Below are 144,179 nucleotides of genomic sequence, written 5' to 3'. Positions count from 1 at the left end.
TCACACGCAGGATATGGTTTGTGCTAGTGCCTGTGTTTTTTGTTTTGTCTGGAGGCTAGTGTGGGCCAATGCCAGGACAGTTCTAAGCTGACAGCTAGATGGAGTGCAAATACGCCTCCAACGGTTTTACAGTTTCTACAGCTTTTCTGGGATTGTGACCCATTAATACATTGGCACGGCCATGTATCACTTTGCAGTGGAATGCTGTCGAGCCAGAATGATGAATTTATAGACACCTCAGTTATTGGTTCTAATGGAACGTAATCACAAAAACAGTGGTATGACTCACAACTCACCTCTGACAAGCAGGGAAAATGACTGTTGTGGTACATGTTGTGGTAGAGATCAGGGTACATCTGAAATCTCTTCAACAGGGATGAATCTGTTGTAATAGCCTTATTTCAAAGTCATAAAGGTGAGAGGACTTTGGTGTCACCATTAAAGTTACAGCTGAACTTGTAGTGTCACTAAAGAGGTGTTAATTCAAGGCGATGGAGGCCTCGTTGAGATTCTGCTACAGGGTTGAACAGTATGCTAGACAGAAAATGGCATGTTAAAATAAGTGGCTATTTTGTGATATAATCTAACCAAAAAAGCACTTATCAAGCCATGTCTTAGAACAAATTACTACAATTTATGACCAAATTAAATGTCTGAGAAGGAAATTATTGGAAATATTTATTATGGGCTAAAGTGGATGAGGTAATTGACCAAGTAGAGGGATTATGAAGAAAAATCACATCTTGTCTGCAGCAGCTTCACCAGTATAGAGATAGCAGTGCAGATAATGAGGGATTCAGAAAACAAGCGCCAAAAATGTATGCTATAAACCAACAAAGTACACACAGTGGCAAAAGTGTCTTTGATTTTCGGCTTGACCTTTTGGTTCAGTTGCTGTGTCTTCGGCCAACCCTATGGTCATCCTTGGCCTCCTTTTTAAAGTGTTGCCGAGATAACGCAGTGAGACCTTCATTATCGCTATCATTGTAGCAGAGTGACTTATTTTGTGACAGAACAATTTGTACGGGAGGTTTTTCATTCCTGTGGAACAAATACAAGTATATATCAGTGTTTCACCATTAGACCTTAACAGAAAGGCTTCCTCAATGCAACAGCGTAAATTGGTAGGCCGTTGCTAATCTAAGTTAAACGTCGTTTTTTTTTATTGAAAGTATTATATTGTTTAAGTCCTCTCTATATCTTTCTGACGCAGTTATTAGCCTAAATCTGCTCTGTATGGTGTCTCTTGTCATCTTCATCTATGTCTACTAGTTATGATTATGGTCCGCAAGAACTTTGCACTTAGAGGTCAATTGCCACAGCCTATACTTTATTGAAATACTGTGTTCTTTAAATCTACTTCTACAAGCGAGAAGATAGACATACTAATTCCCAAGTGACCCTAACAGCATGGCAGACCATAAGAAAAAGAGAAACAAATGCACATGTTAGAAAAGCGTTTGAATAAAACAACCAAGCTCCATTAAGAATGGAACAAATGAAACACTCACAGCCTCATCTGCTCCCCCCCCCCCACACACACACACACGGCCCCTGCAGCTATTGAGCCGTTTTAGCAGGAACAAGATAAAGCCCTCCGAGGCCGGCCACTTCACTGACCCAGAAATGAGCTGCAGGCACCGGGTCTGGAGTGGGCCCAGGCTCCCTGCTACTTTCTCTTTCTCTCATATAACAGGCTCCACATCAGCATCCCCTGCATAAGCCAGGAGGGTTTAGGGAGTGGTAGTGGTTTCCATACTAATGTTTTTCTTGGTTAAATTATGATAATGGTCAAAAATAGGAAGAATTTAGAGATGCAAGCTTAGGAGGATGTAATGCCAGATGGAATGACAATGGAATTGTCCCCTGACTTTTGCGTCAGTATAGTGCAGCAGCAACTTTAGCTGTCTGCTAGTGTTTTTTTGGAGCAAGAAGCTTCCCAGCTAACAACAAACGTTCCCACAACTTTAGCTGTATGCTACAGACTGTCTATTTGGAGCAAGAAGCTTCCCAGCTAACAACAAACGTTCCCACAACTTTAGCTGTCTGCTACAGTGTGTCTAATTGGGGCAAGAAGCTTCCCAGCTAACAACAAACATTCCCACAACTTTAGAGAACATTCTCTTTAGAGTCTCATTAGGTCATTAACTAACATTAAGGAATGTTCTCGTGATGTGCAAGGAATGTTTCCAAGAGACAATTCCCTTAAAAACCCTTAGCCTACAATTTCCGTGCCCCCTGCGGAAATCTAATTAACGTAGTAAAAAAATCCCCATGAAAATCCATCTGTTTAAGCTAGATATCTGTTTTTTTTGCATGGGCAGCATCGCAATCCACCGCATATCGCCCTTACACATCTGAGGAGCTAGAGAGGTGTTTGTCAGACCATGAAACATCCCAAAAATCAATCTTCTCACAAAAATGTCTGTAGCATCACAAACACCATTTTTTAAATATATTTTTTTATATACCTTAAGGGGTCTTACAGTTTGAAATCAAATAGCTAAATGACCCTAGGTATGACCATCTTAAAACAATTCAAAATGTTAGCTTAGAACCCCCTCTGCTTAGACTCTAGAGCAGGGGTGGGCACTGCAGTCCTCGAGGGCCTGATTGGTGTCACACTTTTTATCCATCCCCAGCAAACACAGCTGATTAATCAAATTGCATTCTAAACTGTAGATCATGATTAGATGATTGGAGTCAGGTGTGTTAGCTGGGGCTGGGGCAAATCTGTGACACCAATCAGGCCCTTGAGGACTAGAATTTCCCACCCCTGCTCTAAAGGGATAATTATTCATGTAAAATAGAACTTACCCAGAACGTGGTTGCCATGTTCTCAGAATATAAGATATCAATCTTCTAGACACGTTTCATAGTAACGTTGCAAGAACATTCATGTGTCCAGTTTTCTGAGGGTTAGGAGAATATTCCAACAGCGTCCCACCAAACATATACGGAACATGGTTGACCATGTTCTCTGGATATAAGATATTAATGTTCTAGACATGTTTCAGGAATATTTCTGTGTATCAGTTGGCAGGATGGTCCCAAAGAAACGTTACACATCATTACCGTGCCAATCTGGGTGAACCACTGATCCATTCATAGCACTTTTTCTGTTGGCCTTGTTAGGAACACTCACAAACAGTGCTTTTAACTTACATATTTGATTACATCATGCATGTTGTTTTAAATAGTAATTCATATTCAACATGTCCTCACCTGGAATTTGAACTCACAACCTCCTGGTTGACAGTGCTCTGATCACCCCCACTACACCACTGTCAGGAATCAATTAATATGAAAATTCTCATCATGGAATTGATTCTTATTTCATCAATTCAAGAGTTTTCTGTATAGTTGACTAACGTTAGTGGGGCATGTTAACCTATTTTAACAATACTCCTGAATCACTAGGATCAATAAAATTGTTTTGTTCTTGAGTATTTGAAAGTGCATTCACCCTATTGCTTACACCTATCAAGTTGTTTCAACTACATACGTGAGAGAGGAGGGTTCATGGTTTCTTTTGGACAGGGCCTAACTATACTGGCCCAATAAGCACATGTCCTAGAAACATCACTTATTGGGACAGTGGTTAGGGTGTTCATCATTGGTGCTAGTGGCCTGGATCTGAGATCCTCTAGGGCCTACTCTAGTCTCACATTCTTAGCACTATATGTTAGTCATTAATTGGCAACAGTTACAACACACCTATCTGATCTAACAAAACATTTAAATGAGATTTCTAGCTAGGTCACTTTCATCCCAATCTCAAATCAGCTGTTTAACAACTGGGAGTGAAAATCGGCGACTGTATGGCAAGAACCTAGACTGCAAATTTACTGGCACCATTTTAGCTTGATGTCAAAGCTAGCATAATAATTATGGGGGGGGATTTCTCTTCTGTTTGTGCTCATATTAAATCTAGACAATAGTGAAACATCGGATTCTTGATGCAGCAAAGGGACTCCCCTGCACAGTTTAAACCCACAAACCAGCCACCCGGGTCTCCATGGACACCGCAAGAGTCACTCATACAGCACCTTTCTATATTTTCCATTAAACTAAAGTTCTTTACGTTTCATCCCAAATAATTTGCCTCTTTGAATACATGTTTCAATGAGAGACAGATATTCCCAGGGAACAGCAGCAGCCTCCATCTCATGAAACAGAACTAATGTATAGGAGGAGGCATGGGGGACATTGCATGGGTGTGTAACTGGAAATACCATACATTACGCATCAACGCATCCATTCTTCAGGATCACATGTATAATATAAAGCAATGATAATAACTTGAATGCTTGTGTTAATCTGAAGAGTTACCATCCATTGCCCTACACCAGTATAGATATTTAGTGAATGTATTGTACTTAAATACGTTCTTGGATTGTATAGATATATTTATTTAGTTTGTTGGGGGGGGGGGTTGTCTCTCCATTTGTCTCAATAATAATGTTGTATCTCTTCTTCTCTCCCTCTTCTTCTCTCTCTCAGTCACTCACTCACTCTTTCTCTCCTCATTCCTCTCTCACTGTTTAGCTTCATTATGCTTTATGGAGGCATTGCTCTCTCGCCGGCCAGTCACAAACCAATAAATATTACAGCCTGTCCAATAGACTGTGGTAGGGGCTCCTTCGTCCTTGAGGTGAACTTAACCAGTGAGCATTTAATCACACACACACACACACACACACACACACACACACACACACACACACACACACACACACACACACACACACACACACACACACACACACACACACACACACACACACACACACACACACACACACACACACACACACACACGCACAAATACAAAGTGGGAGCTAGCAGAAAGTGAACTTGGCAGTTACCCAAAAGCATTTTTAGCTCTTTCCCCCCATTACAATTTCCTACTTGTAGTTTAAGTATATGATGAAGTGTTTGCATGGATAAGCAGTATGCTCTGAGTCACTGTTACAGCTTAGGTGATAGACAGCCACTGATTGGCCACAGCAATGAGTAACTAGTACCATCCAGGTGTTGATTGGGTGGACACAGTTCCTCCAGGCTTGCCAAGCAGCGTGGCCAGTCCTGCCCCTAACAACATCTAAATGTTGGAGCTGTCATGCAAGAAGAGGGATTTAAATGTAACAATGTGACAGGCAGCTTGGAGGCATTCCCTCAAAATTGACAGAAATGTGGGCGAGGATAGGGTTGATAGGGGACGGGCTCGCCTCCAAGGGGGAGGGCCTAACACGAAGATGCAGCATCTTTGTAAGCTACATACAACTGTACATTAGAACCCTGTCGTAAAAAACAAAGTTACTCTCTCTTTATCAGAACATGTTCTCAGCTAATGAATAATACAGCCGTAATAACATTGTTTCACCCCTCTAAAGTGGTTTTCATGTGAGCCGAGAGTTGACACTGAATTTCCAGCCATGATTCTCAAATACATTTTGAATGACCGTAGCCGGGTCAAGTATCAATAATCCTTCTTTTTTGAGACACCCTCGGCGTGCTTCCAATCTTAAATGGTCCGCACTGGAGACGGTCGTTTGTCGGACAAGGCCTCATCTGATTGGTGGATGGGGAGTTTTCGCTATCTGACAGCATGCTAATGTTGAATAATAGATGTGCGTGAGCAAGAGCCAAGCTGCATTTAAAATCAATTATTCAAACTGCCTCCACGCTCTCCTCCTCCTCCTCTCGCCTTCCCTTCCTCCTCCTCTTCTTCTCACCCTCCTCCCCTGCCAGCTCTATTACGCCCGACACTTTATTTATTTCATTCTCAACACGTTTGTCGCGTGCTTCCGCGTGAGCGATAGCAGGGACCCGGCCCAAGCGAAGAATTTGAATATGAGCTTTCTTATCGAACGATGAGGGAGCCTTTCATTATTTTCTCCCTTCCTCATCCAGTTCGCCCCGGTCTCACTTATCTGGGAGTCCCACACTCCGAACGCCTGCACGGACTCTTCTGTGTCACCCTCTCCCTCTCTCTCTTTCTCTCCTCTATCTCTCCCCTTCTCTCTCTCTCTCCCTCAACCTCTCTCTCTCATACTCTCTTCCCTCTTTCTTGTTTGTTTGTCCTCCGTTCCTCTTTTTTTCTCTCTTTCCCCATTGTAACTCTCTCTTGGTATGTATCCATCTGTTTATCCCTTGTTCACTGTCAGCTTTGGCCCCGTTATCTCCTTGTCCATCCCCATGTTCCATTTATATTTATCTTGCTCATTTTATAGCTATATTGCTGCCTGTGACATCCCCTGTGCCTCCCAATATGACGGTGTAGTTTCACCGTCATATGTGAGTGATGTACAGTAAGTGCAAGGAATCTTCCCTATAGGTTCTGTAAAGCTTTTTCTAACAGCTTTCACTTAGCTGTACACAGACACATTTGCATTGAGACTCATAGGATCTGTCAGAAGTTTTACTCTGCTTGATCCGGTGATTTCATGATGGGAGCCATCCCTTCCCTTTGAAATGTATTAGATCATATAGAAAACTGCTCAAATCCATCAGAAGCCTCCTTTTACCTGTATTACATTCAACTATTACGACCAATCGTTTCTATCTTGAATCAAGAATGCTTGGCCTTTCAGTGATGCCCTTGATACTACATTTTCTCAATAGCTCAGGCTTGACACTCAGTCAGTGCTTGTTCACAATGCTCAAAGCTTTGGTTGAAAAATACACGTATTGATGGAGGTCTGAATGACTTCTGAATGACATGGTAAGCTTTACAACTTCGTAAGCTTTACATGTCAAAGTGAAATGGCAATGTAATGGTTTGATGGGACTGCAAATGAAGGCAAAAGGAGCTGGATGAATAGATAGACAGAGTTTCAGAATGGAGAAGTAAGGGGAGAGTCCTTACCCTTGGAGCTCACACACACACACACACACACACACACACACAGACACACACACACAGACACACACACAGACACACGCACGCACGCACGCACGCACGCACGCACACACACACACACACACACACACACACACACACACACACACACACACACACACACACACACACACACACACACAGGGCGTAGGCCAATAACAGGGCTTTATGATCTGTGAAAGAGGCCTTATCACCAGGTGAGTAATCACCCCCAGGAATAGGCCATGTCCTGGAAGACGCTCCCTGTTCTCCACAGTGTCCCCAACCCGCTGAACATCCAGGTAAACAGGCCCAGGTTAGGGGTCACCTCCATGTGTGATGCCTGCCAAGGTGCAGTGCATTGGGCTCTGGTTGACAAATGACGTCCCTAAGTCCCATTGGAGCCCGGATGACTGAGTCAATTCTTCCCCCTGGTTTAATTTCAGATTGTTAAATGTTATGGAAGACACTGTTTACTTCACCTGTCCTACATGTCATTGCATACAGCTAGTGTAGCATTAAAGGATAATCATAGCTAGCTTTATTTAATAAATGTAATGAACAAGAAAAATAATGGTTTGCATGGGGAGAGATGGGCAGTATTTCTGTTATATGTCATTGAAATACGTATGTAACTTGTTTTTCACTGGTCTGAACTACAATCCAATGTATTTTGTAACAAGATACTTTTGAGACCTGTGTGTGTATAGAAAAAACATTAAGCGGTTGACTATTTTGTGACCCTCTTTCTCCCTGCATTGGTATAAGAAGTCTGATGGTAGTATGGTGTGATAAGAGTGTCTGGTAAATGACCAAAATGTAAGTTGTAAGTGTTAAAATAAACTCTTGCAAAGCATATTGTAATGAGCCCCACTCCCGAAGGCCAATAATAATTAAATTAAATTTAAGGCGCTTTGATGGCATGGGAAACATATGTTAACCTTCCCAAAGCAAGTGAGGCAGATAATATACAGAAGTGAAATAAACAATAAAAATGAAAAGTATACATTACACACCAAAAGTATAAAGACATTTCAAATGTCATATTATGTATATATACAGTGTTGTAACAATGTGCAAATGGTTAAAGTACAAAAGGGAAAATAAATAAACGGAAATATGGGTTGTATTCACAATGGTGTTTGTTTTTCACTGGTTGCCCTTTTCTTGTGGCAACAGGTCACAAATATTGTTGCTGTGATGGCACACTGTGGTATTTCACCCAGTAGATATAGGAGTTTATCAAAATTGGGTTTGTTTTTGAGTTCTTTGTGGATCTTTGTAATCTGAGGGAAATATGTGTCTCTAATATGGTCATACATTTGTCAGGAGGTTAGGAAGTGTGTCACGTCCTGACCATAGAGAGTTCTTATTTTCTAGGGTAGTGTCACGTTCTGACCTTAGTTCCTTTATTATGTCTTTGTGTGAGTTGGGGTGGGTAGTCTATGTTCTTTTTTCTATGCAGTATTTATGTGTTTGGCCTGGTATGGTTCTCAATCAGAGGCAGGTGTCGTTCGTTGTCTCTGATTGAGATTCATACTTAGGTAGCCTGTTTTCCCCCATTTTAGTTGTGGGTGATTGTTTTCTGTCTCTGGGTCTTCACCAGACAGAATTGTTTCGTTTTCATATGTTCTCCTTGTAATTTGTGGTCAGTGTTAATAAATATCAACATGGACACGTACCACGCTGCATATTGGTCCGATCCTTCATACTCCTCGTCAGAGGAAGACGAATCTCGTTACAGGTAAAGTAGGTCAGGGCGTGACTGGGGGTTAGTCTAGTTTATTATTTCTATGTGGGGTTCTAGGTTTGTTTTTCTATGTTGGTGATTGTGTATGATTCCCAATTAGAGGCAGCTGGTAATTGTTGTCTCTAATTGGGGATCATATTTAAGTAGCTGTTTTTTCCACCTATGTTTTATGGGATATTGTTTTGAGTTCGTTATCACGGTTCGTTGTTTGTTTCTTCATTTGTTTTGTTCTAAGTACTAAGTATTCACTTTAATAAATTATGTGGAAACCATATCGCGCTGCAGGTTGGTCCGACCATTATTACGACAAACTTGAAAGAATATCCCATCAAACCAGGACCAAGTAGCGTGTTCACCAGGTGAAAGATTTCTGGACATGGGAAGAAGTGATGGGGAGCCCTTCCTTGGCGACAGACGGACGGAGTTAATGGAGGACAGCGACGACGACAGGGTCCACAGCTACAGAAAGCCCAAGGAAAACCCACGGTTTTTGGGGGCGGGCACATGGAGCTGGCGACTGAGCAGAGGAAGGAACCAGAGACTGTCAGGGAGGCAATGGTGAAGTTGGGAGAGAGATGAGAGAGATGAGATGAACATCCGAGAAATGTTTTGGTGCAAGTGTGTTCTGCTCAACATCCGACCAGAGAATCTCCCATGAAGTTAGTCAGTCTGGTGCAATGAAGTGCCCCCAGTCCGTGCGTCCTGGTTCCACATTTCTGGCCTCCGGTAATGTGCGCCTCTCCCCTCAGTCCATTCCCAGTCCATTACGTCCTGTGCCTGTTCCTCACACTCTCCCTCAAGTGCACCTTCTCAGTCCATTACGGTCCACGCACCAGGCTTCCTGCGACGTTCCCCGGTCCAGAGCATCCGGCGACGGTTCCCGGTCCAGAGCTTCCGGCGACGGTTCCCGGTCCGGAACCTCCTGAGATAGTCCGGAACCTCCTGAGATGGTCAATGGTCCGGAACCTCCATTGACGGTCAGCGGTCAGGATCCTCCAGCTCCATGGCTCGAGCCTTCCCCTGCGAGCCTTCCCCTACGGCGTCCAGTCCTGCTCCTTGGCAGGAGCCTTCCTTGACACCGAGGTCCAGTTCAGGCACAGTGTTCAGCCCGGGTCCATGACTGGATCCACGGGATGAGCGGGTTCTTCAGCCCGCACCAGAGCCGCCACCAAAGCTGGAGGCGGAACTGCGAGCTGAGCGGGTTCTTTGTCCCGCACCAGAGCCGCCTCCGATGCTGGTGGATCCGCGGGGTGAGAGGGTTCTTCGTCCTGCACCAGAGCCGCCACCGACACCCCCCCCCCCAAACCCTCCCTTTTGGTCCGCACCTTTGGGGGGGGTACTGTCACGTCCTGACCATAGAGAGTCCTTATTTTCTATGGTAGAGTAGGTCAGGGCATGACTGGGGGATTAGTCTAGTTTATTATTTCTATGTGGGGTTCTAGGTTTGTTTTTCTATGTTGGTGATTGTGTATGATTCCCAAATAGAGGGAATCGTTATCTCTAATTGGGGATCATATTTAAGTAGCTGTTTTTTCCATCCATGTTTTATGGGATATTGTTTTGAGTTAGTGCACGTAGCATCTCGTTAGTCACGATTCGTTGTTTCTTTATTTGTTTTGTTTTAAGTTTTCACTTTAATAAATTATGTGGAAACCATATCGCGCTGCAGCTTGGTCTGACCATAATTACGACTAACGTGACAAAGTGCAGCTCAGTTTCTACCTCATTTTGTGGGCAGTGTGCACATAGCCTGTCTTATCTTGAGAGCCAGGTCTGCCTACAGCGGCCTTTCTCAATAGCAAGGCTATGCTCACTGAGTCAGTACATAGTCAAAGCTTTCCTTAAGTTTGGGTCAGTCACAGGTATTCTGCCACTGTGTACTCTCTGTTTGTGGTCAAATAGCATTCTAGTTTGCTGTTTTTTTGTTATTTCTTTCCAATGTGTCAAGTAATTATCTTTTTGTTTTCTCATGATTTGGTTGGGTCTAATTGTGTTGCTGTTCTGGGGCTCTCTGGGGTCTGTTTGTGTTTGTGAACAGACCCCCAGGACTAGCTTGCTTAGGGGACTCTTCTCCAGGTTCATCTGTCTGTAGGTGATGGCTTTGTTATGGAAGGTTTGGGAATCGCTTCCTTTTAGGTGGTTGTAGAATTTAGAGGCTCTTTTCTGGATTTTGATCATTAGCACGTATCGGCCTAATTCTGCTCTGCATGCATTATTTGGTGTTTTACATTGTACATTGAGGATATTTTTGCAGAATTCTGCATTCAGTCTCAATTTTGTCACATTGTGTGAATTCTTGGTTGGTGAGCGGACCCTAGACCTCACAACCATAAAGGGCAATAGGCTCTATAACTTATTCAAGTATTTTTAGCCAGATCTTAATTGGTATGGTGAATTCTATATTCCTTTTGATGGCATAGAAGGCGCTTCTTGCCTTGTCTCTCAAATCATTCACAGCTTTGTGGAAGTTACCTGTGGCGCTGATGTTTAGGCCAAGGTATCTAAATGGAATTTGTATTTGTGGTCTTGGCGACTGGACCTTTTTTGGAACACTGTTATTTTGGTGTTACTGAGATTTACTGTCAGGGTCCAGGTACGGCAGAATCTGTGCAGAAGATCAAGGTGTTGCTGTTGGCCTTTCTTGGTTGGTGGCAGAAGCACCAGATTATCAGTAGAACAGTAAACATTTGACTTCAGATTCTAGTAGGGTGAGGCCCGGTGCTGCAGACTGTTCTAGTGCCCTCGCCAATTTGTTGATATATATGTTGAAGAGGGTGGTGCTTAAGCTGCATCCCTGTCTCACCCCACGGCCCTGTGGGAAGAAATGTGTGTTTTTTGCCCATTTTAACCACACATTTGTTGTTTGTGTACATGGATTTTATAATGTTGCATGTTTTTCCCCTAACACCACTTTCCATCAATTTGTACCCCCATGCCAAATTGAGTCAAAGGCTTTTTTGAAATCAACAAAACATGAGTATTATATTTATTTAACCAGGAAAGTCAGTTAAGAACAAATTCTTGTTTACAATGATGGCCTAGGAACAGAGCATTGGACTAGTAACTGGATGGTTGCTAGATCAAATCCCCCCGCTGGCAAGGTAAAAATCTGTTGTTTTGCCCCTGAGCAAGGCAGTTAACCCACTGTTCCTAGGCCATCATTGAAAATAAGAATTTGTTCTTGACTGACTTGCCTAGTTAAATAAAGGTAAAACAGAGCCAAAAAGATTGGAGAAGTGGTTTACCCATACATCTCCATTTTGGACAGATAAACATTCATGTTGTTGTTTGTTTAGTGTTTCCAATTTTCCCAGAAGTTATTAGAGTATGGATTCTTCAATTACATTGAGCTGATTTCCGATGTGCTGTTCCTTTTTTCCCCGTAGTGTATTTCTGTATTGTTTTAGTGATTCACCATAGTGAGGGTGTAGACTCAGCTTTTCTGGGTCTCTATGTTTTTGGTTGGACATGTTTCTCAATTTCTTTCTTATGTTTTTGCATTCTTCATCAAACCGTTTGTTATTGTTGTTCATTTTCTTCGGGTTTCTGTTTGACATTTTTAGATTTGGTAGGGAAGCTGAGGTCAAATATACTGTTTAGATTTTCTACTGCCAAGTTTATACCTTCACTATTACAGTGGAATGTTTTGTCTAGGAAGTTGTCTAAAAGGGATTGAATTTGTTGTTGCCTTATTGTTTTTTTGGTAGGTTTCACCCTACATTCCTTCCATCTATAGCATTTCTTAATATTACTCAGTTCCTTTGGCTTTGATGCCTCATGATTGAGTATTACTCTGTTCAAGTAGATTGTGATTTTGCTGTGATCTGATAGGAGTGTCAGTGGACTGACTGTGAACGCTCTGAGAGACTCTGGGTTGAGGTCAGTGATAAAGTAGTCTACTGTACAGTACTACTGCCAAGAGATGAGCTATAGTTGTATCTACCATAGGAGTTCCCTCGAAGCCTACCATTGACTATGTACATACTCAGCGTGTGACAGAGCTGCAGGAGTTATGATCCGTTTTTGTTGGTTATGTTGTCATAGTTGTGCCTAGTGGGGCATACCCAATGTGCTTTGCAATTGCTTATTTTTACATAAACATTTACATTTTGGTCTTTTAGCATACATTCTTATCCAGAGCAACGTACAGTTAGTTCAACTGAGGTAGATAAACAACCACATATCGTGGTTGAAGGATTATACTTTATTAAATACAATACTTTGCAAAAGTATTTTGTATTCTGTTATGATACATTGGTCTTTAAAGTATTTTGTAATTGTAACAGGATATGATCTTTCCCCATCTATGTGGATGGGTAAAGTGATGCTTTACCATATTCGCTGGAGGGAGTGGGGTACTGCAGCAACCTCACTACCCCTACTTCCCACGGCTATGTGCTTCGCTACTAAAATGAGTAAATCATGGCAGAGGTAGACTTCTAATTCTATACAGGATATAGTATAAATGGTGATGATTGAATAGCGTGATCAGAACCTGCATGTACAGTATATGCATCAGACACCCTCAACCCACCAGATGAGGTACTCAATGGCTTTTTCCACTCTTCCACATCCTTACCCCTTCAATAGGCTTGATTAGAGGGTACTGACCTTAGGGCCTCTTCTGAAGGCCAATTTGCCGTTTTCTGTATGAGGCCACTTAAATCATTTCTTCCATCTCCATCCCCATGTCCTTGCTCGTGGAAAAAGGTTCTATATTTTAGTCCATGTGCTGTGACCCCTCTAAAATAGAGTACATATATAAGAGTAGACCTACAAATAAAAAGTACATGAGTAATGGTACTGGCTTTTCTAAGGCAACATGTGTGTCTAAGTACTGTAGAGTAAGAGCTCTGATACAGATATAGGATCTTAATTAGAGTCAGTTTGCTAGAGCAGGAAAATATTCCTGCAGAAACAGGAAATGTGGATTATTATTAATGGACATTTGTTTTGTAGGGGTTGATACATTTTTCATCCAGTCTGACATTTTAAAGTGGAAATTACAAACTTTAGAAGCCATTTTAAACCTTGAAAACACTATAAATTTGCATTTCCTGCTGTGCACGAAAGTTCTCAGCAACAAAAGAGTGATCAAATTAAGATCCTACATCTGTATGTCAATGTACTGTATAATTATTGTTTAACTAGATTACTGTATAGGAGACCATGCTACTCAGAATTCTACTTATAATGGAATTAATGCAGTGGCAATACTGTATTAATTTATGGTGCTGATGCAAGATGCCCAATTGAGTTGCGTAACTGATGCATTCTAAACGTGTGCCTCGTAACAGTATATTTGCTATGTTTGCTCATTGAAAATAAGAATTTGTTCTTAACTGACTTGCCTAATAAAATAAAAAAAATGTAACAGTGTATTTTCAAATACGCTGCCAAAATGTCACCCTCACCCAGCCTGAAATAACACAACTGCCAGTCCACTGTGTGTGTGTGTGTGTGTGTGCGTGTGCATGTAAGCATTAAACCCCTGTAGCAATAAAGCCAATGTTTGTTTTATTAGTGGAGTGTTTTAAGTGGAGTGGATGTGTTACCGGGGGATAGACTCTAGGGACTTGTCCATTTAGTCACTCTGAATCTAGACTCAGCGTGCTTGCGTTCCATGAGGGGAGTCCAGGAATGTCATTATGTCAGTGAATCACCCATAAGGAATCTAAAGGTCTTTCCCCACACTGTACTATAGTGGAATGGCATTTCACAGCCTGCCTGTAGCCTACTGTTGAACAGCACTACATAACATAGCCATCATCAATAACCACGACTGTTATCCCCTATGTACGAAGAATACTGATCGTTCTGATTAAGAGAACAATGGGATTATACAGTACCAGTCAAAAGTTTGGACACACCTATTCATTCAAGGGTTTTTCTTTAGTTTGACTATTTTCTATATGGTAGAATCATAGTCAAGGTCGAATTCATGGTCGAATTGCTGCAGATAAACCACTACTAAAGGACACCAATGTGAGGAAGAGACATGCTTGCGCCAATAAACACGAGCAATGGACATTAGACCAGTGGAATTCTGTCCTTTTGAGATTTTTGGAATCAAAAATCTCACAATCACCATGTCTTTCTGAGAAGTAGAGTAGGTGAACGGATGATCTCCGCATGTGTGGTTCCTACCGTGAAACATGGAGGAGGAGGTGTGATGGTGTGTAGGTGCTTTGCTGGTGACACTGTCAGTGATTTATTAGAATTCAAGGCACACTTAACCAGCATCGCTACCACAGCATTCTGCAGCGATACGCCATTCCATCTGGTCGGTGCTTAGTGGGACTATCATTTGTTTTTCAACAGGACAATGACCCAACACACCTCCAGGCTGTGTAAGGACTATTTGATCAAGAAGGGAAGTGATGGAGGGATGGAGACCTGGCCTCCACAATTACCAGACCTCAACCAAATTGAGATGATTGGCCCTGAGTTGGACCACAGAGTGAAGGAAAAGCAGCCAACAAGTGCTCAGCATATGTAGGAACTCCTCCAAGACAGTTGGAAAAGCATTCCAGGTGAAGCTGGTTGAGAGAATGCCAAGAGTGTGAAAAGCTCTCATCAAGGCAAAGGGTAGCTAGTTAGAAGAATGTAACATCTAAAATATATTTGGATTTGTTTAAGACTTTTTTGGGGACTAAATGGTTCTATATGTGTTTTGATGTCTTCACTATTATCCTACAATGTAGAAAATAGTAAAAAAAAATAAAGAAAAACCCTTGACATGAGTAGGTGTGTCCAAACTTTTGACTGTTACTGTATGTTTACAGATGTATAGCTATGTGTGTACGGCGTGTGAGTGCTGGTCTAGTTCGTGATCTCCTCTGAAAGAATGTGGGTCTCACTTATTGTATGAGTAGAGAACTGTCTTCCCTAGCAGAGTCCATATCCCAAATAATACATCACTTCATTTATTTCAGAGGAGATGGGCCAGTAAGATCACGAATTCTGTCTTTCTCACATCTCTCTCATGCTCTCTTTCTTTCCTTCACTTTCTCCTCCATCAATAACCAACATCGTCTGTGTGATTATGACCAGTGGCCTGGAAAGACGGTGTCTGTCTCAGGACCCCCTCAGGTAATACAAACAACATTATCACCCTCCCCCAATAATCATCATCATTATCATGGCCATAATAATTCACCTTTATAAACTACCATAAGGGAGTCCCGGAGTTCATGAATGGCCCGTTATGAATGTCCACTGTATTCCAAATGTTCTCATCTCCCTGAGGATAGCTAAGCTTCACAAACAGGCACACTACCCACACCGTGCTCTATCCTGGAACATGATAAACATTATAATAGCAACAGCAACACAAACACCAGAAGCCTGAAGCTCACCTAGTTAAAAGAGCAAGAGCATTTCCCTTCGCTTTTTTTGGTGGCATTTTTCATACTCAATAATGTTCTTCTCATAGAAAATGCTCTCGGGTCCACTTCTGGTTGGGAAACTATAAATAGATAAAAATAGACTTTAAAAGAAATAGAGGGCTACAGAGAGGCTGAGCTGAGGATGACACCAGGGCTAGCAAGGCAACTCCATCACCTGGCATCACAGGCTACAGAGAGGCAGATGATAACATCAGAGCTGGCAAGCCAACTGCATCACCTGGCATCACCATCATCAACCATCATCAAACTCAGTTTAGAGGCTTGAGATCCCTGATTTACTGAGGAAGTCCTGCTCTATGGCTATGACAATGTCGCTCTGTCCTTTGTTCTGGTATGTGTGATATGTCTAACCCAAGTAGGCTAGGTCTACTGTGTAGCCTAGGACTACCATATGTATGTTTGTACATTTTATAACCAATAATAAAGGACCATAATGGAAATAGGTTTTCAACCTTGTTTTGTGTCTTCCTCAATGTTTCCAAATGCTTTATCCACATGTGTGGTTGTATTGTGTTTTAAATGGTCCAAAATAAATGTATCTATCTATATGGCTAAAAGGTTTGAGTGGGGTCCACAGTATGATCAAGCATGTTCATTCCTTAAAGAGGCAATGTATTTTGGGAGGTGAGGTATTTTCATAATAACTGTCAAGGGAATTGAGACAGGTAACAAGTTATTTTCTCACTATAGAAACCATCCATGATTGCTAGGCAGAAGTAGGTTCTATTCATTGAAAATCATATTTGTATACACTCTAAAAGATCCTGGTTTTGAAACCCAGGTCAGCGACGTACAGACAGACATCTACAGGAACTAGGATTGTATTGACATAAAGACAATCATTAGAGCTACAAACAGTTCTTTAGATTGAGAGAAATGGCCAACATTGATCTTTTCCAATAAGAATCGATGTTGCTAGATAGACAGGGGTAGCTCGATCCTATCAATAGAAATCTACAGAGATAAGTTCCGCTGGTAAGGACCATTACTGTTGACTTGAAAGGTGGAGATGCTTTCATTGATACAGACTGATGTCAAAACATCACATCGCTGTCAGTTTCCGAGGCTTCTATACAGCCGACTTGTCAAGTTGTTACCCTCTTGTCTATGTATACGTTCTTTCCCCGCCTTTTAAGACAGAGGAAGCCTCCCGCCGCTTCTCTCCCTCCGGGTAAATGACAGAAGCAAACAATCAGGGGCAGGTTGGTATCTGTGACCTGCTCGTATCTGTTCTTCTGTTATGTTTCTGTCTCTTGAGTTGAACAGTGTGGTAATAACTCAACGTCAGATGACTAAAAGTCCCAGTAAGCTTTAGTCTGATAAACAAAGGTTCAAATAAAAAATAAAAAATAATAGTGAAAGAGTATAGCACATTTATAGGCTTTGTAAATAATAATATGAGAATTGCACGTCGATTAGCTGTTCACTGTCGTTAAGACAGATAGTTGAGTCACCACATCAGGTCCCACTAGAGTGGCCTAAGATCACATAAGGTACCATACTGATTGACTATGCATTGAATACAGAATGCACTGTGTTGAGCTTGGTAGATTGATTCTACTGCATCACATTCTAAGGGCACTTCATTTCTCTTCTACAACTATCATCACGGCTCAGCGTTCAGGCTTCTTCACACCTGTGATTTGATGCGTTTTGAAGATTGCATTTAGCTGTAAATGAAACGATACAGAGGGATAGTTAGACCGCTACCAAGTTGTTGTATCGTGCTTGAAATGCAATTCCTTGAACCTGACATTCTGTAGAGGGTGCATCACACTCAAGGCTGTCTCTGTCTTTCTGGCTGTCTCTTTGTCTGTATCTGTTCATGCCTAGCAGTCCATCCGTCTGCCACTTTGTCTGCCTCCACTATCTGTGTGTCAATATGTCCATCTGTGTGTTGGTTGTTTCTCTGTTGTTTCTCTGTCTGTCTGTCTGTCTGTCTGTCTGTCTGTCTGTCTGTCTGTCTGTCTGTCTGTCTGTCTGTCTGTCTGTCTGTCTGTCTGTCTGACCCTTTTCCCTGTTTCTTTGCGCATGGATACCTGTTCATCTGTCTATAGAAATGTGGCCTTGTTGTTCCACCTAGCCTTGGCCCATCCACCTTATTTAGTCATTCCTGTTTGCGCCCATTCTTCCCCTTGTCAGGACTGCTGCACTCTCACAGTGAGCCCAGAAACACCCCAGGCAGTGGCAGGCAGACTCATATTCCACTGCTGGTGCTGTACTCTGGCTGACTTCTATCCTCCCATTAGAATCATTTTTTGTTTGTCTCATTCCTTTTTCTCTCTCCCTCCATCTCTCTCTCACTCCACCATACACTTACTTGACCTCTTTGTGCTATTCATTATTCCCATACTCCTCTCTCTCTCTCTCTCTCTCTCTCTCTCTCTCTCTCTCTCTCTCTCTCTCTCTCCATTTATCCATATCTCTTCCTCTCTTGATCTCTCTCATATACCTCTCTGTCTTAGGGTGGATTTTCCTGCCAGGCAGATGAGTCCAGTTGTCAGTCTGCAACAGAAAGGGGAGGCGGTATCAGTTAGAGCGGTGGCAGATATACTGTATTCTAGTCAAGGCCGTCCTATTCAACTATTGCTGTACAAATACTTTTCTATCCTACGTGTTCTTCAGATATGCTACATGTTCTATCCACATACTGTCCACAACGTCTATACATCCCATATGCTCCAGACTCTGACAGTGCTCATCTTAATATTTCTTTATTTCTTAATTCCATTCTTTTACTTTTGGATTAGTGTGTATTGTTGTGTACTGTTAGATAATACTGCACTGTTGGAGCTAGGAACACAAGCATTCCACTATACTCACAATAACATCTGCCAAACGTGCGTACCACCGATGAAATTAGATTTCATTTAATTTGATAGGGGAAGAGGGGAAGAGTGTGTGTTCACTCAGCTAGCTAAACAACAACTGAAACAATGTATTTCAGAAATTTCTCTATACCCACTTCACAATGGCCCATCAACTTGAAACATTTTAGGGTCATCAAAGACATTGCCATGATGTTCACCTTTAAGTTTTGCATTATTATCTTGAAAAATAAGGAAACTATTAACAATTCACTTTTTTTGTAACACTTATGCTTAAAATAATTGTTTTATCTTCTCATGGACTAAAAATCTAATTCACTCCAAATTTGGTCTTTGGACTCATCACAATAATTTGAGAAAATAACTATGATGCATTAAAAGATGGCCACAGTATACCAGTAGATGCATATTAACACATAAGCTAATATGTTGAAATATGCACAGCAAAATTATATAAAAAATCTTCTTCTCATGAACAATAGAACCAAATGACACAAAATGTGGGATGTAGGCCCGTAACTTAGCTTTTCTCTAACTAGGGATTGGTCAGTTATTTACAAATTAAAATCTGATTTGACGTGTCCATTTAAACCAGTGTAAATCCACTCCACAGGGGCCTATCAACTTGAAACATGTCATCGCTGTCATGGACTACCCTAAGATGAACCACACTGAATTTGGTATTAATATCTCAAAGAACAAGGAAACTATTAGCAAGTCCTTCTTAGCATATGTAATGCTAATGCTCAAAATCATCTGCGACATCTTCCCCTCGTGAACCGCACATCAGATTCACTCCAGATGTTGTATTTAAACTCATGATTGCACATAAAGAAAGCTAGTTCCTACATGATAGAGCGCTTGCTTTGTTATCCAACTGATCTTGTGTCCTTTCTATTTGCCATATGTGTTTCTAAATGGATTGTTGTACAACTAACTTCCTCAACAGTAAGATAACACAAACACATGAAATTCACCTCCATGGACTGTTAAAAAAAACGTTATTTTATCATTCTGGGAACATAGGAATAACATTCAAAGAACATTGAGGGAATGTTTTTTGCGCCCTGATACAAACGTTGTAAGAATGTCATCAACAGATTTTGTATTTTGTATCTCTTGTCATATCCCTGCAATGTTCCCGAAACCTAAAGAAATGTTTTAATAACTTTTAAAGAAAATAAAAAATGTGGTTCTTGTAAAATCAGGTTAATGTTTTCTGCAACCTAAAAGAAACATTGTATCACCCTTCCAGACCCATATCAAACATCTCCAAACGAAAATCAAATCAAGAGTCGGCTTTCTATTCCGCAACAAAGCCTCCTTAACTCACGCTGCCAAGCTTACCCTAGTAAAACTGACTATCCTACCGATCCTCGACTTCGGCGATGTCATCTACAAAATTGCTTCCAACACTCTACTCAGCAAACTGGATGCAGTTTATCACAGTGCCATCCGTTTTGTCACTAAAGCACCTTATACTACCCACCACTGCGACTTGTATGCTCTAGTCGGCTGGCCCTCGCTACATATTCGTCGCCAGACCCACTGGCTCCAGGTCATCTACAAGGCCATGCTAGGTAAAGCTCCGCCTTATCTCAGTTCACTGGTCACGATGGCAACACCCATCCGTAGCACGCGCTCCAGCAGGTGTATCTCACTGATCATCCCTAAAGCCAACACCTCATTCGGCCGCCTTTCGTTCCAGTACTCTGCTTCCTGTGACTGGAACGAATTGCAAAAATCGCTGAAGTTGGAGACTTTTATCTCCCTCACCAACTTCAAACATCAGCTATCTGAGCAGCTAACCAATCGCTGCAGCTGTACATAATCTATTGGTAAATAGCCCACCCATTTACACCTACCTCATTCCCCCAGGTTTTATTTATTTACTTTTCTGCTCTTTTGCACACCAATATCTCTACCTGTACATGATCATCTGATCATTTATCACTCCAGTGTTAATCTGCAATATTGTAATTATTCGCCTACCTCCTCATGCCTTTTGCACACATTGTATATAGACTCCCCTTTTTTTCTACTGTGTTACTGACTTGTTAATTGTTTACTCCATCTGTAACTCTGTGTTGTCTGTTCACACTGCTATGCTTTATCTTGGCCAGGTCGCAGTTGCAAATGAGAACTTGTTCTCAACTAGCCTACCTGGTTAAATAAAGGTGAAAAAAAAAAAAAAAAAAAAAAAATCCCCTCCGCACATCTGTACAGTTTTTATGTTTCGGGAAGATATCTTTTGTGATGTCCCCACAATGTTCCTACCAGACTTTTTCCATAACACAATGAAACATTCTGGGAACCTTTTGAAGAACTGACTAAATGTGTTCTGGGAACGTTTCAATGTCAGGTGAATGTTTCATACAATCATCAGCACAACTGGAGAGTTTTTGTGTTATGAGAACATTTGCCACAAATGTTCTAGGAACTTTCATAGAACCAATTTTGTTTTGCTGTGTGTGTGTGTATTTGAGTTGCATTTGAGTTTAAGTTGGTGCTTTGAATATATATCTGCGAGCGTGTGCGTGAGTGTGCAACAAGATCTCACGGTTTGACCAATTTGACTTCAGATTCTGAAATTGTTCCACGTTTCTCTGAACGTCAAATTTTGAAGTTGCTCTAGAGAAACATTAATTGCTGGGTTGCCTCCTCCTGCTAGGGCTCCTCCTTGATTAATTTGGAATGGTTAAGTTAAAGGTTAAGGTTTGGAATTAGGTTAAACATTTATAAAAAAATTATGAGTGTCTACCGCTGGGATTGAATATGCGACCCTCGGAGCCGGAGCTTGCGGCTTGTGCCCATCCGCCATTCCCTTCCATAATGCCATAGCAATACCCAAGCCTATTTGATGGTAATAGCGCTCAATCATGCCACTAGCGGCAAGTTTTGAAGGCATCTCCTGACGTCCTCGGGACATGCATGGACGTACAATTTTGAAGTGAATCTTGAGCGAACTGGCTGGAATGTGACAGTTAACGGCTTATGTTTGGAAGCATGAATATGTGAGTGTGTCTACAGGTGTTGTATGTGTGAGCGTTGACGTATGTTAGAGAATGATGTGCTCGCACGTGTGCGCGCATGTGCGTGTGTTGCTTATGTGTGTGTCGGAATAGTGGCTATGGTTCAAAACGCATCCACTCAGCCTGTTTCTGATGGCTTTTATCAGAGAGCACTGACTACATGGCACAGCATGTCATGGCACATTTCCTGTGATAATCATGACTCTCTCTGATGGACGCAGTGGGCTTCGCTGGGAGCACTCTGACATTACACTCTGTGAAATGTGTTTGGGTGGAGGCGGCATATCTTTTCAACCCTAATGCAATGTTTTCATGCACACGCCCTCTCAAACATTATTATCCATTATCCCCCCTTCCATATAGTGTATAATTTAAGAAATACAAATCAGATCTTAAGTCTTCGTATGTAACCATGGTGATGAACCAAATTGTCAGCATGTGTTTGAAGGGGTATCAAAACAACCATCTTCAATCGAAATGTGAAAATAATTTGTTTTGCATTACATCTTGAGGCCTGTGTTCACTACAACAACAAGAACACAGAGTGCATCGTGGCATGAGGCAGCAGTATTGTGTCCATATGCTCCATATTGTGTCCACAAAGCCTTCACTCCCCTGTGTATAATTTTCTGCTTCAGTCCCATTGTGACTGAAATGTTTCCAGCCTGACAAAACACTTGGGCTATGCTCTGTTTTGAGTGTGTGTGTGTGTGTGTGTGTGTGTGTGTGTGTGTGTGTGTGTGTGTGTGTGTGTGTGTGTGTGTGTGTGTGTGTGTGTGTGTGTGTGTGTGTGTGTGTATATATGAGCTGCATTCTAAAAGACTGGGTCTGGTGCTGTGAGTGAGAAGTGTATGTAAGGGGACATTGTCCAGAGACGCTAATCAACCCCCCTCTGTCCTAATCGTCCCTCACCTCCATCCGTCACACCCGCACAGACTTTATGGTGAGCCAGACAAAAACCAGCCACTGTACTGTGATTAAACAGGCTCTGTTGTGTAGGGTAGTGGGGGGGTCAGGGGGTTGCTGGTGGTTGGTGGACAGTGGAGGGCTCATAGTCAACATCCAGACAGCTATCCATCTGCCTAGGAACACTAAGCCTATTCTCAGTGTAGCCTCTCTGAGCTGGACAATGGGCAGCCCTCCATGGCCGGATCCCAGGCAGCTGCTGGTTCTTCCGGTCTCGTGCCCAGGGAAGGGACAGTGCCTGGGTGCTGGAGGGGAAAGGGGTGGAAAGGAGTTCAAATGGCAGCGTTGTTGGGGAGCAGCCGCATCATCAGTCCATCAGAACAGCTGCTGAACAGGTTGTGGGTTCTCCAGCCAGCAACGACAGCTGCCGTGAGAGACGTTTTCCATAAACATCTGGCAAAAATTGGTGTGTGTGTGTGTGTGTGTGTGTGTGTGTGTGTGTGTGTGCGCACATGCCTCCTACTGCACAGCTGTGTGAATCATACAGGAGAGAAAGAGAGTGTAGTCAATAATAGCATCATAAATATCATAACAAGCACCAGGAGACTACACAGAAAGATTTTGAACAGGCATAGGGGTGATAATCTACTCCCATTCAATATACAACACATTAACCTACGTATAATATCTCCCCTAGGATGTCAAAAAGCCCCTCCACGATTACCCGTGCCTCTTAACCCGAGAGTCATTCAATCTTGACTTAAATACACTTCCTGTTTAGCCAGATAAGTGTCCACAACATCCTGGTCCTAAGACTCGGGCCTAGGAAGCTGGTTCCCTTGAGCCTAATCAATGAAGGACCATGGGTAATGAATCCACCATGTATCCTGTGTCGGTGGGGCAAGTGCAGGGTGATATCACCCATCATGTTCCTGTTACTTGTCATTCAGAAATCTACAGATGCATTGTGCATCTCTTGAATGTGTTCTCTGTCAACTTCTGGTAAAAATGCAAAAATACTATAACTTTGTCTCAAAAATCCCCAAACCCGACCATGATTTCTTCCACAAAATCAGTTGGAGACAGTATACTGTGATTTGTTTCACGCTCTACCATACATTCAACTCAAAACAATAGGGACCATGGGGACCATGGGGACCATGGGGACTCAAGGTCAGTCTAACATACACCAGAGCTTTACAGTTTTTGTTGATTGCTTAAGCACGATTTTCAAAACAGGGCCCGTGTTTTCAAAACACTACACACAATTAGCACAACCACACACCCAATTAGCAAAACACTACAGATCCTTTGCAAAATTAAACACTCTTGTAAAAACTATACACTTCTTTTTAAAAAAGACACTTTGATACCATATGAAACACACACGTTTCACATTACTATACTCTGTTTGCACGAGTTACACTCTGCTGTGATAAACCTAAAACACTTTTAGCACTTCTACTTCCCTATGATTAGAGTAGGCTACTATCAACAAAGTATAAATATAATGTAAATTCACCAAACACTACACAAGACCAATGTTGCAGACTGAAGAAACTCATTTATTTTTCAACACGCACAAAATGTTCACATGGAGATTCATAATACTGTAACCAAACGTCACTTTACGTATTGTAAGTTCTAAAAAATAAATAAATAACTAGACATTGTCTCTTCGCCTAGCTGGATCTGGCCAGAGAATTTCATCAACATCGCAGGCAATGTTGTTATTAGCAAGACACCTTGGAAAGAAACGTCTTGAATGACGAACCCATCCTTGCATTGCTGCTACCTCCATCTGGTCACAGGCCTCCTCCATGGCTTGGATGAGGGGTACCTCAGCCTGGAGACGGAGATCATATACCTTCCACCGCCATGCCGAGAAAAACTCTTCTATAGGGTTGAGGAATGGAGAGTATGGTGGAAGATATAGGACGGTGAAATGTGGATGTTGCTGAAACCAGTTCTGAACCAGAGCAGAGCGGTGGAAAGACACATTGTCCCAGACAACAATGTATTGCATATGATCGTTTTGATTTGCTGCTGTTATGTTGTGCAATTGGTCCAAGAATGTAAGTATGAGTGCTGTGTTGTAAGGGCCCATATGGGCATGGCGGGGGAGGACCCCATTCTGTGTAATGGCTGCACAGAGTGTTATATTACCCCCACGTTGCCCTGGGACATTGACTATAGCCCTGTGGCCAATGATGTTTCTTCCCCACCTTCGTGTTCTCGTTAGGTTGAACCCAGCCTCATCTACGTAAATTAACTCATGCTGGATCTCCTCTCCATCCATTCGTAAAACTCTCTGAAAAACAGTGACAGGCAAAATTGTGTAGATCTAGTATACATATTACAGTACAGTAAAAGATTATGAGACAGTATGCAAGATCACACTGCTAAAGTGAATACATACCTCTGCATAATCATGCTGCAGTCGTTTCACCCTTTCGGAATTGCGCTCGAAAGGCACTCAATAAATTTGCTTCATTTGAATATGTTTTTTTTTTAGGATGCGATCCAGTGTTGATGTTGAGACCTGATGGATATGTTGAAAATGGCGTGGTTATTGACAATGTTAGCTTGGAGCTGCTTGAGTTTTATAGCATTGTTGGCCAAAACCATGTTTACTATCTCCCTCTCTTGCTGTTCTGTGAACATAGGAGGCCTTCCTCCTTGTTGTCCCTGACCCTCAATTCTATGTAGAAAAAAACCCGTATACAATAGTACAGTAATTTCACAGGAAAAGGTAAAAGAAGTGCTGATAGAATATAGTACTGTAAGCAGTTACTGAAACCGTGCAGATGTTTTTGATATGATGATATTTTTACAATACCTGTTTTCCAGTCGAAATGTTCTCATCACACTTGCCACTGTATATCGGCTTAGATTTGGCTGTACTCGCAGTCCAGCCTCCCTCAGCGTCAGGCAGTGGTTGACAACGTGGTCAACCAGTGTTGCGCGGATCTCATTTGTCAGATTCGGTCCTCTTTGAGCACCTTCTTGTCTTCCTCTCCCTATTTCTCTTCCTCCCCTTCCTCCTCCTTGTCCTCCTCGTTCTCCTCATCCCCCTCGTTCTCCTCATCCTCCTCGTTCTCCTCCTCCTCCTCCTCCTCCTCCTCCTCCTCCTCCTCGTCGTCTTACTCTTTCTCTGACTCTTTCCATTGTGCTTGAAGACCGATGAACTCACCTGCCGCTTTTTATAGTGCTTATAAACCTGATTGGTGTGTCTACAATTAAGCAAACGAGTGTTTGCACACCTGAGGACTGTGTTGAACCAATTGGTTGGACGGTGTGGTAATTTGACAGTCAGTGCTTTGGTATTGCAAGGATGTGACTTCATGATAGATTTTTGTGCGTAATGTATGTTAAGTGTGTTTAGTGTTTTGTAAATCACTGTGTGTAGAGTTTTGCAGCAAGTGTGAGTTTGACAATGTGCTTATAGTTGTGCAAATATGGGCTGATGTTTTGCTTCTTGAGTGTAAGGTTTTGCTAATAGTGTACTACTTTTAATTTTAGTGTGTAAGCAATCCAAAAAAACTGTAATACTACGAATCAGGTTTGAGGAGTTACCGAGGGAGCTTTGTACAACTCTGAGTTCAACTCAGGATAACAGGTACCACGAAAGTGGCTCACATTTTAGCCAAGAAAATGTATAAGGCAACAAATCCTTCAGAACTAACCTGCTCCCGGGCAGGCCATTTCAGCAAGATGACTGATTAATTATTTTTTTTGTCAAATATGTTTTTTTGCATAGCCTGCTGAATTTGCAAGATAACTTTTGTTTAATTTTGATTTTGGCACAAATTTAAATGTGGCATTGACTTCCCATGGGTTGATGTTTCAGCATTGTTTCCGCGTTCAACTAGCCACGTGTGACATGCACGCGTAGTTACAAGCCTGCTGGAGCAGCAGGTGGACGAGCAATCGTAGTACGGATAAAGCCTGAGCTAGAATGTGAAGCTAACGGAAGCTGGCTAGAAAACCCTGAGTAGATTTAGCTTACTTTGTAGTATACCCCTCTGGTTTTCATTCTAAAGCATGACAATTATCTGCGGTTTGTTCAGTCGATTTGGTAATTGGCTAATGGCTTGGAAAGAACATCATATCACACCAGTGCACCAGGCAATTGCATACAACCGCAGCCCGCAATTCGGGGCATTCCTGCATGTGGGCATTCATGCATCTGCAGGACCGCCTCCCCTCGAACATCCCATTGGTTTCTTCATGAACAACCCCCCGGGCACCCCACTGGTTCCTGCATGAACGCCCCCCCCCTTGAGCACCCTACAGGAAGGGAAATAAAAGTACTATCACCCCTGCCTACGGGAATTCTCCTTGCTAGCTAGCCGCAAACAGTGTCTTTTGCTCCAGTTGCAGCTCACGGTGTCACCCCCGCCACCCGCCTGATGTGTACCAGAGTCCTTCTTAGTACAAGCTGGCTAAGCTAGCACACAGTGTCATTCGCTCCCACCTGCCAAAAACCTGCCCTCACTGTCATTAACAGAACTGCGTGAAAGCAGTCCCCGACAGGCGGGGTGAAGGACATTGTCTACAGGTGTACGACTACCTAGCTACCGTTGTAGCCCCACCCCTTCTCCCCTTCTTCTGTGGGGTTCATCGGCGGCTGGCATCCAACGCTATTGTACATTAATGCCACCTACTGTACTGGATCACCCCTTGCCTGTCCTAACTTAAAAAATGAACCAATCGAAGTATGAAGAGGAGTTCCTGCAGATGCAGGAACGCCTCGAATTACGAACTTCAATTGCACTCTTCTCCTGTCAGACGTGATATACTATCATCTGTGAGTCCTGTCACAAGTTAATGTGTAGCCTTTAATGACGACAGCAGTGTCACATTGTCACAGCACACACACAGACACACTCATCATTAGAAACAACAGATCTTTTGTTGTGGAGATTGAAAGGAATGTCAGGAAAAAAGAGTTAAGACAGATGTTTTATTCATGATCCGCCCAAAGGCACTCATTACCTGTCCCAAACCTACTTGTTTTAAAACAGTGATTCTCCTGGGGATTCTGTTTGTTAATTCTGTTAATACCTGCACCATGTCTCAAAGAAGGTCCTCCTAACCTTGAACTGACAAGTCGTGTTTAGGTTGATTTCTATGCTTGGCACCATATAAGATATATTTAACCTTTATTTAAGCAGGGAGTCATGCTGAGACCACGGTCTCTTTCACAAAACATGAAAAGCAAAACACAATCACATGAAACAAACATATTCTTCAGTATAAGGACCTGCAACATCCACCTGAATTACCCTATAGACACCAACTCCACCAGCTTTAAGGAGTTTTAGAGATAATTCCACATGATAGGCATAAAACATCAAACAGGTGGAGATGAAAGGGATCTCCAGGGTTAGCATTTCCTGAGTCCGGGTCTGGTAACTTATACGTCTGAAGGTTAACAATGAGGTAAGGTATGGCGGATGGAAAGAGTACAATGCATTGATCTACGAGACATCAAAGAGGGCCAGCTTAATTTTTGACGCAAAATGCAATGATGTGTACTGCATTTATTTCCCGTAAGAAAGAAGACACCATACAAGACCTCAAACAACCAGCTGGTGATAATGAGAATGTGCAGATAAGCTAGGCTGGAGTGAAATCGAACAGTATTTCCCTACCTGTTCTTCTCCAATGATTTCTAATATAATATAACATCACGGTTAATTTTATTTACTTGCATTGAATTAGCGTAAGTTAACGCATGGGGTTTTAAAGTGGAAGTCACTGCAGTGTTGAGCACTCTCTGAATCCGACATCAATCAGGTTCTGGCTCCCCGCCATGAGACGCAGCAGTCACCCATCATAGAGGCCTGACACTTTACAGTGAACAGTGCATGTTCCGCTGTGTCAACTCTCCCTTCATTCTGAGAAGGATCTGACAGCCACACTCCTTTCAGACCCTGTGTGGAGATGGAAGAGGTGAAGTTAAAGAAGTCTACAGTAGGACAGGAATAGTATAATATAGGCTACAGGCTGATGCTGTATTTTACCTCCATTCTAAGGGAGGTTGTGCGTTGTATCAATACTATGACTATATACTGTATATATACAGTATATATAATTGGCTGCATCATTTCCAATTTCCCATATATATATTTTTTAAATGTGTGTATATACAGTGGGGCAAAAAAGTATTTAGTCAACCACCAATTGTGCAAGTTCTCCCACTTAAAAAGATGAGAGAGGCCTGTAATTTTCATCATAGGTACACTTCAACTATGACAGACAAAATGAGGGGAAAAAATCCAGAAAATCACATTGTAGGATTTTTTATGAATTTATTTGCCCCACTGTATATATATACAGTGCCTTCGGAAAGTATTCAGACCCCTTGACTTTTTCCGCATTGTATTAGGTCTCCTGTACTCCCTGTTCACCCACGACTGCACGGCAACGCACGCCTCCAACTCAATCATCAAGTTTGCGGACGACACAACAGTGGTAGGCTTGATTACCAACAACGACGAGACGGCCTACAGGGAGGAGGTGAGGGCCCTCGGAGTGTGGTGTCAGGACAATAACCTCACACTCAACGTCAACAAAACTAAGGAGATGATTGTGGACTTCAGGAAACAGCAGAGGGAACACCCCCCTATCCACATCGATGGAACAGTAGTGGAGAGGGTAGTAAGTTTTAAGTTCCTCGGCATACACATCACAGACAAACTAAATTGGTCCACTCACACAGACAGCATCGTGAAGAAGGCGCAGCAGCGCCTCTTCAACCTCAGGAGGCTGAAGAAATTCGGCTTGTCACCAAAAACACTCACAAACTTCTACAGATGCAAAATCGAGAGCATCCTGGCGGGCTGTATCACCGCCTGGTACGGCAACTGCTCCGCCCACAACCGTAAGGCTCTCCAGAGGGTAGTGAGGTCTGCACAACTACCTGCCCTCCAGGACACCTACACCACCCGATGTTACAGGAAGGCCATAAAGATCATCAAGGACAACACCCACCCGAGCCACTGCCTGTTCACCCCGCTATCATCCAGAAGGCGAGGTCAGTACAGGTGCATCAAAGCTGGGATCGAGAGACTGAAAAACAGCTTCTATCTCAAGGCCATCAGACTGTTAAACAGCAACCACTAACATTGAGTGGCTGCTGCCAACACACTGACTCAACTCCAGCCACTTCAATAATGGGAATTGATGGGAAAGGATGTAAAATATATCACTAGCCACTTTAAACAATGCTACCTAATATAATGTTTACATACCCTACATTATTCATCTCATATGTATACGTATATACTGTACTCTATCATCTACTGCATCCTTATGTAATACATGTATCACTAGCCACTTTAACTATGCCACTTTGTTTACATACTCATCTCATATGTATATACTGTACTCAATACCATCTACTGTATCTTGCCTATGCTGCTCTGCACCATCACTCATTCATATCTTTATGTACATATTCTTTATCGCCTTACACTGTGTATAAGATGTTGGTTATTACTGCATTGTCGGAACTGGAAGCACAAGCATTTCGCTACACTCGCATTAACATCTGCTAACATGTGTATGTGACAAATAACATTTGATTTGATTTGATTTGGTTACAGCTTTATTTTAAAATTGATTACATTGTTTTTACACACAATACCCCATAATCATAAAGTAAAATCAGGTTTTTAGAAATAAATATAAATAATATTAAAAATAAAAAACAAAGTATTCATACCCTTTACTTCCCGTATCCGCACCAGGTGGTAAGCGTTCCATTGCTCCAGCTTGGAGAACACGGTGGTCTCCCCGAGCGGCTCGAAGGCCGAGGAGATGAGAGGTAGCGGGTAGTGGTTCTTTACCGTGATATCGTTGAGACCCCGGTATTTGATGCATGGGTGCAGAGTTTTGTCCTTCTTCTCCACAAGAAGAATCCTGCCCTGGCGTGGGAGGCAGAAGGACAGATGAACCCTGCAGCTAGGGAGTCCTCAATGTCGGTCTCCATAGCCTTGGTCTCCAGACCCGACAAAGAGTACAGTCGTCCCAGATGCCTGGGAGAAGGTCAATCCCACAGTCATATGGTCGGTGTGGTGGCAGCGAAGTGGCCTGGGCCTTACTGAACACCTCCCGGAGGTCCTGGTACTCCGCGGGAATGGCAGGAATACAGGAGTACTAAACAAATACAGTACAGTATATGAGGTTGCTCTAAGAGAGTGAATACCACCCCCACTGTTGTCAGAGTATCTGTGGTTTACCTCCAATCAATTGTACTAAAAGTATTTCTGTATGATCTCATCATCAAGCTGCACTCAAGGCCATTTTAATAAACCACAGTTCGCATCTCTAGGTCCTGAGTGGCTCTTTAAATTCAAGGATTTCAGGCCCACTAAACTTTTAAATATCCAATCAAGATGAATCACAGTCTTGACTGGAGTAACCATGTGCTCCTGATGGCTCTTCAGGTGTGTGTGTGTGTGTGTGTGTGTGTGTGTGTGTGTGTGTGTGTGTGTGTGTGTGTGTGTGTGTGTGTGTGTGTGTGTGTGTGTGTGTGTGTGTGTGTGTGTGTGTGTGTGTGTGTGTGTGTGTGTGTGTGCGCGTGCGCGTGCGTGTGTGAGTAAGAGATTTGGTTTGTCGACTCACTCTCCTCCCATCCTCCCCGCATGTTATTATTTTCTACCCACTAAGCAAATAAGTAAATAATCAAACAGGATCAACATACGTTGCAATTATCACTTAGCACATCAGCAGCTGTAATCCTCATCTTCTGCCTTTACTTCACAAGTGAGACACACACCAAATACTAGAACAGAGCAGCACAGCAGCACATTGCCTGCCCTGCAGGTAGTGACATATGAGTAATCCTGTTGAGGCACTGCTGAATACATTAGTCATTCTGAATACATGGTTGTTGTTGTTGTTGTTACAGAGACTCAACACATACAGTATGACAGCTAGTAACAGCTACAGTGTGTGTGTGTGTGTGTATGCTCGTGTGTGTGTGTATGCACGTGTGTGTGTGTCTGTATGCACGTGTGTGTGTGTATGTGTGTGTATGTGTATACGCGAGTGTGTGTATGCGAGAGTGTGTGTGTATGCGCAAGTGTGTGTGTGTGTGTGTGCACGTGTGTGTGCACGTGTGTGTGCACGTCTGTGTGTGTGAAATGTGAGGGAGGGACTCAACAAAAGGCCATAGAGAGTGAAAGCAACGTGAGGATGATAAGCCCTGAGGCATTTAAAGCTCACCAGCATTATCTTATATGTATGGTGGTATCATGGAGATTAGGCTTCAACCGTGTTATAAGACTGTGGCGCTACGCACACACACACACACACACACACACACACACACACACACACACACACACACACACACACACACACACACACACACACACACACACACACACACACACACACACACACGCATGTATGCATGACACGTATTTTTATCAGGACATCACATTGAGAATAAGATCTCTCTTGTAAGTGTGTAAACGCATGCTTGTTTATATACACGCAAACAGGCACACATGCAAACACACGCACAAACACACAAATATAAACACATGGTTGAACAAAAAAACACACATACGGGCAGCTTGCATGGGTCTCAGGAGATTAAACAGGAGCACATTCCTCTGGCCGATAAATTCAGCAACGATGCACATCTCTCCCAGTACCCTCAGGGTTAGACAATAACAAGCCAACCAAGGGAGGGAGAAGAATGAGCTCGGTTTGATTTTCCACAACCTATAACCAGAACCAGGCTCAAATTAGGTTTTTCATCATAAACGTGCTACTTGTAACTTGTCACAAGAATGTTTTTTAAATCAGCCATCGGCTACGGAGAAGGTCAGAGGTCAAAAGGTTGATGATAGGACAACGAACTGGAAGGTCACGATCGCTACAGACACGAAGCAGTGCTTGTTAACTGGGAGTTTAACCTCCATATCATACATTATCACCCAGTTGAGTCACAGACAAGATGTAATTATAGGCATAAGGAGGTACTAGAAAGCCTTCTAGTGTGGTTAAAGAGGACTAGAAATTGGCCTCCCGGGTTGTGCAGTGGTCTAAGGCACTGCATCACAGTGCTAGCTGTGCCACCGGAGATTCTGGCTTAGAGTCCAGGCTCTGTCGCAGCCGGCCGCGACCGGTAGGCCCATGGGGCGGCGCACAATTGGCCCAGCGTCGTCCGGGTTAGGGAGGGTTTGACCGGCAGGGATATCCTTGTCTCATCACGAACTAGCGACTCCTGTGGTGGGCTGAGCACAGTGCACGCTGACCAGGTCGCCAGGTGTACGGTGTTTCCTCCGACACATTGGTGCGGCTGGCTTCCGGTTGGATGGGCATTGCGTCAAGAAGCAGTGCGGCTTGGCTGGGTTGTGTTTCGGAGGATGCACGGCTCTCGACCTTCGCCTCTCCCGAGTCCGTACGGGAGTTGCAGCGATTAGACAAGACTAACTACTACCAATTTGATACCACGAAATTGGGGAGAAAAAAGGGGTAAAAAAAGGACTAGAAATTAGGAAGGCAAAGACGGTAACACTTTACACCAACTTGCTCTATGCCTGTGTAGTAACGCTGCAATTACAGTAGCAACGTCGCAGCAAGTTTCAGAGCTTCAAAAAGAGGGCACTGCTGTGTCTTTGAGACACACATATCTTGAGTAGTTTCTGGTTGTGTTCCAGATGTGCAAATGAACATCTTGTCCTGGTACCCTTTATGTCGGTCCTCTCATTCCCGTGGAGCAAGCATGGTCAGAACAGAACACACTGCTATTTTATGTTCATGAGTAGCAAACCAAAGACAAAAATAAAACAGAAAAATGTTTTCATGGACCCGAGTATTTTGAACAATTGACTATAAAACAATCAATGCGTGTTCAACACATCTGCTGCAGTACACAGTCATTTCAACACATACAAAATAGCCGATGGGTTTGGGCACCGGGAGCAGTGATACCACAGTGTTTTCAGACGTGGATAATGGTGGTAATACGTGCTCCTGCCTCCTGCTCCTCCCACTGGTTTTTGGGCAGAAGGCAACAGGGAGTGTCAGTGTGAGTCTCCCTCCACTGCGCTACACTGTGTTTGGATGTTAATTACAATGATAATGGCGCCTATCTTCCAGCTGCCAAACCACAGCCCTGTTTTTTATTTCAGTTTTTCATTTTGTGAAGCAGCCGTGGGAGGACAGCCTGATAACGGCTGTGGTTGTTGTGTTCCTCTGCGAACAACAGTTTCATTGATAAGAATGAGTCCTAATTAAAATACTTTTATTAATCATGCAAATTGCCACCACCTCAAGAAATATGCTGCTTTCACATACTGACAACAGCCACTCCCAGCTCCCCTCTATAGCACTGCAAGCCAGTGCTGTGATAGCAGGAGCCCATAGGCATGCTGTGATGGTGATAGTGGATGCTTTGCCTGTTGTTCTCAAATACAGAGGGGACGTTTCTTTCAGAACGTGCCTCCAGTTCAGTCAGTGATTGCAGCAGAGTTAGTTGCTGGCTGTCTAGACAGGGGAGCGTGATAATAATGGATTAATAGCATTTATAGCCAAGCACTTTCCACTGTCTCCAAAGCACTTTACATCACATGAACTAAGCAAGTCAGTTAAGAACATGTTCTTGTTTTACAATGACAGCCTACCCCGGCCAAACTCTCCCCTAACCAGGACGACGCTGGGCAAATGGTGCGCCGCCCTATGGGACTCCCGATCATGGTCGGTTGTGATACAGACCGGGATCAAACCAGGGTCTACAGTGACACCTCTAGCACTGAGATGCAGTGCCTTACACCGCTGCGCCACTCGGGAGCCTGAACAGAGACTCTTTGGTCTTCAACATGAGTTGTGTTTGTAGCAGGAGGAGAAGAAACAGTTGACCAGTGTACTAATAGTGGTACAACTACAGCACTGAGTTAACCACACATTCATCAAATCTGTTCCAAGTTGCCTCTTCCTTCAGCTTCTCTCTGTGCAAACAGTCTTACTGAACACCCCTCAAAACTCCCACAATCCACTATCCTTCCACTCTCATATTCAAGAAGCACACTGACATCGCATTGGCCAAGGTACACTTATCGGCTCTTAACCAACCATGCTATTTTGTTTGTTTTTTCGCGTTGTTTGTAACTTGTTTTGTACATAATGTTGCTGCTACCGTCTCTTATGACCGAAAAGAGCTTCTGGACATCAGAACTATGATTGCTCACCTCAAACTGGACGAAGAGTTCTTCTTCAATGAGTCAGAGGGGAGGGATATACTACTACAGACACCCAAACAGGCCCAGATCCATGTGATTCGCTGGAGAAGGAAACTGAGATTTAGTGGAAAAAGATTTGGGTGCCTTGTGAGGATCAGGTGACGAGTGGCTAATCTGCCCTTGTCTTCTGTCCTGCTAGCTAATGTTCAATCGCTGGAAATACATGTGACAAGCTGAACGCACTTATATCCTACCAAAGGGACATTAAAAACTGTAATATCTTATGTTTCACCGAGTCGTGGCTGAACGACGACATTAAGAACATACAGCTGGCGGGTTACACACTCCATCGGCAGGACAGAACAGCAGCCTCTGGTAAGACACGGAGCGGGGGCCTGTGCATACAGTTGAAGTCAGAAGTTTACATACACCTTAGCCAAATACATGTAAACTCAGTTTTTCACAATTCCTGACATTTAATCCTAGTAAAAATTCCCTGTCATGGCTCAGTTTGGGATCAACACTTTATTTTAAGAATGTGAAATGTCAGAATGATTTATTTCAGTTTTTATTTCTTTCATCCCATTCCCAGTGGGTCAGAAGTTTACATACACGCAATTAGTATTCAGTAGCATTGGCTTTAAATTGTTGAACTTCGGGTAGCCTTCCACAAGCTTCCCACAATGAGTTGGGTGAATTTTGGCCCATTTCTCCAGACAGAACTGGTTTAACTGAGTCAGGTTTATAGGCCTCTTGCTCGCACTAGATTTTTCAGTTCTGCCCACAAATGTTCAATAGGATTGAGGTCAGGGCTTTGTGATGGCCACTCTGATACCTTGACTTTGTTGTCCTCAAGCCATTAAGTATGCTTTGGGTCATTGTCCATTTGGAAGACCCTTTGCGACCAAGCTTTAACTTCCTGACTGATGTCTTGCGATGTTTCTTCAATATATCCACATAATTTTCCATCCTCATGGTGCCATCTATTTTATGAAGTGCACTGGTCCCTCCTGCAGCAAAGCACCCCCACAACATGATGCTGCCACCCCCGTGCTTCACAATTGGGATGGTGTGCTACACAGTTGGGATGGTGTTCTTCGGCTTGCAAGCCTCCCCCTTTTTCCTCCAAACATAACGACGGTCATTATGGCCAAACAGTTTTATTTCTGTTTCATCAGACCAGAAGATATTTCTCCAAAAAGTATGATCTTTGTCCCCATGTGCAGTTGCAAACCGTCGTCTGGCTTTTTATGGTGGTTTTGGAGCAGTGGCTTCTTCCTTGCTGAGCGGCCTTTAAGGTTATGTCGATATTTGACTCGTTTTACTGTGGATATAGATACTTTTGTACCTGTTTCATCCAGCATCTTCACAAGGTCCTTTGCTATTGTTCTGAGATTGATTTGCACTTTTCGCACCAAAGAACGTTCATCTCTAGGAGACATAACGTGTCTCCTTCCTGAGCGATATGACGGCTGCGTGGTCCCATGTTGTTTATACTTGTGTACTATTGTTTGTACTTGTGTACTATTGCCCTGACCTCAATCCTATAGAAAATTTGTGTGGGGGCCTCCCGGGTGGGGCAGTGGTCTAGGGCACTGCATCACAGTGTTAGCTGTTTTTTTTACCTTTATTTTACTAAGTCAGTTAAGAACAAATTCTTATTTTCAATGACGGCCTAGGACCAGTGGGTTAACTGCCTGTTCAGGGGCAGAATGACAGATTTTGTACCTTGTCAGCTCGGGGATTTGTACTTGCAACCTTTTGGCAACCTTTCGGTTACTAATGCTCTAACCACATTTACATTTACATTTAAGTCATTTAGCAGACGCTCTTATCCAGAGCGACTTACAAATTGGTGAATTCACCTTCTGACATCCAGTGGAACAGCCACTTTACAATAGTGCATCTAAATCATTTAAGGGGGGGGGTGAGAAGGATTACTTTATCCTATCCTAGGTATTCCTTGAAGAGGTGGGGTTTCAGGTGTCTCCGGAAGGTGGTGATTGACTCCTCTGTCCTGGCGTCGTGAGGGAGTTTGTTCCACCATTGGGGGGCCAGAGCAGCGAACAGTTTTGACTGGGCTGAGCGGGAACTGTACTTCCTCAGTGGTAGGGAGGCGAGCAGGCCAGAGGTGGATGAACGCAGTGCCCTTGTTTGGGTGTAGGGCCTGATCAGAGCCTGGAGGTACTGCGGTGCCGTTCCCCTCACAGCTCCGTAGGCAAGCACCATGGTCTTGTAGCGGATGCGAGCTTCAACTGGAAGCCAGTGGAGAGAGCGGAGGAGCGGGGTGACGTGAGAGAACTGGGGAAGGTTGAACACCAGACGGGCTGCGGCGTTCTGGATGAGTTGTAGGGGTTTAATGGCACAGGCAGGGAGCCCAGCCAACAGCGAGTTGCAGTAATCCAGACGGGAGATGACAAGTGCCTGGATTAGGACCTGCGCCGCTTCCTGTGTGAGGCAGGGTCGTACTCTGCGGATGTTGTAGAGCATGAACCTACAGGAACGGGCCACCGCCATGATGTTAGTTGAGAACGACAGGGTGTTGTCCAGGATCACGCCAAGGTTCTTAGCGCTCTGGGAGGAGGACACAATGGAGTTGTCAACCGTGATGGCGAGATCATGGAACGGGCAGTCCTTCCCCGGGAGGAAGAGCAGCTCCGTCTTGCCGAGGTTCAGCTTGAGGTGGTGATCCGTCATCCACACTGATATGTCTGCCAGACATGCAGAGATGCGATTCGCCACCTGGTCATCAGAAGGGGGAAAGGAGAAGATTAATTGTGTGTCGTCTGCATAGCAATGATAGGAGAGACCATGTGAGGTTATGACAGAGCTAAGTGACTTGGTGTATAGCGAGAATAGGAGAGGGCCTAGAACAGAGCCCTGGGGGACACCAGTGGTGAGAGCGCGTGGCGAGGAGACAGATTCTCGCCACGCCACCTGGTAGGAGCGACCTGTCAGGTAGGACGCAATCCAAGCGTGGGCCGCGCCGGAGATGCCCAACTCGGAGAGGGTGGAGAGGAGGATCTGATGGTTCACAGTATCGAAGGCAGCCGATAGGTCTAGAAGGATGAGAGCAGAGGAGAGAGAGTTAGCTTTAGCAGTGCGGAGCGCCTCCGTGATACAGAGAAGAGCAGTCTCAGTTGAATGTTAACCACTAGGCTACCCTGCCACCCCAGGTTTGTGCCCAGGCTCTGTCGCAGCCGGCCGCGACCGGGAGGGCCACAATTGGCCTTTTTTATTTTACCTTTATTTAACTAGGCAAGTCAGTTAAGAACAAATTCTTATTTTCAATGACAGCCTAGGAACAGTGGGTTAACTGCCTGTTCAGGGGCAGAACGACAGATTTGTACCTTGTCAGCTCAGGGGTTTGAACTTGCAACCTTCCGGTTACTAGTCCAACACTCTAACCACTAGGCTACCCTGCCGGGTTTGGTCGGTAGGGATATCCTTATCTCATCGTGCACTAGCGACTCCTGTGGCGGGCCAGGCGCAGTGCACGCTAACCAGGTCGCCAGGTGCACAGTGTTTCCTCTGACACGTTGGTGCGGCTGGCTTCCGGGTTGGATGCGCGCTGTGTTAAGAAGCAGTCCAGCTTGGTTGGGTTGTGTTTCGGAGGACGCATGGCTTTCGACCTTCTTCTCTCCCGGGTCCGTACGGGAGTTGTAGCGATGAGACAAGATACTAACAATTGGATACAAGGAAAAGGGGGTAAAAACATTTTTTTTATTATTTTTTTTTATTTTTTTGAAAATAACATTTGTGGGCAGAACTGAAAATGCTGAAAATGCTCAACCCACTGCTGTACTCCCTGTTCCCTCATGACTGCACAGTCAGGCACGACTCCAACATCATCATTAAGTTTGCTGATGACATAACAGTGGTAACGATTAGACAGGCTATATGGAGGAGGTCATAGACCTGACAGTGTGGTGCAAGGACAACAACCTCTGCCTCAACGTGATCAAGACAGAGGAGATGATTGTGGACTACAGGAAAGGGAGAACTGAGCACGCCTCCATTCTCATCGACAGGGGTGTAGTGGAGCAGGTTGAGAGCTTCAAGTTCCTTGGCGTCCACATCACCAACAAACTAACATGGTCCAAGCACACCAAGAGGGCATGACAAAGACTGAAAAGATTTGGCATGGGTCCTTAGATCCTCTAAAGGTTTTTCAGCTGCACCATCAAGAGCATCCTGACTGGCTGCATCACTGTCTGGTATGGCAACTGCTCGGCTTCCAACCGCAAGGCATTACAGAGAGGGTAGTGCGTACGGCCCAGTATATTACCGGGGCCACGCTTCCTGCCATCCACGACCTCTATACCAGGCGGTGTCAGAGGAAGGCTCTTTTTGCATTGCCCCCCCTCCCTTGGAACGTTGCTGCTACTCTCTGTTATTATCTATGCATAGTCACTTTAAAAACTCTACCTGCATGTACATATTACCTCAATTACCTCAACACCAGTGGCCCCGCACATTGACATTGACTTTGTACCAGTACCCCCTGTATATAGCCCCGCCATTGTTATTTACTGTTTAATTACTGTTTAGTTATTTACTATTTATTATTTGTTATTCTTATCTCATACTTTTTTGGGGGGTATTTTCTTAAAACTGCATTGTTGGTTAAGGGCTTGTAAGTAAGCATTTCACTGTAAGGTTGAATACCCGTTGTATTCGGCGCATGTGACAAATACAATATGATTTGATTTAATTAACTAATACCAATCCCTAACAATGGTGAGTGCACCTGACGTAACTAATGTGTCTGTGATAGATACGTATAAAGGCCTCATCTGCCCAACCAATCCAGACACGATTAAGACAGTAATTGTCCGCAGGCACAGCGAATAGAATAGCCCCGCTCCGGAAATTAAGCTACTTTTTAAAGCGAAAAGTAATAGAGAGAGAGAGGTCTTCATACAACGCTAGCTGCTATCTCCTCACAGGCAGGGAGTAATATTCCTCACCATGGCAACAAAATGGAGGCCTTTCGTCATGCTGAATCAGCCATGGTAATCAGGGGAAACGTCTACCGCACCTTCAATAATCATAGGGAAATTCAGCTTTTGTGGCATTTTGTACCGTCATATGACTTGTACAGGCAGGGGAGATGATTGTGTCGAGTCCTGCATGTGTAGGCTGAATGAGGCAGCTATTCTCCTACTATCTGGTGCATTATGAGTTTGGGAATAGCCTCATTCACGACTGGGTGTTTAAGTAAAGCCCCTGCTTTACTTTAGAAGATAGATATTGCTCAATCTGAAAGAGATTACTCAATCTATTCCAAAAACAGGGCAGTAAATCTAATGGGACTGGGAGCTCACCAAGATCCACACAACTGTTGGGTATTGTCAGGGGCGGACTGAGACCAGAAATCGGGCCTGGCATTTCTAACACACCGGCCCATTTTTTCCTTGAGGTCCCCACACCGGCCCATTTTTTCCTTGAGGTCCCCACACCGGACCATTTTTTTCCTGAAGGCCCAAACACTGTTTTCTATCTATTTTGGTTAGGTCAGGGTGTGAATAGGGTGTGTACTCTAGGTTTTTGTATGTCTAGGGTTTTTGTATGTCTATGTTGGCCTGATATGGTTCCCAATCAGAGACAGCTGTTTATCGTTGTCTCTGATTGGGGATCATATTTAGGCAGGCCTTTTCCCCACTTTCTGGTGTGGGATCTTGACTATGTGTAGTTGCCTGTCAGCACTCTATTGTATAGCGTCACGGTTCGGTTGTCATTTTGTTCGGTGTTCATTCTTTTAATAAAGAGAATGTACGCATACCAAGCTGCGCCTTGGTCTCCTTCATATGATGAACGTGACAGAAATGCCAGATGGCCAGTCCGCCCCTGGGTATTGTTGTGAAGTCTGGTCTAGAAGTAGACAAAAATCCCTGTCCTCACCCCAACCCCAGAGGTTTAGGCCAAATGTTTAGCTGGTACCATAAACACAGTATTTAACAGATACCACAAGCCAAAATGTTGATGTATTGTCATTATCGTCTATGACTTTCTACTGGACTACCACTCAGGATGTATTTACTGCAATGCATTTCATTTCACAGTTCACACAGTATCCTGTGCATATATGATGAATAAACTTTGATTTGATTGTATTTGGCTTCTTCTCCATAGCTTTTTTAACTACCAGACTGCCAGAGCAGTAGCCTTGCAGGGGCACTGCATTGCTGCTGACCATGTCCTCCAAGCTCTCTGTGGGTGTGTGTACAGTATGTGTGTCTCACAGGGGTTAGGATGAAGGAAAGAGACAAATATCAGTATCTCAGTGACAATTGAAAAAGTAATTTTCTTCTTCAATCATATCTCACATGGCCTTTCCATCACTTCCCTAACAATAAGAAGCCTTGAGAGATGACCACAATTAGATGCCATCATAAGAGGAATGTACATGCCTAAGGGGATGGCGCAAAGTAAATCATCATAACTTCCCCCACACTGTCACATGTGGCATTAAAACCCCCTTAAAACGAACTGAAAATGGGTTTGAACATTCACTTGATAATGAAGGTGGGCAGAGACAATATCAATGGAATCATTTGTTTTCTTCTGAGACACTCCATCATCATATTATTGGTGTTGTTCATTTGAACCCATTATGAAGTGTGTTTTTTTCTCACTTTTTCAACATCTACCTCCCCTTTAAATCCCTTTCTCATTTATTCAGAGAAACATGTCAAGTAGCAAAACAATCAATGTCTCAGCAGATAACTGGCAATTAAATTTGGAAGGAAGTCACAAGGTAGGAGGCAGATGCTTGCCTTCCAGTCGAGCACAGTTCTTAGATGGGCACCCCAGTGTGAAATTGGTTGAGTTAATTTCCTCAATTCAAGTCGCTGCCATGGGCCAACCCACACAAATACACTATATATACAAAAGTATGTGGACACCCCTTTAAATAAGTGTATTTGGCAATTTCAGCCACACCCATGGCTGACAGGTGTATAAAATTGAGCACACAGCCATGCAATCTCCACAGACAAACATTGGCAGTAGAATGGCCTTACTGAAGAGCTCAGTGAATTTCAACATGGCTGGAAAGGATGTCACCTTTCCAACAAGTCAGTTTGTAAAATGTATGCCCTGCTAGAGCTGCCCTGGTTAACCGTAAGTGCTGTTATTGTGAAGTGGAAACGTTTAGGAGCAACAATGGCTCAACCGCAAAATGGTAGGCCACACAAACTCACAGAATGGGACCACCAAGTGCTGAAGCGTGTAGTGTGTAAAAATCGTCTGTCCTCGGTTGCAACACTCACTACCGAATTCCAAATTGCGTCTGGAAGCAACTTCAGCACAATAACTGTTTGTCAGGATCTTCATGAAGTGGGTTTCCATGGCCGAGCAGCCGCACACAAGCCTAAGATCACCACATGCAATGCCAAGTGTTGGCTACAGTGGATTAAAGCTCGCCGCCATTGGACTCTGGAACAGTGGAAACGTGTTCTCTGAATCAAGATTCACCATCTAGCAGTCCGATGGACGAATCTGGGTTTGGTGTATGCCAGGAGAAAGCTACCTGCCCTAATGCATAGTGCCAACTGTAAAGTTTGGTGGATGGGGAATAATGGTCTGGGGAAGTTTTTCATGGTTCATGTTAGACATTCTAGATGATTCTGTGCTTCCAACTTTATGGCAACCGTTGCAGGAAGGCCCTTTCCTGTTTCAGCATGGCAATGCCCCCATGCACAAAGCGAGGTCCATACAGAAATGGTGTGTCGAGATCGGTGTGGAAGAACTTTACCGGCCTGCATAGAGTCCTGACCTCAACCCCATCGAATAGGAACACCGACTGCGAGCAACGCCTAATTGCTCAACATTAGTGTCGACCTCACTAATGCTCTTTTGGCTGAATGGAAGCAAGTCCCCGCAGCAATGTTCCAACATCTAGTGGAAAGCTTTTCCAGAAGAGTTAAGGCTGTTATAGCAACAAATGGGGGACCAACTCCATGTTAACGCCCATGATTTTGGAATGAGATGTTTGACAAGCAAGTGTCCAGATACATTTGGTCATGGAATATATGTTCTCGTAGATTGTGGAATTCCCTTCCAGTACAGTAGCTGCAAACCTCATATTCTTCTAATTAAACTATTTGTCTTCATATTAGCCACACAAAAATCTGTTGTCGGAAACACTGACTGATTCATGGTCATTTTGTGACTAGATTTCATACATGTGTTGTCATGTTTTCAGAAACATGTCCAAATGTCATACCAGATGCCTGATAGACAAACCAAAATGGTTTCTCGTATAACATGTGAAGAAGTGTCAGGTCAGGAGAGGACTGAATCCAACCTATAAGATATAGCCGTCATAGAGAACAGAGACTGGTCAATGGAGTTCTTCTTTCACACATTCTGCCTTGAGTGGTGAGCTGTTGGTTTGTGGTCCAGTTGGTTAGGCCCTAAGTGTTTTTCAGTGTACAGTATGTTCTCTGGTCAATGAAGTGGAACACATGACAGGAACACATACATGGAGTATGATAGCGGGTGCAGAAAGACAGGTTAGGCTGACATTGGGTGTCCCTGGCCTAGACTGACCCATCTGACCTCTGAGCTCTCTTAACCTACGCACACACATGCATGCACACACACTTATTTTTATTTTTGTATTTTTTTCTACAACCTTTTTTCTCCCCAATATCATGATATCCAACTGCGATCCAATTACAATCTTGTCTCATCACTGCAACTCCCCAACGAACGTAGGAGAGGCGAAGGTCAAGATGTGTCAAAAGAAACACTGTTCAACTGACAACCGAAGTCAGCCTGCAGGCGCCTGGCCCACCACTAGAGTACGATGTGCCAAGTAAAGCCACCTCAACCAAACCCTCCCCTAACTCGGATGCAGTGCCTTAGGCCACTGCGCCACTCGGGATTGATTGATTAATTAATTTCACAATGCTTCTCTGTTGCCTCAGTGACAATCACACATCACAATCTTTAAGTGGAGAGGCTGGCAGAGTACAGGAGTTAAGAGGGATTATTTGGTCATAACTCTCTAATGAGGGCACTGAACGTTTAATTAGATTAGATGTACATAAGAGAGGAAGATAAATTATATTGCCCACATATTTCATTTGGTTGTAATTATTGTGGCAGGTTCTGGAGATGTATGGGTGATAGATAGGAAAGCAAACATTTCAATGTAGGCTTTTCTGCTTAGATTTAAAACGAGCGGGAATTATTAGATTTGGTGAATGTCATATTAGACATCGTTTTTAAATTGTTATTGAATGTCTGTTGATGATAGTTATTCCTCATGATGTATCACAATCTATTTCATAATTGTGCAGGGAGAAACATAAAGGAGACGAATATTTAGGCTATTGCTTACTCCAGAAGGAATTGAAAATTGTTACCGATATTGCACATATCTTTCAATTACCTTGTAATAACACTGTATATGTTGATTTAGCCAATGACCGTTTCAACAACCCGCCTATTGGGTCTCTCTTGGTGCCGTGGGTGGAGACTCCACGAAATTGACGTTGTCACTGAACCGTTGCTCAACACATTCCCGACTTGCTTGGAACGGAGGGATCCAGAACGAGCAGGCGAACACGGGATTTAAGAAAAGTTTATACTCGGAGTGCTGCGCGCAAGGAGGTCCTGAAACCGGCGATTTAATTGCGCAAGGTAACCAACCTGTCAACACACTGGCGCTCTGGGGCGTCGCTTCAGTCGCATGCTGTAACATAGTGGAGTTTATTTGAGATAATGTCATGTTTTGTAGTGTTCGGAAAGCGAATGTTCGAGCAACAGTGTTTTCTCCAACAAGATGCTGTGATGCGTTGTGAATAGGTAAGGTATTGATCAGGTGTAGTTTATAGCATTATCAATACCAAGTGACATTCCTTTCCAGCTGTTGAGACTGATATACTCCCTCTATGTCGTGTTTGTCTGGCATTTTTTGATTGTGTCCGTGAACGTAGCCAGCCAACCTTCCTGAGCGTTTCAGTCTTGCCAGATGTGGGACATTTTGTTTCGGTCGAATAGGCTACGCACTGAGCTATATAATTGTTACCAGAATTGTCTCACACTTCTGCAATGTTGCTGTTGCTTTTGAATCGACATTCTTTGTCTGTGACATGGGTGTAGGCAGTAACCCATCGGTGTCGGTGCGAGTGACCTGGCTAGGGGAAACTTGACTGTTTATTGATAGGAACTCAAGGAATAGAGGTGCATGCACCTCTATCTCCAAATAGGGATGCATGCGAGTAGAATAGCCTAGGCATGACTAGTTTGGTATAAGTAGCCTAGACTATTGTTTTAGCTCATTCTAAAACATGAAACTCACCCTGTTGTCAATTCACCAAATATTTGTGTGGGTATTGCAATATGCTCAGTGTTACCGTATGCTACAGTTATGTCCTCTCCTGTGCGTTGTGCGTTGCTGCCCGGACGATGCCGTCATGGTAATTACAATCACAGTAGAAGTTGTTTTGTAGTGGTGTTCGTTGTGAAAATCGATACGTGAGTGAGTCCCATAAGTGCCACCACACCTATATCAAATTATCTCACACTCATCGTGAGCGTCAGTCATGTTTCCTAATTGTAGCCTAGGCTACGTGTAAAACGGATTGGAGTTCTTGCCGTTAGGGAAAATCAATGTTTAACTTTCTGTTTCGGAGCCAGGGATGCCAGGTCTTGCTAATATTTCTAGCCCAGTGACCACCCAAAACCCACGCAAAAAGCCTGAAAACTAGCCTATTTGTTTTCTTCACAGCAAGACAGGAGTTGCCACATTGATACAATAAACACTTTTTCCATAACATAATCAAAATTCAGTTTTCACCAATATAATAATTATTGCAAACGAATTTGAATATGTTGTAAGAGAAAATATTAGTTGCCCATATTAAACTCATCAGTGAAGATCTTTTTCGATCAATGGATGTCGATTTAACTTGTCTGACTACTATGATTAAGCAATAAGGAACAACGGGGTATGGTATATGGCCAATAAATCATGGCGAAGGACTGTTCTTATGCATGATGCAACGCAGAGTGCCTGCGTACAGCTGTTAGCCTTGGTATATTGGCCATATACCACAAACCATATGCTAAGACTACAAACAGTTATAAATGACCCATTTACAAGATTTACTTGTTATTTCAGTAAGCATAGGCTAGAGACTAAAATCTGGGTTTATGATTGTAATTCAACCTTGCCATGGTTTGCTTAGATAGATGCAGCTCGCCTATATGCCCTGATAGGCCTACATCTTATTTCAGATAGGCTACGGTAACCAAGGCGAGATGAAGGCAAGATTTAAACTGAACGATTTAGCAGCTTGCTTGGTTCAAATTAACATAGTAATTGATTCAACATGAATAGTTTGGCGATTTCGAGGTAAGAAGAGCTTGAGTTTCACAATAGCCTGCTGGAATAGGATACTGAGGATGGGGTCGTAATTTCAACCACTGAATTAAATATGAATATGTATGTACAGTACCAGTCAAAAGTTTGGATACACCTACTAATTCAAGGGTTTTTCTTCATTTTTACTATTTTCTACATTGTAGAATAATAGTGAAGACATCAAAACTATTAAATAACACATATGGAATCATGGAGCAACCAAAAAAGTGTGGCAGGTAGACTAGTAGTTAGAGAGTTAGGCCATGAACCGAAAGGTTGCTGGATTGAATCCCTAAACTGACAAGGTGAAAATCTGTCATTCTGCCCCTGAAGAAGGCAGTTAACCCACTGTTCCTCAGTAGGCTGTCATTGTAAACTAGAATTTGTTCTTAACTGACTTGCCTAGTTCAATAAATACAAATATTTCAGATTCTTCAAAGTAGCCAGCCTTTTCCTTGATGACAGCTTTGCACACTCTTGGCATTCTCTCAACCAGCTTCACCTGGAATGCTTTTCCACAAGTCTTGAAGGAGTTTCCACATATGCTGAGCACTTGTTGGCTGCTTTTCCTTCACTCCCTGGTCCAACTCATCCCAAACCATCTCCATTGGGTTGAGGTCAGGTGATTGTGGAGGCCAGGTCATCTGTTGCAGCACCATTCTCTTTCTTGATCAAATAGCCCTTACACAGCCTGGAGGTGTGTTGGGTCATTGTCCTGTTGAAAAACAAATGATTGTCCCACTAAGTGCAAACCAGATGGTATGGTGTATCGCTGCAGAATGCTGTGGTACCCATGCTGGTTAAGTGTGCCTTGAATTTGAAATAAATCGTGGATCGTGTCACCAGCAAGCATCCCCACACCATCACACCTCCTTCATGCTTCACAGTGGGAACCACACATCCATTCACCTATTCTGCATCTCACAAAGACATGGCGGTTGGAACAAAAATAACAATTTGGACTCATCAGACCATCAGGACAGATTTCCACCAGTCTAATATCCATTGCTCGTCTTTCTTCGGAGCAAGCAAGTCTCTTCTTCTTATTGGTGTCCTTTTAGTAGTGACACATTTTATTTTACCTGTAGCCTAATCTGACTGAATGTTGCAGTCAGTCTAATGCATTCCAACAACTGATCTTCGATTGCAATAGAGCTTTTAGAACTTCTAAGTTAATTAACTAAACATGACCATTAATAATTGCACAATAACACAAGGCTACAACCACAATACACTGAAGTTATAGGTTATGTATTAAATTTGTTTGACAGCTCCAGGTAGGCTACACAAGTGGCACAAATTGATTTGCAATGACTCCAGTAATATAGTCATTTCAACATGTTTATTGTATCAAATGTTAGCCTACAGTTGCCTGCAATGGCATATAAATGAATAGGCTACTTAATGGCCAGCAGACGCAAATGGATCATTCTCCACATTTAATGTCAGTTTCATTGAGGACTTTTCACCATAACAGAAGCACACCATGGAGTTCCATAACTTCCATGAAAATGTTCCATTTGTTCATAATGACGTTACCTAGCCTACCTACAACTGCGGAAAAAGTTGTCACGATGTGCACATGTGCTGCTCTGTCTCCTTTCACTCACGTGACTCAGCCAATAGTGGACTAAGCTGCATACTGCAGTGCTCTCTCAACAGCCTGCCTCATTGCCTGATAGTCAGCAGCAGCAGGTCACAATGAAATAGACCTGTATTTCTTTAAAGAGAAATGCCATGGCGGCCGCGTAGCAAGTAGAAGTAGCCCAAAAACCCGCAACCTAGGACCAATACATTTTCAAAACGTTTTCAATGTTGCCCAATTTACAGAAAAACTGTGGACATGGCAACCCTGTTTGGAGCACATTGGGTGAATGGAATTGGATGGGACTGCTGCTGGCTACATGAGAAAAGTACTGGAGAAAAGTAGCTACACATCAGTCAGAGAGCTGTATGCTGATAGAATGCCTGTTCGGGAATTCTCATCCGAGTGGAGAAGTGCAACTGAAGCAGAAAATGCATCTGATGCCGAGCAGAAATTACGATAAGAAGCATTTTACACCTGCATTTAAAAAATTAGAATTGGTGTGAAAAACTCTGAATTTTGCCTTAACCCAAACCCTATATTTAACTTGCTAGTTAATCTAAGTAAGTGTCTGAATTAATAAGGTGACAGGGCATCATGTAGTACCAGTTTTCTGCCATGTTTGAGAAGTCAAAGTTATTTGGATTAGTTAATTGTACAGATCACTATCTTGATTTCCTCATGTTTTTTCTCCTCTCCGTTCTCGGGCCAGTCTTCTCCTCCCTCTCTTCCCTGAGCAGAGCAGAGAGCCCTGTTGCCCTAGCGACTCCAGACTCCACAAAGACACAGCGCGTACACATTTTTATTTGTATTTTTATATTCCACCTTTATTTAACCAGGTAGGCTAGTTGAGAACAAGACCTGGACAAGGAGCTGAGGGGGGTCGGTAGCAGGCGGCAACAGTGAGAGACTTATTTCTGGAGAGATACATTTTTAAAATTAGAAGTTCGAACTGTTTGGGCATGACAGAACTTTTGCAACACCTCCCCCTTTGGCAGTTCTATCTTGACGGAAAGTGTTATACTTGGTATGGAAATCTCCGAATTTTTGGTGGCCTTCCTAAGCCAGGATTCAGACACGGCAAGGACATCAGGGTTGGCAGAGTGTGCTAAAACAGTGAGTAAAACAAACTTAGGGAGGAGGCTTCTGATGTTGACATGCATGAAACCAAGGCATTTTCGATCACAGAAGTCAACAAATGAGAGCACCTGGGGACATGCAGGGCCTGGGTGAACAGCTGAGTAGGCCGGGAGGTGGGCCTCAGGAATAGCTTCGGTACTGGGTGCAAGCTAGCTGTGAAGATCAGAAGAAGTGGTCCAGGGATTACGGCAGGAATCCGGCGTTGTTGTGGAAAGACAGTTCGATACTGGTAGACTGGCGAGTATTATCCAGGCTAAAAACAGGGCTGGCTGTGCAGAAGGTCAAAAGCCGCTAGCAGTGGCTAACAATGACTAAACAGCTTGTATCTAATTAGCTGTTTAGCTTCTGGAGGTTCTTGAATGTATTCTAAAATTAAAAATAATAGCGATTCCGTATCACACTGGGTGAGGCAGGTTACCGGAAGGTATAATCAAATTAAAAATCGAAAAGAGATTGAAAATAAATATGGGTCCAGTGAGTGGTTGGGCTGGCTGGGGACACGGCGATTCAGACAGTTAGCAGGCCTGTGCTAACAAGCTAACAGTTAGTAGGCCTGGGCTAAAACAAGCTAGCAGTTAGCAGACCGGGGCTAAACAAGCTAGCAGTTAGTAGACCGGGGCAGGCTAGCAGTTAGCAGGCCGGTTTAGCAAGCAAGCAGATAGCAGGGGCTAGGTCGTTAGCCTTTGGGGGACGTTGCGATGGGTTTATGTCTGTTTTTGCCTTCATGCGGTGACGTCAATAGACCGGTCGTGGAATTAGTAGGATTCCAAGTAGCTCTAGGTAGCTAGCAGGCCTAGCTGGTTAGCATAACGGGCCTTCAGCGGGCGTCGCACCTGAGGGGAGTATGCTTTGGTGGTAGCACAGGAGCTCTGGCCAGGCTAGCTTCAAGCTAAGTGGATGGAAACGCTAGCCAGGACTAGTCATCCGGGGTTGCGGTTAGCTAGTTGTGAAGATCCAGATGAAAATGTTCAGTTTGCAGTGGGAATCTGGGGATAAAAATAATAGGTCCGTTATGCTCTGGTTAGAGTCACGTTGTTAGAACTGGCGAGAGCTATTCGAGCTGAAGGTTAGCTGATGACCGCTGGCAATGGTTTGCTGACTGATAGCTGGTAGTTAGCTGGCTAGCTTCAGTTGAGGGATTCCAGATCCGAAGTAAATATAGATACTTTAGAAAAAAAAGCAGATCCACGCTACATTGGGTGAGGCGGGTTGCAGGAGAGTATATAGATGTTGAGGTTTAGCAAAATATTTTAAATGATATGCGAAGAAAAATTTGTAAAAAACAATATATTTAAGGGACACGACAGGACAAAGACGTCTGACTGCTACGCCATCTTGGATTACACATGCCGCTCGTTTGCATATTAAGCTAGCAGCCTCCATGGAAATTCGCTATTACTTGTGCTAATATTGTTAGCATTCTGGTAATAGATGCCCAATGGGTTTTTTGTGTTTTTGGGCGTCCCCTTGATATAATCTGGGAATACCATACATCAGGATACAAGAGAAGGACGGTATAACGCTATGAAAATCTGGATACCACCCAACCCCAGGTTAGGGGAAGAGTTAGCTAAAAGGGTTAAGAGTAGGGTTAGTGTTAGGCAAAGGGTTAGCTAACATGCTATGTAGTCGCAAAGTCACTCAAAAGTAATAGTAGTTGAAAAGTTTCTAATTAGCTAAAATGCTAAAGTAGTCCTTGATGAAATTCGAACTTGCAACCTTTGGGTTGTTAGATGTTCGCATTGTACACTTACCCACCTGTTTCCATCTGTCTTATGTAACCATACCAAACATAACATATCATACTAATTTGCGTGTCTCCGATTTACATTTACTATGTTACGTCTAGTCTATGAGACCAGGCTGGGAAACAAGTTTCTAAAATAGCTTGTGACAGTGGATGCTCTGCTTTGCGGTCTACAAGCCCCCATCACACGCCTCTCAACTGCCACCGCTCACTCCATCTCGCGCAGACCTACTACGGCCACTTTAGTTGTCAATAATTATCCCTTTGTGAAAATAGGGTATGGTCATGTTCTTGTCCAAATGCTGTAAAATTGCCATCATTCAGTTGCTCATTCAGTAGCTCACTCCCCCCCCCTTATATTATGCCTTTGAGGTATAGGCCACAGCCTTTCCCCCTCTCCAAATAGCTTTTTTCCTCTCCTCATAGATATTTCCAGGTAGTAACCTATCCCTCTTCTTTGAATCACTATCATAGTGGTTTTCCTCCTTTTCCCCCTTATTACATCTCCAAGTGCATCTTGGTCTGCAGTAGCTTTTTATGACATTAAGCCAGGTTGCTCTGGGTGCTAATGAAATCTCATTTCTAGCTGGTTGGTTGGCAACTGATGTCAAACTTGGGCAGATCTCAACACCCATAATAGTTTTCAGGTTATCAGGTGAATCCAGTCGTCCGTATTTCAATACCGAGATGGCTGAATGCTTTTGTGAAGTGTCAAACATAGCCTACCACATCACAAGATGGATTATAGCCAAGTTATCTAGGTACAACCTGAGCCGACTGAAGCCCGGAGACAGATTTCTACCTAGGTGGCTGACATAATGTGTTTGTCAGGTGGAAAAGGGAACTAGAACCCCACACAGAAAATATAAACTAGACTAACCCCCAGCCATGCCCTGACCTACTACACCATAGAGAATCAAGGGCTTTCTATGGTCAGGGCGTGACAGTACCCCCCCCCTCCCCCCCCGGAGGAAGGCTCCGGTCATGTAGCTGGACTGGACACCGTGCCTGGACTGGGCACCGGCGGGAGGAAGGCTCCTGCCCTGGAGCGGAACTGTACACCGTGCCTGGACTGGGCATCGGCACAGAGGAAGGCTCCTGCCATGGAGCGGAACTGGATGCCGTGCCTGGACTGGACGCCGTGCCTGGACTGGCCACCGGCGCAGAGGAAGGCTCCAGCCATGGAGCGGAACTGGATGCCGTGCCTGGACTGGCCACCGGCGCAGAGGAAGGCTCCAACCTTGGGTTGTTAGATGTTCCAACCACCTGTTTCCATCTGTCTTATGTAACCATACCAAACATAACATATCATACTAATTTATGTCCCTGGAGCGGAACTGTACACCGTGCCTGAACTGGGCAATAATTATCACAGAGGAAGGCTCCTGCCATGGAGTGGAACTGGACGCCGTGCCTGGACTGGCCACCGGCGCAGAGGAAGGCTCCTGCCATGGAGTGGAACTGGACGCCGTGCCTGGACTGGCCACCGGCGCAGAGGAAGGCTCCTGCCCTGGAGCGGAACTGTACACCGTGCCTGGACTGGCCACCGGCGCAGAGGAAGGCTCCTGCCCTGGAGCGGAACTGTACACCGTGCCTGGACTGGCCACCGGCGCAGAGGAAGGCTCCTGCCCTGGAGCGGAACTGTACACCGTGCCTGAACTGGCCAACGGCACAGAGGAAGGCTCCTGCCATGGAGTGGAACTGGACGCCGTGCCTGGACTGGCCACCGGCGCAGAGGAAGGCTCCAGCCATGGAGCGGAACTGGACGCCGTGCCTGGACTGGCCACCGGCGCAGAGGAAGGCTCCAGCCATGGAGCGGAACTGGACGCCGTGCCTGGACTGGCCACCGGCGCAGAGGAAGGCTCCAGCCTTGGATCTGGACTGGACACCATGCCTGGACTGGCCACCGGCGCAGAGGAAGGCTCCTGCCCTGGAGCTGGACTGGACGCCTTTCCTGGAAGCGCCGGACCGTTGACCCTCGCTGGAGGTTATGAACCATGGACCGTCGCAGGATGTTCTCGGACCATGGACCGTCGCAGGAGATTCTGGAGCGTCGCAGGAGGTTCCGGACTGTGGACCGTTGCAGGAGGTTCCGGACTGTGAACCGTCGCCATAAGCTCTGGACTGTGAATACGCACTAGAGTCCAGATGTGTGGAGCCGGTACAGGTTTCACCAGACTGCCTACCGGATCCTCTGGTCGAATGTTGAGCAGAACACACTTGCACAACATCTCCCTCCTCTCTCTCTCTCCCAACTTCTCCATCGCCTCCCTGACGGTCTCTGGCTCTTCAGGGAGAGTGCGGGGAGCTGGCAAAGGACGTACCGGACTGGGGACATGCACTTCAGGACGAGTGTGCTGCAGCATTCTCATCGCTACCACCTCTCTCCGGAATCTTTCATCGAATTCCTCCTCTGACTCCCACACAGGCTCTGGCCCTCTCCGCTGCTCGACCGCCAGCTCCAAGTGCCCCCCCCAAAGATTCTTTGGCAGCGGACTGATGACACGTTCCTTATGGCGAGTGCGAGGAACCGACACATGACATACCGGGCTGAGGAGGCGCACCGGAGATCTGGTGCGTGGAGCCGTCACATATGGCACCGGACTGATGACCCACTCTTCAGCACACTTGCGCTGCCGCATACTCCTAGCCAACTGCATTCTCCGGTATCCTTCCTCACACTAGGGTGGCAGGGGCGGCAGGGTAGCCTAGTGGTTAGAGAGTTGGACTAGGAACCAGAAGGATGCAAGTTCAAACCCCCGACAAGGTACTAATCTGTCATTCTGCCCCTGAACAGGCAGTTAACCCACTGCTCCTAGGCCGTCATTGAAAATAAGAATTTGTTCTTAACTGACTTGCCTGGTTAAATAAAGGTAAAATAAAAAACACTGTTCCATCAACTCCCATGCAGGCTCTGGCACTCTCCTTGGGTCGACTGACCACATCTCTATCGCCTGCTCCATGTGCTCTGGCTCTTCCCGCGGCTCAGCCAGCCACCCCTTGTGCCTCCCCCAAAAAATCTTGGGGTTGTCCTTGGGGTTTCTGTGGACGTGAACCCTGTTGTCGTCACTGTCCTCCACCATTACCTTCCGTCTGTCGCCAAGGAAGGGTCTCGCATCTACCCATCACTTCTTCCCATGTCCAAAATTCCTTTACCTCACGGATGCGCTGCTTGGTCCTCTTTTGGTGGGATATTCTGTCACGGCTGTCGTAAGAATGGGACCAAGGTGCAGCGGATGTTGAGTTCCACATATTTTATTCAAAGAGAAACTTAAACAAAACAAAATATATCAATAAACGAACAACTAAACTTGACTACGTGGTGCACATGCACAAACACAAAACAAACACAAAAATAGCTACTTAAATATGATCCCCAATTGGAGACAACGATTACCAGCTGCCTCTAATTGGCAATCATACACCAACATAGAAAATATAAACTAGAACACAACATAGAAATTATAAACTAGAATACCCCCTAGTCACGGGCTCTCTATGGTCAGGGCGTGACAAGGGCACGGGCTCTCTATGGTCAGGGCGTGACAAGGAGTGTGTGTGTTTGTGTGTGTGTGTGTGGGGGGGGGGTTCTTCTATCCTTGTGGGGACCTATCCTTGTTAGGATTACGGGATAAGGGATAAGGTTAGGGTTACGTTTAGGGTTAGGGGGTCAGGAAAAATAGGATGTAAATACATTTAATGTCCCCATGACACGCGCGTGTGTGTGTGTCTGTCTGTCTGTTCGTCCATCTGGTATGTTGGTAGTTGTCTCGTGGTTTGGGTTTAGTTTGTTAAATAGTACTCTAATTACACCAGTAACAACAGTATGTTGTCACATCCGTGTGTGTGTGTGTGGTATCTGCAGGTTTGTCTGGTGTGTGTGTCTGTTGTGCATACGTGCTTAAGAGTGGGTGAGTGGCAGATGCCTTGAGTGGCGTCAAGTGTGTACTAGCTACATCTGTGGATTTGGTGTGACTGAGTATTTGTGTGGGTGTTAGCACTGACCTGAGTGTGTACAAGTGGTAAATCTGTGGGTTATGCAAAGGGATTGTTTGATACAAGGCTTCTTCATTACTAGAGACCTGTGATACGTGGTTGGATGGTGGGAACAGCATGCTCCTCTCCCATTCACTTCATCTCTCCCTGCAACATACATTTGGCATGACCAAGTGTTATGCCGCCTCAGCATGGGCTTTATCTTCAAGGCCACGCTTTGTGGAAGAATGATCTTAGGCCTCAATCAATGGACTCTTGTTTCATTTCTCCAATAGCTTTTGGGCTCATCTGATGGTGGAATAGCATCAAAGCAATGGGCGGGTGGCTTCAGATACTGTAAACCCGATGGCTATTGCCAACAACATCCCTCAAAGATCAAGGAAGATTCACTAGGTCAGTTTCAAAGTTAAACTCAACTAGAAACAATGCCAAGGCCTCCAATTAAAAAACATCCCATTTAAAAAACAAACTCACAAAAGGGAAGATAACGTCCATACGAGCACAGCTTTAGCCCTGTAAGTGCTGCTCTGTAATGGTCCTTAGGGTAGTGTTCAATGTAAGGATCACTCTGCCTTTAAAGTGGCTGAATGTCAGGAGCATTCTAATTGAAGCAAATGGGAAGCAAAGGCACAGTGTGAGATGAGTCCTGCGTGCGCCTCAGTGCCAGTACCGAAAGACGATACTTATTCAAGGAAAAAGTACATTGCAGACACTTTCAAGGTAAGCTCCCATTCAAGATAAAAACGAAAGCCCCTTCTTCTTATAGTACCTCTGAAATCACGAGCCCAGATTTAAAGGGACTATGTCAGTGGTCGCAATGGAGAATTTCAGCACATTCCAACCACAGGTGTGTGTGAATGTGATTGAAATTGAACCACTCAGAATTGCTTAGAAGTGAGACCATTCAAACAAATCCACACACACAGCCCCCTTCTTCTCTCCTCCTCCTTTCACTCTCTACCTTACCTACACACATTCCAACCATCCATCCAACTGCTGCCAGCAGTGTAAGAGCGCGAGCCAACATTATCTTTCTGTTCCTTTCGCCCATATCATCAGAGAAACCTGCAGATGGAGCCTAACAAGCTAAAGTGACACGCTAAAGGCGCTTCCCCTGTGGAGCCTTTCTGCTTATCCCCTACCACCTGCTCACACCGCGATATCTCCCGCTCCCTCCTCCCCCACCCCCCATCCTTTCTGCTTATCCCCTACCACCTGCTCACATCGCGATATCTCCCGCTCCCTCCTCCCCCACCCCCCATCCTTTCTGCTTATCCCCTACCACCTGCTCACACCGCGATATCTCCCGCTCCCTCCTCCCCCACCCCCCATCCTTTCTGCTTATCCCCTACCACCTGCTCACATCGCGATATCTCCCGCTCCCTCCTCCCCCACCCCCCATCCTTTCTGCTTATCCCCTACCACCTGCTCACATCGCGATATCTCCCGCTCCCTCCTCCCCCACCCCCCATCCTTCGCACTCCCCTCAGCAAAGCTTCAGGGATATTGCAGCCCCACTACTGCGTGCCAACATGCACCCCCCTCCCTCAATCCATGGAGTGTGTCAATTCTCTCCCTGAGAGAAGCGGGAATAATCGTGAGTAGCATATTCATGACAGCGTCGGTTTAATAAGCGTCCTCTAGTTGTCAGGTTTGGAGCGTGACAGTGACAGTATGATAGGCGTTACGGTTGGTGTAAGTGGTGGTGAAAAGGAAACTGGGTTGTGTGTACGTGAGTGGAGAGTGCTTTGCTTTGCCTAGAAGAGGAGGTTTATAATAGACAGGGTCTGTTAAATATGCTGGGCTAAACGTCAGGGGTGTTTGGCGAAGGTTTGACGTTCCGCAGGGCTCAGGCTGCCAGCAAAGCAGTGTCTGGTCCTTTCAGAGGAGACTGGTTTGAGGCAGTCAGCCTAGTTCTCATTCCCCCACCATAGTCGAAGTCCATACTCTCTTTTCTTTGTCTCTCGTTCACTCTCTCTTTCCATCTCTCTCTCTCTTTCTCACTCTATCTCTCCCCTCCAACCCGTCCCTCACCATGCTGGAAACGCCTACTCTCTTTTTCTTTATTTTTCTCCCTCACACACTCTCTCCATCTCTCTCCCCCCTCCAACCCTGCTGCTTGTACTCTATCTGTCAGGGACCTTTGAGAGAGATGGCAGGTTACATCTGGATCAGCTAGTCCTATATTCCCCCACTGATAGTGGGGTCTGCACTGGTCCTCTTCCTCGTGTGCAGTGTGTGTGTGTGTGTGTGTGTGTGTGTGTGTGCGTGTGTGTGTCGGCATGTTGCCTTGTCTGTAGAGGGCACACATTTGGTGTGTGTCTGTGTGTGGGTATATGTGCTCTGCATGTCTGTTATTATGTTTGCATGCATTTTACGTAGCGTTTTCTGTGTCTGTGTGTGTGCTGTTCAGTGACCGAACTGGCAGTGGATACTGGAAATGACCTTTGTTGTCAAAAGCAGGTATATTCTCCCTATGGTTATGTAAGGCCTAATTATTATACAACCTGTCCGTTTGGTGTATTCCTATACTTCCCGCCGACCAGGATTTCTCCCCCGTGCTCCGAGCAGTATTGTCCCACATCTACTGTTGTCGAACACTACACTACACTGCCCTCAATAGTATGACCCAAATACTCTATGTATTCAAAACGACACTGTTGTTCAAATACCTTGTACAACATTCTAGTGCTGTGCATAACCACTTAACTATGCAATTTCTACACTAAAGCTAGGCCTTTGGGCAGTAGTTTGAACACTCCTGATTTTTTAATCATCGTTCTGCATACTGTAGTTTAAACACTATTCTAACAGTGATTTAGCCTCTTATGGATCCCTTCACGCGCCAATCCCTTTAGCGGGATCGATTTGACAATATCCAGTGAAATGGCAGTGCGCCAAATTCAAACTACACGAATATCAATATTCAACATTCACGAAAATATCTGTGTAATACATCAAAATAAAGCTTCACTTCTTGTTAATCCAGACGCTGTGTCAGATTTCAAAAAGGCTTTATGGCGAAAGTGGACCATGCGATTATCTGAGGACAGCGCTCAGCATACAAACACACGAAAATCATATTTCAACCAGACATGTGCACCACAAAAGTCAGGAATAGCGATATAATTAATGCCTTACCTTTGAAGATCTTCTTCTGTTGACACTCCAAAATGTCCCAGAAACATCACAAATGGTCCTCTTGTTCGATAATGTCCTTCTTTATGTTCCAAGAATTTCCATTTATTTGGCGTGTTTGATTCAGAAGTACACCGGTTTCAACTCGCCCAACATGCCTACAAAGTATCTAATAAGTTACCTGTAAACTTGGTCCAAACATTTCAAACAACATTCCTAATCCATTCTCAGGTACCCTAAAACGTAAATAATCGATCAAATTTAAGACGGAATAAACTGTTTATAAAACCAGATAAAAACAACATGAAGCGCGTTCCGTTTCACGCGCACCAAAACAGTAGAGTCCACCTGGAGTGACACTTACAATGAATAGCACTACTTCTTCATTTCTCAAAAGAAAAACATCAACCAATTTCTAAAGACAGTTAACACCTAGTGGAAGCCATAGGAACTGCAACCAGGTTCCTCATAAATAGGGATTCCCAAAGAAAACAATGTGACCTCAAACATTTTTTTCCCTGGATGGATTGTGCTCGGTGTTTTGCCTGCCAAATCAGTTCTGTTATTCTCACATACATTATTCTAACAGTTTTAGAAACGTCAGAGTGTTTTCTATCCAAATCTACAAATCTATTATATGCATATCCTAGCCTTAAGAAGTTTAAAGAGCGACTGAACGCACTGATTCTGCAAGTTCGAATCCCCGAGCTGCCAAGGTACAAATCTGTCGTTCTGCCCCTGAACAGGCAGTTAACTTACTGTTCCTGGGCCGTCATTGAAAATAAGACTTTGTTCTTAACTGACTTGCCTAGTAAAATAAAGGTAAGAAAAACAAGATTTTAGTCTTGAGGGTGTGGTTCGATGTGGCAGTTACTTAAGTTTGCCCCACATTGGACACCATAAGAACAAAGCCAGTATCACTTCCTCAATATAGTCTAAATGAATCTAAGATAAATCAAGAAATCTGTAATTAATGTTGATGTTTTTTCTGAGGATCTTTTAGATAGCAATTTTACTAGCTAAGGTGTTTGGTGCAGTATTTCGCAGGTCACAGTTTGATCCGCTGTGCTGCTGAGCAGGTCTGTCTCACTGTCTGTGTGTTCTGCTGTACGATTGGATTCTAAGTGCAAGGACTTCACACAGCATCATTCCGAAGACATGACACTCTTGACACTCAACTTGACATCTTACAGCAGTCAAAACACTGATACTACTCGCGCTAGTCAAGACAACAATACATTATTTATTAAAAAACACATGCAGTAGTGAAAATGCTGCTTTTCCCACGTTAGTTAAAACATATTCTGGATACACAATCAAATGGGACCTTAACAAGAGTAATCTTCAATTTATCTTTAAAGGAGAGAAGTGGTTGATTATTTCAGCCTTTGTATTTACAACTCAATCTACTTAGCCAATTCTTTGTCTACACCAGTGGATGCTCGTAGAGGAGGAAGGGGAGGACCATCCTCCTCAGTGAATTTCATAAAAATAAAAGTATTGAAACATTAAAAAGTGATCTACAGTAGCCTCAACAGCACTCTGTAGGGTAAGCACCATGGTGTAGCCGGAGGACAGCTAGCTTATATCCTCCTCTGGGTACATTTTCTTCAATACAAAACCTAGGAGGCTCATGATTCTCACCCCCTTCCATAGACTTACACAGTAATTATGACAACGTCTGGAGAACGTCCTCCAAACTATCAAAGCTATTGCAGCATGAACTGACATGTTTTCCACCTAATCAAAATACTAGAGAATGAATCTAGTACTGAAAGCATAAGCTACAGGTAGCTAGCACTGCAGTGCATAAAATATGGTGAGTAGTTGAATCAAAGAGAGAGAAAGACAGTAGTGGAACAGTTTTGAACAAATTCATTTCTTCCAAAATTAAGGAGAAGTGAGAGAGAGCTAGCTATAGTTGATTGTATTTTGCTGGGCACGTCTGTCACACTGTCTGTGTGTTCTGCTGTACGATTGGATAGACCACAATCACCACAGCTTTTTATCCCATGGTAGTCGGCAAGTGGGTATTGTCGAAATCAAAACCCAACCCTTAAATAAGTCATGACGAGCTCATCTACACAAATCCCACAAAACTGTCTTTTGGATGATACTGACTTTATGACAGAAATGAACCTACTTGCACTTTGCCGTCAATTTGTGCACTGGAATAAATGTTTCTGACTAATATTGGTGTCACATATGTCATTTTCAACTAGGGAAGTTGGTTTTTGAGTTCAGTTCTGCTTTAAAGAGTGCACTACGTAGTCGTCTTAAGAGTCAACTGTACCCTTTATTCTGAATACTGAATGGGGCGGCAGGGTAGCCTAGTGGTTGGAGCGTTGGACTGGTAACCGGAAGGTTGCAAGTTCAAACCCCCGAGCTGCCAAGGTACAAATCTGTCGTTCTGCCCCTGAACAGGCAGTTAACACACTGTTCCTAGGCCATCATTGAAAATAAGAATTTGTTCTTAACTGACTTGCCTAGTTAAATAAAGGTAAAAAAATATAAAAAAATAAAAAAATACCACAAGGTGGTTCTAGTGCAAAGATTTCACACATCATTCTGAAGACATGACACTCTTGACACTCAACTTGACCTCTTACAGCAGTCAAAACACTGCTACTACACACACTAGTCAAAACAACACAAAATGGTTTATAAAGAAACACATGCAGTAGTGAAAATGCTGCTTTGCCCACATTAGTTAAGGCATTTTCTGTACTCCCACACCATCAAATGGGACCTTAACAAGAGTAATCTTCAATTCATCTTTAAATGAGAGAAGTGGTTGATTACTTCAGCCTCTGTGTTTACGACACAATTTACTTAGCCAATCAGCTGCCCGTTTATAAAGAATGCTTTTCAATTTATTCCTTGACTTCCACCTCCACCTTTCCTCCTTTGTGTTTACGTAATGATTGTTTTGATGTAAGCCTTCATTTATTTGAATTATAGGCGATGGCAACCAATTTGAATTGGCACATTGAGGTATAATGAGTGTAGCTCAAGGAACGGAACAATGAGGTGCTCTCGTCAACAAGCATCGTTTGGAACATGAGAAAATTAGAACTGACTGAGTTGTCTGAAATGGCTCGCGACCAATCCACTTTAGCCTTGAACGAACATATCCATTTCTACACATGCTATGTCAATGGGTACGTCTCCCCCGCTTGTTGCACCCCCGCTTGGTTTCTTCCTCCTCAGCTCTGGGCAGTTTGATCTGTTAAATTTCATAGGGCTTAACCGTCCCCTGTTTTTCTCCGTCTGTGTGTGGAGGAAGAGTTCACTCAGTGTGCGGATTATTTCTCCCATGAAGCTGAGGGGGTGAGGAGAGCCCAGTCTGTCAGATCTGCCCACGTTGCCTCGCGGTTACCGTGCCAACCCCTAGGGTCGGAGGGTGGGAGGGAGAGTGGAGCCGGGTGTCTGCAGGCTGTCAGGTCTCTGCCAGGTCTCCCCGCGACAGACCAGACCAGACCGGCTACATCTCCACAATGGCCAGCGCCTGTTGTTTTCAGGTTAAGGTCTTATTCAAATGGCCTTTGCATACTCTGGTCTTGTAGTCCACCGCATCCACTTCTGTTCTCCATCTGTCTGTGTGTGTGTGTGTGTGTGTGTGTGTGTGTGTGTGTGTGTGTGTGTGTGTGTGTGTGTGTGTGTGTGTGTGTGTGTGTGTGGGTGGGTGTGTGGGTGTGTGTGTGTAGGCCTGTTGAGCCATACAGCATACAGCTGGCTCCTCTGCACAAAATCAGGATGACTGGGGGACAAGAGGGTGTAGGAGGGCTCAGGTTTTGGCCTACAAGCTTCTTGTCTCTCTTTGTGTGTGTCTCTCTCTCTCTCTCTCTCTCTCTCTCTCTGTCTCTCTGTCTCTCTGTCTCTCTTCTTTGTCGTACCATCTCTGACCCCATTCCCCCACTGATACACTCTTCCTGTCTCTTTTCCCTCTGTCGTTTTCTCAGCCTTCCTCACTTTTAACATGTTTCTCTCAGAGGTCCACTTGTCTCTCTTTATCTGTACTGATCGTTACACTAGTCCAACTGGCTTTGGCCATATGTGACCGACCAGCTTGATTCAGTTCTATGTAGCAACATTTAAAAAAGTTTTTTTTTTATATACAGTGGATAAAAGTAGAGACTCAAAGCTAGAAAACGGTATATCATACACTGCAGTTGAGGAACAATGGGAAGGTAATTCTGCTTTGAAGTTGATAAACTTGTAGCCCAATTTTTGAGAAAATGGCCCTTGAATGTTCTGGTACACCTACTGGAGAGCTCTTCTTTGCCTACACCAGTGGAGGCTCCACAGAGGAGAAAGGGGAGGACCATCCTACTCAGTGAATTTCATAAAAATACAAATAGTGAAACATTAAAAAAATTATCCTTTTTAGATAAAACTATACTAAATATATTCAAGTCACCAAATAATTGATTAAAACACTGTTTTGTAATGTAGGTCTAAAGTAGCCTCAACAGCAGTCTGTAGGTTAGGACCATGGTTTAGCCGGAGGACAGCTAGCTTCCATCCTCCTCTGGGTACATTGACATCAACACAAAACCTAGGAGGATTGTGGTTCTCACCCCTTTCCATAGACTTACACAGTAATTATGACAACTTTCAGAGGACGTCCTCCAACCTTTCAGAGCTCTTGTAGCTTGAACTGACATGTTGTCCAACCAATCAAAATATCAAAGAATGAATTTAGTACTGCAAGCATAACTTACAGCTAGCTAGCACTGCAGTGCATAAAATGTGATGAGTAGTTGACTCAAAGAGAGAGAAAGACAATAGTTGAACAGTTTTGAACAAATTAATTTCTTCCAAAATGAAGAAGAAGCGAGAGAGAGAGCTTCCTATATTTGTTTGTATTTCTTCATACTCTCACTTTCACTTAGCTACTGAATGCAATTAGCTAGTTTAGCCTACTCAAACACTCGGCTCAAACAGAGAGGGATGCTATGTTAGCTAGCTGGCTATGGCTATCCAACACTGGAACTCTTCCAAGTCAAGGTAAGCTTTTGGTTTTATTAATTTCTTGCCACCGGGGCCTGCCGGTGTAACTGCTAAACTGTTTTCTGACTGTACACTGTACTGCATGATTGTAGAGGGTTTTCTAACACGTTAGTTCTTGTAGCTATGTTGACTATGAAGTGATAACGATGTAGGCTGTGTGCAGCGGTTATAGCGGTCATGTTATGAGGGTTTGGCTTGGAAAGTTTTTTTTTGTCTAGTCACAGTTAGCTGATGTGTTGTGCACTGAAGTCCACAAGCGAAGGAAAAAGGTGAGAGGAGGAGAGTGCGTAGATAGTTGCTGTTTTCATGTGGCTGCTATGAAAGTGAATTGTGTTTGTGTGTGATCAGGGGTATATTTCGTCCGTCGATTGTGTTCAAAAACGTTTCTTAAACAGAAGCAAACGGAACGAAAATACCTGAATTTGTCCAGTAGAAATTCTAATTTGCAACTGTTGGACTGATGATTACTCCCTAGATCGGCTAGTTGAAGGCAAGGGTGTGCAAGGCGTGTCACGCCTGCTCCCAATCTCCCTCCCTGGCGCTCAAGAGAGCCGGGCTTTCCTGCACTATGCACTCCTGCCACCATCATTATGTACACCTGCTTCGCTAGTCATGCGCATCAGCGATTCATTTGACTCACCTGGACTCACCTGTGTTATTACCTCCCCTATATCTGTCTGTTCCCCAGCTCTGTTCTCCACTTCAGCATTGATTGTCATATGTCGTTGTGTTACCCGGTTCTGACGCTGTCCCTGTCCTGTTCCAGGTCTGTGCAAAATTAAATGTTCACTTTCCGTACCTGCTTCTCTACCCTACTCGGTTTTTACAAGACAGTATAGAATGTGTCACTGTCTGTCACCTTGATTACTAAACTTTTTCTAATTTGATAACATTTTCATTCATAGGCTATGTTGTAGCAACCTTGTGATGGGTACAGGGAAAATTCAAGTAAACCTATCGATGTTACATTGAGCTGGGTGAATGAAATATGAATGACAGCCATACAATATGCTGTAATAGAAATAAGGCCATGCTCATAAAAGAAAATGATCATCCTCCCTCACCTTGGACCGGACCGACCGCCACTGGTCTACACCCATACAGTATCATTCACACCCTCTTAAGCCTTAGCCTCACCCATCTCTTTAAGGATTCAGATTTAAGGCCATGTGCTAAACAGAGTGAGTTAGGTAGTGTTGTAAACATCCAAACATTTCAAGACTAAAAGTGGTGAAAGTAGTAGCAAAAATACACTTTATCTAGTCCTTGACCTATATCCTCAATCAGTGTTTCCCCAAGTACCCCCAACAGTACACGTTTTCATTGTAGCCATGGAGAAACACACCTCATTCAGGGGGCTTGATGATTAGTTAAGTTGAATCAGGTGTGCTTGGGTTACAATACAAATGTGTACTATTGGGGATCCTCGAGGATCAGGGTTGGGAAACACTGTCCTAATCTGACTTTGCCGCAGGTCAAGTTGTTATTCACATTATTGTCTCCGGTTAACAAACACTATATCAAATCAAATCTAAGTGTATTTGTCACATGAACAGGATACGTAAGGTGTAAACTGTACAGTGAAATGGTTACTTGCGTATTTGCATAGTGGCAATATCAAAAATAGAAAGTGTCCAGATAAATATTGTATAAATATTTTATAGTTATTAGATGACTCCTACCCAGACACACTTGTCTAAATTGATGGACATGTGAAAGAAATGCTATAACCAACCCCCAGCCACAGCTATCTAAGTGGACGGGTCACTATTGTTTAGACATGTACACATGTTCATGAAATACTGTACAATAGATGGCCGTAATCACCACCAGATACACGTGTCTAACTTGATAGGGCATGTAATCATCTGACGAAGTGGAGTCATTTGTTTAGACATGTAGCTAGCTAGCCATACAATGTGCCTAATGGTGCTTTCAAGACAACTGGAAACTTGGAAAAATGCGAGGTCAAATCATCACGTCAGTGATCTTCAGATCATAAAATTGGGGCTCTAGAAAGAGGCCCGAGTCACCAAGTTGGAATTCCAAGTTGGATGACCGTTCAAAATTATTTTCCCTGTCGGAGTATGCTTTTTTCTGAGTTCCCTGTTATCTTGAACGCTCGGAAGTCGGAGATTTCCACGTTCCCAGTTCAGAGTTCCCAGTTGTTTTGACCGTGGAAATAATCCCAAACCATACTACTAGAAATACAAACTGATTGTGATAGCTAGCCAACATGCATGAATCTGCAGGCAGCTAAAGCTAACTAACTAGGTTCAATGTTAGCTAGCTAGCTAACATTAGGCTATAACTAGCTATGCAAATACATTTCTGAGATACAAATAATATTACTACACAGATCATACACATAATAGTATGCTTTAACTTTCAATGAAAATTAATTTCTGACAAAATTAGAAATGTAAAATATCTGCAAATGTAGCCTACTAGACTAGTTTGAAGATGTAACCCGGAGACAGGTGTTTTCTGTGTTCTCTTTTCGACTCCCCTCCGCATATGTGTAAGAAATGCCAGGATTTTCTCCATCTCCTGAGCTATCATCCTCTGCTTCCACCGGGCATTCCAACATCTTCCATGACAACAACACTGTTGACTGCCGTTTCTTCCCCATCACTGTCATCAGAAGGCTCTACAATGTCTGCTTCAATGAAAATGTTTTTACCTAAATCAGGTATTTCCTCGTCGTCTGATTCATTTTCAGAGTCAGAGAGAGTCGACGTGGCACGATCGTCCTCCAGAAGGTAATTCCATTACAACATTTTCCCACTGATCTTCGTCCATAGTGCCTGTTGATTTCAGGGTAGCTCTTTTTGCAGTTCTTCATGACATCTTTCAAAAAAGACACAGTAGAAAGAATTATCTACACATACTGAGCAGCTCATGTTATAGACGGAAGCCTGCTACATGGCAGACCAACCCAAACTCATCTCTCGGCATGTCCTAGCCATTATCTCAGCCAATCATGGCTAGCGAGAAGGTTCCTGTCTTTTTCTGTGGCTAAACCAACCAGTGTCCTAATTGAACAATTGTATTTGTACTTACAGATGGCTTACAGATGTACTTACAGATACACGTTTGTTATTAAGGCACATGAAAGTTCACATGTTCCAGAAGGCAAAAATGTTCTGCCAAAAAAGGCATTTTGATTAAAAAAAACATATTGTGTATAAACAGTAATATGGTCCAATGGCTGTATGTTTTTGTGTGTATTTGTCAGTATTTTGTGTGTGTGTGTGTATATATATATATATATATATATATATGTATGTGTGTGTGTGTGTGTGTGTGCGCAAGCGTGAGAACAGAGCAGTGTCGATAGTGGTTAAGAGACATGACCTCAGATTATCCGGTGCTGGGTTTTATCAGGGTTTTTTGAGGGGAAGGGTGACATATTGCAGGCCACAATGCCATCCCCTGAGGCTGTCTCACATGCACTCCACACACATACACATACACACACACACACACACACACACACACACACACACACACACACACACACACACACACACACACACACACACACACACATGTAGATGCACACGTACAGACACATACACACACACTTTTATCTCTATCTGACAGAGCCAGTTTCTCTCTGGTCAAGGAACAGCTCCCACAGGATCTAAGAAGAAAAGAGGGCTGCAGGGAGAGGAGTAGAGGAGAGAGGAAGACAGGCAGAGATAGAGACAGATCTAGACAGACAGAGAGCGGGAGGCTGGAGACAGAGGGTGGAGAGATGGAGATGATGAAAGGACTTAGGTTGTTAGGTGGTTGCCAAAGGAGGAAAACATTTTTGTTTCAATTTTTTTTAATCAATAATGCTTTGTGCAAAAATGTAGCATGCAATGTCAGTGGGGAGAATTGCAGTTAAATAAGCACCATTTCAATCCCTGCTTTGTCGCTGTGAAAGAAAAGTAGCGTGTGCATGTGTGTGTACATGTGTGTTTGCATACACGCATGTGTGTGTGTATGGTGTGTGTGTTCATGCAAGCCCCAGTAGTCTATAACCCGTGTGTCTCCAGTGAGAGGATGTGTACCGAGCCAGGCCCCTCCAGTGAGCCAGTCGAATCCTTTCAATTGACGCCTCGCTCAGAATATTGAAGGCCCTGTCTTCTCCAATTACCGTCACTGTCTCCCCCCACCTCCTTCACTTTCCAACCTCTTCACGATCTCCTCCTCTCCGGCTCTTCACTCCGTCTTCCTTATCTCTCTTTGCTTTTCTCTACCATTTTCCTTTCCTGCCTAACGGTCTTTCTGCGTACTTTTCCTTTCCTCTGTTGCGCCATAATCCTTCCTTCTTTTCCGACTATTTATTTTTCTACTCGTTACGTTCCACCTATCCCTCGTCTGTCCGGTTCTCCTCTCTCTATCTCGCCTCGCTTGCCCATGGTCCTCACCGTCTTTGAACCGCTTCCACTCTCTCTGTTGCCTTGTCTTTTGCTCAGTCTGTCGGCGGCAGAGTTGGAATTGGCTGCATTGCTACGACATCCTGCAGTGCTTCAGTATGCAAAGCTGAGAAGCTGGCTGGGTTTTCACCCAGTGCAGTGACAGCATAATGTCCTCTTGGCGTCACACACCAGCAGATGAGGGGCTAAATAGTCACTGTTAGCAAAACAAGCGGGTTCATTTAGAAAACAAACCAAAATCTTTTATTGGAAGAACTATGAGTTTAGGCAATAACAAGTTGCTTGATGAATTCTGTTGTGCAGTTCAGCAGCTGAGACACATTTTTGGAGGCCTCTCTCTCTCTCTCTCTCTCTCTCTCTCTCTCTCTCTCTCTCTCTCTCTCTCTCTCTCTCTCTCTCTCTGTCTGATCTTTGAAATCCATTTTCTTCTGGCAAGGCAGGCTAGTATCTACAAATGTTTTCTCCTGTTGAATGTTATATTATTTTCCAGACAAGCTCTAAAGGGAATTTGGGGGATTTTCTCTGCTCCCTTCAAACAGAGGGAAAGTAAATTCTATATCCATCCGATATAGAAAATTGGATAAATGTTGCCTGTAAACATAGGCTTTAGCCCTCCGCCTCCCTCCACTATTTCTGTCTTCCTCAGTCACCCTCACTCTCTTTCAGTCACTCTTTCCTCTCTATTCTCATCGCTCCAATTCCATCCCTCTTTCTTTTCCCCTCTAGTTTATTATTTCTGTTCAATCTTCTCTGTATATTTTTCTGCTTCTTTGTCCAATTCATGCACCCTTTCTTTCTCGCTTTCTCTCACTCCCCTCATCTTTCATTTTCTGTCTCTGAGGTCTCTGTGGTCGGGCTCAGCTCTCCATCCCATGGGCACAGTTTCAAAGTGAGCCATTTAGGCGCTCGGCTGATTTATTTAACGCCTAGTGTGTAATCGCCACAAATCCGCCCCGCTCACCAGGAGCCAGCACAGTTTTTTTTCTCGATCCTTCGTTTCTCTCTCTCCTCCTGTACTCATTTCAAAGTCTGTCCCCATCTTAGCCATTGCTGAGCCTGGCATTGATTGGTGGGCCCAATGCTCTAACCATTCGGCTATCTGCCACCCCTTGTGGTAGGGGGCTGTGGGTAAAATGGACTGAATGGGGGAAATAAAAACAACACTTCAAGGGAAACCTGGAGAGGGAGAAAACAAACATTTGGCCGCCTCGCCTCGGTCCCTGGAGCTTTTTTTCTGGTATGAAGGAGGACTGGATAGATTGTGGAGTGTGGCGCGTGGATAAAGGGTACTGCTACAAAAATGATGTTATCTGCTGGGTAAAACGCTCGCCTCCTCATATCGCACAATCAAAGAAGAGGCTGGCTGTGGTTGGTACCAGGGGGAAGTAGCAAAACAACGCTTGAGATGGAACTTGAGATGGAACTTGAAAGTCCTGGTTGGAGGGTGGTTGTGAAACTCACACCACACAGCATTCCTCACAATGTTCTTTTCCCCTTTCTACGTTGCTATTGAAAGTCAACACGCCACAAGAGTTCACAGAAGTGAAACTCTTTTCACCTTGGTTTAAAAGGACTGTGTTGATTTTGGCATGCCACATGCTACGTGCAATTTTGCCAACAAAATTATATTTGTAAGCCATGTTTCTTGTTGCATAATGGACTCTCGTATCCTAGTTTTCCATAAAGGGTATTCACAACCTGTGTGGAGAGAAGGATGTGGGGAAAACCTGGTATAAAACATGTCTGTAAATTGTCACTAATTTGCTGATAAAATTAGTAAATAGAGATGCTATCAGTGGTTATGGCCAGAACGCAACCTGTCCCCCACCCTGGCATGGCCAGGGCATAACCTGTCACCCACCCTGGCATTACCAGGACGTAACCTGTCCCCCACCCTGACATGGCCAGGGTTTAACCTGTCCCCCACCCTGGCCCCCCACAGTCCTCCAGGCACTGCACTGTAGTGAGGAAATGCAACGGAGCATTTTGATTTACTCTTGTGAAGCCTGGCTTTCTCAACCCGAACCTCGTCCATTTTTTCTTTTTTTTCCTTCATGTGCTGCTGAGACTGCTGTTTCTCCTACCAGGGACCTTTGACCCGCTAGAGGCACTTTCTGCCATGTCCAGGCTTTTGCTCTACTGACCTTGACCTGTGAGGGTCGGCCCTAGTGGTTCCACCCACAGTGTATATCTAGCATTGGATCCACTGTACCACAATGGCCTGGATTCCGGTCTGTGTCCATCCCTCGCTGCTTTTCATTTTCATTTCCTCAGCTTTAATCAACCTACAGTGAGCTAGCCACACACAACCCTCCCCCTCGTACTGTTTAAAGTCATCCTCCGTCGGCTCGGGGATCTCTTCCCATTTACTCATAGCACAGGAAGGCATGCCAAAACGGATAAGGGATCTGATGAGTGAAGATAGCTCAAACCCCCCGCCTTCCTCTCTCTGAAGACCTGATGCTTTCATCGTTCCCCTCCGTCAGCTTTGAGTCCAACCTTCTGGGCCTTTAAACCACGCTTCTCCCTCGTTCTCATTTACTGGCTTGTAAACGCACACGGACATATCCTCAAGTGCATTGACTGATACACACATAGATGCAGACACACACGCGCGCGCGCACACACACACACACACACACACACACAAACGCACACACACACATACACATACACGGACTAGCGTGGGAGCTGCAGACACTGCTTGCAATTAGACTATGTCAGTGAACTTGCTGCTAGTGGCTAATGACTCACTCTATCCATATGTGTGAGAGATCCTATAAGGCTAATAGCACTGAGAGAGAGAGAGAGAGGGAGAGAGAGAGAGAGAGAGAGAGAGAGAGAGAGAGAGAGAGAGAGAGACTGGAACTTATGATGGTTGTTAGGTTAGCACCCCTCCCACTCACTCTGTGCTTCATTAAAATCCTACAGAGGGGACAGAGCAGAGAGGGTGGGTGGGTGGCGGTTAGGAACAGAGGGAAATTCCTTCCTCTCTACTTTTAACACAACAACACACCATACCACAGCTGCAGTGTCAGCCCATTTGGAAGGAAGGCATGAGAGGACAATGTGGATAGTATTGTATAAGTTAGACAACAAATTTGTTTTGTTCAGGAGACTATTACAGAATAAGCTACAGTCCAAGACGGAGTACATGCGATCATTATGTATGTTACGGTTTGGTGTGTCTTTGAGATGACTGACCATTTAGTAGAAGGGAAGAGACCTTTAAATTGATTTGAGAGTTTAACATGTCATATAGTGCAGCTTACGGTCCTCTGAATGAGACGTTTTTGAAAGGGAGCGCTTAATCACTATAAAGGTTAATTTCTATTGTCTCTCGTTCGGTCTCAATAGAGAAACCTTCATCCCTCAACCTTCCCAAGAGCACTTGATATGAGCTATTGAACTGGCAAATCACATCCAGGAACAAGGTCCAATGGATCCACTACAATGTCGACCAAAAAAAATCCGATAAGAGAGCCCTTTGTCAACATTTATGGACTTAGACGTAAAAACCGATTCAGAGACCCAAGAATAGTGTTACACTTGATAGTGATTGGGCTTCGTCATGGTCTTCCTCGCTCACTAGTTTTCTCTCTGAACTGACCTCTGAAAGAAGGTAGAACAGAGGAGGTGTGTGTGTGTGTGTGTGTGTGTGTGTGTGTGTGTGTGTGTGTGTGTGTGTGTGTGTGTGTGTGTGTGTGTGTGTGTGTGTGTGTGCGAGCACCGCGTATACATTTTACCAACCCAAACACTGTTTTCATTTCAGCTCAGCTCTGCAGTGCACACATAGGAGCAGGATTTAATTTACCTCTACCTCTCTATTGATTTAATCACAGTTGGTTGCGGAGTGGCTCTGCTTTGCCATGTTGATCGCTTTGGCGAAAAAGGTGAAATGCTGCTTTCCTACGAAATAATTACCAAGCGCATGGGGGAGCAGGGCGGAGCAGGTGCGGCGTGGGAGCTGACATTGTCGTCAAAAACAGCTCCCACAGCGCTCTGGAACTAGGAAGGAATCGTAACCACGGTGACAAAGTACTGTACATATGCCACAAAAGCTGAGGGAAGCGCTAGAATGTTTCCGATCTTCGTGGACCTTTGACTGGATATGTAGGCTAAATCATTTGGCTTTAGTTAGCCTGTGATTTGGGTGCGCTTCTCCCGGGACCCATATGGGGAAGTACGTCTGAGATTGAATGTGTGGCCATGTGTAAATTCCATTTCCACTATGTCGAGACTGACACCTTTACAGTGTTGGTTCGTGACCAGCTGTAGACATGTTCCTGATATATCTCCTCTGTGTAATTCAATAATACATGACTCTCCTCACTCTCTCTCTCCGTGTTTTACGCAGCAATTTCATATTTCATGAGCCTCTGATACCTCCAGAAGGTCACTATGCAGTCGGGACAGAAAGCATTCAAGGTTTGTCAGAAGCTGCTACAGTATGTAAATCAAAAGAATCACATCTTGGTCAAAAACCACGATCGTGCCTCAACCATTTAAAGTGTTTTTCCAGATGAACAGACAGTCAGACATTGGATTGGATATGTATGGTGCTGTAAATGTCATCCCCTGCCTGATCTGATCCAGTAGAAATGACAGCTAGACTCATCCTCCGCAACCTTCAACCTACCTTGTTAACTTTAAATGCAGGAAGTGTTGCTCCCCCCGGATATCAATTATATGCACGTTGACATACCGCAGTGCACTGTACACATATGCACGCACACACACACACACTTAATCTCGTGCACACAAACACACACCACAGCGCCCCACCGTGACACTCACAGAATCCATCATGGATATTAGCAGGGGGTTCGATCTCTCCCGTGTTTACGTTTCATCGTTCTCTCATCGTTTCCCGGGATCCCCATTCCTGCCGTCAGATGTCCTGATGTTCTGTGGGCTGACAGCCTCCATCCACCAGAGAGAAAGCAGAAGCACTATTGATCCCTGCCTTGCGCCTTCCCATTGATTTATCTGCAGGTGGCACGTTCAGGATCTTATGGATTCAGTAGGATGCCATTCGGCCTGTAATAAAGACCACCTACAACAAACAAAAACATTTTGACTGCTCACTGTGAAGGTTATTAGACATTTTTTTACTCTGAAATGAATGTATTTACATTGGTAATGATGTCTGATGTAGCGATGGGTATTTGACATTTTTTTACTTTTCGAGTACTCGCATTATTTATTTTTTGAGTACTCAGGTACTCAAACGAAAAAATCTATACTTTTAAAACACAAGGCCGGCACTGGAAAAAAAATATGCTGAATTGCTAAATTGCCCCATATACAGTATACTATTCAGTTGATAAAAAAACAAGTGCCATTTAAGATTAATTTATTTACACCGTAATATCAACTGGTACCGGTACCGAGTCAATGTGCGGGGTTAGTTGAGGTAATTTGTAAAGTGACTATGCATAGATCAAAAACAGTGAGTAACAGCAGTGTAAAAACAAGGGGCTCAATGTAACGAGTCCGACTGGCCATTTGATTAATTGTTCAACATTCTTATGGCTTGGGGGTAGAAGCTGTTAATGAGCCTTTCGGCCCTACATTTGGCACTCCGGTACCGCTTGCCGTGTGGTAGCAGAGAGAAAAGTCTATGACTTGGGGTGACTGGAGTTTTTGACAATTTTTTGGGCCTTCCTCTGACACCCCCTAGTATATAGTAACCTCAACAGTGGCGCTTGCTTGTAGAAGCCTATGGCGGTGCAATGGCATAGCCTTGTTTTGTTAATTTGGCAGACAAGACGCTCTTGTTTCCCGAGCCCTTATCACAGTCAAGACACACCTATTTTATATTTTTATATATGAAAAACATGATGTAATATAACAGAATAATATGTTTCTTAAGGAAAAAAGTTGCCAGCGCGAAGTGATGCGCATCTTGCGTCTGGAACAGTTATTCTCAAAGAGTGGTTTTGTGTTGCTTCTCTTGCGTTCAGTGCCAGCAGAGTCAGGGTATATGCAGCAGTTTGGGCCGCCTGGCTCGTTGTGAACAGTGTGAAGACCATTTCTTCCTAAAAAAAAAGACCGTAATTAATTTGCCAGACTTTTACATAATTATGACATAACATTGAAGGTTGTGCAATGTAACAGCAATATTTCGACTTAGGGTTGCCACCCATTCGATAAAATACGGAACGGTTCCGTATTTCACTGAAAGAATAAACATTTTGTTTTCGAAATTATAGTTTCCGGATTTTACCATATTAATTAATGACCTAAGGCTCATATTTATCTGTGTTTATTATATTATAATTAAGTCTATGATTTGATATTTGATAGAGCAGTCTGACTGAGCGGTGGTAGGCAGCAGCACGCTCGTAAGCATTCATTCAAACAGCACTTTCCTGCGTTTGCCAGCAGCTCTTCTCAATGCTTGAAGCACAGCGCTGTTTATGACTTCAAGCCTGTCAACTCCCGAGATTAGGCTGGCAATACTATAGTGCCTATAAGAACATCCAATAGTCAAAGGTATATAAAATACAAATGGTATAGAGAGAAATAGTCCTATAATTCCTAAAATAACTACAACTGTCAGCGATTGGGTGCAGAGATGTAGCGGAGTCAGGCGCGGGACACAACTGAGTTTACTCAAAAAGTCAAGAAAAAATTCCAAATAGGAACATACATACACACTAGCACAATCAACAACCACTAAAGACACCAACAATCACGGCCAGAACAGAAATGTAAACCAGAGGTTTAATACAGACAAGACAAAACAAAATGAAACAAGGATCGGTAGTGACTAGAAAGCCGGTGACGTCGACCGCTGAACACCACCCAAACAAGGAGAAGGGCCGACTTCGGCGGAAGCCGTGACAACAACCTAAAACTTCTTAGCTAGGAATATTTAAGACTCATGTTAAAAGGAACCACCAGCTTTCATATGTTCTCATGTTCTGAGCAAGGAACTTAAACGTTAGCTTTTTTACATGGCAAATATTGCACTTGTACTTTCTTCTCCGCCACTGTGTTTTTGCATTATTTAAACCAAATTGAACATGTTTCATTATTTGAGACTAAATTGATTGTATTTATGTATTATATTAAGTTAAAATAAAAGTCTTCATTCAGTATTGTTGTAATTGTCAATATTACGAATATACAGTTGAAGTCAGAAGTTTACATACACCTTAGCCAAATACATTTAAACTCAGTTTTTCACAATTGCTGACGTTTAATCATAGTAAAAATTCCCTGTCTTGGGTCAGTTAGGATCACCACTTTATTTTAAGAATGTGAAATACCAGAATAATAGTAGAGAGATGTCACACCCTGGCCATAGTTTGCTTTGTATGTTTCTATGTTTTGTTTGGTCAGGGTGTGATCTGAGTGGGCATTCTATGTTGGATGTCTTGTTTGTCTATTTCTATGTCTGGCCAGATATGGTTCTCAATCAGAGGCAGGTGTTAGTCATTGTCTCTGATTGGGAACCATATTTAGGTAGCCTGTTTGGTATGGGGGGGGGGGTTGTTATTGTCTCTGTGTTTACACCAGATAGTGCTGTTTAGATTTTCTCACATTTATTGTTTTGTTAGTCTATTCATGTATCGTTTTCTTTATTAAAGAACCATGAATAGAAACCACGCTGCATTTTGGTCCGCCTCTCCTTCAACTCAAGAAGACCGTTACAAGAGAATTATTTATTTCAGCTTTTATTTCTTTTATCACATTCCCAGTGGGTCAGAATTCCACATACACTCAATTAGTATTTGGTAGCACTGCCTTTAAATTGTTTGACTTAGGTCCAACGTTTCGTGCAGCCTTTCACAAGCTTCCCACAATAAGTTGAGTGAATTTTGGCCCATTTCTCCTGACAGAGTTGGTGTAACTGAGTCAGGTTTGTAGGCATCCTTGCACACGCTTTTTCAGTTCTGCCCACAAATGTTCTATAGGATTGAGGTCAGGGCTTTGTGATGGCCACTCCAATACCTTGACTTATAGTCCTTAAGCCATTTTGCCACAACTTTGGAAGTATGCTTGGGGTGATTGTCCATTTGGAAGACCCATTTGCGACCAAGCTTTAACTTCTTGACTGATGTCTTGATGTTGCTTCAATATATCCACATAATTTTCCTACCTCATGATTCCATCTATTTTGTGAAGTGCACCAGTCCCTCCTGCAGCAAAGCACCCCAACAACATGATGCTGCCACGGTTGGGATGGTGAACTTCGGCTTGCAAGCCCCCCCTTTTTCCTCCAAACATAACGATGGTCATTATGGCCAGACAGTTCTATTTTTGTTTCGTCAGACCAGAGGATATTTCTCCAAAAAGTACCATCTGTGCCCCCATGTGCAGTTGCAAACCGTAGTCTGGATTTTTGATGCCGATATTGGAGCAGTGGCTTCTTCCTGGCTGAGCGGCCTTTCAGGTTATGTCGATAGACGAGTCATTTTTACTGTGGATGTCAACTTTTGTACCTGTCTCCTCCAGCATCTTCACAAGATCCTTTGCTGTTGTTCTGGGATTGATTTGCACTTTTCGCACCAAAGTATGTTCATCTCTAGGAGACAGAACGCGTCTCCTGAGTGGTATGACGGCTGCGTGGTCCTATGGTATTTATACTTGCGTACTATTGTTTGTACAGATGAACATGGTACCTTCAGGCGTTTGTAAATTGCTGCCAAGGAGTAAATTGCTCCCACCTGACTTGTGGAGGTCTATAATTTTTTTCTGAGGTCTTGGCTGAATTATTTTGATTTTCACATGATGTCAAGCAAAGAGGCACTGAGTTTGAAGGTAGGCCTTGAAATACATCCACAGGTACACCTCCAATTGACTCAAATTATGTCAATTAGCCTATCAGAAGCTTCTAAAGTCATGACATAATATTCTGTAATTGTCCAAGCTGTTTAAATGCACATTCAACTTAGTGTATGTAAAGTTCTAACCCAATGGAATTGTGATACAGTGAAATAATCTGTCTGTAAACAATTGTTGGGAAAATGACTTGTCATGCACAAAGTAGATGTCCTAACCGACTTGCCAAAACTATAGTTTGTTAACAAGAAAATTGTGGAGTGGTTGAAAAACGAGTTTTAATGACTCCAACCTAAGTGTTTGTAAACTTTTGGCTTTAACTGTGTATATATAGAAATCGGCCGATTAATCGGTATCTGCTTTTTTTGGTCCGCCAATGATCGGTAACAGTATCGGCATTGAAAATCATAATCAGTCGACCTCTAATACAGACGTTCAATTTAGTTTATTCTGCCTGTTCTTTGGAATTTTCCAAATGTATGAATATTTCCACATTGAACACTGCATGGGGATGAATTACAGCCCCAACATCTGTTTGATGAGTAGGCCTAAGCTCAATGATTCGGATGAAAAGACACTATCTAACTAATGTTTTTGCATATTTTCAGTGTGGAATCTACCTATGTTTAGAAGGTTTATGGCCTAGGCTAAACAATTAATTTGCAAAATTGTAATTACTTCACTACTATGGCCTATTTATTGCCTTACCACCTCATGCCATTTGCACACACTGTATATAAACATGATTTTTTTATATTGTGTTATTGACTGTACGCTTGTTTAACTCTGTGTTGTTGTTTGTGTCGCACTGCTTTGCTTTATCTTGGCCAGGTCACAGTTGTAAATGAGAACTTGTTATCAACTAGCCTACCTGGTTAAATAAAGGTGAAATAAAACAATTAAAAATAATTCTAAATGGCTCTTGTAGTTCACAAAAGTAGCCTAAACGGAAAATAGACGGGATGCAATTATTCCAAAACTGCAGCTCATTGTTGGAGCACATATTTCCCTACTTCAATCAACCAGTCATTTTGTGATGTGTGATGAAACTGTCATCATTTGGCAAGGAATGTAGCTTGTGTATCCCATCAGTTAGATACATTTTTATAGGCATTTATTTCTGTAGGCTTACGGGAGCGTCTGTGCGCACTCAGCAGCACATGTGTGTAGAGGAAGCGGTCAGAACGCAATTGAGTGAGTGAGACAAGGATGGGAAAGAAAATTTAGAGAGATGCCCCACCTCTTTTGACCCTCACCTGTTTAGTAAAAAAAAAATGTTTTGCATGTTATTTTGTCATTATTACATGTCATATATCAGTTTCAAAACAGTGTAAAAAAATACATATTTGTGTTAATAAAGCTGCATACAAACATGGTCTCTTTTTTGTTTTCTTGAGGAAGGCAGCTCCAAAATGCACATGTTTCAGCCTAGCTCAGTGCTTTCTGTGGTAGTGGGGCAGCCAGCGGAAAATACGGAGCGTAGGGGTTTCTAATGTTCTCTAGTTCTGTTACTCATGGGGACACTACGTCACAGCAAAATCGACAGGGAGAGCTCTAAAATTCATGCCCCTTTGGTGCTGCCATAAAGTTACATTAGAAGTGCCCATCCAAGTAGGCTCAAGGTCATTGGCCACAGATAAAATGATGTCAAATCGTGTTATGTCTCACCGTAGCTCCGATTGTACTGATCATGTCAACATCATACTTTCAAAATCTTAGCTAGCAGTCATCATCATGAAATTGGCAATCTACTGGAAAATCCTTTTCAATCTCTGTCATATGAAGAGAAGTTATGAAAATAAATTATAGATAAAACGTATTGGTGCTCATCGGCCATTGGACATAGACATTACACAACAATCTGGAAATTGCAAATTCAACAATGAGGGGTTTGGATGGAATCAGTGGCTAATTGCAAGCATTGCAAAGCAATCATTAGACTGCTAATCAGTGGAGTGGGTGTGTGGACCAAGCTTTAAAGGATAAACATTCAACATTGGCCATGACCTCTGCCTCGTTCAAAACAACTGGAAACTTGAAACTGGGAAATCTCAGACTTCAGTGAGTTCAAGACAACTCGGAACTCTGAAAAATAAAACAAGCTCCGACTGGAAAAATATGTTGGTCATCCAACTGGGAATTCCATGTCGGGAACTCTGGCCTCTTTTTCCGACCTGAAGATCACTGCCGTCATCATGATTTGACCTGTTTGTTTCAGGGTTCCCAGTTGTCTTGAAAGCACCATAAATCCAGAGAATGCCAGACTTTGATGACAAAGTTTGTTGACAAAATTTACCAACAAAGGACCTCTGCGCCTCCTTCCTGTTCAAGTGAATACAGCATAACAAGGTGAGTCAGAAAATGTATTGTATGCTGCTGCATAAATTATGTAATATGCCAGGGAGATAGGTATACTGTAGCTAAGGAAGTCATACTAAGTGTATGTTGTGTAGTAGCCCATGTGCCTCACCCTAATAACTTAGCCTACTGTTCTGACTTGGTGGTGCACATGTGGCCTAAATATTTTTGGGGAGAAATGTCATCATCAAATATTGTAAGAGCTTTCATTGTCTGCTTATATGCCCCATTTATTTATTCTACGGTTCTGACTTGGTGTACAGGGAGAACAATGTAAGAACGGCCCATGTTCTGAATTCTGTCTCTGTACATTTCAAAATCGTTAGTTATAGTTATTGACTCCATCCTAGCTCGCTTATTAATGTCTTAATCAAAATCGTCCTCTTATGCCATAGTTTGTGCATCTCAATTGTCAGTAGAAACCACATTTGTTTAAGCAAGTCAGTCATATCAGCTCTGTGTTTCTAATTAAATGAGGCTGAATTAACTGTTTCGCTGCCAGACAAGGCTCCACTGATAGCCAGTTGTAGCAGTGGTAAGGTGTTGGGACTACTGTTGGGACTCTGCTGTAGGGACAGATTTATATAGGCCCTGACAGTTTGTGGGCACCGTTTGTCACCGTTATAGTGTGGAGGTTTGCCCCACCAAGATTTACATGCTAAAATCGCCACTGAACATGAAACATGAAATCCATTTCCTCTCCAACAACACTCTCCCACTCAGCATTCTACTCGGGTGAAGTTATTGACGGATGTGTTTATTTTATTCCTGTAGCCGACTTTCAAGGTTTCATTTTTCGCAATAAACTTGTTTCAGTGGACCATAGCTTTGGCCTTGGCTGAACAGACAGTACAGTTGGAGGCTAGTGTTTTGAAAAGCATAATTGGCTGAATATATTCCACAAACTGGGCATCAACTCCTTCGAGTTTTCATGCTCTTTAATTTGCATTTTATGTTTCGCACAGTTGCGCAGGTTTATCCCTCTTTAATTTGCTACTGTTGAGTGTACCTCATTTCGTTTCCATAACTGCTTGTCCAACGGCAGTTTAGCAAACCAAACACAGGCTATCGTTCAGTATCCATTCTTCCATACTCTGATTCTCAGCACCCTCATGTAGAGTATTTCTCAAAACTATGATTAGCTTAGCTTGCAGACTCATAACGAGCGAGGGAGGCGTTGATAAGGCAATGATGGTGGAAGTCTCGTTAGGCTCAAATACGTTTTGCATTCGTTAATTAGCGAGCTTCCTAGGGATTAATTCCCTCTCCGTGTCCCATGTGCAGAGCTTGTCGAGATGAGAGGGATTGTTCTATTTGCCGCCTCAGCTTGCCTCTCAGGATCACCAGTCACCGCCATGCTGGCACATATCCGTCATCCCAGGGCCGCTACGCGACTCCCTCCCTCGCTCTCAGCACTGCTAATAGCAGCGGATTACTGAAGACTGAAGATGAAAAGGCTTTCATTCCCCACAGAGACGTGTGTGTGTGTGCGTGTGCGTGTGCGTGTGTGTGTGTGTGTGCGCGTGCGTGCGTGTGTGTGTGTGTGTGTGTGTGTGTGTGCGCGTGCATGGCTGACTTGGTTATCCTGTTGTACTGAAACTGCTGTGCTGGGATACAGACAGGAGATAAGTAGAGGTCTTTTCTTTCAGCATCCCCTTCCCACACCTCATTAGCCGACAAGGCTTCCAGGTTGACATCAAAGGTGCAGCCATCTCACACAAAAAAAATGCATCCCGATTTCCAATGATTTTTATAGTCTAAATTTAGATTCTAATACCGCTGCTGAATTGACGCCAGCCGTCATTTCATGACTGTTTTCAGAAGTGGATGATAATAGGATTTTTCACTTTCGATAATCACCCTGTAGCTCTGTTTTTCTCAAATCTTTGGTGGCTGTTTGAAGTTGCGGGATGCATCGCTCAACTGCTTAAAGCCAGACTGTCTGTCTGTCTGCCTGGTAGCTTTGAATTGAGCCACCAGTTTCAGGACCTTTTGAAGTCTTTAGAACAGAAAGCTGCAGTTGTTTTTGTTTTTTTTTGCCAACGTTAAGTAGCCCATTGGGGGAACATTACGATTCTTGACAAAAAGTCGGAAATAGTTTTTCACACTTCATTAAAAAGTCTCCTCTTGATGTTCCCTCGGTCTAGTGGATGAGTCTGGCTGGGAACTGGAACTGGGTGCATTCTGAAAAATGGCCAACTAATTAATTCATGACACTGTCGTGACAGGATCCATTTGTTACCTGGCCTTCAAACGTTTGGCCGGGTTGGTGTCTCTTTACCTTATCTCTGCGGGTCACAGCACTTGCCAGTGCAATTTAAGATTAGGAGAAAGGGATAGAAAATAAGTCGTTCCTCTTTGGGGGCATGTGAGGTTAGGCATGTCCTTTTGTGAACCCGAAAAGGCAGTTTTCGGGTCTCTTCTTTGACCTGTATCCTCATCCCCCTTGTGCTCGGGTTCCTTGTGAGCTGAGCCCATTTATGTGGCAGATATGAGATAATTAGCCAGTCATGTGAGGCAACGCTACTACTCTTACTGGAACAAAGGCTCTGTAAACTGGGAAGAAATAATTGACCTTTTGGTCCACTTTATTTATTCTGTTTCTCACATTTGGCCCGCTTTGTAGTTTGTTGCACACTAAGTTCTTAGGCCAACTCATTATTACAGAAAGGTATTCCTAAAGCTCCTTTGAACAAACCAAACTCATCACCTTGATCGTGCTTGTGTGAAGGGCAGTTCTTTTGAACAAACTGAATAAAAGTGAGAGCAAAAGGTCCTGGCTATAATGTCTTGGTTAGTTGGTCCAATACAATAGACCATAATTCCTTTGAAATCCATAGAAAGTTCACCACTAGCAGGGAAGTTTTTTGTTGTGCTCAAATCATTTCTCACACTCCGCGACTCACTTGGAAACTTTCTTATGACACCTGGCCCTTGGCTGAGCTTTAAAAATATACTGCATAGAGCTGAGCTATGGCACAAATTAGCCTAAACCCTGCTGTTACCTCTGAGTTTGAATGCGAGTCCATGCTGCGCTCGTTCACATGGAAACATGACATCTACTAATTCCCAATATTCTCCTATCATATTCTGTGAGTGCACCATGTTTAATCACCTCATCGATCTCAATAAGTACATTAGTGACATCATTTCAGTTAATGATCACCCGCCATCCTCCAATGATCAGTCTGTATTGATTGATGATTAGTCATATTAGATCATCTACCCTATGGAGTTTGTTAACTACTGAGTGTAGCCACTTGCAGAGGATGAGGTGATTCAGCTAGACACATTTTTTAAATATTGTTTCTTATTTAACCTTTATTTAATCAGGTAGGCCAGTTGAGAACATTATTAAAAATCCTAAATTACTTGGAATGATCATTTCGAAATATTCCTACAGATCTAGCCTACCTATACAAGTGCACACACCATTTCCAGTTCTCTGCTGCCAATGACTGAAACTTACATCTCCCTCTCTAACTTTAAGCATCAGCTGTCAGAGCAGCTTACCGTTCACTGTACCTGTACACTGCCCATCTGTAAATAGCACACCCAACTACCTCATCCCCATATTGTTATTTATTTATTTTTTGCTCTTTTGCACCCCAGTATCTCTACTTGTACATCATCATCTGCACATCTATCACTCCAGTGTTAATGCTAAATTGTAATTATTTTGCCTCTGTGGCCTATTTATTGCCTTACCTCCCTAATCTAACTGCATTTGCACACAATGTACATATATTTTTATATTGTGTTATTGACTGTACGTGTGTTTATCCCATGTGTAACTCTCTGTTGTCGCTGAAATGCGAAAACAACAACAAAATGTTGTTGTAATGATGTTGTAGGGGGAAAATCCAGTAATTCTTTATATCCAAATCCATTATAGCCCTTTTTTCAAGTCGTATAGCAACAATTGTGCAAACACAAACGATTTGGTTGGAATCTGGTTGGATGGGGAGAGAGAGGGAACAGAGAAATGGCGGTTGGGGCAAAGAAAGAAAGAGGTGGTTAATTTTCTGTAAAGTCAGAAAAGGAAAGCATACAGTTGCCTCTATAATATGTGGAAAAAAATGTGAGGGAGCAAGTGAAGATATTGCTTGTAAAGGCTTTACATATAAAAGACGTCTAGTATATATCTTTCCTTTATAAATTATATCTTCTCTGAGTACGGTTACATGCACACAATAATGTGAGTATTGTGGATAGTCAGATTAATAGAATAGTTTGTTTAAAATGTTTACATGCTTTGCAAGAAGAATTATATTCCTAATAATCCTGTTTACCTGGATACATCTGAAATCAGGCTACGTGATGGCACTTTGATAAATGCAGAAAATCACCACTCAAAATAAATGTTCTACCACGTTATTTTTTTTGAAGAATATTTGATTCTTCTCAAAGTTTGTAAACTATACTGAACAAAAATATCAATGCAACATTTAAGGTGTTGGTCCCATGTTTCATGAGCTGAAATAAAAGATCCCAGAAATGTTCCATGCGCACAAAAAGCTTATTTCTCTCAAATTTTGTGCACAAATTTGTTTACATCCCTGTTGGTGAGCATCCTTTGCCAAGATAATCCATCCACCTGACAGGTGTGGTATATCAAGAAGCGGATTAAGCAGCATGAGCATTACCTTGTGCTGGCCACTCAAACATTTGTCAACAAATTTTGTCACACAACAGAATGCTACAGATGTCCACATTTTTGAGGGAGCATGCAATTGGCTTGCTGACTGCAGGAATGTCCACAAGAGCTGTTGCCAGATAATTTGATGTTAATTTCTCTGCCATAAACCGCCTTCAACGTCGTTTTAGAGAATTTGGCAGTAGGTCCAACCGGTCTCACAACCACGTGTAGCCACGCCAGCCCAGGACCTCCACACCCAGCTTTTTCACCTGCGAGATCATCTGAGACCAGCCACCCGGGCAACTGATAAAACTATAGGTTTGCACAACCGAAGAATTTCTGCACAAACGTCAGAGCAAAACCAAGCTATGAGGTCGAAGGAATTGTCCGTAGAGCTCAGAGACAGGATTGTGTCTAGGCATAGATCTGGGGAAGGGTACCAAAACATTTCTGCAGCACTGAATGTCCCCCAAGAACACAGTGGCCTCCATCATCCTTAACTGGAAGAAATTTGGAACCACAGACTCTTCCTAGACCTGGCCGCCCGGCGAAACTGAGCAAACTGTGGAGAAGGGCCTTGGTCAGGGTGGTGAGAAGCAAGATTGTCTGGTTCGATGAATTCAAGATTAAACTCTTTGGCCAGAATGCCAAGCGTCACGTCTGGAGGAAACCTGGCACCATCCCTACGGTGAAGCAAGGTGGGGGCAGCATCATGCCTTGGGGATGTTTTCATCGGCAGGGACTGGGAGACTAGTCAGAATCGAGAGAAAGATGAACGGAGCAGAGTACAGAGAGATCCTTGATGAAAAACTGCTCCAGAGCGCTCAGAACCTCAGACTGGGTTGAAGGTTCACATTCCAACAGGACATCTACCCTAAGCACACAGCCAAGACAGCACAGGACTGACTTCTGGACAAGTCTCTGAATGTCCTTGAGTGACCCAGCCAGAGCCCGGACTTGAACCCGATCAAAAATCTCTGGAGAGACCTGAAAATAGCTGTGCAGCGACGCTCCCCATCCAACCTGAAAGAGCTTGAGAGGATCTGCAGAGAAGAATGGGAGAAACTCCCCAAATACAGGTGTGCCAAGCGTGTAGCATCAGATTTGATGCTGTTAATTGTTGCCAAAGATGCTTCAACAAAGTATTGAGTAAAGGGTCTGCATTCTTATGTAATGTGATATCTTTTTCTTTCTAAATGTGCAAATAAATGTTAGGTGTGTAGATTGATGAGGAACATTTTTTATTGAATCCATCTTAGAATAAGGCAGTAACGTAACAAATTGTGGAAAAAGTCAATGGGTCTAAATACTTTCTGAATGCACTGTAAATGTCACGTGTAAACATAGCCCTAGACTTCTATAGATGCATTTAAAAGCATATGTCAGGCCAAATCTATATATGGGTCGAATTACCCTTACCTTGAGTTGTGTCTGAAGCCCCTGGTGTCAGGCCACAGCCAGGAGTTAGCATATTAGGAGTTCCTGGGCTGGCGTGGTCTGCGATTGTGAGGTCGGTTGGACGTTCTGCCAAATTCTCTAAAACGACGTTAGAGGCAGCTAATGGTCGAGAAATGACTTTTATTGTCCCCAACACAAGGTGCACCTGTGTAATGGTCATGCTGTTCAATCAGCTTCTTGGTATGCCACATCTGTCAGGTGGATGGATTATCTAGGCAATGGAGACATGCTCACTAACAGGGATGTCAACAAATTTGTGCACAAAATGTGAGAGAAAAAAGCTTGTTGTGCATATGGAACATTTCTGGGATCTTTTATTTCAGCTCATGAAACATGGGACCAACATTTTACACTTTAATCTGGAACTTTGTATTCATGTAGTCGTACCGCCACATATTTTTCTGTTCTATGCTGTAAAATGTACAATAAAGTTTTATTGTATTCCATTGGGCACTCACAGATTGATTACCAGAGCTGTGAACAAACTCAACAGTGGCTTAATTGAACTATCAGAGCATTGGAATATTCGCTTAATACTGCAAAAATAGTTGTTTTAAGTGTTTTTGAAGAAGTTTGGGCTTGTAGTGCAGCATTTGCTAACATAATTTTGGCTGTTTACATTCATGAATTTTGACGAAGTTGGAAGGACAAAAGCAGAACTCTGCACAGCATCCACGCTCCAAACTAATTTGCAGCTCCGTGTGATGGTTTCTCTGGAGCTCAGTGTGATGGTTTCTCTAGAATACACAAGGTTGCTAACTCGCCGCCGTGGCAGAAGTAACTAATGGATTCTTGTGGATTCTGTCAGCATGGCCTTCAGACAACTCAGGTAAGGGTAATTTGAATCAAATATAAATTTGACCTGATCTATCCCTTTAAGTGACATTTGAGCTGCTGTCAGGGTGATGGTGACAGAAGGGTGTTGTAAACACCTGAATTATTTAGGTTGGGAGGACAAAAGCAGAACTCTGCACAGCGCCCACTCTCCAAACTCATTTGCAGCTGAGTGAGATGGTTTCTCTGGAGCTCAGTGTGGTGGTTGTGTCGCCACTGGAATACCTAGGTCAACCTGACCTATCAAAGTACAAAATGTTACTGTCAGTCACCAAACAAGGGATCACTACTTAACATGCAGTCAGCTCCTCACAGGTCTAGGAACAGTGGGTGAATAGAGCAACTGGAAGGGCACAACAACAGGAACAGCACTAGCACCTTTGCAAAGGTCTGAGAACAGTGGGAGAGTGTCAGTGAGCTTAGAATAACAGCAGCAGCAGCACCTTTTCACAGGTCTAGGAACAGTGGGAGAGCATTGTGGAGGGAACAACAAAGGCCATCCCGAGGCATAAGTGGCATAAGCGACCGCTTAGGTTCCCACACTTTTTTGGGGGGAGGGGAACACAGTCATGGTCTCAACTTACTTTTGAGATTTAGAATAGTAGAATACACAAGGTGCAGTTTATAAATTTGGTTGTGCATAAACAGTTTATCTCTTGTAATGTCAGTCACTGATAGTCACTCAATTTGCCCATGTCAGCTAAGATTTTTTGGATTGGTAAGTTAGTCTAGACAGCTATCTAAACGTGTACTAATCGTGGTCTCAATTATCGACTGGTCATGTAGGGCACGTGCCCAGGAGCCCTGACCTCCAGGGGGCCCCCATTCATTTGATTTGTCACTCTCTCTCAGATAGCATAACATGGCTTAAAGTCGTGGCAAAATGTGTAGAATTGCAGGGAATGAACTCTAAAACATTTTTGTCACGGCACTGTCAAGAGTTGGGCCACTAAAATGATTTCCTGCAAGGTGGAGGGGATGGGGGCAACAATTGTTCACTTAAGGCCCCAAAAGCGTAGGGCTTGCCCTGGGGAACAACAACGTAGAAATAGAATTAACAACAGCAACAGCAGTAGCTTTTCAAAGGTCTGAGATCAGTAGCACAGGTATCGGGGGGGAAGGAAAGTTGGGAACACTGTCTGGGTTTGTAATTGGAGGGCAACCGGCGGGGGGAGTGACGGTGTCATCAGATCCACTCCAGGAATTTGGCAAACGTGGCGTGTCTGCAGCCGACTGTGATGCCAAATAAACGGCCGCTGCTTTCATTTGCATGGCCCGGTGTGTATAGCGATTAGAGAGTTAGAGAGAGAGAGACTGTCATCTCATTATCAGATCCCGGAGATGAGTCAGTCATGGAGAGACGGGGTGACCGTTGACCTTGTCTGCACCCACACACACACACCCACTCACTGTCACTTACCCACACACATTTTGATCCACAGTGAAGTATAAGTACCAAGGACCCGTGAGTCAGTCACCAATATATTTGTCTGTCATGAAAATCAATACGTCTTTACACACATACAAACCCATCGCACACAATCTGTTGACCTGCGGCTTACAAACGAAAACACACAAACGCAGACAGCCAAACCTGCACAGGCCCGTGAGGTCAGATGGAAGAAGGCAGATCTGCTGGTGTATCATTGTTCAGCTGTGCGCCGTCCAAAAACATCCTTCCTGCGCCTGAGAGCCTTGGCAACAGCAGCCTTGATGTGTGTGTGAGTGAAAGAGAGAAAGAGAGAAATTGATATGTGAGATGAATACAAGAGAGAAGTAGAAACATACAAGGAGAGAAGCCAAGAATTATTGAGAAAGCAAGCAGGGGACTTATAAAGGTGAAAGAAAGAATGGGATATAGAGAAAAGGAAAGTGAAAAAGAGATTACGTGAATATAATCATGACCTTCACTGGGACAATGGACAGAAAACAGGAATTTCCTCTCTTCTGCTCTTTCCTGCCCTGGTTATTTCTGTCCTTGACCTATGAGGATTCACACGTACACACAGACACACACACACACACATTTAATACTCTTCAAAGCAACAGATCAAGATTAAACCCAGCAGTACGTGTGTATAGCCTACTTTAAATAGTATCACACTTATATTCTAATGTGAAAGGAAATAAAAAAATATCCTTCTCTTTCTAAATCAGAGAGCAGGGTTAAAAGAGGAGGTTTTTGCCCTTTGAACCAAACCAAAGCCTTCAGATAAACTGAATGAACATTAATGAAGAAGGTTCATCTAAGAGTAATATATTAACCGTGTATTATTTAATTATGTCAAGGCAGTTCTGTAAAAAGCCATTTTGAATTCCACCAGTGTTTTTAAGTGCTTTTTAATGAACTCAATATCATCCCTGGCCACCGTTGGCTAGACCAACTAGCTCTTGGGGCGTGCGTGTGTGTGCGTGTGTGTGTGTGTGTGTGTGTGCGTGTGTGTGTGTGTGTGCGTGTGTGCATGCATCGACATGAGACACTCCATGGCCAGTTTGATTAATGACTTGGTGGAAAACAGGCTCTGTGGCATCATAACAACAACAATTAAAAAAGCTATTTCCCAGAAGCCTTGTGTGTGTCCCAGCGACAGTGAGAGAATGGTGGAGTTGTTTTTTATCTTCTCCAGAGTAAATGGAGAATGAAAGAGGGAGAGAGAGAGAGAGAGAGACTAGAGAGGAACAGAGGTTTGGAAAAAACATTTGAAGGAAAAGTTTTTTTGTAATAGAGGGTTTGAAGGAACGATTGAGAAAATACAACCTAGAGAGTTTAATGGTGTGGCTGAAAGTGATCAAAGAGATTAGGTGTCCTTGGAGAGAGAACATGAGGGATGGATTGAAAGAGAGATAGGAAAAAGAGGTTGTGAGAAAGAGGCGTGTCCGTAGAGATTGCAGAAACAAACTTAAGAATGACGGCTTCTGTCAAAAACACCCTTGTGCTAAAGAGAATTGTCAGTTTGTCTTAGTGGAGGTTTCTGAATGTTTTATATCGAGAACTAACATTCAGGTTTTTTTGCTCTCGAGGTGCCGCTGAACATCGAACGGTAAACCTGAGAAAATGGCTCTCTGAAAGCCTGTTGTGACAGTCCAAATGTCCAAATCTGCTTTTTACCAGTTATGCTTCTGCTTTCATGTCACCCTGCCATTTTGTGTCAGACAGACAAGCTGAATTATCTCTTACTGTGGGTGCGGATCGAGGTCCTCACTCATTGGCTCTATGGGTGATTGTGTGGTTGGTGTGGAAACTGGAGGTCTTTCATCTACCTGTCAGTCACACGGAACACTTCATTACGTCATGATGGGGGTGATGATGAAATGTATGAGCCGTTTTCCATGCCTGGAGAAAAGCAGTTACGCTTTGCTCATTTGTTTTGTTCTCCGTCTGCCTTCCAGTCAGTTTAAGTTCAGTTAAAGAGAGTGTATCTGTCATCATTTGTTAGCAATTTCTCATTCGGAATGGAGAAAATGTGGCTTATATGCAGGCTAGCATAATGAGTTTTAGATATCTCGCTTCGAACAAGATTAGTATCAGATGCACATACAGTTGAAGTCGGAAGTTTACATACACCTTTTACACACACAAGTTTACACACACATTTAAACTCAGTTTTTCACAATTCCTGACATTTAATCCTAGTAACAAATTCCCTGTTTTAGGTCAGTTAGGATCATCACTTTATTTTAAGAATGTGAAATGTCAGAATAATAGTAGAGAGAATCATTTATTTCAGCTTTGATTTCTTTCATCACATTCCCAGTGGGTCAGAAGTGTACATACACTCAATTAGTTTTTGGTAGCATTGCCTTTAAATTGTTTAACTCGGGTCAAACATTTGAGGTAGCCTTCCACAAGCTTCCCACAATAATTTTGGCTCATTCCTCCTGATGGTGTAACTGAGTCAGGTTTGTAGGCCTCCTTGCTCGCACACTTTTTTAGTTCTGCAAAACACATTTTCTATAGGATTGATGTCATGCCTTTGTGATGGCCACTCCAATACCTTGACTTTGTTGTTCTTAAGCCATTTTGCCATTTTACTTTGGAAGTATGCTTGGGGTCATTGTCTATTTGGAAGACCCATTTGTGATCAAGCTTTAACTTGACTGATGTCTTGAGATGTTGCTTCAATATATCCACATAATTTTCCTACCTCACGATTCCATCTATTTTGTGAAGTGCACCAGTCCCTCCTTCAGCAAAGCACCCCCACAACATGATGCTGCCACCCCCGTGCTTCACGGATGGAATTGTGTTTTTTGGCTTGCAAGCCTCCCTATTTTTTCCTCCAAACATAATGATGGTCATTATGGCCAAACAGTTCTATTTTTGTTTCATCAGACCAGAGGATATTTCTCCAAAAAGTAGGATCTTTGTCCACATGTGCAGTTGCAAACCGTAGTCTCTTTTTTTATGGCGGTTGTGGAGCAGTGGCTTCTTCCTTGCTGAGTGGCCTTTCAGGTTACGTCGTTATAGGACTCGTTTTACTGTGGATATAGTTATTTTGTACCTGTTTCCTCCAGCATCTTCACAAGGCCCTTTGCTGTTGTTCTGGGATTGATTTGCACCTTTCACACCAAAGTACATTCATCTCTAGGAGATGGTCCCATGATGTTTATACTTGTGTACTATTGTTTGTACAGATGAACGTGTTACCTTCAGGCGTTTTTAAATTGCTCTCAGGGATGAACCAGACTTGATTTGATTTTCCCATGATGTCAAGCAAAGAGGCACTGAGTTTGAAGGTAGGCCTTGAAATACATCCACAGGTACACCTCCAATTGACTCAAATGATGTCAATTAGCCAGAAGCTAATCAGAAGCTTCTAAAGCCATGACATAATTTTCTGGAATTTTCCAAGCTGTTTAAAGGCACAGTCAACTTAGTGTATGTAAACTTCTGACCCACTGGAATTGTGATACAGTGAATTATAAGTGAAATAATCTGTCTGTCAACAATTGTTGGAAAAATGACTTGTGTCATGCACAAAGTAGATGTCCTAACCGACTTGCCAAAACTATAGTTTGTTAACAAGAAATTTGTGGAGTGGTTGAAAAACTAGTTTTAATCACTCCAACCTAAGTGTATGTAGACTTCAGTTGTACATGGACAGTGGACATACACCGCACACACAGACACACTCATATTGTGCTCCACACAACCACACATTCCAAGTAGCCTAGATCACTCGCTCATGCATTTATAACTTTGTTTTATATGCTGCTCAGTAAGTGGTTAGCAAATAGATCTGAGCTATTTGGCAGAATGGCCAATTCAGACATTGATTAGCTCAGAGGAGAGAAGAAAAACAAGATTTCCCACCCAAAATTAGGGTCGATAATTGATTAAGCGCCTTCCAGCGAGTACTTTGAAGCTATTTACATCAGCGACAAACATGCAGAAAAGCTCTCTGATGTCTCTTGGGGAATTTTTGTCACAAACAGCAGGGGACAATGCTCTTTCCCATAATGCATTTGGATTATTTCTCTGCAACACCACCGCCAGCCTCCTCCTTCTGTCGCTCATCTCCACCATTGGCCTAATTATAGTCATGAATTAAGCATTGTTCTGCGAACGGAAAGGAGAAACCTTTTCAGGGAGTGACGCTCACCACTTCTTAAATGTCACCGTCTCTCCCCCCCTGCAGTAGTTGGGCCGGGCTGTACCGTAGGGACATATCCTGTCCCATTTACGCCACTCTCAGTCCTTACTGTCGGGCTGCACAAACTTTGTTCGATTTTATGGGGACGCACAAACTTAGTTTGATTTTATGGGGGCACTTAATATTATGTTGACATTAATGTGACATTTTACATGGTTTGGAGTGTCCAGTTTAGTTGTGCCTCACTTACATGGGAGCATTGGACTCAATGAAACAAATCAACAGCCAAAGGTGTTTTATGAACTTTTCATTTGTTACCAGGCAGATAATAGTCTAGTTGTTTATACAATGAGTTATTACAGTAGATGCTCCATTTTTTGGGGGTATCCCGCAGCAATAAGGGCATTGTAATGTATAGTTGCTCTGGATGCATTCGTTTTTGTTTTTCTTCAGATTTATTAGCTCTCTGATGGTCGTTTTCCATTTCTGTCATTTAGCAGACACCCTTATCCAGAGCGACTTACAGTAGTGATACCAACCCACAACCCTGGCGCTGCAAGGGCCATGGTCTACCAATGGAGCCACACAGGGCCATGATTCACGGCCTAATGTTCTCTCTTTCTCTTTTATTCTCCTTTCTTCTAGAAAGTTTTCTCCAAAGGCCAGTTTTGAGAGTGGACAGTGATGATGTCCATGCAAAGTAAGTATTTTGTTAAAGACTCGCTGGCTTCGTTTAATCTGCCAAGAATCATTCTTGATGAACCAAAGTTTGGAGCACTGTGTTGCTGTACCCTAGAAACACACTAGCAACCGTCCACTCAGTGTCCCTTCAGAGTGGCTGAGCATAAGTATAGTGTCTGAATATGGTGCAGAGGGAGACAACAGACCACTGGCTGTCAGTCAATCAATCACACTATTTTTATAGCCTGTTTTACATATCCACTGTGTCACAAGGTTAATCCAGGGTGGAGGATGGTGAAAAGGGATATGTCACTCTTCCAACCCGTCTCCCCTCTCTCTCTCTCTTTCTTTTTCTCTCTCTCTCTCTCTCTCTCTCTCTCTCTCTCTCTCTCTCTCTCTCTTCTCTCGCTCTCTCTTTCTCTCTCGCTCTCTCTCTCTCCCTCTCTCTCTTTGTCTCTCGCTCTCTCCCCATCTCTCTCTTCTCTCGCTCTCTCCCCATCTCTCTCTTCTCTCGCTCTCTCCCCATCTCTCTCTTTTCTCGCTCTCTCCCCATCTCTCTCTCTCCCTCTCTCTCTCTCTTCTCTGTCTTTCTTTCGCTCTCTCTCTCTTCTCTCTCTCCCTCTCTCTCCTCACAGTGAACGAGGCAGAGGGGTCAGTGAAGGTGGCCGAGTGGCAGCAGACGTACTATGCCCACGACTCCGGCATCCAATCAGGCGCCACCACCATGCGAGATGATGAGGGCACAGAGTACAGCGCAAAGAAGTATGCCGTCACCACCACCTTGGTGGAAAACCCTACAGGTATAAGTTATCTCTCTCTCTCGCTCTCTCCCTTTCTCTCATAGTCCCACTTCCCACTCTCTCTTCCTGTCCCTCCCTTTCTCTCTCATTCCAATTTTCCATCTTGCTCTACTTCTCTTTCAGTCTCTCTACATCTCTCTGTCTGTCTGTACAAATAGGTCAACACTTACTCATTCAATGTCATAATCATGCTGTGATTCACTCACTCGCTCATACGCCATCACATACGTACACAGGCCAGTTTGCACTGTCCTCATGTCTTAAAATAGGCATGATTCTTCTTCTGAAACCTCACTGACTAGGAACTCACTGACTAGGGGCTAGAACAACTTTCAAACTATCACTAGTATCTATGGATGTATCTATCACATATCCAATGATCTCCCCCTCCTCCTCCCTTTCTCCACCCTCTTTCATCCCTCTCTCCCACCAGAGATGGAGGCCCAGTACACCCTGACACGGGCCCAGCGAGTGAGAGCGGCCATGTTCCCAGAGACCCTGGTGGAGGGCGAGGCGGTGCTGTCCACTCAGACTGACCCGGGTCAGCAGACCAACGTCCAGCGGCTTGCTGAGCCCTCGCAGCTCCTCAAGACCGCCATCGTCCACCTCATTAACTACCAGGATGACGCCGAGCTGGCCACTCGCGCCGTGCCCGAACTCACCAAGCTGCTGGCCGATGATGATGCGGTAACTAACCTCTAAGAGTTAACAAAAAAAACTGAACTTTGTTATAAATCCAATTTTCACAAAGCCCAGCTGTTAACACATGAATGCATTAAAACAACACTATTTCCAATGTGCTCCTATTTAAAAAAAAAACAAAAAAATAAAACATTCTGATCCTTCAGTATTAATCAGTATTAATAAATTAGTGATGCAGCTAATCAAATAGAAGAGATGGTCTTTGATTTCTAGATTAAAGACATTGCAATGGATGACCTTGTCCCTCAACCGCCTCATGCTGCCTGGTGGGAGCAATCTTTGATAAAACTCTAGTGCACTGTTTAAACAAATAGGCTGATTTGGAAATGATTCAGCCAGTGACTATTGTAAGATAAATGTGTGTACTATGTGTATCTAATGTACAGTGTCTTCAGAAATGATTCACACCCCTTTACTTAAAATTCATTAAATTACCTTTTCTTTTGTCACTACACAAAATACCCCCCAAAATGTCAAAGAGGAATTATGTTTTTAGAAATATATATATTTTTTTAAGGAAAAGCTGAAATATCTTCAGTCATTAAGTATTCAACCACTTTGCTGTAGCGAGCGTATATAAGGAGTAAAAGGTTGCTTAACAAGTCACATAAATTGCATGGACTCTGTGTGCAATAATAGTGTTTATCATGATTTTTGAATGACTACCACATCTCTGTCCCGACATACACATACAATTATGTGTAAGGTCCCTCAGTGGAGCAGTGAATTTCACAGATTCAGCCACAGTGGCAAGGGAAACGCAGACGTTGAATATCTGTTTGAGCATGGTGGAGTTTTTAATTACACTTTGGATGGTGTATCAATATACTCAGTCACTACCAAGATAACAGGCGTCCTTCCTAGGGCTGTGGCGGTCATGAAATGTGTCAGCCCGTTACTGTCATGCAAAGGACTGCCGGTCTCATGGTAATTTCCCATTAATTAACATTAACAGGCTTAGCATCGCCAGGCCTCGACGCGTTCAAGCTGCTGATGCGCGCCTTTGAAACATCTACAATTAACAAGCGCTTAATACATCTATTTAAAATACACCATCACAACGCATCCATTATTTATTTTAGTCCGTTCTAAATAAACATTATGATATGAAGAAAATGTATTTCAGAAAAACAGAATATGAGTTGGCCTACTGTAGGACTATGTTATTCTAATTGTGTGGTGTTTGTGTGTGTGTGTTGCAAATGTATTTATTGCACTTGACGCATGTCTACTGTGTCTTCCTGTCCTTGGGTCCACACACATCGCAGCGCTTCTTCTTGTTGCTCCCGGCTGCAATCTAGAAGGATGATAACACTTAGTTCAAGAATTGTACTAACATCTTACTCACTCAATCACATACATTATATAGTTACAGCAGGCCAAGGTAAGAGAGTCAGACGCACACAAATGCAACAACATCACTCACACTTACTTCTGGTATTGGAGTTGTTGGTTCTGTGGGTCGGGCGGATGGGGCATCAGCATCCTTCACCTGAATCTTCATCATGATGGCTGCAGAATCTGGGGTCCTTTGGGATATGGTGCCTCCTCTGGATTTGAGGTCTTACCAATGCCTTGCCCAGCTCCTCAAGAAAGAGCTGTCTCCTCTGGAGCTTCCCTCTGGTCCAATCTGGGTTCAACGCCACCTGGATGGCAAACGCGTTGTACACTGAGAAGTCCAGGATGTTGAAGAATATCACAAGTGGCCAGCGTAGGGTTCTTCTTTTGCAGCTGTAGCCAGTCACCATCTTGTCTAAATTGTCCACCCCTCCTTTTGTGGCATTGTAATCAATTATGATTTGATGTTAGAAGGTGAATTCACCAATTTGTAAGTCGCTCTGGATAAGAGCGTCTGCTAAATGACTTAAATGTAAATGTAAATTTGCGTTTTTGTTTTATGTTCCTGGCCACCGATTCTCCCATCCCTATGCAGCGTACTCATGAGTTATCGCATGTGATGATGTGGGCACGGAGTCCCTGTGTCACGTCCAGGACAACCCGCATCTCTTGGTTCTTCTCAGGGGCTCCTCCACCTGGCTTCCCCGTACACACTTGCAAGTTCCACTCATATGATGAAGCAGCATCACAGGCAGCCCAGATCTTGATTCCATATTTTGTGGGTTTAGACCGTATGTACTGCCTGAAAGGGGCAGCGGCCCCTAAATGGCATGACCGGCTCATCAACAGTAACATTGGGCCCAGGGTTGTAAAATAGGGGAAGGTGGTCCACCCACTTGTCCCACACTGACCTGATAGCAGCTAGCTTGTCTCTCTGCACTGACCTGACTTCAGCTAGCTTGTCTCTCTACACTGAACTGATAGCAGCTCGCTTGTCTCTCTGCACTGACCTGACTGCAGCTATCTTGTCTCTCTGCACTGACCTGACTGCAGCTAGCTTGTCTCTCTGCACTGACCTGACTGCAGCTAGCTTGTCTCTCTGGACTGACCTGACTGCAGATAGCTTGTCTCTCTGGACTGACCTGACTGCAGATAGCTTGTCTTTCTGCACTGACCTGACTGCAGCTAGCTTGTCTCTCTGCACTGACCTGACTGCAGCTAGCTTGTCTCTCTGCACTGACCTGACTGCAGATAGCTTGTCTCTCTGCACTGACCTGACTGCAGCTAGCTTGTCTCTCTGCACTGACCTGACTGCAGCTAGCTTGTCTCTCTGCACTGACCTGACTGCAGCTAGCTTGTCTCTCTGCACTGACCTGACTGCAGATAGCTTGTCTTTCTGCACTGACCTGATTGCAGCTAGCTTGTCTCTCTGCACTGACCTGACTGCAGATAGCTTGTCTTTCTGCACTGACCTGACTGCAGATAGCTTGTCTCTCTGCACTGACCTGATTGCAGCTAGCTTGTCTCTCTGCACTGACCTGACTGCAGCTAGCTTGTCTCTCTGCACTGACCTGACTGCAGATAGCTTGTCTTTCTGCACTGACCTGACTGCAGCTAGCTTGTCTCTCTACACTGACCTGACTGCAGATAGCTTGTCTTTCTGCACTGACCTGACTGCAGATAGCTTGTCTCTCTGCACTGACCTGATTGCAGCTAGCTTGTCTCTCTGCACTGACCTGACTGCAGCTAGCTTGTCTCTCTGCACTGACCTGACTGCAGATAGCTTGTCTTTCTGCACTGACCTGACTGACTTGTCTCTCTGCACTGACCTGATTGCAGCTAGCTTGTCTCTCTGCACTGACCTGACTGCAGCTAGCTTGTCTCTCTGCACTGACCTGACTGCAGATAGCTTGTCTCTCTGCACTGACCTGACTGCAGCTAGCTTGTCTCTCTACACTGACCTGACTGCAGATAGCTTGTCTTTCTGCACTGACCTGACTGCAGATAGCTTGTCTCTCTGCACTGACCTGATTGCAGCTAGCTTGTCTCTCTGCACTGACCTGACTGCAGCTAGCTTGTCTCTCTGCACTGACCTGACTGCAGATAGCTTGTCTCTCTGCACTGACCTGACTGCAGCTAGCTTGTCTCTCTGCACTGACCTGACTGCAGATAGCTTGTCTTTCCGCACTGACCTGATTGCAGCTAGCTGGTCTCTCTGCACTGACCTGATTGCAGCTAGCTGGTCTCTCTGCACGGACCTGATTGCAGCTAGCTTGTCTCTCTGCCACCGAGCTGGTCAGGTGTCTCGATTATCGAAGCTGATCATCCTGGAAATAATGGGACATTGTTGCACAGGAAAGTTCTCTGCCAGTTTCTGCATCCACACAGGGATTCTGTTTGATTCCCCATTAGATCTGAAAACACCAGCAAGGATAAGAACCTCAAAGAATGCATGTAAATGAGTTGGTTCATCTCCTTCCACCAAAAACACGCCTTCCCTCCAAATTAGGGCAGTCCAGAATGATTTTCTACATGGTGTCTGGGATGAACAGTTCAAAAGAAGACTATGTTCTGCACATGAGTTACTGCATCTGCATCGACCTTGGTTGCATCCTTATCACATTGGCAGCCATGCGGGTGGCTCGTTCCTTGGGCAAGAAGACCATTCAATTTCTTTTCTACATCCATATTTCTCCGCCTGCAAGCTGCTGATGAGCTGGTTGCTGACGGGCTGGTCCTGGGGCTGACTGAGGGTCAATCTCATCCTCTTCTTCCAACTCACTGTCAGACTCCGAATTAACAGAGACATGTTCCTAATATTCTGAAAATAAGTCATCTTTCAACGTGGAAGACATTTCTTCCCACTAGCTTCTCTCTCTGCAAAACAAATGGCTAAGGCCCTCTGAGCAGAGATTATTTTTGCCATACTGATTGATTGTGTTGATGAGCCACACATGCAAAGCTATTTATTTGTTGTGTCCCTCCCCCAATTTGCACTTGGCTGGGGTAGAGTGTGGGAAAATGCTGAATTTTGTACAATGTATCAAAAGATAATGTATTGTAATAACATTGTGCAGGTACCCACAAGACATTGTGTAGTTTAACACACTACAAAGGGTAAAGAGTGCAAGAAAAGCGGGAGACGGGGAGAGAGACAGACAGGTTCTTGGTGCTATGTTGAAACAGCAGGCTCAGGGAGGAGGAAGACCGAGTGAAGGCACACAGCAAAACTTTTTGTTTAAATTTGACTTGTTTTCACCTACAAACACACTTTTACACACTTTATTTACCCTCGGGTCCAGTGGACCCGAACACCACATATATAATATACATTTGATGCACAGTGTGCACTCAATGAAAATGTGTTCTTTTAAGTAAACATTGAAAATGGGTCAACAGACCTGAACACCACACAAGGGTTAATATGAGCAGCTGTGAAATAAATCTAAAAACACTTGTTTCATTCCACGCGTCAACCACTGTTTGAGGAGCATGCTATCGCTGCCTGACAGGAGATATTGTGCCCAAACTCTATATGCCATGGGCTTTCAAACCTTGTTCCTGCAGCTACCCTGTGCTTAATTTGGGAAACCAAGTTAAATCAAATCAAAGTTTATTTGTCACGTGTGCCGATTAAAACAGGTGTAAACCTTAGTGAAATGCTTACTTACAGGCTCTAACCAATGGTGCCAAAAAAAGGTGTGTGTGTGTGTGTGTGTGTGTGTGTTGTAGGTAAGTAAAGAAATAAAACCTGTTAGCCAGGCTTATTGAGGTAGTATGTACATGTAGGTATAGTTAAAGTGACTAAGCATATAAGATAAACAGAGCGTAGCAGCAGCGTAAAAGAGGGGTTGGAGGGCACACAATGTAAATAGTTCGGGTAACCATTGGTTACCTGTTCAGGAGTCTTATGGCTTGGGGGTAAAAACTGTTGAGAATCCTTTTTGTCCTAGACTTGGCACTCTGGTACCGCTTGCCATGCGGTAGTAGAGAGAACAGTCTATGACTGGGGTGGCTGGGGTCTTTGACAATTTTTAGGGCCTTCCTCTGACACCGCCTGGTGTAGAGGTCCTGGATGGCAGGCAGCTTTGCCCCAGTGATGTACTTGTAACGGTTCTCGTCTGTCGAAGGAAGAGAAGCGGACCAAAATGCAGCGTGGTGGTTATTCATGTTCTTTAATAAATGACTCGACATGAAATAACTAAACAAAACAATAAACGAACGTGAAAACCTATACAGCCTATCTGGTGAACATAAACACAGAGACAGGAACAATCACCCACGAAATACTCAAAGAATATGGCTGCCTAAATATGGTTCCCAATCAGAGACAACGATAAAAACCTGCCTCTGATTGAGAACCACTCCAGACAGCCATAGACTTTGCTAGATAACCCCACTAAGCCACACACCCAACACCCCACAAAACCCCAAGACAAAACACACCACAAATAAACCCATGTCACACCCTGGCCTGACCAAATAAATAAAGACAAACACAATATATTTCGACCAGGGTGTGACAGAACCCCCCCCTAAGGTGCGGACTCCCGGACGCACATCAAAACAATAGGGGAGGGTCCGGGTGTGCGTCTGTCCATGGTGGCGGCTCCGGCGCAGGACGTGGACCCCACTCTATCAATGTCTTAGTCCCTCCTCCTCGCGTCCTTGGATAGTCCACCCTCGCCGCCGACCATGGCCTACCCAGAACCCCACTGGACTGAGGGGCAGCTCGGGACTGAGGGGAAGCTCGGGACTGAGGGGAAGCTCGGGACTGAGGGGAAGCTCAGTACTGATGGGAAGCTCAGTACTGATGGGAAGCTCAGTACTGATGGGAAGCTCAGCACTGAGAGGAAGCCCAGCACTGAGAGGAAGCCCAGCACTGAGAGGAAGCCCAGCACTGAGAGGAAGCTCAGGCAGGTAGTTGGATCCGGCAGATCCTGGCTGGCCGGTGGTTCTGGCAGATCCTGGCTGACTGGCAGATCTGGAAGATCCTGGCTGACTGGCGGATCTGGAAGAGTCTGGCTGACTGGCAGATCTGGAAGAGTCTGGTTGACTGGCAGATCTGGAAGAGTCTGGCTGACTGGCGGATCCTGGCAGACTGACGGCTCTGGCTGCTCCATGCTGACTGGCAGCTCTGGCTGCTCCATGCTGACTGGCGGCTCTGGCTGCTCCATGCTGACTGGCAGCTCTAGCTGCTCCATGCAGACTGGCAGCTCCTTGCAGACTGGCAGCTCCTTGCAGACTGACAGCTCCTTGCAGACTGGCAGCTCCTTGCAGACTGGCAGCTCCATGCAGACTGGCAGCTCTGGCTGCTCCATGCAGACTGGCAGCTCTGGCTGCTCCATGCAGACTGACAGCTCTGGCTGCTCCATGCAGACTGGCAGCTCTGGCTGCGCTAAACAGGCAGGAGACTCCGGCAGCGCTGTAGAGGCGGAAGGCTCTGGCAGCGCTAAACAGGCGGGAGACTACAGCAGCGCAGGAGAGGAGGAACACTCTGGCTGCGCTGAACAGGCGGGAGACTCCGGCAGCGCTGTAGAGCAGGAAGGCACTGGCAGCACTGAACAGGCGGGAGACTCCGGCAGCGCAGGAGAGGAGGAAGGCTCCGGCAGCGCTGGAGAGGCGAGGCGCACTGTAGGCCTGATGCGTGGTGCTGGCACTGGTGGTACTGGGCCGAGGACACGCACAGGAAGCCTGGTGCGGGGAGCTGCCACCGGAGGGCTGGTGTGTGGAGGTGGCACAGGATGGGCTAGACCGTGAAGGCGTACTGGAGATTTTGAGAGTAGTGCTGGCACAGGACGTGTAAGGCTAGGAAGGTGCACAGGAGGCCTTGTGCGTGAAGCTGGTACCATCTTCACCAGCCGACTAACATGCACCTCAGGACGAGTATGGAGCGCTGACCCAGGTGCCATCAAATCCCCGACACGCTCCGTCGGGCGAATTCCATGCAAAAAGCACCAACACAGCAACTCCCTCATTTCTCTCTCCTCCAATTTCCCCATTAACTCCTTCACAGTCTCTGCTTCGCTCACCTCCAACACCAGCTCTGGTTCTGGTCTCCTCCTTGGCTCCTCATGATAAACAGGGAGAGTTGGCTCAGGTCTGACTCCTGACTCTGCCACACTCTCCCTGAGCCACCCCCCAAGAAATGTTTGGGGCTGACTCTCGGGCTTCCTAGCCAACCGTGTTCCCTCGTATCGCCGGCTCCTCTATCCGGCTGCCTCTGCTCTCCCAAGTGCCTCCACCTGTTCCCATGGGAGGCGATCTCTTCCAGCCAGTATCTCCTCCCAAGTGTAACAACCCTTGCCATCCAAAACGTCTTCCCATGTCCATTCCTCCTTTCGCTGCTCCTGCTGCCGCTGCCTGTCACCACGCCGCTTGGTCCTGTTGTGGTGGGTGATTCTGTAACGGTTCTCGTCTGTCGAAGGAAGAGAAGCCGACCAAAATGCAGCGTGGTGGTTATTCATGTTCTTTAATAAATGACTCGACATGAAATACCTAAACAAAACAATAAACGAACGTGAAAACCTATACAGCCTATCTGGTGAACATAAACACAGAGACAGGAACAATCACCCACGAAATACTCAAAGAATATGGCTGCCTAAATATTGTTCCCAATCAGAGACAACGATAAACACCTGCCTCTGATTGAGAACCACTCCAGACAGCCATAGACTTTGCTAGATAGCCACACACCCAACACCCCACAAAACCCCAAGACAAATCACACCACAAATAAACCTATGTCACACCCTGGCCTGACCAAATAAATAAAGACAAACACAATATATTTCGACCAGGGCGTGACAGTACCATACGCACTACCCTCTGAAGTGCCTTGTGGACAGAGGCCGAGCAATTGCCGTACCAGGCAGTAATGCAACCGGTCAGGATGCTCTCGATGTTGCAGCTGTAGAACCTTTTGAGGATCTCAGGACCCATGCAAAATCTTTTTAGTTTCCTGAGGGGAAATAGGCTTTGTCGTGCCCTCTTCACGACTGTCTTGGTGTGTTTGGACCAATCTAGTTTGTTGTTGATGTGGACACCAATGAATTTGAAGCGCTCAACCTGCTCCACTACAGCCCCGTCGATGAGAATGTGGACGTGCTCAGTGTTTAGTCCCAGGATCCTTAGCTTGGTGATGAGCTTTGAGGGTACTATAGTGTTGAACGCTGAGCTGAAGTCAATGAACAGCATTCTCACATAGGTGTTCCTTTTGTCCAGGTGGGAAAGGGCAGTGTGGAGTGCAATAGAGATTGCATCATCTGTGGATCTGTTTGGTCGGTTTTCAAATTGGAGTGGGTCTAGAGTTTCTGGGATAATGGTGTTGATGTGAGCCATTACCAGCCTTTTAAAGCCCTTCATGGCTACGGACATGAGTGCTACTGGTCTGTAGTCATTTAGGGAGGTTGCCTTTGTGTTCTTGGGCACAGGGACTATGGTGGTCTGCTTGAAGCATGTTGGTATTACAGACTCAATCAGAGATGTGTTGAAAATGTCAGTGAAGACACCTGCCAGTTGGTCAGCACATGCCCGGAGCACACGTCCTGGTAATCCGTCAGGCCCCGCAGCCTTCTGTATGTTGACCTGTTTAAAGGTCTTACTCCCGTCTGCTATGGAGAGCGTGATCACACAGTCGTCCGGAGCAGCTGATGCTCTCATGCATGCCTCAGTGTTGCTTGCCTCTAAGCGAGCATAGAGCATAGGGAACATCAATAGTGGTGTCCTTTTGCAACAAAACAACTGTTGACAGCCCGTCTGCGTGCCCAAGAAAGGATAAAGGAGAGAGAGGAGGAGATGGAATTGCTTGGTGGTGAGATATTCTGTATAGCTGAAGGTAATGTGACACTCAATTAATATGAAGATATTTGTAAAAAATCCCTAATCCCTAGGCTATTCCAAATCAAATCCAAATTCACTAATTGTAGGCTAACTGTAAGCCGCCCTGCACAAACAATGAACCAACAGCGTCACCTAGGCCTGGCTATATGTTCTCTCCCAGACTCGTGGATATACATTTTGGAGCGTAACGTAAGGTCCATCCAGTATGAATAATAATACAGTCCACACTCAAAGGCGATTACACAAATGTATTTACCAGAACAATTATGTACCAAGATATCTTAAATCAGTGTTTCTTATGTTTTTCTGCCATGTGTAATATGCTCTAGGCTGTGTGTTGTATAACGGCACAATCATCATTTTAATTGAGTTTTTTTTCTGGCTTGGGCTGGTAAGCCTATGCAGAAGCTTTAATATGCGTGAGTGTTTCGAATGAATCATCACCTTAGAAAGGCTGTCCAGTTCGTCGTGTTAGGCTTTGAAACAGCATCCACAACAACCATGTTAACACTGTTTCAACCTGCTGTTGAACTTCTTTCTTCAAATTAATCATCACAGTGAGGTGAGTTTTAAAGTATGATTGGCCAACTGTTGATAAGATGATAAGTGTTTGATGTGTTTTTCGAAGCATTTTCATGGATGTCAGAGCGGTTCGGGGGAAAATAGAGGCCTGTGTACCAGGCCATTAGGACCTGATGGTAGTTAAGCAAATTGGGTACTACCAAAGCATGTCCAGAGGGCATAAAATTAGATTATTGTGACTCAACAGTCAACTGTAATTTTACTGTGGTCACGACTCATGACTGCCTGTGTGGCGGTAACATGGTCCCTGCAACAGCCCAAGTCCACTCAGGGATTTCATAATGAGGCCAATGGTGACAGATACAGAGTTTAATGGCTGTGATAGAGAAAACTGAGGATGGACCAACAACATTGTAGTTGCTCCACAATAATAACCTAATTGACAAAGTGAAAAGAAGGGAACCTATACAGAATACAAATATTCCAAACATGCATCCTGTTTACAACAAGGCACTAAAGTAAAACTGCAAAAAATGTGTCAATGTTATGTTTGGGGCAAATCCAATACAACACATTACTGAGTACCAATCTACATATTTTCAAGCATAGTGGTGGCTGCATCATGTTATGGGTACGCTTGTAATCGTTAAGGACTGGAGAGTTTTTCAGGATAAAAAATAAACAGAATGGCGCTAAGTACAGGCAAAATCCTAGAGTAAAACCTGGTTCAGTCTGCCTTCCACCAGACACTGGGAGATTAATTCACAGTTCATCAGGACAATAACCTAAAACACAATGCCAAATCTACACTGGAGTTGCTTATCAAGAAGACAGTGAATGTTCCTGAGTGGCCGAGTTACAGTTTGACTTAAATATATAGCAATGATCAACAACCAATTTGAGCTTGAAGAAAATAATAATGGGCAAATGTTGCACATTCCAGGTGTGGAAAGCTCTTAGAGACTTACCCAGAAAGACTCACAGCTATAATTGCTGCCAAAGGTGCTTCTAGAAAGTATGAAAATTAGATATTTCTGTGTTTCATTTTCAATAAATGTGCAAACATTTCAACAAAAAAATCCACTTTGTCATTAAGGGGTATTGTGTGGAGATAGGTGAGAAAAATGTTTATTTAATCAATGTTTAGTTTCAGGCCATAACACAACAAAATGTGGAATAAGTCAAGGGGTATGAATACTTTCTGAAGGCACTGTATCTGTTGCACTATAGAAGTACCATGATGTACTTAATAGTGACATTGACTCTGTCACTATTGTGTGCTGTCTCTCCTCACACTCGAGCACCGTCCTACTGGCTAGCATTGATCCAGTTCCATGCTTGACTAGCTCCTACCTCTCTGTGGCTGTGGCTGTGCTTGTCAAGGTCGTGACTGAGCCAGTTAGATTGGACACAGATTAGGACTACCCCAGAAACAAATCCTCTATAGGTTTATATTGTCATTGAACATAATTTCAGCTGTCCTTAAAGGATTCAGTGTACAACATTGCTTGTGTTGAAGCCTAGTTCTGATTATGATTGAAAGTCATGATGAGCCCTAGTCCTTCTCTGTCTTCTACTCACAATTCAAACTCAAGGCGTGGTCTATTCCTGAATCTTGTTATCAATGCCTATGTTCAATGAACCAATGAATTGCTGAAGTACAAGGTTTGAAATCAGCTATGCTGTAAAGCCATGACCTTAAAGAAATGTGCAGACCTAACATTGGGTCCCAATCCAATGTCACCACTTTGCATGCACAGAAATTCACGATTATGCATTGTCTCATTCCCCACAGGTGGTGGTCAACAAGGCAGCCATGATCGTGAACCAGCTGACGCGGAAAGAGGCGTCTCGCCGGGTGCTGATGCAGTCCCCCCAGATGGTGGCGGCGGTGGTGCGGGCCATGCAGAACACGGGAGACATGGAGACAGCCCGTTGTGCCGCCAGCATCCTCCACAGCCTGTCCCACCAGAGAGAGGGCCTGCTCGCCATCTTCAAGTCTGGGGGCATCCCCGCCCTGGTCCGCATGCTCAGGTAGGAGAGGAGGGATGGATTAGTGGGTGGATGGATGTTGAGGGGTAGATGGGAGTGGATAGATGGAGGGAAGTATCGACAGATGTTTGGATAGATTGTTGGTAAATGGTTTGATGTGAAGGAGTAGGTATGGATGGATGGGTGGATAGAAGTATCGACAGATGTTTGGATAGATTGTTGGTAAATGGTTTGATGTGAAGGAGTAGGTATGGATGGATGGGTGGATAGAAGGATCGATAGATGTTTGGATACTTTTATGGTTAAAGTAGGGAATGGACTGGTTGGGGTGAGTAGGCATGGAGGGATGGATGGATGGTGATGGATTTATATTTTTATAGGCATTGTAGGTTGGTGGTTTGATTGGGAGTGAATTAGTGAAATATAGAGAGAGAAAAAGCAAGGGGGTGAAAGAGAGAAAAAGATATACTCGTCAGATGGAATTCAGTGTTAGAAATAAAGTGATTTAGGCACGCACTGTTCTGGCCTGTCTCTGCATCTGCAATTGTGTACGTGCTGTGTGTGCTAATTTGTGTGTGTGAGTGTGCTTGTATGTATGCAAGCATGAGCGTGTGTGTGTATGCGTGCATACATGCTTATGTGTGTGTATCCCCACCACCATGTCCACTACTGCCTGCAGGCTATGATATTAGCCTATCACATTATTACCCATCAAAAATGAGGTGTCATGCTGTGCTCATTAACTTGGCTAAACTTGGCTAAACCACCAGGCTCATTTTAACCTCACGATAAGCGGTGGCCATTTTTCATATTCATTTCTCATCTCTGTTCACACAGTATAAACCCCGTATAACAGTCGAGGAGGCATTAGACAGAAACTGAATCAAGACATTTAATTAATTCAGAAACATAATTCAGATAAATACAAATGGAAAAACCTACCTGTACAAGACTATCAAATAGGGATTTAGATGCAGTTTCACGATAGAAAAATATGTGCTTTTTAATGATACAAAGAGCAGATTCGAGCAAATTAAATTCAGAGGGAACTAATTGGGAAAAGAAAGGTCATGCTAATTTCTCTCACACCTCAATCTCTTCTTCTGCTCTCCTCTGCCTCTTTCTTTTTCTCAACCTACTCTCCCTATTTCCCTCCCTCTCCCCTCCCTCCACTCTCCTCTTCCCTCAGTTCTCCCATGGAGTCAGTGCTTTTCTATGCCATCACCACCCTCCACAACCTGCTACTGCATCAGGAGGGAGCCAAGATGGCGGTGCGCCTGGCCGACGGCCTGCAGAGGATGGTGCCCCTGCTGAAGAAGAGCAACCCCAAGTTCCTGGCCATCACCACAGACTGCCTGCAGCTGCTCTCCTACGGAAACCAGGAGAGCAAGGTGTGTGGTGCGGAGGGGGGGGTCTTTGGAGGATAATGCTTGAGCTATCATATTTGGCATAGTGGTATTGGCACAGACTACCTGCATCTTCACTGCAGCCAGGGTTGTGTGTGTGTGTGTGTGTGTGTGTGTGTGTGTGTGTGTGTGTGTGTGTGTGTGTGTGTGTGTGTGTGTGTGTGTGTGTGTGTGGTGGTTAATTTTTTTACTGTCAATTGAGGAGAGACAAACTTATCATACAAGTCAGTTATACTTCAACTAAATCTTTATTTGCGTATTAGTAAGAGAGCAGGTCAATACAACACACACATATAAAGTGAATCGATTGAGTGCTCTACGTTAATGATGACTGGAAGACGAATCACCCTCGGATGATTCGTTGAGAGCCCCGAGACAAAGGTACAAAGGTCTTTTATAGCCAAGATACACCCCCGTCAGTCTACATGACAAACAACAGATGTATGGAATGGGACACAAGGTGAAGATTTGTATGAAAGATACTTAGAATTCACAGCAGACAGTATCTGATTGTGTAGAGACCAGGGTCTGGCCCTGGAGTCATCTCTCCCTGCTACCTTTATAGAACAGAAACATTAACTCATGATCTGGAATGCGGTATCACCCAAATACATCGTAAATCTTCCAGAGGCCCATCCTTAGTAGAACACACACAGATGAGAGTTCTAACAACCCCTTATTCTGTTGCATTAAACAACCCTTTGATGCAATTACAGCATTATAGCATAATCTTGCAATTTTGCTCTCACAGTGTGTGTGTGTGTGTGTGTGTGTGTGTGTGTGTGTGTGTGTGTGTGTGTGTGTGTGTGTGTGTGTGTGTGTGTGTGTGTGTGTGTGTGTGTGTGTGTGTGTGTGTGTGTGTGTGTGTGTGTGTGTAGTTGCAGGTTTGGATTATGCGTGGTCCCTTTTAGTGCCACCTGCAGCTGCACTGCAGGAGAGCAAGGGTGTATATGCACGTGATGTGTGTGTGTGTGTACATGCACACACATAAGCACTCACACACTGTACATGTTCTTACCAGTGGCTGCTTGCAGCTGCATTGGTGCAGCAAATGTAAAACCCTGTATGGGGTTAGTAATGTACCCTCTATTACATCAGTAATATACTAAACATTAAGTAAATAGAATTAAATTAAATACACACACTGCTGTTATTACTCTAACAATCATATGCGAGACAATTCATAATGCAATGTAATGTAATGTCCAAACTCTGTAATGCTACTTCATTGTATATGGCAGTGTGTTTTCATTGTTATACCTCTCAGCTTATCATCTTAGGAAATGGGGGCCCTGAGGGGATGGTCTTCATAATATATATACTATAATTATGAGAAACTGTTGTGGACCACCAGCCGTGTGCTCAAAGTTCTCTCAGTGTGCCCTAGCAACAAGCCCGCCATAGTGGAAGCTGGTGTGTGTGTGTGTGTGTGTGTGTGTGTGTGTGTGTGTGTGTGTGTGTGTGTGTGTGTGTGTGTGTGTGTGTGTGTGTGTGTGTGTGTGTGTGTGTGTGTGTGTGTGTGTGTGTGTTGTGGTGTGGTGGTTAATTTCTTTACTGTCAATTGAGGAGAGACAAACTTATCATACAAGTCAGAGTTATACTTCAACTAAATCTTTATTCACTTATTACTAAGAGAGCAGGTCAATACAACACACACATATAAAGTGAATCGATTGAGTGCTCTACGTTAATGATGACTGGTCGACGAATCACCCTTAGATGATTAATTGAGAGCCCGAGACAAAGGTGCAAAGGTCTTTTAGAGCCAATATACACCCCCTTCTGTCTACATGACAAACAAAAGATGTATGGAATGGGTCACAGGGTGAAGATTTGTATGAAAGATACTTAGTATTCACAGCAGACAGTATCTGATTGTGTAGAGACCAGGGTCTGGCCCTGGAGTCATCTCTCCCTGCTACCTTATAGAACAGAAACATTAACTCATGATCTGGAATGTGGTATCACCCAAATACATCGTAAATCTTCCAGAGGCCCATCCTCAGTAGAACACACACAGATGAGAGTTCTAACAACCCCTTATTCTGTTGCATTAAACAACCCTTTGATGCAATTACAGCATTATAGCATAATCTTGCAATTTTGCTCTCACAGTGTGTGTGTGTGTGTGTGTGTGTGTGTAGTTGCAGGTCTGGATTATGCGTGGTCCCTTTTAGTGCCACCTGCAGCTTGGCACTGCAGGAGAGCAAGGGTGCATATACACGTGATGTGTGTGTGTGTACATGCACACACACAAGCACTCACACACTGTACATGTCCTTAACACTGGCTGCTTGCAGCTGCATTGGTGCAGCAAATGTAAAACCCTGTATGGGGTTAGTAATGTACTCTCTATTACATCAGTAATATACTGAACATTAAGTAAATATAATTAAATTAAATACACACACTGCTATTATTACTCTAACAATCATATGCGAGACAATTCATAATACAATGTAATGTAATGTCCAAACTCTGTAATGATATTTCATTGTATATGACAGTGTGTTTTCATTGTTATTGTTATTCCTCTCAGCTTATCATCCTAGCTAACGGGGGCCCTGAGGGGCTGGTCTTCATCATGAGGAACTATAATTATGAGAAACTGCTGTGGACCACCAGCCGTGTGCTCAAAGTTCTCTCAGTGTGCCCTAGCAACAAGCCCGCCATAGTGGAAGCTGGTGAGTGTGTGTGTGTGTGTGTGTTTGAGGAGGGTGTGTGTTATGTGTGTGTTAGTACATATGTGTGTGTCTGTGCGTGTGTTTGTTATCTCATCCTTACCATGAAAGAGCCATTTAACCTCCCCTCTCTCATCCTTCCAGGGGGCATGCAAGCCCTGGGACAGCACCTGACTGGCTCCAGCCAGCGCCTCACACAGAACTGCCTCTGGACCCTGAGGAATCTGTCTGATGCTGCCACTAAACAGGTAGGAGGTCAGGAGTTAATTTTGAATCCACAGAGACCGTACCATAGAGTAATACAGAGATAGTACAGAGTTTATAAAGACCAATGACTATATATATTAATGAACAAAGCCATCGATCACATGACAGTATCTATTCCTATGTGAAGACTCTATAGCGCGTTGAAACCAAATTAAGTCGGTTAAGATTGCGCCTCATGGAGATGTAACATGCACAGTTTGAGCTAATTCAGGAAGTGACGTTGCAGGCTAGCTCAGTGCTGCCTGCTTTCATTGAGTAATTCAAGTTGAAGGCCAGGGTACGGCAGGCTGCCATTCGCAAACTAATTTTAAAATAATCAGTTCAAGGACATACTGTACATCTTGTGTATGAGAAAAACAGTTATTGGTACCATGATTGTCTTCATAACATTTATTTATTTTTATGAAGACGGACCACGAAGATCGACATTTTTCCATTTTCTATAATGGCAGATCCTGTTTTCTCCCGCAATCGGCCTCGAACTACTGTGGCTTCAATGAGGCAGTCGTTCTCCCCTGTTAAAGACAGTACCATCGATTTCCACAGAGACAGTAACATACAGTAGTTGGAGTTCTACAGTAAAACATATAATGAACAAGCAAAGACAAATATGGAATTCTCAATCCCCAATCTTCCTACCTCCCCCCGTTCTCTGTCTGTAGGAGGGTCTGGACGGCCTGCTGCAAGTGTTAGTGGGACAGCTGGGTTCGGACGATGTCAACATGCTGACGTGCGCCACGGGGATCCTGTCCAACCTCACCTGCAACAACTCCCGCAACAAGACCCTGGTCACGCAGTGCGGCGGCGTCGAGGCGCTCATCCACGCCGTGCTGCGGGCCGGAGAAAAGGAGGACGTGGCCGAGCCCGCCGTCTGCGCCCTGCGCCACTTGACGTCACGCCACCAGGACGCCGAGCTTGCCCAGAATGCTGTGAGGCTGCATTATGGTATTCCTGCCATTGTCAAGCTGCTGGGGCAGCCACACTACTGGCCTGTGGTGAAGGTGAGAGGGGAGATAGTTGGTTGGAGTGGGAGTGGGAGTGGGAGTGGGAGTGGGAGTGGGAGTGGAAAAGAGCTGAGAAAAAGGGTATACTGTTTTTTTTGTCTTGCTCGTTGTTTTGTCTGGTTGGAAGCTCCATTACTGTTGAAGTTGAAGGTGAGAGGTTGAAGGATCAAAGAGTTTGCAGGTTGGTTGTGGTTGTTTTGTCTGGCCATCTTTTGTTTGTTGTTTTGTCTGGCTTGAGTGTTCGGTTGTTTTGTTTGGTTGGCTGCTTTGTCTTTTGTGGTTCTTTTTTTAACCTAAATAACTGGTTGTGGTAATCCAATTTGTCTATGTGTCTATATCCAGCAGCTGCAGTCCGTCTTTAATGATTCCTGATTTAACGGCCGCTTGAGTGAGGTTAAAATCATTGTCCCCTTCTTTGCAAAGTATGATGCCGCTGTACATATGAATGCATTTTCTTTGAGGCTTTAATTAGAAACACCATGGCTGTATCATATAGGGCTCTATTTCATTTGCATTGCGAAAGTTCAACTTTACAGCGTGATTGAATGTTCCCGCTTTAGTGGAGACTTTGTTCATAGAGAACACTGCATATGTCGGCCCAATTGGAAATGACCTTAACTTAACATTTCTATCTGCGGAATCCGTAACACTTCAGCATCAGAGATTGAATAGAGCCCTTCATTTAGCTGGAAGTGTCGTTTGAAAATTGTGGTACTTTAATGAAGAATTACTTTTAAATTAAAGCAGGTCAGAGGGGATGTTTTGGAGAGAGTGAGACCTGCATAGGGGATGAAGTTGTTCACGATGCGAGATGTAGTGCAGGCAGGGTTCTGGGCTGTACCCCGAGGCAGGGCACAGGACATGCCTCCCATAATCCTGCTGGGACAACACCCGCTGGCTCCCACTGTCACCTCTCTGGCTTTTTGTTTTTGTTTTGGAGAAAATGAGGGAGGGAGGGAGGGAGGGAGGGAGGGAGGGAGGGAGGGAGGGAGGGAGGGAGGGAGGGAGGGAGGGAGGGGGAGGGAGGGAGGGAGGGAGGGAGGGAGGGAGGGAGGAGGGAAAATACACACAGATTAAGTAAAATAGAAATGGCTAACTTGTTGAGAGTGAGAGAGAGAGAGACACTCACATGCAGTGAGTGTAGTATACTTCACACAACAATGTCACTGTGAAACAAGGATAACATCATCTGGGATTTGCAAGGCCGTTGCTGTCATTTCTTTTTTTTTTTGCAATGAAAACAAGATTGGTTGGATTTTTCCAACGTGGCTACCTTGGGAATTTATATCAATGTGTTATTGTTTCATCAGGGAATAATGCACACCCATCTTTGACAGCAGGTGGATTTAAGGATGGCAAGTTAGTTACATGCTCAACTTGCCAGAATAATCAAACAAAATAAATCATGCTAAAATGTCAGCCTAGTATGAGGATAAACCAATATCTAACTATTATCTATGCTATTGATATACAGTAGATATACTATGAGGATAGTAGGCATAACAGTAATATCAATAGTAATACAGTATAGCAATAGTTTGATACCAGTAATAGTAATATCAATGGTACATTGTCATTGTTTTAAAAATACCACCTACCAATTCATGTCACCTTTGCTTTATGATTGGTCGTTTTCCTCTCATGATCTAGACAGTCAACTAGTATGATAAGGAAGGTTCGTTTCCCTTCCCCCTCCAACCCCGTGCTTCAGTGTCTGATCGCTGATTGGTTTCGAGATGCTCCTCTGATTCGCTCCGAGCAAGCAGCATCCGTGAAACACGCTTGAATTCATGCCAATCGGAACAGAAACCTTCAATGGTCGAGTGTGCTTGTGTGTCTTGCTGTCCTGCTCTGTTCCCATGGGCACTGGTCCACACGAATGGCCCTTTATTTTTACCCCGATGTGCACGAGCCTCACTGTGTGTCGTGGTTGTCTCCCAATAGTCCATCGTGGTGTTCTTTCCTTGTGTCCTCTCTTTCAATTCTGATCTGAAAGTATTTGATGAGTGAGTGAAAGCACTGTGGTAGGCAGCTATCTAGTCTTTTCTACCTGTGATTGGTCTTTAAGGACAGAGGAAAGTATTTGTACTCTCTGTGTGTGTGCATGTAGGCCTATGCCTGTACACTTGACAAGTGGCCATGTGTATCTTCATGACTCCAGTGACACATCTCCCCCATCTGTAGCACCAGGTAAACATTGACGTCTCTCATCCTCTACTCCAACTGAAAGAAAGGTGTTTTCTAAGGCCTATTGGCAGCCAGCTATCCATGTATTGGCACCTTGTTCCCGATTCCTTGACCATGTATACAACTCTTCCCATTTGGGTGATATTAGGCTTTTTGAGTTCATTAGCTCTGATTGACTAGTACTTAGTTCCCACACAAAGAACATGAATGACACGCACACTCTGCTCTCTCCCCCACACACACAAACACACACACACACACACAGCTCTCTCTCTCCCTCACACGCACACGCACACACACACACACACACACACACACACACACACACACACACACACACACACACACACACACACAGCTCTCTCCCTCACACACACACTGCTCTCTCCATAACACACACACACTCCTCTCTCCATAACACACACACACTCCTCTATCTCTGCCTCCTTCTGCTCTACGTCAGCCAGAAGGTCGCTCTGCACCAAGCTGTGCCTAATCACTCATTTACGCCTTCTGAATTTAAATCTCATTGTGTGTGTGTGTGTGTGTGTGTGTGTGTGTGTGTGTGTGTGTGTGTGTGTGTGTGTGTGTGTGTGTGTGTGTGTGTGTGTGTGTGTGTGTGTGTCCAAACCCATATGGATAAGCAGAGAGAGCCATATAAATATTTACCTGGGAATGCACTCATGTGTATGTTCATCTGTGACTGCGTACACATACATGTCTGTGCCTAAGCGGGATTTAATAATTCATTTACAGTCTGAATGAGCCAATCGTTCCGCCCTCTCCCTCTCTCTCAGTGCGTTACAACCCCGAGTGTCTGATCGCTGATTGGTTTCGAGATGCTCCTCTGATTCGCAAGCAGCAGGCATGAGCCATGCTATTTTCCTCCTATCCATGTATTGGCACCTTGTTCCCGATTCCTTGACCATGAGCACATGCCTGAATTTTCCTCCTGATCTGCACTCTCATTGACTAGTCTTTTTCAGGCCTATTGGCAGCCAGCTATCCATGTATTGGCACCTTGTTCCCCCATTCCTTGAGACAGCAGGGAATGTGTGTGTGTGTGTGTGTGTGTGTGTGTGGAGAATTAGGCAACCCGATCCCCATCACAGCACACGCCAGTGGAGGATTCTCAATCCAGCCGGAGCTCTTTTAATAAAGGGGATGTTGTTATTTTATGATGCGAAATGAATGATGTGTTTTTCAAAAGGGGACTTTATATGAGATGTTATTAGCTCCTGTTGGGGCTAGGGGTCGGGGTATGTGAAATGGGAGGAAACATCAGAGGACAGGGCAGGGTTATGGTAAGCCAGACCATCATTTCAGGAGATGGCATCTCACGTTCTGCTAAATGTGACTGCAGTTACATTGCCGCAGCGTGCATCGGCTTGCACAGTCGCACATATAGGTGTATATCTTAGGGTACGCATGCGTTCTTTCACATGAGCGCCACACTGCCATGCCAAGTCCTTAATAGATGTGTACTGTATGCTTCCATACATGCACTCTCATAGTCATGCAGTATATCATGTATTTGTGGACAAGGTGTTGTAGCAGTAAAAGAGATTATATTGATGCTTTTTCCCCATACAGCTACGTTCAACCCGCCCCTCTCTTTCCCGTAGGCCACGGTTGGTCTGATCCGTAACCTGGCGCTGTGCCCAGTCAATCAGGCCCCACTGAGGGATGCTGGAGCCATCCCCCGATTGGTCAACCTGCTGCTGAAGGCTCACCAGGACACCCAGAGACACGCCTCCAGTTCTCAGCAGACGTACCAGGTCGGCCACGACGCCATTCAACACATAAGACTCACTGTCACAGGAATGACACTGTCATAATCCAGAATGATAGAAGTTATGTCGCCTTCACCACAAATATGAAAGTCACTCACAGTCACAGCACTTGCACAGAGGGAGTCGCCTCCGTTGCAACCCACATACCACGGATGAATCCACTCCATTACACGCTAGCCATATCACACAATCACCTCAGCCGAATACAGAATTCAAACACACTGAAGCACTCGAGGCAACATTCTTTCAGCACTCCTGCACATCAAATCACACAAATTCCAAGACTGCATTCTCTGCGTTTGAAACCGTTCCTCACGCTGTACAAACAAGTAGGTTGCATTTCAGACTCAGTAAAGGGCTGCAATGCGTCACACAGGGGTCCCAGCAGGATAGTCCAGTGGTCAACACCATGCCACGGCGCCAGCACACGTCCCCCATTCCAGGCCTCTCCAACCCAGTGTAGGCCAGTTGGCCGCTCGGGAGACCCAGTGACAGAGATCCATTTCAGTCCACTGGGCCCACTTTGAACTCTGAGCTGCACAACAATACTCACACGTATAGACAGAGAGCTGTGGCTTGAGGGAAAATAAGAGATGTAGGCTAGGTTTGTGAGAGACGACCGGGGAGTTTTCCACTGATTCTCAGCAGAAGGTTGCAGACATATGCTCCCACCTGTTTCGGGTTTCGGGTTTTCACCTGTCAGCTTTTTCCAGCAAGCCAAAAAGGATTACTAAGCACAACAGGCCCATTCCCCTTGCGCGTTGTCTGTAAATGGTTTACTTAAACATGAGGCAGGATACATGCACACACACACACACCAATACACCCTCTCAAGTCTATTAATCATTTTACAGGGTTTTGACGCCATTGGGATTAAGGTCCTCTCTGAGTGTCAAAGTGAATGGCGCCCAGCTGTTGTATTGTTAAGATTGTCAAAGCAGCTTACATGAAGTAGATCAGACACACACACACACAATGTTAAGTGCTGAAAACAAACCCATACATCAATGTATCATCCCACAGAGGATTCCACGAAGTTACACATACTACACACACACACTTTCTAAATCTCTTCCCCGCTCTTTTCCCAGGATGGTGTTCGTATGGAGGAGATAGTGGAGGGCTGTACAGGAGCCCTGCACATCCTGGCCAGAGACCCCGTCAACAGGGGAGAGATCGCCAGCATGCAGACCATCCCACTCTTTGTACAGGTTAATGTCTAACACACCATACTCTCAGTTGGTGTTGTATGCACTTGTGTGAGAGAGAGAACGTGGGGAAAGAGAGTGAAAATAAGCGAGTGTGTGTACTTGTGAGTTTTTGGTGTATTCTTGCAGATGTGTCTGAGCTCTCCCTCCCTCTCCCCATCTGTCCGTAGCTGTTGTACTCGTACGTGGAGAACGTGAAGCGTGTGTCTGCGGGGGTGCTGTGTGAGCTGGCCCTGGACAAGCAGTCTGCGGAGATGATCGACGCAGAGGGAGCCTCCGCCCCACTCATGGAGCTGCTGCACTCCAGCAACGAGGGCATCGGTTAGTCTCTTCATAAACAGCAGCTTGGCGCTTTAGTGGATTTTACGAAGCACTTGGGACTTTCAACAAACAATCAAATATATATATATAATATACTTGGGCTTTCAAAACAGTGCCTTATACTGTACATACAAATATACACGCAGGCACACACACGTTACTGTCCTACACTCTTAGAGGAGAAAGGTGCTATCTAGGACCTGAAAGGGTTCTTCAGCTGTCCCCATAGGAAAACCCTTTGTAGAACCTTTTTTGGTACCGGGTAGAACCCGTTTGAAATCCGTGTAGAACCCTTTCCACAGAGGGTTCTACGTGGAACTCAAAAGGGTTCTACCTGGAACCAAAAAGGGTTCTACTATGGGGACAGCCGAAGAATCCTTTTGGAAAACCTTTTTTTCTAAGAGTGTACGCACAAGTCTTCAGAAACAAACACACCGTCAGCCACACTTTCTTTATTTTCTCTCTCTCTCTCTCTCTCTCTCTCTCTCTCTCTCTCTCTCTGTCTCTCTGTCTCTCTGTCTCTCTGTCTCTCTGTCTCTCTGTGTCTCTGTGTCTCTCTGTCTCTCTGTCTCTCTCTCTCTCTCTCTGTCTCTCTCTGTCTCTCTCTGTCTCTCTCTCTCTCTCTCTCTCTCTCTCTCTCTCTCTCTCACACAAGCATATGCACACAGACATCTTACAAACAAATATGACCTCTTTCTCTATCTCTCCCTGGGCTCTCTCCATCTCCTTTTAATAATGTGTGCTGACTAATCAAACATGACTCTCTGTCTCTTTAAATCTCTCTATATCTCTGCCTCCCACCTCTCTCTGCCCATCTCACTTTCTCAATGTTTCTCAATGTACCCCATTAGCATTTTGAGTACTCATCATAACTGTCGTAGCATAGAGGCAATGACAAACAACCTCTTGATATCTCTTCCTTCTTCTCCCCCCCCCCTCTTTCCCCCACTCCCTCTTTCCATGTCTCTCCCCGACCTCTCCCTCACAGCCACCTATGCGGCAGCCGTTCTCTTCCGTATCTCGGAGGACAAGAGTTCTGACTACAGGAAGCGTGTGTCCGTGGAGCTCACCCACTCACTGTTCAAACACGACCCTGCGGCCTGGGAGATGGTAAGCCTCTGCCTCTGACGCCGCCTATAGCCTGGGAGCGACCAGTACAAGGATCAGTAGTAGCTGGCCCTGTTTGAACACCTTTAAGGTTCATCTCAGTTGTCTATTGGGGCTTGACTGGCCTCCGCCCTTGGATTGCTTTAAACCAATCCAATATTTCTCAGGTCAGTCATTGCTTCAGGGAAGAACTGTAGGAAAATCAAAATACACGCCACACCACGACACAATCGATACCACTCAGTAATCAATCTGTATGTTTACCTTCCATGCTTGCATTACTATAAGAATGAATCGCCGACAACTAACTATATCTAGTGTATGAACATGATTTCAAAACCGGCATGCCTAATGCGCTAAGTATCTCCGAGCCCCACACTTCGCCACAGGCTCCCAAAGCTGATTGGATAATTACCACTATTGAGGCTCACCGATTGGATTAGTGGCGGATCTGGCCCAGGTGTGAATCAATCACATCGAGCCGGGAAAATGCTGACTCATCAGGTTGTCAAGGGGAAAGGAGACAGGGAGGCCCAAAGCAGACAGGTATACTGTTTACAGTACATCCGCCATGAGGAAGTATCGACCTCCAAAGGGATAGATTTAATGACTGAGCGCCGTGGGCACCAGGTGTAAAGTCAACGTCTGCCTCTGTCGTTTTTTTTTTTTTAGAAGGGGATCGGTGAAAGTATCGTGTTTTGAAGCCCGAATGGTACAGATTTACATGAATATTTCTCAAGCTCTCTCTTTCTCTCCAGGCCCACAATGCTGTACCCATGCAAGCTGCATACTTGGCGGATGGTGAGTGTGGACCAGTCCTATCTTACAGTACAATACACCAATGTACACCACTATTGTATACTATGCTATATTATAAACCAGGTGGTTCAAGCCCTGAATGCTGATTGACTGAAAGCCGTGGTATATCAGACTGCATACCATGGGTATAACAAATATTTACTATTTACTGGTCTAATTGTGTTGGTAACCAGTTTATAATAGCACCTTGGGGGTTTGCGGTATATGGCCAACACACCACGGCTAATGTCTGTATCCAGGCACTTTGTGTTGCGTCGTCCATAAGAACAGCCCTTCGCCATGGTGCATCAGCAACATACCACACCTCCTCAGGCCTTAATGCTTAATTATACTACTGCAATGAACATCTTACATTACACTACTGCGTTTCACCCCCCCCCCAAAAAAAGGCAAGAGCGAGTTAGATTGCAGACCAGAAGAGAGAGAGGCCGAGATGTATTGACACACACGGATTGAAATGGATTGACACACACACACACACACACACACACCAGCGTCAGACCGCATTTAGGTTAAGTGCCACTTGATTGGTTTCCTGTTAGTGGCTGTGATGAGTGACAGTGGACTGTGTGTGCCAGAGGGTGTTCATTAAGTCAACGCGCAAGCAATGTCACAGCAAAGTCTGCCCTCATCTCACTAGTCACGCACACACACACACACACACACAAACACTTACTTCAACATGAGTGGAAGAAAAGAAAACAACAAATGATTGAGTTTCTCTCTCATATTCACACGTACACATACACACACAGTAGTGAGCATCAGAGAGGAGGGAACCGAGAGACACGTGTCTATAGAAAGCCTTGGGCCAGGTCTTGTCCTTTTCCCCTCAGCAGTCCATCAGACCCCAGGGAGTGTGGGGGACCCCTGCTGTTTATACAATGTACTCGGCCCCCTGGCCACACTGCGGAGAGTGTGGGTGTGTGTGCGTGCGTGCATTCATGTCCGTTCATGTGTGTGTGTGTTTCTCTCTGATGTGTCTGCTCCCTCCATGCCCTGGAGGGGGGGTGGTAAGGGAGGGAGGAGGGGTCCTGTCATCTGGGATGGAATTAAATTCACAGAGGTATCTATCTATTTCCCCTCTGGTCACATTTCCATGTCATTTACATTTCCATTAACTGGCCATCTATCATCGTCAAGCGATCTCCCGCACTCTATCCCGCTCTCTCTCTCACACATACACACACACACACACACGCTGCCGAGTTGACACACACTCTCTCTTTTCCACTGCTCGGCTAATGCTCCCTCCCGCCTTCCTGTGATTGCGTAACACTTCTCCTCTACAGAAAACACCGGCACTCTCTCTATCTGGTGAATTTATCTTTTGTTTTTCCCCCCTCGCTCTATCGGTCACTACTTTATCTCTTTGCAGTCATACGGCGTCTTTCTCCAGCTAAGCTTCAGGCCTCTGTCATATGTCCTAGTTGTGAATCTCCACTCTGTCTTCCTCTCCTCTCGTCCATCGCTCTCTCTGCATACAGTAAATCCTCCTCATCTCAATATCTTTAATTATAATTCTGAACTCTATCCCTCCTATATCCCCCAGTGTGTGTGTGTGTGTGTGTGTGTGGTACATTAGTCACCATCCGTCCTTTCACTGCTGACGCTTTATCCATATTGCAGTGCTCACATTATTAAACAGGGTATGAAATAGCATTAATGGAATAGAATAGAGGTGAAGGTGAAGAGATTGTTATTCCTGTTCTTCTATCCATCCGTCACAGGAAAACGCCTGCTGATGGGAGCAAAGCCCCTTTCTGACTGCCTGTCTAATAATTTGGATGCTTGCACACCGTCTGTCAGTGTCAATCCACCAGATGAGCTTGCTTCTCTGTTGGCCTGTGAATTCTATATTTCTCTCATCTCTCTCGCCCTCCTTCCCCTCAGAGCTGGATGGAGGCTACCCCCCCTACGGCTACTCTGACCTGGGCGTGGACGGGATGCCACTGGAAGCGGAGATGCATGAGCAGTACATGCCTGAGATGGCCTATGATCCCCGACAGGCCTACCCAGAGCCCCTCTAACACACAGTGCAAGGTCAGTGATATGGATGCATACTCACACACACACACACACACACAGCTTCACAGCACTCCTCTAATGCACAGACTCAGCCCGTACGTTCCCCAGCACATACATACACACAAACACACATGCCCAGAATGGCTGTAAAAACAAAACAGACAGCTCAGCTCTGTAGTGACATAGTCAATTGCATAGTACACACACGAATACCTCAACATACCATAATTGCAACATTTTAAGACGCGCATGAAACATGACTTATGTCTCAATAACTGCCTCTTCCATTGAAGGCACCAAATGGAAGGAGTGAAATTGGCATGAACACCATGGAGGGACAGCTGAACGAGGATTTCACAAAGGGAAACTCCTATTTCATGGGGAGACATTGGCCAATCAGGGGCTGTTGTCAGAAAACACAAGAAAAATGTAATAAAAAAAGAAAAAAAGAATTTAGTGTTCCTCAAAATGAAAAGTTGCTTTGTTACAGTTAATGTGGCGGGAAATTGAACTTTAACTTTCAGATGCTGTGTTGGTTTTAGGCGTTTCCTTGCATATTTACCTTGCACATTATTTTACATTTTCGTCATGCGTATAATTTACATGGCGGTATGCAGAGCCACATACAGTAGTCCTCGACAATAACCAGTAACATTGAGTTCAGACAAGAAATCCTATTCATCACGTAATGAGTGCTCAGGCCCAGCTGTCTATCCCCCCCAGTCCAGTCCATGATCCAGACTGCTGCTGGGCCTGAGGTTCCGAGACAAGCACCCCCCCCCGGAAGGTTTGTCCACAACCACTCTCTCCCAGTGGAGTGGTCTCCCAAGCACACTGGACCACAACTTCCGCTGGTGCGGTTGGTGCACCCTCTGTTTCTGTGGACCCGTCTTGCTCACCAACAGTTGCAGACACTCAACCGACATCGCATACATATGCATCGGGGACTAATACATTGTGCTTCAACATAAAAATGTGTGTACGATCCAAAACGTCATGTCTGGCAGGCCCGCACCCTTTTACAGCTACTACAACTGACGTTTCCACAAAATATGTGCGTTGTTATGGAAGATGTTTTTGATTTTGTCTTGGTTCCTGGGGGTTTGGGGGAGGCGGGGAGGAAGATTGGGAGTGTGTTTTACTGAGGTAAGAGGCAGGGGGTGTATGCCAAAGAGATTTATTTTGTGACGATGATAATCATATAGCTTTCTGTTTATTTTCTATTTTGATTGGGTGGGGGGGGGGGTTGTGTGGGGGAAGCAGTAATCGTGATCCTGTTGTTTGTAAAGTGTGTGTTCCATAGCGACCCCGCTGCACATTCCTACCTACCAAACGATAGAAAAGGCAAAGAAAAATGAGGGATGATCGAAAGATGATGTTGATAAGAGAGGAGTGTACCATATGAATGAAGGGGAAAATTAACACTATGAATATGCATTTTTACAGAACATTTTTAGTTTGAAACTTTTTCTCAAATAAACAAACTATATTAACTAGCCTGTCTCCTGTGTATTTGTGTGGCTAATTGGATCTTATTTAGCCTTGAGGTCATTATTGCTTTCACCCACTGTCAGTCAAGCAAGGCCCGAACTCCAGCCTTTGAAACCACTGCAGGCTGGCGGTGAAGAATCCAAAGGAAACTCTGTCTCACAGCGCCCCCATGTGTCCCTAAGAGGCAGGAAATCTGCCCTCGCAGTACCACATTCGGGTTTCAAATAGTAATAACAACCCAACGCTTATGATAAATATACTGATAACTAACCCCTATTCATCTGTGCATGTAACAGAGGGAGATCGTATGGGATAAACTCACTCACGGCTTGAAATGGCGCGATTGAATCGGATCCGGGTTACGGCTCCAATGTAACCGCCATTACTGTGCGTCACATGTGCCAAGAGAGCCATAAAAAAAGAGAGAAGTATGAAATAAAGTGTATAAAGAGAAGGTAGAGATTCAGCATTGATTATAGGGATAGGATTTCTGGGATAACATAAGAGAAAGGAGGCAGTCAGTGGTTGTGTGTCTGTGTCCCGACTTCATACAGTATAGGCCTACTGCCACCAAGTGACTGTTGTGGTAATTCACTGGGCAGGATGTCTGACGTTTCAATCTCAAATCAATTTGTCACATGCGCCTCAGGAAACAGGTGAAATGCATAATTACAAGTCCTTAACCAAAAATGCAGTTTTAAGAAAATACCTATAATTTGTTTGTTTTTTAAGTAAGAGATAAGAATAACAAATACTTAAAAGAGCAGCAGTAAATCAATATATCGGGGCTATTTACAGGGGGTACCGGTACAGAGTCAGTGTGCGGGGGCACCGGTGTTGAGGTAATTGAGGTAATATGTACATGTAGGTAGAGTTATTCAAGTGAATATGCATAGATAATAACAGAGAGTAGCAGCAGCGATGCAAATAGTCTGGGTAGCCATTTGAATAGATGTTCAGGAATCTTATGGCTTGGGGGTAGAAGCTGTTTAGAAGCCTCTTGGACCTAGACTTGGCGCTCCGGGAACCGCAAAATAGATGGCATCATAAGGTAGGAAAAAGATGTGGATATATTGAAGCAACATCTCAAGACATCAAGCTTGGTCGCAAATGGGTCTTCCAAATGGACAATGCCCCAAGCATACTTCCAAAGTTGTGGCAAAATGGCTTAAGGACAACAAAGTCAAGGTATTGGAGTGGCCATCACAAAGCCCTGACCTCAATCCTATAGAAACTTTGTGGGCAGAACTGAAAAATTGTGTGCGAGCAAGGAGGCCTACAAACCTGACTCATTTACACCAGCTCTGTCAGGGGTATTGGGCCAAAATTCACCCAACTTATTGTAGGAAGCTTGTGGAAACATTTGACCCAAGTTAAACAATTTAAAGGCAATGCTACCAAATACTAATTGAGTGTATGTCAACTTCTGACCCACTGGGAATGTGATAAAAGAAATAAAAGCTGAAATAAATCATTCTCTCTACTATTATTCTGACATTCTTAGTCCTGTATTGACGCGTCGCCTGTTTGATGGTTCTTCGGAGGGCATAGCGGGATTTCTTATAAACTTCTGGATTAGAGTCCCGCTCCTTGAAAGCGGCAGCTCTATGCTTTAGCTCAGTGCGAATGTATGCCTGTAATGCCTGTAATCCATGGCTTCTGATTAGGGTATGCACATACAGTCACTATGGTGGCATTTCCTCAATGCTCCTATTGATAAAGCCAGTGACTGATGTGGTGTACTCCTCAATGCCATCGGAAGAATCCCGGAACATATTCCAGTCTGTGCTAGCAAAACAGTCCTGTAGTTTAGCATCTGCCTCATCTGACCACTTTTTAAAAAAGTAGACAATGGTGCTTCCTGCTTGAATATTTGCTTGTAAGCAGGAATCAGGAGAATAGAATTATGGTCAGATTTGCCAAATGGAGGGCGAGGGAGAGCTTTGTACGTGTCTCTGTGTGTGGAGTAAAGGTGGTCTAGTATTTTTTTCCCTCTGGATGCAAATTTAACATGCTGATAAAAATGAGGTAAAAGTGTTTCCTGTTTGCTTATGCACACACTGTATATAGACTTATTTCATATTGTGTTATTGACTGTATGTTTGTTTATTCCATGTGTAACTCTGTGTTGTTGTTTGTGTCGCATTGCTTTGCTTTGTCTTGGCCAGGTCGCAGTTGTAAATGAGAACTTGTTCTCAACTAGCCTACCTGGTTAAATAAATAAATAAAATTGAGTGCGGTTTTAGATAGTGTGGTCTACAGCTTATCATGAGATACTCTAACTCAGGTGAGCAAAACCTGGCCAATAAAAAGAGAAGATTAAGATGGGCAAAATAACACAGGCACTGGACAGAGGAACTCTGCATAGAAGGCCAGAATCCCAGAGTCGCCTCTTCGCGGTTGACGTTGAGACTGGTGTTTTGCATGTATTATTTAATGAAGCTGCCAGTTGAGGACTTGTGAGGCATCTATTTCCCAAACTAGACACTCTAATGTACTTGTCCTCTTGCCCAGTTGGGCACCAGGGCTTCTCATGTTAACATGCATGAAAACAATGCTTTTACAGTTACAGAAATCAAATCAAATTTTATTTGTCACATACACATGGTTAGCAGATGTTAATGTGAGTGTAGCGAAATGCTTGTGCTTCTAGTTCTGACATTGCAGTAATAACAAACAACAAATCTAACTAACAATTCCAAAATACTGTCTTATACACACAAGTGTAAGGGGATAAAGAATATGTACATAAAGATATATGAATGAGTGATGGTACAGAGCAGCATAGGCAAGATACAGTAGATGGTCTCGAGTACAGTATATACATATGAGATGAGTATGTAAACAGAGTGGCTTAGTTAAAGTGGCTAGTGATACATGTATTACATAAAGATGCGGTAGATGATATAGAGTACAGTATATACGTATACATATGAGATGAATAATGTAGGGTATGTAAACATTATATTAGGTAGCATTGTTTAAAGTGGCTAGTGATATATTTTACATAATTTCCCATCAATTCCCATTATTAAAGTGGCTGGAGTTGAGTCAGTGTGTTGACAGCAGCCACTCAATGTTAGTGGTTGCTGTTTAACTGTCTGATGGCCTTGAGATAGAAGCTGTTTTTCAGTCTCTCGGTCCCAGCTTTGATGCACCTGTACTGACCTCGCCTTCTGGATGATAGCGGGGTGAACAGGCAGTGGCTCGGGTGGTTGTTGTCCTTATATTTATGGCCTTCCTGTAACATCGGGTGGTGTAGGTGTCCTGGAGGGCAGGTAGTTTGCCCCCGGTGATGCGTTGTGCAGACCTCACTACCCTCTGGAGAGCCTTACGTTTGTGGGCGGAGCAGTTGCCGTACCAGGCGGTGATACAGCCCACCAGGATGCTCTCGATTGTGCATCTGTAGAAGTTTGTGAGTGCTTTTGGTGATAAGCCGAATTTCTTCAGCCTCCTGAGGTTGAAGAGGCGCTGCTGCGCCTTCTTCACGATGCTGTCTGTGTGGGTGGACCAATTCAGTTTGTCTGTGATGTGTATGCCGAGGAACTTAAAACTTACTACCCTCTCCACTACTGTTCCATCGATGTGGATAGGGGGGTGTTCCCTCTGCTGTTTCCTGAAGTCCACAATCATCTCCTTAGTTTTGTTGACGTTGAGTGTGAGGTTATTTTCCTGACACCACACTCCGAGGGCCCTCACCTCCTTCCTGTAGGCCGTCTCGTCGTTGTTGGTAATCAAGCCTACCACTGTTGTGTCGTCTGCAAACTTGATGATTGAGTTGGAGGCGTGTGTGGCCACGCAGTCGTGGGTGAACAGGGAGTACAGGAGAGGGCTCAGAACGCACCCTTGTGGAGCCCCAGTGTTGAGGATGAGCGGGGTGGAGATGTTGTTGCCTACCCTCACCACCTGGGGGCGGCCCGTCAGGAAGTCCAGTACCCAGTTGCACAGGGCGGGGTCGAGACCCAGGGTCTCGAGCTTGATGACAAGCTTGGAGGGTACTATGGTGTTAAATGCCGAGCTGTAGTCGATGAACAGCATTCTCACATAGGTATTCCTCTTGTCCAGATGGGTTAGGGCAGTGTGCAGTGTGGTTGAGATTGCATCATCTGTGGACCTATTTGGGCGGTAAGCAAATTGGAGTGGGTCTAGGGTGTCAGGTAGGGTGGAGGTGATATGGTCCTTAACTAGTCTCTCAAAGCACTTCGTGATGACGGAAGTGAGTGCTACGGGGCGGTAGTCGTTTAGCTCAGTTACCTTAGCTTTCTTGGGAACAGGAACAATGGTGGCCCTCTTGAAGCATGTGGGAACAGCAGACTGGTATAGGGATTGATTGAATATGTCTGTAAACACACCAGCCAGCTGGTCTGCGCATGCTCTGAGGGCGCGGCTGGGGATGCTGTCTGGGCCTGCAGCCTTGCGAGGGTTAACACATTTAAATGTTTTACTCACCTCGGCTGCAGTGAAGGAGAGTCCGCATGTTTTGTTTGCAGGCCGTGTCAGTGGCACTGTATTGTCCTCAAAGCGGGCAAAAAAGTTATTTAGTCTGCCTGGGAGCAAGACATCCTGGTCCGTGACGGGGCTGGTTTTCTATTTGTAATCCGTGATTGACTGTAGACCCTGCCACATACCTCTTGTGTCTGAGCCGTTGAATTGAGATTCTACTTTGTCTCTATACTGAGGCTTAGCTTGTGTGATTGCCTTGCAGCGGAGCTGCACTGTTTGTTTTCGGTCATGTTTCCGGTCACCTTGCCCTGATTAAAAGCAGTGGTTCGCGCTTTCAGTTTCACGCGAATGCTGCCATCAATCCACGGTTTCTGGTTTGGGAATGTTTTAATCGTTGCTATGGGAACGACATCTTCAATGCACGTTCTAATGAACTCGCACACCGAATCAGCGTATTCGTCAATGTTGTTGTCTGACGCAATAGGAAACATATCCCAGTCCACGTGATGGAAGCAGTCTTGGAGTGTGGAATCAGATTGGTCGGACCAGCGTTGGACAGACCTCAGCGTGGGAGCTTCTTGTTTTAGTTTCTGTCTGTAGGCAGGGATCAACAAAATGGAGTCTTGGTCAGCTTTTCTGAAAGGAGGGCGGGGCAGGGCCTTACAGTGCCTTGCGAAAGTATTCAGCCCCCTTGAACTTTGCGACCTTTTGCCACATTTCAGTCTTCAAACATAAAGATATAAAACTGTATTTTTTTGTGAAGAATCAACAACAAGTGGGACACAATCATGAAGTGGAACGACATTTATTGGATATTTCAAACTTTTTTAACAAATCAAAAACTGAAAAATTGGGCGTGAAAAATTATTCAGCCCCTTTACTTTCAGTGCAGCAAACTCTCTCCAGAAGTTCAGTGAGGATCTCTGAATGATTCAATGTTGACCTAAATGACTAATGATGATAAATACAATCCACCTGTGTGTAATCAAGTCTCCGTATAAATGCACCTGCACTGTGATAGTCTCAGAGGTCCGTTAAAAGCGCAGAGAGCATCATGAAGAACAAGGAACACACCAGGCAGGTCCGAGATACTGTTGTGAAGAAGTTTAAAGCCAGATTTGGATACAAAAAGATTTCCCAAGCTTTAAACATCCCAAGGAGCACTCTGCAAGCGATAATATTGAAATGGAAGGAGTATCAGACCACTGCAAATCTACCAAGACCTAGCCGTCTCTCCAACCTTTCAGCTCATACAAGGAGAAGACTGATCAGAGATGCAGCCAAGAGGCCCATGATCACTCTGGATGAACTGCAGAGATCTACAGCTGAGGTGGGAGACTCTGTCCATAGGACAACAATCAGTCGTATATTGCACAAATCTGGCCTTTATGGAAGAGTGGCAAGAAGAAAGCCATTTCTTAAAGATATCCATAAAAAGTGTTGTTTAAAGTTTGCCACAAGCCACCTGGGAGACGCACCAAACATGTGGAAGAAGGTGCTCTGGTCAGAGGAAACCAAAATTGAACTTTTTGGCAACAATGCAAAACGTTATGTTTGGCGTAAAAGCAACACAGCTCATCACCCTGAACATACCATACCCACTGTCAAACATGGTGGTGGCAGCATCATGGTTTAGGCCTGCTTTTCTTCAGCAGGGACAGGGAAGATTTGGTTAAAATTGATGGGAAGATGGATGGAGCCAAATACAGGACCATTCTGGAAGAAAACCTGATGGAGTCTGCAAAAGACCTGAGACTGGGACGGAGATTTGTCTTCCAACAAGACAATGATCCAAAACATAAAGCAAAATCTACAATGGAATGGTTCAAAAATAAACATATCCAGGTGTTAGAATGGCCAAGTCAAAGTCCAGACCTGAATCCAATCGAGAATCTGTGGAAAGAACTGAAAACTGCTGTTCACAAATGCTCTCCATCCAACCTCACTGAGCTCGAGCTGTTTTTCAAGGAGGAATGGGGAAAAATTTCAGTCTCTCGATGTGCAAAACTGATAGAGACATACCCCAAGCAACTTACAGCTGTAATCGCAGCAAAAGGTGGTGCTACAAAGTATTAACTTAAGGGGGCTGAATAATTTTGCACGCCCACTTTTTCAGTTTTTGATTTGTTAAAAACCGTTTGAAATATCCAATAAATGTCTTCCACTTCATGATTGTGGCCCACTTGTTGTTGATTCTTCACAAAAAAATACAGTTTTATATCTTTATGTTTGAAGCCTGAAATGTGGCAAAATTGCAAATTTTCAAGGACGGCCTGGGAATAACTGCCTGTTCAGCAAGGCACTGTATATGCGTCGCGGAAGTTAGAATAGCAATGATCCAAGGTTTTGCCAGCCCTGGTTGCGCAATCGATATGCTGATACAATTTAGGGAGTCTTGTTTTCAGATTAGCCTTGTTAAAAGCCCCAGCTACAATGAATGCAGCCTCAGGATGTATGGATTCAACAAATGAGAGCGCCTGGGGAATGGGAGTGATGCTGGGGGCTGCAGGGCCTGGGTTAACCTCTACGTCACCAGAGGAAGAGGAGGAGTAGGATAAGAGTACTGAAGGGCTAAAAGAACTGGTTGTGTAGTGCATTCGGAACAGAGAGTAAAAGGAGCAGGTATTTGGGCGCGGAAGAATAGATTCAAGGCAAAATGTACAGACAAGGGTATGGTAGGATATGAGGACAGTGGAGGTAAGCCTAGGCATTGAGTGACAATGAGAGAAGTTTTGTCTCTAGAGCTAGCTAGCTGCAATGATCCGGAGTAAAGGTTCAGAGCTTGTGGTAGAGAAAAGCAGTCCGATATGCTCTGGGTTGATATCGCGCTGTGCAGGCTGGCAGGAGTTGACCGGCTGAGGCTGGCAGTTGTCCGAGTTAACGGTAATGTCCGCTAGCAGTGGCTAACTGACTACTAGCTAGTAGGTAGTTAGCTGGCTAGCTTCTGAAGGGGGTTCCGGTTCTAAAGTATAAAAACTAGCAGATCCATACCACATTGGGTGAGGCGGGTTGCAGGAGAGTATGTTCAGTCCGTAGATGGAAAATGAGATAAAAAAATATTTAAAAAATATACATGGAGATAGATAGAGGACTCATCTTTATATCTGCTCCATTTTGTTGGCGACAGCATGGGCAGCACCATTGAGGCAACAACAACCCTTGGGAATCCCCACCCAGTTGAGTACTTTAAAATAGCAGAAGTATGGTGGTAGCCCTCAATGGCGCTGGACATGTGAATATGGCCTGAATATGGCCTTTTGGCCATTAGAGGCCTCTATCGTTCTCTGTAAAGTGACGTGTTCTGACGATACAGAACTCAAGGCTCATGGTAGGTGTAGTTATTTTGTGCTATTTGTGGCAGAAGGTGACGGTAAAGACATGACTTCTCAAGACAGAGTTTGAAACATTCTTAACCAATGGGCACGACATCAACATACGAATTGTACGTTGTACAGTAATATTGCTATCGATAATATTTATCACAACGGGTGATTTTATTGAGAATTCACTTCCTGGAACCGCTCATTGGTGCCCTATTGCCCCCTCCCTGTCCTAGAAAGATGTTACGTTTCTGGGGGCTCCCCCTCCGCGGGGCGGGGGCAATAGGTAGACCACGGTGGTGCCAGCCCCGACTCTAAAAAATAGGGAGTGGGGTGTCTCGCTTTCTTTACCATCTCTGGGCATTTTCCGTCTGCACACTTCCATCTTCACTGCTGCAAGTGAAGGGGCGTGTGCGTGAATGCAGGAGTGAAATATCAATGGCCAGCTTGAAACTTATTAATACACTTGAGATGAAGGAACTACCGAGAACGAAGAAACTAATATGAGTTAAAACGTCAAATATCAAACGAATGGGCTGCTAAGAAACTCCAGTAAGTTGCATTCTGAAGCAATCTCGCTAGCAATTCGCCTAATTAATCTAATCTGCAAAGGTTGCCAACTCTGGCAAGCTAACCCATGTAGTTAGCTCGCAACAGATCCTGTAGTTCGCTAACATGATAGCCATGAAAATTAGCCAAACATGATAGCCATGATGAGTTCGCGCCATGTGCGATATAGTTGAGATTCATAGCGAACGTTACGTTTGTTAGGATGTATTGTAGCCATACGTTACTACAAGATGGTTAGCTAGTTGAGCTGTTATGTATGGAGTTTGCTTATCCGCCGCAATGGCTTCAAGTTTGTATGCTAATTGGTTAGCTAGCTAACGTTACATTTGTCAGATTGCTACGTAACGTTAGTCAACCGATTTATGCTAACTATTGGCTAATCTGACCTAGCTACCGATGACCAGGTTTATTTGGAGACGTCACACTGTTGGATGATTTAACGCTATCTACAGTCGGCTCATTTCCATTACACAGCAGCACCGACCCAACGTTAGCCCTCTGCTAGCATAACTAGCTAGCTAGATAGGCCAACTTGCTAACGAAGTGAAGACGTCATCAGTAACGTCACATGAAACCAGTATGTTAACGTTTATTAGATGGCTAGCTGCGTGGTTTAAAATATAATTTATTGCAAGGGAAACAATCAAATCAAAGTGAACCACTTCTACTTAGCTAGCTATACTAGTTGACAAATTCATGCTAGATAAGACTGAAATATGTCAATAGATGACTCTGAAACATGTTTTTCTGCGTTTATTGCAGGTGGTGACTGAGTTTGTATCTGAGACCCCAGGCCATCCACAAGACTTGTTGAGCAGGTCAGGATGCCCATTCCTCCCCCTCCACCCCCTGGAGGCCCCCCTCCACCCCCCACCCTCAGCCAGGTAAAGACCTTATTCAAGTATGTGAAGTGTCACCTGGATGCAAAATGTTTCCTGTGGAACTGTGTGGATCTAATAGCGAACTGTATCTGTCAAACAAATGATAGGGACATATTCAATGGTGTGAGCCATGATGTAGGCCTAGCTCTAGTGTAGTTTACATAAATTAGTTGTAACCAACTTGACAACTCTCAGATCCCTTTTTCACTGGTATTGTGAAGCTGAATGTTTACCTTGTTCAGAGAGCACACTACTGAAATAAGCTCTCCCACAGGGCTCTGGTCAAAAGTAGTGCACTATTTAATGAATAGGGTGCCATTTGGGACGTACCGAAGCGCTTCTGGTGATTAGCGCTGCTCGCTCATGTAATCATCCTCCCCCCCCAAATTTTTTTTTTTACACATGAAGTAATTCACATAATGAGCAGTCAACTGACCAGGCCTCTGCAGACGGGGCTGCATAACGATATGGATTTATGCAATGGACAACTAATTAATGACTTGATGTGAAGGACTCACAAAATATAAATCTTCTAAAAATGTATTGTGCTGTAGCCCCTCGGACACGTTCGACCCGGCTAATTCCCTTGCACCAACTGTGACATGGCTTTCTGCAAGCTGTTACCTGTCAGGCTATGTATAATATTGGCTCGTTACACCAAGTCTATGGGCCGAATGGCCCCTCCCCATCCCAATTTCGAAAGACTCCTCTGAAGTCGTGATTTGTCCAAAGCACCCAAACTAATGCTGCTCGTTATCATACACATCCTGTGGTATCATGACAGATCTACTGTACCGTTTATGCAGTCTGTCCACGATAAATTAGGTTGTGTACTCGGGTCTGTTCTACGGTAGTATAAAGTGTGCTATGCTGAGCTAACTAGAGGACACGCGGGCTCTCTCTTCCCCTCCCCCCTTGCAGGCTAACACCACCCCACCTAAGCTCAACCGAGATGAGGCCAAAGGCAGAGGAGCCCTGCTCGGGGACATCCACAAAGGGGCCAAGCTGAAGAAGGTCGGCGTGGTAAATGACAGGAGCGCACCCATCTTAGAAAGTAAGGCCACGGCACCACTAAGGTTCACCCTTGTCTCAGATCTACTATTCTGGTGGTGTTTTACTGACTAATCTGATTAGATGGAAGTAAGAATGCACAGAACTGATGATGCTAGGGTAGTGCATGGAGCACACACTCTGGGGGTCAAGGCTTATTTCACAGGAGTGGAATGGGAGACCATGAGTGTAATTATACATATAATAGGTTAATATTGTAATGTATGTCATTTAACCTTGTTTTCTTCCCTGTCCAGATCCTAAAGGAGATGGCGTTAGTAATGTAGGCGGAGGAGGCTCGTCAGGGGTCATTCAGCCTATGGGAGGTCTTTTCCAGGCAGGTGTGCCTAAATTGAGACCAGTCGGAGGCAAGTATTTAATATCTAATCTGTTTTTACTAATGGTGTCACTTACAAAGATTTCCCAAAACAATCTGGACCGCCAAATGAGTGGTCCGTCAAACTTGTGTTGAAGAAGAAGGTTTACTCCAGCAATTTAATTCCCTTCCGTTACATTTATCTCTGACAAGTTTGGGAGCAAGCGTCTTCGTCAAAGCACGATTGCAATTGGTTGAAAAATGAGCACTGGTCTTTGACTGCTTAGATGGGGCACGTCAGGTTTCAGTGTTGTCAGAGGGCAGGGCTGTAATAGATCTGACAGGCATGGCTGAAGGAGATTTTCTGATTCACAATAATGAGTTCCCTAACCTGCACGTCTGCATTAGTCTTAATTTCATCATAAGAAAGACCCTCTGTCAGGGAGAAAATATTAGAAAATGGATTATGATGAATAAAACATAACAAGCCATTTCTGTTCTGTAGTAACTCTGGACTGAGAAATGTCCTAATGTTTCTCTGTTCATGTATAAATTCATCTTCATCTGAATTGCTGATGACTTTTTTTGGTGTTTTTTTTGTTGGTGCAGATGGTTCGGTTGGCAGGTCAGCCCTGACGCCTCCTGGCACGCGCCCCGCTGCTCCTCGTCCCCCCGGACCCCCTGTTCGCCAGGACAACACATATTGCTCAGCCCAACAGGCCTCTCCCCCGGACCACTCCCGATCCCAGAGGCCCTCCCTCCCCGACCTCTCCCGCCCCCTCAGCGGAGGCAGCCCTAACAGTGGCATGAAGCACAGCTCCTCTGCCCCTCCACCTCCTCCCCCTTTCTCTCGCCGGGGCAACGCACCCCCTGCCCCGACTCAGAAGGCGCCACCACCCGCCCCCTCCTACAACCGGGAGAAGCCCCTCCCTCCCACGCCAGGACAGAGGGGGACTTCCCCGGTGCCGGCCCGCAACAGCGCCCCTCCACCCCCTTCTCCCAACAACAACCGCCGGCCCCTGACGTCAGGGGGCTCCTCTGCATCCTCCTCTTCCTCCTCTCTGGGTCCACCTCCTCCCCTGTACCGCCAACCCATGACCAACGGACCCTCCAGCCCGGTTATCGAAGCCGCCCGGAGCTACCTCAGAGACACAACTCCCTCAGCAAGAAGCCGTCGCCCGGACCTGGACACACTCCAACCCGTGGGCAAGCGCCACCCCCGCCTCCCTCCCCCTCCCCGCCAGGCGGACGCCCACCCCCTCCAATCCGTGAGCCCCCCGGTAGAGGAGCAGGTGTGTTGCTACTAGTGTTCTCCTTGTTCTTTTACATGTAATGGAGCTGGGTTAGGGCCAGTCCCATTTCAAGTCCATTAAGTTCTAAATATTTTTCTCGCTGTGCTGTGTCACAATTCTTGCTTTACCTCGTTTAACCTCAATCTCCTCTTGTCAATCACCTATCATAATGTGAGGCAAGCGAGGAGGGGTGGTTGTTTATTAGTGTAGCCATTTTAAATGAGTGTAGAAAAAGTAGTGTGGCAAGGCGTAGCGCTACAGTCAGGACGGTGGCGTGTCACGACAGGCCCACAGTGTTTTTCTAGCGTTCCTGTCTTACTGTTGTATTGTAATGACTGATGGGTAGCCAGTGTGGCTTCTCTATTGGTCCTTAATGACTGTACCGTTCATTTTCTGTACAGCTCCACCCCCGCCTGGGTCGAGTCAACGAAACGGTGGTCGGGATGCCCCCCCTCCACCACCCCCCTACAGAGGTAGCCCTTCAGAGCCTCATAGCCGTGGCAAGCCCCCCCCTCCTCCCTCCCGTACCCCTGCCGGACCCCCGCCCCCTCCCCCACCTATCCGCAATGGACACACCTCCATTTCCCGCTCCTTCGTAGGTGAGTCTTCTTCCCTCATACTGCATCACCTGACCTCAAATTTGGTTTCCCTCTACATTGACTAACAAAATGAGATGGTTATTAATCTACTTCGGAGTCTTTTGGAATGTATAAAATGTTGCAGTCCAAGTAAGTATTGGATCTGTGAAAGAGAATGGGAGTTGCATCGGAGTTGGTCAAATCAATTTGAGTTGGGTAAAGGGTAAACTGACTATATATATATATATATATACTTTTTATTTGTGAGAACTGATTAATCTCTCGTGCTTCAGGGCACTTGACCCATGGCTCCTTCGGGTGGAACAATTTGGATCAATACAAAAGGGAACGACTGACACTTCACACTCTTCCCTACTGTTCTTTCTATCCTCTCCCCTTTTGCCCCTCAATGGCCTTGACCGTTCAGGTCAGGAGTGGTGGTCATCTTCCTAACCTTCTCTCCCTACAGATGACTTTGAGTCCAAGTATTCTTTCCACCCTCTGGATGACTTCCCTACTCCAGAGGAGTACCGGCACTTCACCAAGATCTACCCCAGCAAAGCCAACAGAGGTGAGGGCTCACTTATCAGTGTGACGCAACATGCCAATAAGTAACGTACACACAGATTTTCTGGTTCAGAGTAAATTTTTATTTATTTTTTTACATGAAAGGAATATCAATATTTTCCCCATATGCCTATAGTTTATTGTAACGGTTTTTAATTGTTGATTTGGCAGTGATGAGGGGAGCTCCTCCTGCACCACCGGTGGGAAGGTGAACACTGAGACTCCGTCACTTTTAGTGTACCGGAGACAAGGGTTACACACACACACACACACACACACAACTTTCTCACATGGAACCTACAGCATATAACATATACATGCTTCTCATTTGACAACATTTCACTTAAGCTCCACAACCATTCACTCACACGCTCGCCCTTGAAAATAGCCCAGGAAATGTTTTCTATGGCAGTCTCACTCCATTTGGAGGTGGAGTTTGGCAGCTTACTTATGCCATTCCCGGCCTGTGTCCGCGTGGGTGAACTTTCCCTGTTTAATCACAAAGGCATACTGACCCATTCATAGTGTTTCCAGGCTCGTGTGTGGATGGGGAACACTATGACACCGTTATGATAGACATTCATCTCCTTACCACACTGGCTCCACGTCAGGGTATGCAGTGTGAGAGCCCACATCACCATCAAACGGGAGAACACCATTCAGAAGAAATCAGTGACTGGTCCTAACGGCGGTGACTCTACAGCCTGGTCCTAACGGCGGTGACTCTACAGCCTGGTCCTAACGGCGGTGACTCTACAGCCTGGTCCTAACGGCGGTGACTCTACAGCCTGGTTCTAAGTGTCTAAAGGTGAGTGACTTTTGGGGACCACTGCACCCCTTGCCGATGGAGGGAACTGCAACTGTTTGAAAGTTCCCTCAGGTATACGGTTTGTGGAACAGAGAACTGGAGAAGATAAGAGGTTCTTTCCAAAAGTGCCAACTATGTCCGAACTGAACTGGAAACAGCTCATATCCTCCATCCTGTCTCCCTGCTGCAAGGCTTGTCATGGGGTTCTCTTATGACTGGTTGGAATGGTGGACTGACAAAAGCAATAGTTCCATATGTTCTCGGTGATGGTTGGCAGTAATCAACACCTGTGACAATCGTTGGTTTGTGGAAAAAGTAATCCTGTTGAGAATGATAGTGCACATGTATGAGATCTTGCAGCAAGGAATCTCTCCCTCCCTTCCTCTGCAGAAAAAGACTAATCAGATGATGCATGTTGTTTTTCTTTTTCAGTGTGTCTTGTCTTGACAAAATGCACAAAGGTGAGCTTGTTAGTTGTCCTAAATGCAAAGCAGAAGGCTATTATGCCTTTAAACACTAGTCTGGGTCACTGACACCATTTCACAACTAACTCAACACTACAACCCCACTAGCTCCCTAGCCGGGGTGCCAGGGCAGCCTACTGGTTAGAGCGTTGGACTAGTAACCGGAAGGTTGCAAGTTCAAACCCCCGAGCTGACAAGGTACAAATCTTTTGTTCTGCCCCTGAACAGGCAGTTAAACTCACTGTTCCTCGGCCGTCATTGAAAATAAGAATTTGTTCTTAACTGACTTGCCTAGTAAAATAAAGCTTAAAAATGCATTGCATGCTACAGGATACTGCACCATTACATTGACACTAAAATACTTCACCTGAACCCAGGCAATGAGTTGGAAGCAGTTCAAGAGTTTATTGTTCAAAATTAATTATTGTGTGGGGTAAGTAAATGGATGCTTTCAAATACAAACCTTATCCTGCTGATTTCACATGTTGATACCCACAGTAGCCACTTGGTGGCAGTATTTTGTTTTTCCCATAAGGAGACATGGGAGTTACATGGTTGTGAGGCTGTACCCCCTTCAACTTGTAATTTAAAAAAAACAGTTGTGTATTATGGATTTGGCCAATGTTGAGCGAGAGGGCAGTGCAGACCTGTGTCTGTGTACCAATTTGAGCTCTTCTGCTGTGGGTTGAATGGACAAACTAGTGATTTAACAGCCAAGTTGTTCATCTCAGGCATAGTTGTCTACATTTTGTCTTTTGAAAGAAAAAAGAAAAATCTACTTGATTTCCAGAATAACATTTATGTAATGTAGTCCCTGCATTTCTTTGCTTAATGCACTTGACCACAAGCCTGAAACAAATGCACATTGTTACCCAAGGGCGTGAACCTTTAAGGCTGGTACTTGTGATTGGTTCCTATTGTTTGTTTTGTCGGGTTAGTCTTATTCCTCAATGTGACAGAACCCCCCCCCCCCCCTTAAACTGTGACTCGCTATTCTCTTTTTATTTCAACCCTTTGCTGGTCTTTTGCCTTGTCATAAGCATTCGCTGTAAGTCAATTCAGGATGTGTTAAAAAAAAAAAAAAAAAAAAACTCAACTAATCATTAAGTGTATACACCTCGTATGGGTAAAACGGTAGTCATAGCAATTCTACATGTTAATATGTATAAAGCTTGTAATATAGTGAATAAAACTGGGATAGATGACGGCAGGCTTTTGTCAGAAACCAGTGACGAACTGTTAGTATTTCCATATGTCTTTCTCTTGCCTTCTGTCGTTATTTAGATATTCCCTCTCTGTGTCAGAGGGCCTGTGTGGCCATTTCAACAGGAGCAGTATGCACTCACATTGAGAGAACCTCCTTATTCGTGTCTTCTTCTCGTCCCTCCATTTCATACTTGGCTTAATCCAGGCCCTGGTTCCTTCTGTACATTTCACCCTTCTGCGTCAGACATGTTATACCAATTAAAATGTCACTGATGGAAACAAGTCAACTTTTCCTGTCTCTGTCCAGTCCCTTGTCATCTGTTATTATTGACAGGATGCTATTATGTGCCACCGGCGTTGGTTAAAAGGATAGTTCACCCACATTACACAATTACATCAGTTTTCTTTTAGGGGGTAGATTGATGGAAGCTACAATGTAATTGTCTGCATCATTTAAATAATGTTTCCTTTTATGTTCCGCAAATTGGTGTAAACTAATAGACAATAACACTTAGCTTTAACACTATATGCACAAGTATGTGGACACCCCGTCTAATTAGTGGCTTCTGCTATTTCAGCCACACCTGTTGCTGACAGGTGTCTAATATCGAGTGCACAGCCATGCAATCTCCACAACAAAACATTAGCAGTAGAATGGCATTACTGAAGAGCTTATATAGGATGCCACCTTTCTGCCCTGCTAGAGCTGCCCCGGTCACCTAAGCCCTGTTATTGAAGAGGAAATGTCTAGGAGCAACAACGGCTCACCTGCGAACTGGTAGGCCACACAAGCTCACAGAGCGGGACTGCCAAGTGCTGAAGCGCATACAAATGGTCTTTACTAGGTTGCAACACTCACTACAGAGTTCCAAACTGCCTCAGGAAGTAACGTCAGTTCTTGTGCTATCTGTCGGGAGCATTGCTGAGGAGCAACACACAAGCCGAAGATCACCATGTGCAATTCCAAGCGTCGGCTGGAGTGGTGTAAAGCTTGCCACCAATGGACTCTGGAGCAGTGGAAACACGTTCTCTGGAGTGATGAAGCACCTTTCATCTGGCTGTCCGATGGACGAATCTGGGTTTGGCAGATGCCAGGAGAACGCTACCTGCCCCAATGCATAGTGCCAACTGAAGTTTGGTGGAGGAGAAATAATGGTCTGGGGCTGTTTTTCGTGGTTCAGGCTAGGCCCCTTAGTTCCAGTGAAGGGAAATCTTAACACTGTGCTTCTAACTTTGTGGCAACCGTTTGGGGAAGGCCCTTACCCTTTTGAGCATGACAATGCCCCCTTGCACAAAGCGAGGTCCATACAGAAATGATTTGTTGAGATCGGTGTGGAAGAACTTGGCAGGCCTGCATAGAGCCCTGACCGCAACCCAATCAAACACCTTTGGGATCAATTGGAACGCAGACTGCGAGCCAGGCCTAATCTTATATTTAGTCCCACCTTAACCCCATCCCCCATCTCTCTTAACACCATCCAGTTTTGATTGCTGTGATGTTTCACAAAAGTTCTGAACCTTTTCTATTCTCATAGTTTCTACAGATTGTAAATTGAAAGAAATATTTTAGCTAAAGGTATTATTATTTGATTGACGACTTTTCAAATCACCCAGCAGTGCTATTTTCAGAGTTCCCTCCATGTAAATGTTTAAATTCTTCAGCCATTTTTGAACTGGTGTCCAAAAACCAAGGTACACATGGACAGTACCAAAACAAATGATTCTGTCTCTGCAGCTAAATCTGCAGAGCTGGCATGGGTTGTATCCCCCATATACAGTGCATTCAGAAAGTATTCAGACCCCTTCATTTTTGCCCCCCCCCACACACACTTTGTTAGGTTAAAGCCTTATAAATAATTTATTTAATCAATATGAAAATAAGGCTGTAACGTAACAATGTGGACAAAGTCAAGGGGTCTGAATACTTTCCCTACGCTCTGTATATAACATTCCATTGGTTGCAAGAACTTTGTATAATTAATAATTGGGTCTTCCTTTCCTGTGGTGGTCCTCATGAGAGCCAGTTTCATCATAGCGCTTGATGGATTTTGCGACTGCACTTGAATAAAATATGAAAGTTCTTGAAATGTTCCGCTTTGACTGATCTTCATGTTTTAAAGTCATGATGGACTGTCATTTCTCTTTGCTTATTTGAGCTGTTCCTGCCATAATATGCACTTTGTCTTTTACCAAATAGGGCTATCTTCTGTATACCACCCTACCTTGTCTCAACACAACTGATTGGCTCAAACACATTAAGAAGGAACTAAATTCCACAAATGTACTTTTAACAAGGCACACCTGTTAATTGAAATGCATTGCAGGTGGCTACCTCGAAGTTGGTTGAGAGAATGCTTTGCACACTTTGGCAAAGGGTGACTACTTTGAAGAATCTCATATTAAATCTATTTTGAATTATCACTTTTTTTTTTAGTTACTACATGATTCCATATGTGTAATTTCATAGTTTTGATGTTTTCACTCTTATTCTACAATGTAGAAAATAGTAAAAGTGAAACACTGGAATGAGTAGGTGTGTCAACTTTTGACTGGTACTGCACATAACTTTAACCCATTGTGTTGTGTCCAGTACTTATATGACTGGAGATAATAAATCTATCGTCCATGTAAAAAAAAAGAACTGTCTGATTTAGGATTAATAATATCTTTTTAATTCTATCCATTTTGCCAGAATGTTTGCATCACCACACTGAAGTGTAAGGGGGCCTCTAATTTTTTTCAATGGACTGCATCTTTATATTTATCACTTGGGTCCTGTTTTAAGTAGTTGTGAAATCAGACCACCTTGTTTAAGTTTCTGATAATCTACCATTTTTATAGGAGTGGTTAAAACATGCTGAAAACGGTCCTCTGGGTACATCAAAGGGTCTGCCATCCATCCCTGGAGTTTTCCCAGGCTTAAAGGCTATAATTGCATCATCATTTGGCCTTCAACATGAGTCTTTCTGTACAGATGTTAATTTGACATTATTAATAGAAAGAAAAATCCATACAATTTAACTTTGGTTAGTGGAGATGGAGGAGACTGAAATGAACACATATGCTTAAAAGTACTTTGCTTCCTGTTTCAAAATATGGTTTGGTGAATCATGGCTGGCTCCATTTTGTAACAAGTTTCAGTCAATTGTTTTTGGTATTTCTTATGGTGAAGATTAAATAATAATTTGGTTCATTTTTTTCCCCCCATATTCCATCCAGTTTGCTGTATTTTTATAATATATTACACTTGACTTTTCTTGAATAAGTTCCTCCATTTCTTTTTGTTTTCCCTCTAACTTATTCTGTGCCTCTGTGGTACAGTTTTTATTGCTATCTATCTGTACTGTTGGTCCTTCTATTTCCTTTGTTAATATGAACTTTTGACCTAAATTGCTTTTGTTTTAAAGATGAGTATTGAATTGCATTTCCTCTAAAGGCACATTTTAGAAGTGTCTAAAACAATAAGGGGATCTGCTGTACCTAATGTTATGTTGGGGAAAAGGTCAGTTTTCAATATTCTCCCATGTGGAAATTCTGTAATAGTAATGTATATGCCAATTTATTTGATGGTCCGACCGCATTCTGTCCCCTATCAATACTTTCTAGACTTTCTGGTGCCAGCGAGAATGACATAAAATAGTAGTCAAGATGACTGGCTTGATTGAACCTCCGCCATGTATATCTCACTAGGTCAGGATATTTAAGGGTCCATATATCCACTAGTTCTAATATATCCATGATATTTGTGATTTCCTTAAGTGCATGAGGGTGATCGTTTGTAGTGTGATTTCCTTTACGGTCCATTGAGGTATTTAAACCGTATTATAATCTCCCACCATGATAACTATTGCTTTTAGGCTTCATCAATTATTGTATATTTTCAAAGAATCATCATTATTTGGACCTTATAGATTAATGAGACATATGTTTATGGTCCAATGAAAAATAAAAATCAATCTGTTATCTTATAGATCTGTTTGGACAATTTGCACATTTGGATAAAAATTGTTAATATCATCACCCCTTTTAAGTTTCTTTGCCCATAGGAGAAGTATATTTCAACATTTTCAGTAAAATAACATCAAATTGATCAGAAATACCGTATAGACATTGTTAATGTTGTAAATTACTATTGTAGTTGGAAATGGCAGATTTTTTTAATGGAATATCTACATTGGCGTACAGCGGCCCATTATCAGCAACCATCATTCCTGTGTTCCAATGGCACGTTGTGTTAGCTAGTCCAAGTTTATCATTTTAAAATGCTAATTGATCATTAGAAAAATGTTTTGCAATTATGTTAGCACAGCTGAAAACTGTTCTGATTTAAAGAAGCAATAAAACTGGCCTTTAGGCTAGTTGAGTATCTGGAGCATCAGCGTTTGTGGATTCGATTACAGGCTCAAAATGGCCAGAAACAAAGCACTTTCTTCTGAAACTCATCAGTCTATTCTTGTTCTGAGAAATGAAGGCTATTCCATGTGAGAAACTGCCAAGAAACTGAAGATCTCGTACAACGCTGTGTACTACTCCCTTCACAGAACAGCGCAAACTGGACCTAACCAGAATAGAAAGAGGAGTGGGAGGCCCCAGTGCACAAATGAGCAAGAGGACAAGTACATTAGTGTCTTGTTTGAGAAACAGATGCCTCACAAGTCCATAACTGACAACTTCATTAAATAGTACCCGCAAAATACCTGTTTCAACATCAACAGCGAAGAGGCAAATCCAGGATGCTGGCCTTCTTGCCTGAGAAATTTCATTCCAAATCAATACATTAAAAAAATAAGTGTTACCTTTTATTTAACTAGACAAGTCATTTAAAAACAAGTTCTTATTTACAATGACAGCCTACACCAGCCAAACTCCAACGACGCTGGGCCAATTGTGCGCCGCCCTATGGGACTCCCAATCACAGCCGGTTGTGATGCAGTCTTGATTTGTGAACCAGGTTGTCTTTAGTGACGCCTCTGGCGCTGAGATGCACTGCGCCACTTCGGAGCCCTAACCCTTCAGAGTTCAAGTAACATACACATCTCCACATCAACTGTTCAGAGCATGAATCAGGCCTTCATGGTTGAATTGCTGCAAAGAAACCACCACTAAAGGACACCAATAATAAGGAGAGACTTGCTTGGGCCAAGAAACATGAGTGGAAATCTTCCCTTTTTGGATATTTATTTTTTTAACTACGCAAGTCCGTTAAGAACAAATTCTTATTTTCAATGACAACCCACTGTTCCTAGGCTAACTGCCTGTTCAGGGGCAGAATGACAGATTTGTACCTTATCAGCTCAGTGATTTGAACGTGCAACCTTTTCAGTTACTCGTCCAATGCTCTAACCACTAGGCTACCCTGCCGCCCCCTGCTGATCTCCACATGTGTGGTTCCCACCGTGAAGCATGGAGGAGGTGGTGTGATGGTGCTTTGCTGGTGACACTGTCTGTGATTTATTTAGAAGTCAAGGCACACTTAACCAGGGTACCACAGCATTCTGCAGTTATACGCCATCCCATCTGGTTTACGCGTACTGGGACTATCATTTGTTTTTCAACAGGACAATGACCCAATACACCTCCAGGCTGTGTAAAGGATATTTGACCAAGAAGAAGAGTGATGGTGTGCTGCGTCAGCTGACCTGGCCTCCACCATCACCCAACTTCAACCCAATTGAGATGGTTTGGGATGAGTTGGACCGCCAAGTGATGGAAAAGCAGCCAACAAGTGCACAGCATATGTGGGAACAACTTCAAGAATGTTGGAAAAGCATTTCAGGTGAAGCTGGTTGAATTTTTACACTTTTTTGGATACTACATAATTCCATGTTTTAATTCATAGTTTTGTCTTCACTGTTATTTATTTGACAATGTAGAAAATTGTTTTTTTTTAAACAAAGAAACTGTTCCACGTGTGCAGAAAACATGGATGTCGATTAGAGCAGCACACCACACTTCTCTGGTTCAGAGTGGTTGGGTTAACTGCAGAAGACATATTTCAGTTGAATGCATTGTCGTACAACTGACTAGGTATTCCCCTTTCCCACAAACAACCACAAGCTCAGATGTTCAACAGTTTGTTCCGTCCCCGAGTGCAATTCAAGAAAGGACTTGATGTGTGAATGCATAAACAGTTGTAGCTGTTTGAGAGGCATGCAAATTTGAGCAAGAATGGGTTAACCAATGTCAAGTTCTAGATGATGGCGCTCCGATAACAAGGTTGATGAGATCAGGGCAAGGGTTTCTTTCTAGAGAGACATCAATGATTGTAACATACTCTGTTTCACGGAAACATGGCTCTCCCGGGATATACTGTCGGTGTCGGTCCAGGCATCTGGATTCTCAGTCCATTGCGCCGACAGGAGTAAACATCTCTCCGGGAAGAATGGCGGGGGTGTATGTTTCATGATTAACGACTCTTGGTGTAATTGTAATAACATTCTGTACAGGAACTCAAGTAATTTTGATCACCCAAACTAGAATACCTCACAATCAAATGCAGACCATATTATCTCCCAAGAGAATTCTCTTCGGTTATCGTCACAGCCACGTACACACACACACACACAAGCAGAAATCAAGAAGGCCATCAAGGAACTCCACTGGACTTTATGCAAACTGGAAACCATATATCCTGAGCCTGCATTTATTGTAGTTGGGATTTTAACAAAGCAAATTTGAGGAAAAGGCTTCCTAAATTCTATCAGCATATCGACTGTAGTACTCACTCTGGAGTGAGTACTACGAGACGTATGTGGCAGGGTCTACAGATAATTACGGACTACCAAAAGGAAAACCAGCTACGTCGTGGACACCGACACCTTGCTCCCAGACAAGCTAATCACGTTCTTTGCTCGCTTTGAGGATAACACAGTGTCACCGAAGCGGCCAGCTACCAAGGACTGCGGGCTCTTCTTCTCCGTGGCCGACGTGATTAAGACATTTAAACGTGTTAACCCTCACAAGGCTGCCAGCCCAGGGGCCGCGTCCTCAGAGCATGCGCAGACAACCTGGTTGGTGTCTTTTATAGACATATTCAATCTCTCCCTATTCAAAGTCTGCTGTCCCCACATGCTTCAAGACGGCCACCAATGTTCCTGTTCCCAAGAATTTCAAAGGTAACTGAACGAAATGACTATCGCCCCGTAGCACTCACTTCTGTCATCATGAAGTGCATTGAGAGACTAGTCAAGGATCATATCACCTCCACCTTTCCTGTCACCCTAGACCAGGCCTGGGCAAAGGCCGGTGTTGTGCCCGAAAATCTCCCATGTCTTATTCGACTAATAGTTGTTCTGAAATGTTTATTGCTTGCCTACATTTTACTCCCTCCTCTATGTTTAATATAACACGCATACATAAATTAATAATTTTGG

General features: G+C 44.2%; 1 protein-coding gene and 1 pseudogene across 4 annotated transcripts; both read left to right on the top strand.

Moving 5' to 3' along the window:
- Positions 1-44,539: 44,539 nt before the first annotated feature.
- LOC135553974 (junction plakoglobin-like) lies at positions 44,540-121,316 on the top strand. 4 transcript variants are annotated; one of them, XM_064985949.1, is made up of 18 exons: positions 44,540-44,668; positions 44,766-44,833; positions 78,455-78,585; positions 91,765-91,819; positions 92,436-92,600; positions 93,034-93,287; positions 104,803-105,041; positions 106,189-106,390; positions 108,945-109,089; positions 109,231-109,334; positions 110,016-110,354; positions 114,170-114,322; positions 115,429-115,548; positions 115,716-115,866; positions 116,855-116,976; positions 117,732-117,774; positions 119,686-119,835; positions 120,114-121,316. In XM_064985949.1, the coding sequence occupies exons 4-17, from the start codon at positions 91,804-91,806 to the stop codon at positions 119,820-119,822; spliced, it is 2,190 nt and encodes a 729-aa protein (XP_064842021.1). In that variant the 5' UTR covers positions 44,540-44,668; positions 44,766-44,833; positions 78,455-78,585; positions 91,765-91,803; the 3' UTR covers positions 119,823-119,835; positions 120,114-121,316. The 4 variants fall into 4 exon arrangements, with proteins under 4 accessions (XP_064842021.1, XP_064842022.1, XP_064842020.1 ...); XM_064985950.1 differs by lacking the exon at positions 44,766-44,833; XM_064985948.1 differs by lacking the exon at positions 78,455-78,585.
- Positions 121,317-129,385: 8,069 nt separating this feature from the next.
- LOC135553973 (WAS/WASL-interacting protein family member 2-like) lies at positions 129,386-134,479 on the top strand (annotated as a pseudogene).
- Positions 134,480-144,179: the final 9,700 nt, after the last annotated feature.

The sequence above is a fragment of the Oncorhynchus masou genome, chromosome 14 (genome assembly GCF_036934945.1).
Source record: "Oncorhynchus masou masou isolate Uvic2021 chromosome 14, UVic_Omas_1.1, whole genome shotgun sequence".
Classification (NCBI taxonomy): domain Eukaryota; kingdom Metazoa; phylum Chordata; class Actinopteri; order Salmoniformes; family Salmonidae; genus Oncorhynchus; species Oncorhynchus masou.
This window is presented reverse-complemented; position numbering and strand designations above follow the sequence as displayed.

Excerpts from the sequence above, each read along its gene's own strand:
- LOC135553974 (XM_064985947.1), top strand. Across the intron at positions 109,090-109,230 it reads GCCCGCCATAGTGGAAGCTG|GGGGCATGCAAGCCCTGGGA; the intron begins GTGAGTGTGTGT and ends TCATCCTTCCAG. Across the intron at positions 115,867-116,854 it reads CTCCAGCAACGAGGGCATCG|CCACCTATGCGGCAGCCGTT; the intron begins GTTAGTCTCTTC and ends TCTCCCTCACAG.